The 144,179-nt window shown below is 41.8% G+C and overlaps 2 protein-coding genes across 5 annotated transcripts; one reads left to right on the forward strand and one right to left on the reverse strand.

Moving 5' to 3' along the window:
* Positions 1-19,816: 19,816 nt before the first annotated feature.
* Positions 19,817-100,675, reverse strand: ca14 (carbonic anhydrase XIV). Of its 4 annotated transcripts, XM_079837432.1 has the most exons (12): positions 100,244-100,314; positions 99,957-99,977; positions 98,032-98,211; positions 92,448-92,593; positions 62,539-62,634; positions 62,395-62,461; positions 62,087-62,244; positions 49,973-50,099; positions 45,844-45,867; positions 45,104-45,188; positions 26,404-26,457; positions 19,817-21,252 (listed from the first exon to the last, which is right to left on the reverse strand). In XM_079837432.1, the coding sequence occupies exons 1-12, from the start codon at positions 100,308-100,310 to the stop codon at positions 21,159-21,161; spliced, it is 1,119 nt and encodes a 372-aa protein (XP_079693558.1). In that variant the 5' UTR covers positions 100,311-100,314; the 3' UTR covers positions 19,817-21,158. The 4 variants fall into 4 exon arrangements, with proteins under 4 accessions (XP_079693558.1, XP_079693559.1, XP_079693560.1 ...); XM_079837433.1 differs by lacking the exon at positions 99,957-99,977 and having other exon boundaries at positions 100,244-100,675; XM_079837434.1 differs by lacking the exon at positions 26,404-26,457 and having other exon boundaries at positions 100,244-100,569.
* Positions 100,676-102,937: 2,262 nt separating this feature from the next.
* On the forward strand, positions 102,938-129,615 carry LOC307138481 (uncharacterized protein). The gene is made up of 6 exons (XM_079836798.1): positions 102,938-103,045; positions 105,579-105,973; positions 125,001-125,076; positions 125,433-125,511; positions 128,370-128,556; positions 128,668-129,615. The coding sequence occupies exons 2-6, from the start codon at positions 105,581-105,583 to the stop codon at positions 129,190-129,192; spliced, it is 1,260 nt and encodes a 419-aa protein (XP_079692924.1). The 5' UTR covers positions 102,938-103,045; positions 105,579-105,580; the 3' UTR covers positions 129,193-129,615.
* The last annotated feature ends 14,564 nt before the right edge of the window (positions 129,616-144,179 follow it).

The following is a 144,179-nucleotide window of genomic DNA, read 5'->3' on the forward strand; positions in this document are numbered from 1 at the left end:
GGTCTGAGCTCTTCAGGGAGAGTGAGAAGTGCTATTTGCCACACGTCTCTAACTTCTAGCTTATACACCGTAGCCTGTAGCATCAATGTTTCCCAGTAGGGTTGAAACGGCCCTTTTCTTGGCATTACTCCAACGACTTGTTTGTGTCTGGAACATTCTTCGCAGGTTAACGGACGGCTGATCGTTGTGGTTTCGTCGTTCGCATTAGTCATAGTTTTAAGCACGGCGACCTTAACAGATTTCTTAGCTGTGTCGTTAGCTTTTGTGCGAGTCTTTATCAGGCTTCGTTGTTTTGGATGTTCAGGCATTAACACAGGAGCTCGGTTATGAGTTTCTCTCTGTGGCCTGTATCCTAACGCAGCATCATTGTCATCATTATCATTTGGCTTTGCTAGCTCAAAAGTTTCATCCAGTGCTGCTTGTTTTACTGCGGCCACTGGAAATCCTACATTATCACAACAGCCTTCGAGAGCAGATATGTAATTACTGCCGGTTTGAAGTTTTCTTTGTAACTGATCGATTTTTGTTGCCATTTCTTCACGCTGCCTAGCCCACTCAAGTTGCTCGTATGAGACTGATTCGACTTTTGATCGTAACTTTTGTAATTCGTCAGATCGCAATCTTTCAATTTCTTTGATATTTGCTATCGTTCGTTCGTTCTCGACCATTGTCTTGAGATCGTTACGACGAAGCAAATAAACAATTGCAGCGGGGATTTTCTTGTATTTTGATTCAGATTTTAGTTGTGCGCCTTTAGCAGAATACCAGGATATAATTTCGTTGTTACTCCATTTCAGGTTCAATCCTTTATCGCTTAATCGAATGAGGAGTAATTGTACGCCTAAGATTGCCATAATTTCCTCATCTACACTGCTGCTGTTATTTCCCTGAAAAGTCATGTTTCACGTCTAATTCTTACACAATATCGGATTTCTACGGTTCCGATCTATAGTGGGCATACCGACCCGTTCTAGAAATGTGTCTATATGTGTGAGTTGCAAATAAAACTTTCCCTCAACAATTCTAAAAGGCAAAGAAGGTTTACTTACTCATTCTGGTCGGAGGGTCCGCTTTAATCCATTCACAAGATCAACAGAACAGCTGAGGAAAGAGAAGCTCAAATCTCTTGTTGATTTTAAATCCAATACTTCGCTGAAAACACGTTGCTCGTCTGCTCGCAACATCACGTATTCGGGGTCACCAACTGTAGGTCCGCATGAATTCGCTCCAAGGATCGGCAGCGAACCGCGGTGAAGGCCGTACGCGTTCAGTGTTTCAGCTGGAAGAATGGATTTGATTATAATATTCTTTATCTGACTCCATTTCATTTAGTAGAGAATCCCAACCGATTGTTTGGTCATCTATATTTGGTAGTTAATCATACATTTGATCGTTCCGTTTTAACCCTTTGTTACAATTATAACGTTCCACATTGGAGATAGTTAATAATTACAGATTAATTCAGAAAGGATCAAAATGTAACAATTTATTAACAATCAAGTAAATGTAAAATGTCAATTACATCATAGATATAAATCTCTTCTAAAAGGAAACACAAATTCTGGTTATGGTTACACTTAAAATCGTTTCAAATAAATGTAAAACATAAACCCTTAATTATGCTCTGTAGGCCTCTGCCTAGAATGTTACCTGTGAGAGAGAGAGATAGAAAGAGAGAGAGAGAGAGAGAGAGAGAGAGAGAGAGAGAGAGAGAGAGAGAGAGAGAGAGAGAGAGAGCTAAAGAATAGCTCTCTCCAGAGAAAGCCAGAGAAACCAAAGAGCGCGAGCTACAGATGAAATCCTCTTTTATACTCTTCCCTGATGTCACCAAATTCAAATCTGACTCTTGTAAAACTGACCAATCAGACCAACCCGTGAGACATTTGAAAATAACCAATCAGACAAAACTTCCCCCATTGTATCAAAGGTGCGAAAACCTGTTGGCCAGCCGGCCAATCATTCTTTTGTCTTTCTAACTCAACCTGGCCCTTCTGATGGCGTTAAGGGGGAAGGGGTTGAGTCAATTTCAATATCTTGATCACGACGATGGCAGTTAACAGCAAAGCAGAGGATTTTGTTCCATTTCAAATATCTTTGATTATTTTCCACCTTACAAAATGGATACATAAATACTAAGTCTGCAGATACGCAGTCGGCAAGGAAGAACCCAATTGGTCAAATCAGGACCAGGAAGATTAATAAAGACATTCCACTGACGTAAGAAACATGCTTTATTACATGGCTGCAAGTGTCACATTTCACACAACAATTTTACACATGTCGAACTTTAACCTTTAGAAACACGGCCCAAACATTGAACACGGCTGGTTAAATCTTTCCTTCTTGTGACTTCTTTCTGCCACCGCCACCCATCCTCTCTGGTGCATATTTCAAGTATTTGGCCATGTATTCGTCTACTTTTGTTGTAGTTGTATCAAATGAGCTCAAGACAGCGTCTGATGAGGGGGAAAAAACAACAACAACAGATCAGTATTAGCAAACGCTAACCTAAATATTAAAATATTTAGCAAATATCAACTTTTGTGGCCAATGTTTCAAGTATATAAAGTAGTATTTATCAACATGCAAGGTTATTTATAATCATGTGCTGGGGAGAGCAACAAAAGGCTATGAGTCTATATTCAGCTGATATTCATGTTTAGTTATAGGATAATCAACACTCAAATAACACAGTGTGCAAACATGTAAACTTCACATACGGCAGTTTTTGCATTAACTCCTAAATAAAATAGTTTTTTCTCCAATTCGTTGTTGAAATATAATCTTAGTGACTGTCATTTTCATGACAGATTTATCTAAACAAAGCATTAAAGGGGTGGTAAAACACATTCTTTTGAAGGCTTGATTGTGTTTGTGGGGTGCACTGTAACATGTGTTCATGCTTCGTTTTAAAAAAAATTGCCTTATTTTTCATATATTTGACCTTTATTCTACACTGCTCTGTCCCTCCTTGTAAAACGGTCTGATGCTTTCCGGGTTGTATGAAGCCAGTCCCTCAAAAATACGCAGTGGGCTCAGATTGGTTAGCTGGCCCAGTGTGTTGTGATTCGCTAACCGCAGTGCACGTCGGAAACGTCACGCCCCTTACCGCCCGAATCAGACCCAGAACATTTGAGTGAAGATGATCGAGCAGAACCTGTTCAGTCCTCGAGAGTAAAGACTGCGGATCTATAATGATCGCTACTGAATGGCACTTTAACTTTTGTATTTTTAGAACGATTATAGCCAAATATCTGTCGCAAGAACTAACCCAAAACAAACACTAAGCACTGGCTTTAACTAGTAAGTTAGCCAAATCACACACAGAACCATGTTTAGCATGCCTGTAGATAAACAATACATAAAAGCTCTAATCAAAGAATCATTTACACTAATGCCAGGTTCGCTGTTGAGATTTTAACGTTAGTGTTTGTAACGTTAGGTGTTCGTCGGATAACGTTAAGTATGAATGAGCATTTAACAGACTGGTTTGCAGAACAGCGTTGTCATCTGTTTACTTCCTTGCTACAACCTATTACAGGAAAACACATCGATGAAAAATAAATCAGACTTACAGGTTGTGGCCCGTAAACAGCTTCTGTTTGTAAATCCAGCTTTCAGGACAAGCCGTTGTGCATATCCTGTATTGAACTCGCGAAGTTTGTGGAAGATTGTGTTGTCCTCCGTGAAATGTGCAGCGCGCGCATCGTGCATTCCACGCACCGGCAGTGTTTTTTTCACACAGCTGACGTTGTGCAAATCTGGCATTGAAATCGCGAAGACGGTGGATGCAGGGAGCCCTGTGCGCGCCTGATTCCCCGCTGACTCAAACACACGTGCATATAACATGCTGTATGTTAAACGCTCTGCAACGCACCCCCTTCCCAAGAAAGGCTGAACAGAGCAAGTACCCCAGACCTGCAATCCGGATGAAAATAACAGCGTTTCTTCGGCATTGCGGCAAAAACACAGCCTACTAACGCTTCCCCGCGGCGATACAAAATTGCCTCGCCCCCCTTATTTCATATTCCCCGGAGGAGGGGTTTATGTAAATATTGGGCCTGGTGATGTCAGCAAAACCTGGGTGAATGTGTAGTAGTCCCTAGCGGCCGTTTGCTGTAGTCCTTAGAAACTGATTTCTTTAAAAGCAAATATCTCCCTTTGCTTTAAACTTTGAACGTTGTAACTTTGCAGATGTTGTTTATGCTCAAGCAGCAACATTACACGTTAGCTAAAGTTAGAATAGTGAAATCGTGGTTTACCACCGCTTTAAATAATCAAGACATCACTAACAGGTTAAGTAGAAATATATATATATATATATATATATATATATATATATATATATATATATATATATATATATATATATATATATATATATATATATATATATATATATATATATATATATATATATATATAAATATATATATATAGATAGGCTAATATAGTGCATATATTTAGTGAAAGAGTTGATTTCTCTAGTGAATTAACAGCTGTGGACTGAATCACTTCTGACTCTGAGGTAAATGATGCTACAGGACATTGTTTACAAGCTGTTTGACGTCTTTCCATGATTGAAACACTGATTGAGCGATTACACGACATATGATACGTTTCAGTAAGTGTTATCCTCAACATACCTTAAGATATTAATTCATGTTTATTCTTCTGGAAGAGTTGATCGCGTTCACTCGCATGCCGCGGGCGCTTGAATTGACGCGCCTATACAGGGATCAGTCGACACATTAAAGAGCGTCAAAACGGCATATATCGTTTGAATTTCGTGATAAAATGGACAGAATACTTAATATGTTCGTGTGGGAACTCGGATTGAAGTGTGTTCCGCGCTTAAAACAAGCCGACTGTTAAAGATTGCATTCAGAACGGTTCGGTACACACGTGCACCGAACTGAAAGCCTTGTACCGAAACGGTTCGGTATGAATACGTGTACCGTTACACCCCTACTATGAACTAATGCAAAAAGGGAACAAAGTTACTTACGCAGCCATTGACATCTTCACATGGTCTGCAGCATCAACACCTCCCAATCTCTTCAGATGTTTACTCTGAAAAGGAGCAACAAGAAATTAAAAATATAACCAGAAAAAGTGGTCAGTAGAGTCCAGACCTCCACAAAGCAGGCACATGATGATATGAGTGGGAATGATCATTTAGCATTGCAGTTTTGTTTAATTAATATATATATATATATATATATATATATATATGATGAATAAATTAATTGCTTCGTTTTACTATTTTTGCCTTTATTTTACTATTTGTCTTTTGTCAGTATAACCCCAATAATGACAGCAAGTAAAATAGTAAAGGTCGTATTAATAATAAAAAATAAAAATAAAAAAAAATCCTTGTTACCATTGTTGTGTTTTGCATGCTGAATGTTGAAGTGTGTGTGTGACACACTCGAGCATGGTCAAATGATATTGTGACAAACATAGAGGGATTATATCAACTCAATTAAAAGGTTATGCCATAAATATTAGCAAAACAAATGTTAAAAGGTCATTATTTGACATGAAAAATAGTTATGTTCTATATCATTAATGGACAAATATATATATATACATATACATATACATATACATACACATATATATACATACACATATACATATACATATATATATACATATATATATATATATATATATATACATATACATATATATATATATATATATATATATATATATATATATATATATATATATATATATATATATATATATATATATATATATATATTACTTCCCTTGTTTTGAAATCAATTTCTTGTTGCATTGCTGAATTAATAGGAAGTTAATTACTATAATATGAATGAAGTTCCAAGTGTCCAACCAAAGGGAACACTAATCACAATTATGGTGAGAAGAAGTGGAGGAAATGAGTGATAAGTCTAGAAAAATTGCCCTGCCTCAAAAACACTTTGCCCGTCCGCCCGTCCACCCGCTTGTTTTTTTGCTTTGGCAAAATGGTACTCAAACCAGTCAAGTAATGTTTACTTGAGTTTTCTAAGTAACGAAGGCATAGCATGCAAATAGTTCAGATTACTTACTTGTTTTAAGTAAGGTCAACAAATTATTGGACATTAAGTAAAGTTTACTAAAAAAGTCTTAGTAAGAACAACTGTTGGATTTTACAGTGTATATATATATATATATATATATATATATATATATATATATATATATATATATATATATATATATATATATATATATATATATATATATATATATATATATATATATATATATATATATCATGTGACATTTGTTGAGGTCTGTTCCAAACATTTTCTTACATCTGGAAGATATGTAGTTCAGACTCTGCAGCTTCAGAGTGCTTCATTTATACTGACAATATTGTACTTTTGATCACATTTAAATTAAATACCTCCGTCCATGAGTGGAAGACCCTCAGGAACCCTTACCCAGTCTCTGAGAAAGGGATCTGGAAAGACTCTCTTGGCAAGGGCTGAACGATCTGGTTTAAAAAATAAAATAAAATAAGGGAAATTGCTACAGCAGGTATTGCAATTCTAAGTAGTGGGAAATATCATTTAAAATTAATTTTGAATTTTATCGTCTCCATTTTTTGTGGTACATCTGGGAGTGAAAATAAAAACTAAATATTTTTAAGCCTGTTTTATAAAGAAAATCATTCAATTTGAAAACAAGTAATAAAAACATTCAATCAAATGAGGTAGGCTGTGCTCGTTTTTTAAATAATATCTTCCACATCAACATGCATTTCAATTTTACAAAAATGTTTTTGTTTGTTGTTGTTTTAAGGGTTACAGTTACTTTCAGATTCAAATAGATGGTTGGGTTAGGTATGGGGACAACTCACCGTTGAAGGAGACTTTCAGGTTGTACATTTTCATATATCTGGAAAAGAAAAGGAAGAAGAATGTGAAATCTCACGTTCGACCAATAGAGACACCCCTAACACCCTAGCACACACAGCGGTTAGCGCTTAAACTAGTCTGTATGTACACACACACACACACACACACACACACACACACACACACACACACACACACACACACACACACACTGCGGTTAAACCAGTCTGCCCGTACACACACACACACACACACGCACGCACACAGAACGGCGGTTGGCGGCCTGTGCACTACAGTTCTTCTCCGATCATGCCCAGCGAATGTCCCGTTGATGACAGGACTCAGTGCTGCCCTCCGATGTCTGGTAGAGCATAGAAAAAAAATGTACCGCGCATGTGTCGAACGCGATCACCCGCGCGCATCCGTTGTGCCGTATACTTTGAAAGACGCGCGGACAGGGCTGCGTAAGTGAAGTATACCCGGGCCTTTAGCTAGCACTAACGGCGGTTCGCGGTTAAACTAGTCTGCCCATACACACAATATTAATTAACACAATACGTATTAATATATGGGCCAGAGTCAGGCACACTCAAAATTTATTTAGGAATTTTCTAGTCATAAAATGTGACTTCAAAAACTTTGCTTACCGTTTGAGCTGTTACCCCCAAATTCAACCGGTCCAGGTCGTCAGAAGAATCTGCTAGCCTGACGATGACGACACAGACCCACTTCGCGCATACGCAAGCTTAAGCGGGTGTTGTCTGGAACCGTCAGAGCCAATAGAATCCAGTTCTAGTCACCGCCTTTGTGTGATGGACAACCACCGTCCTCCAATCAAGCCATACGCCTTATTCATATATAAACACTTTTTCAACAGTTAATTTATCAACATTGTTTGGATGTTGGAACAACGTTATTTTTCTACTGATATATTTCAACAAAATGTTTAAAAGTCATGGTTGTAAAAAGAGTGTTGATTTGACGTACAATTTTTTAAAATATTTCTATGTTGAATCCGTAGTGAGTTCACAACACCACTTCAACTAGTTGGTGTTCAACGTTGTTTTGACATTGAATTAATGTTTTCATAAACTGACATTATTTCAACCACATTTAAACGTTTAATGACGGTCGAATGCCAGCTGGGTGGTATTGAGAAACGGCCACTGTTTCGAAACACTGGTGTGTCGAAAACTCGAGACGTGTATCGACACAGGGTGTCGACAGGCCCGGTTCCAGAATCAAATCACTGAGGGTGCTTCTGAGATCACTCACTGCATGAAAAGTGGGATTTTCGACCCCGTAAACGCCTGTATACTCCCGGAAATCTCCTTAATTTTCGGCAGTTTTCGACAATTTAGAGGCAGCGAACGTCGCGTTCGTCTGTGCCACAAATTGTCGTAAACGAACCATGACGTAGGTGGAGAGCCCCCCGCTGAGAGACAGCGCGGAGGTGCGACGCCTCTAATTAGAATAGCAGCGAAACCAGAGAGTCAACGGCCTGACTTGAATTTACTCACTCACTATTGGCTGAAGCCACTACATTTAAAAAAGAAAAATCCCTCGTGATTGGTTGGCAGATCACTGCAAACCAATCATTATTGGTCACCCTGGCTCATTATAAATGTAAACCCCAATAATAATAATAAATATATAATTTATGTTGTAATAATTTATGTTTTATAGTAATGTTATTGTGCTATGAACTACACTATTCATACCATCAAGGAATATATGGGAAAATTTTCCCGGACCGTGCCGTTTATTCAAAGAAAGAGCTTATAAACACACAGCTGTTTATTCAAAGAAAGAGCTTTATTGTCAAACACACAACTATGTACAGTGCAGCAGTAATGTCTCTTATATTGTCCTCCAAAAACGTCAAAAAGAAGCGCCCAAAACATTCGGGAAACACAGGCGTATATGGCGGTGGCCGCACAATCCATCCAGACACCCCATCAACAATGCCGCCTTCCTCCTCAGATATGAGTTCAATGGTCGCGCACTTCCAGTCCATCTCATCCTCACCCAGCACACTTTGTCTCGCTTCCAGCAACTGTAATACAATCCATAAAGACAATAAGTAACCTGAAAAATACTCACATTGACAAAAAACGGATCTAATATAATAAATCTTACCCTTTTTCTTCTTGATCGACTCCGAGCTAAACTTCGCAGTTTCCGCCTGCTATGTAAGTTCAGGTTGTTTGTATCTGAAGCTCCGGCGTGTCGATTCATAATACGTCTTACAGGCAGCTGGAAAACAATTACATGAGACTGGTATTAATAAAAACAGTCACGGTAAAATTAAACAAGGAATGAGAAAAACATTAGACGTTTTACTTACACACAATGTCGTCATGGTCAGCGGTTAATGCTGCCTTCACGTGCTATCGGAAATTTGATGATTCCGACTTCTGAAGTCGTGATTACGAGCGCATTGCATTCAAGATTCAAAATGTGAGGGCGTTCATGTGCAATGTTTACCTAGGAAACTCGTATTTACGATAATTCCGAGAGCACGTGAAGGCAGCATAAATCTGGACTCGCGGAAATCTCTCCAAGCAGATAAGAGCTCACGGCTTCGTTATGAGGCGAGGATAGTCTGTGTAAACAAAATGTGCAGTTTTAAGCTCGGATCTATTAACGCATCCATTTCCTTATACAGCTGAATAAAAGCATATTCTTTAAATCGTAACGTTACATTACCCATGCTCTGGTTCATAGTGCCTGCAGTTTGCCTCAGATTTGTGAAGATGAAGACAGCCTCCTGAAAATGAGTCCAAAAAGTTGGCCGCGTCCATGCAGAGTTGAAGACGGCGTCCTTTCATTGTTGATCACGAAAAAGGAAAGCAGCAAAAAACATAGGAAATGTAAAAAAAAAAAAAAAAGTTTAAAGCTCGTCTTCTACGCGTCATGGCCTTCGACCTCGCACGTGATTGGACTAGGGCTCTACTATGGAACGCGCCTGGGGGCCAAATCTCTTTATACGAAACGCGTGACTTGTGATCGTGTTAACACGCACTGTTTGTCCGCGTCAAGCAGCAATTTTTTACGTGTTTCTTTTGTATGTGTAGACACGCACATTCTGATCGTGTAACAGGCATACACGCACAGTCGACGCACAACATGTAACATTTTAACATGTTAAGAAGACACATTTGAACGTGTTTCTTAACGCGCACATTCTGTACATGTCGAAGTGTAATATTTTTTTTTTTTAAAGCAGACTTACCTTTAGATGTAGCCTAGGCTACATACATATTAATATCAGATATTAATTAATTGCTTAACTGACTACTGTGCTAGAGTAAAGTAGCCTAATGTTACAATGTATATTAAGTAAATGCTTAATATTATACAATTATTATAATTTATCTATATGGGTTATTGTTTGTTTTTTAAAGTTAGGCTATATATAATTTCTAAAAGTATATATAGGCTAATTTACACAGCACATATTTATAACTGAAAACACACACACACACACAACTTTATTCACTTTCACATAATAATGTTTTTGTAATTTGGTGTTTAGTTTGTTGTATAGTTTTTTTATACTGTTCTGTCTCTGTTTTGTTTCCAGGAACATCTGATGAGTGCTATAATAAAATGACTTCATTATATTTAAAATATGTTTTGATATTCATTTTATTTTAGTGCTGTCAAACGATTAAAATATTTAATCGCGATTAATCGCATTAATGCCATAGTTAACTCACAATTAATCACAATTAATCGCACATTTTTATTTATTCTAAATGTCCCTTGATTTCTTTTTGTCCCATTATTTTTTCTTATTTTAATGCTCTTATCAACATAGAAAAGTGGATCGGCTTGCTTTGTTCAAATGTTTGTTTTATTGAAAACAACATTGGCATACTTTAGTGTTCGATTTCACACCAACATTCTCACTTGAAGCAGTCATTCACACTTGGAGCAAATAATCGCTCACACAATGTAACACTGTCCATCAATAAAAGGGTGAAAAAAAATACTTTGTTGCACAAACAGCCCCTTCAACAGCCCTTTCTAAGGGATCAAAACAGGGTGATACAAAATAAAATTACAAAGTGCACATGCAAGGTAAACTAGGACTCCGCCTATAGTGCAGTTAAACCAGGGGTCGCCAACTAGCGGACTCCGGTCCAAATCCGGACCGCGAAGCCTTTTGACGTAGGCTAATGAAACAGTTAACGTTGCAATGCTCACTGTTACATTCAGACCCAGACGCGCGGTCAAGCATGCAGGTGCGTTCACACCGGACGCGAATGACGCGACATGCACGCCGCTTAATTCGCGCCGCAGAATGTCTATTTGCGTCTTTGCATTGACTTAAATCACTCGCGCAAAACGCTTCATTCGCGTCCGGTGTGAATGCACCATCAGAGCAGAAAGCAGCGCTCAAGACAAGCACTTTTAGTTGAAGACCCCTGAGTTAAACCATGGCATAATACGTTTCTCATTTCGGCGTCTCACGCTTGCCATCCACGTCTACTCTTTTAATGGCCCAAACAAGTGTGGGCAGCCGCAGCGTGCCTGATGTTTTGTTTCCGGTCTAGCTACATCCGGAGTGGTGTTGTAGTTTTTCTAACGTTACTAGTTGCTGCAACAGCATGTGAAAAAACTACAAAGTTTGTTAGACCAAAAAGAACGTTAATCTCGCGATAAAAAAATTGACGCCGTTAAAATAGGTTTGCGTTAACGTCGTTAATAACGCGTTTAACTGACAGCACTATTTTATTTATATTATTAATATTTTATTTACCCATAAACGTGTCTTTAGGAAGCCATAAGTTATAGAGACAAGAATAACTTTTGCCATTTAAATGCCACATTAATTTACTGAGGACCCATACAGCCAATGATCATGTGTGAAAACACTTATACATAAATTGATCACTTAGAAATCAAAACTAAGGTTTGAGAAAGAAAGAATATGCATACAACAAAATATATTGTTTCATAGGAGCTTCAGTAACAAGTTCAATACAAATTCTGCTGTAAACCGGCTCTAACAAGCCAATATAGTGTCAATATTCAGCTCAAGTGACTTCAGTGTTGATTCAGTTCAGTTGATTTCAGTTCAACTGTAAAATTCTTCAGTTGTGCATATTTGTGTGTAGTTAGATATATGCAAAAACAACATTTTTGGAAGAGTTAAAATAGTTTTGCACAAAGTGTTGCTTTTGCAAGCGATGTCTGGTGTTTTGCATGTTGTGTGTTTTGTGTGTAGAGTTACAAGAAATGGAGCCATATTTTCAGAAATTGTGTGTAAGCAATTAGATAAAACTGTAAATGAATCCAGTTTATTTTAGTTCAGGACTCATAGTCCAGGTGTTAGTAATCTGTGCTTAATCTTTGTTCCAGGCAACAATTTTTTAACTCACGATTAACTAGATTAAGGCCTACTCTTGGCATAATTTAAACCCTGTCCAGGAAACCACCTCTTAAAAATCTGCATTGATAATTCATAAAATGTGGTGTGAGTTCAATTTAAATGACAATTACAGAAAAACACAATCTGACTTAACTATTAACACACAAACTTGTACTTTTCACATTTATGATTAATAGCCATTTATAAATCATTCACAGTGCAGGGTGGAAAAATTAATTTTGATATGTAAACTGTATGCTTTACTTGATTTATTTGTGTGCTTTGGTTCATTGTCTTGTTGCATTACAAAACCTCTCTAAAGGTTGAAGACATGAACTGCTGTCCTGTATTTTGTTTTTTTTACATAACATTGGTTATTGCTAATGACATACAGAGTAATTAATCTACACTGTGAGCCCGGACAAGTTGAATCTACTTAAAAAATTGGAGCAAACTGGTTGCCCTAAAAATTTTGTAATGTGAACTAAAACGAGTACATTTAACTTAAATTTAAGTTAACATTTTAACTTAAACTTTAAACTTGTTTTAGTTAAAAAAATTCAGAACCTAGATAAAACTCCCCCTGCTGCTATACTCGGATTTGCATTTGTGTAGCTCACAGCATGTTCATACATGATAAAGCCTCCCCTAGAATTAAGGGGAGGGGGGGTCATGGGGGGACAACTGCCAAGCAAGGCCCACATCAATTTCCGACAATTTCCGGCAGTTTACGGTGTTGCCTGCAAATTGCCGTGCACAGTCGAAAACCTGAAGTTCCACGGCAATCTGCAGTGCCACATACTGACGAAAATCCCACTTTTCATGCAGTGACTGAGGGTGCTCTAGTAAAGTGCAGATAGGCTAAGCAACGGCTCCACCATAGCAGTGTACAGTGAGAAATGTATGATTATTTATTTACAAGTCATCACTTTTACCAATAATTGGAATTTTAAAAATATTTTGCTACAAATTGTCTATTAATCTATTAGTCTGCCTTTACATTGCTCTTATGCTAGCCTGACATCGTCATACTCAATTCTAGTCAGAATATGAGTCTGATACTGCTTCGTTGGGCTGTGATTATTGGGGCGTGTTTCAACCGAACCAGGAAATACCTAAATTGGATAGACCTACAACCAATCAGACTCAGAACAACGGAGCGACACATAACGTTAGTTGTCAAATGTCAACAGAACTCAACTGCACTGTGTTGCCATGTCCGCGGGTTGAAGCGACCCCAATTATGTGATATACAGACCCAGGAATGCGATTTTTAGCTGCCAGCCCTGCCAAAATAACACATATTTTACCCCCCCAAATGCCTTTTTTTTCCCGGAGAACCCCCCCCTGGAAAGCTATTGGGCTTGTTTTTGGCTAGTTTTGAGGAAAGTTAGCAATTGGGCGGGTTTTGTTGTAAAAAACTTGGCAACCCTGTCTGCACGCACGCTGGTAGCCTAACGTTAGAAGAAAAAGATGAGTGTAAACGATCTTTGCCGGTGTTGTAAAAAAATAATTTAAGGATACACAGAGTACTTACCAACACGATCATCATTTCTGAGAGAAATAGTAAAGGTGAATATACGAACAAGTTCTCCGTTTAGGATTAGAACAAATTCAACCCAAGCGGCTTTTGATGACGTGGATGATTACGTTAATGTTGATCATCTGTCCATCATTGTCTAAAGCCCGCCCTGACAATTTCATTGGTCCGAACAGTTTCTGTTCGGGCATAATTACTTCTCTACCGATCAATTCCAGACCGAACTGCCCGAGTAAAAATGTTGTGGGCGGGGCTAAGTTCGGCTGGCATCCAGGCTACTTTAATGCATTACTAGTATTTTAACATGTCATCTTCCTGAAAACCAGAAAAAAAGGTTTTGTGAATTTAGATCCCAGACTTAAAACTGTATGTTGTCAGAGAAATTCGCTAAATAATGTCCTCTACAGAGGCAAAACCTGTGTTCTGGGTCTAAGGAGGACATTTCTGTCTCGTGCAGAGTGACATTTATGTTTAGATGTCACTTCCGAAATGTTGCTGTATGAGATTGGCTGTTGGCAGTGTTGGGGTAGTTACTCAAAAAAAGTAATTAGTTACTAGTTACTAGTTACATCTGTAAATTGTAATGAGATTACTTTACTAGTTACTGTATTTGAAAAGTAACTACACTACTTATTACTTTACTTTCCCATTTCTTAATTTACCGTAGATATATGGACAAACATCATGGCTCTATGGCAGTGTTTCCCCAAACAAACAAAAATGACTACTGTCAAATAAAGATAAAGAAAATAATAAGAACAAATAATTTAAATACAAGCAGCAGCACAAATAAATACTATTGAGCAAAGACACTAATAAAATAAACAATGCTTTTCAGGTTTTTCAGGGACGTCTAACATTAGTTTTCAGGTACAGAAATCAATTGTAAAATAACATTGCATATTTGACTGTATAAATTAAACATTAATCCTATTAAATTTACAAAATCTATTCAATCAAGAGCAGTGAGTGATGCCCTTTTTTGTTGTTTGACATTAAACAGACAGCAGTAAAGGCTACTGCCCCTTTAAGACCTAATAATACTGCCCCTTTAAAGACCTAATGCTCGGATATGCGTCATTTTAAGGGATATACAGACTATGTCTGCTAGGATACTCATCAAGATGGGCATGTTGACATAGTTTTTGTGTGAGTTTGTCCGTTCAAGAGCAAAACTTGAAAGAGAACTCAATATTTGCGCACTGTGAGACGTGTGCGCGCTTTCGGATGAGTGCACATAGACAAAATATTCTCACAGCGCGCGCAACTTCTCATTTGTGATGACGGCGAAAATGACTAGTATTCGAACATACGGCAGCACTATATGCATTGAACAAAGTTTGCAAAGAGAGAATTTGAAGGACTTTTACACGGCACCCCTGCTCTTGTCAGACGGCACCTCGGTTGGGAAACACTGCTCTATGGCAATGGTGCACGCATCGGTATATACACGCACGTGTATCGGATCTTTACACACAGGCAAACGCGGCTTGAGTAACGCAGGAAAGCGCGTTCCTATAGTCTAGTAAAGTAGTGTAATTACCAATATGTGTTGTGTTGTGTAATGCGTTACTTTACTTCATTACCCAAAAAAGTAATATCGTTACTGTAATCCGTTATTTTGTAACTCGTTACCCCCAACACTGGCTGTTGGTCCTCTTAGCAACAATAGTTTTATTCAATGAAGACTGTAGCCTCAAAAGCGAGCCAAGATCGCTACGATCACTAAAATGCTAAAAGTCGTCAACAATAAATCTCTCACTTACATCGTGTCTTGACTTTGTTTGTTAATGAGAGGTTTCACGAGCCTGCATTAACTCAGCACTTAGCCTTGAGCGGTGAGATTCTGATCGCGTTCGAGAGATAACAACTATAGGCTATCTGTGATTGGCTACACTACTCACCGCTGCAAAAACACACTGTAAATAGATGCATTTGACGCTCTCCAGAGCTCAAATTTGCAAATCTGCCAAATCTGTTTCACCAATATTATTACAGTATCAACTGAGGGTGCTTTTGCTTGCGTTTGAGGGTGACTTCTAGCACCCCCGTAGAACCGGGCCTGGGTGTCTAGCTTCCCATCCCTAGTCCTCACTCCTTTCTATCGTACCCAACCGTGACAAAACACCAGGGTCAGGAACATGAAGTAACATTACCTTACATAATGAACCGTTATGTTTTTATTACCTTACTTTTATTATTACCGTTTCTCTCTACATACACCACGGGTCCGTGAAGTCACCATTTTGCGCCGCCATGTTTCTACAGTAGCCTTAAACGGACAAACTTCTCTACAGAGCGCTAGCTACTCTCTGCTGTCTCTAATGACGACATATGTGACCTGTCACGAAAACCAGTGACACAAGTCGGCAGCACAACTTTCGAGCAAAATGAGAAAGAAGCGTTTTTTTGCAGAATATGTTAGTTGAGATCACGAAGAAGCCTCTCCGTGTTTGAGATGTAAAAGTGTCCATTTTGAGGTTGAAATCAGCTTGTTTTTCGGAGATTCTAGCATGCAGTAGAGGCGTGTTTCTTTTGTTATTGCCCCCGCCCTCCAAGGGAAGCGGGGCTACTTAGTTATGCAGCTCTGGCCGGCTCTAGCGTCAGACGAGTTGGACCGTAAGATATCCGAGGCTATATCGATAGTAACATTTGATGGGGATAAAGACAGAGAAATGGGGAAAATCTGTAACTTTGACTGTAAATGCTACAGGAGGAGAAAAGAGAACTCTCTGCATGGGAGACAGTCCTGTAGCCAGAAGCTTTTTCCAGACATTATGTACAAACATATGGCTTGATTCTTTAGCTGCGGAAAAAGAGTGGCAGGACATGCGAATAGGGCTTGGGCGCTTCGTTGCATTCTGGGAGGTGGCGGCCATGTTGATGGCCTCGTGAATGTAAACATACAGCAAATCGAACAAGGAGAAGCAGAGTTGGGAGAAAGAAAAACTATGTTAAAATCGCGAAAGGAATTTACCGGGATACGTTAAATAGGGAAGCCAGGGACCGGTATATGGACAAAATCGGAACTATTAACGGTTTGGATCCATATGAAATGTGCAGTTCACAAATGGATGGGTTTAAGAGCTGCAGATCATGAAGCCTATGTAACGTTAACCTTTTACCTTGAAGCATTCCAACTGCACAGCACCGTTCTGTGTTCTCAGGTTGCACTTGCAAATAAACACTGAAAAACATCTGATTGTGTGACACTTCTTGCTTTTGCACATTATACCGTTATTGCGTCTTGTTTATAAGACACATGCATTTAATTTAAGTATATTTGTTGTGAAGATTGTGGGTATGGATGCAACAGACACTTATGGCTGTATTTAATGCACATTTATTTCAGCACAACACTAGGGCTCATGTTTGTCAGAGCACAACATACAGACACAATCTTATCGAGGAATGTCATGTCTTCGTCCTTGCTTGGCAACACCATGTGAATCGGTACTTTATCTGACAAAATAGTGTACTTGTTGCGGACGGTTCCAATCACCCTTTCCACGTGAATTCGGAGGTGGGCATTTTTTCTTGTGCTCTCCACATCTCTTGCATCCAGCTGATAGCTTCCTTTTGTGAAAGCCGACGACTCTTTGTTACCTCGGATACTTGGTCTCCGTGCAGGAAAGCGGTGGAAAGTTAATCCATTTTCAACGCCAAATTAATCAAATTAAGACAAGACACACGACTGAGAGGGAGTACGTCTATAAACAGTGCGTAGTAGTCCGAGTAGCAGTAAAGGAGGCCATCAACATGGCCGCCACGCCAAGTAATGACGTCACGACGCCCAAGCCCTATTATTGGACAAACTTTCTATTTAGGGGCAAACAGACGCCCAGTGCAAACTTCGGAGATGGTTACATCCACAAACAAGAAGACACTGACAAAGAGAAAGTGTGCCCGAACGAGGCACGAGATCTGCAAGAATACTTTTCTGTTTCTTATGGGGTGAGTTTCCATAAACATCAAAGTTTGTCGTTTTGTATTCATTCTAAGAACATGTACACGTTATCTCATATTTAGTCCTTGTTTAGACCTTCCCATACCTACCTATTGTTATTAGCTAGCTCAGGACTGTCGTTTTAATTGTAATCGTTAGCATCATATCACTTGCCAAAAACCCCCATTACTATAATGGGCTTTTAGATGGTAATGTTAGCATCTGCTATTAAATTGAATAATGCTTCAATTTCTTGAATTGACTGGTGTGAATGACTTAGCCCACGTAAACCTGCCTGTTAGCATTCTTGAATTGAATGTGATGCTAATAATTTTAGCCAGTGGTGGAGGAAGTGCTACTTAATATTCTTAACAAGGATTTACTAACATAATAGTAAATGTATCAGATTAAATTCCTACTTCAGTAAAAGTGTAAAGTATCCGTAGCCGTAAAATGTGCGTTATAAGTCAAAAATGTAGTGAAGTAAAAGTAAAAAGTATTCATCACAAAATGTACTTCAGTAAAGTAAAATTACCTATAATTCTACAATACATTCTGATATAGGTGACAAAATGCCTGTTAGCATGATGTTAAAAGGTGTTTTTTTTTTTGTTTTTTTTCCAGCATTGGTAGAGACACCCTGGCTGATATAGTCAAACACTATGGGCCCTATCTTAACGATCTGAAACGCAAGTGTCAAAGCGCGAAGCGCAAGTAACTTTGTGGGCGGGTCTCGGCGCTGTTGCTATTTTCCCGGCGGGATAAATGGCTCTTGCGCCCGGCGCAAATCTAAAATGGGTTGGTCTGAAGTAGCTTCATTATTCATATGTGTGGTTTGGGCGTAACGTGAATAAACCAATCCGAGCGTCATCCAACATTCCCTTTAAAAGCAGGTGCGCAAGTTCCATTATGGATTGCTATTATTATGGCGTATTTACCAGGCGCACGCCAGGAGCGGTTCACAGCCGAGGAGACTAATGTTCTTGTAAGAGCAGTGAAAGACAGAGAAGTGAAGTTGTAATGTTGTACATTATGGTAAAGGTGATTTCACAGTCTTTTTTTTTTCAGTCTTTCAGTTTTTTCAGTTTTTCAGTCGATTTTTTTTCCTGGTTCTTGACGGACAAACCAATTTGTCAGATGTCCTTATACAGTATACATATATGTCTTGCCACTATTGGGCAAACAGGTCTTATCCTTAATTATTACAATTAGCCTGAATCATTTGTAAGCTAGATTTATGCCTATTTTTTCACATCTTCGTGGCACACCACAATGATTTCCGTCATCTCATGTGTTAATATTTTTTTAGTTTAACAATTTATGATTTGCAAAAATATTGCAAATCATTGCATCTGTGTAGGTTACATGAGCAAAGTGTATGCGCGTTGTGCACGCTATACATTATGGTCAAGCATGCGCCCTTAAAATAGCATAATGAACAACGCGCAACGCGCCACTGACTTTAGACTAGGTTTTTTCTGGTCAGTGGCGCAATTGTTTAATGGAACAGCAAAATAGCACCAGGGATTGTTTGCGCCGGAACACGCCTCCTTTTTTGCGCTGAACCGCCCAGGGAGCGCAAGTTCATTCACTAGTTTAGCGACGTGCTTCTGTGGAGGGTAAAGCGCGCTTTGCGCGGGTGCAAAATAGGAATGACACATGCGTCGGTGTACAAAGTCAATTGCGCTGGGTGCAAGATAGGGCCCTATGAGGAGAATGGGGCAAGACCACGTTTGAGGAAGAAGCACTCACTGCCACGTCCACCAGCCAGGTTCATCAGCCCTGAGGATATCAACAGAGTTGATCTGCCCCCTATCGACGGTCTTCCTGTCCTGGCCCCACCTGGACTGAACATTGACAGGCAGACCTATCTGTATGAAAAAATCAGGCCATTCTGTGCTGATGAGGCAAGAGACATCACATGCCCAGCGCCAAGGGTCACAACACAGAAGAGACCACAGAAGAGGATGCGAATGTGATATCATTGGACTGTGTCACAAAGACCTTTGTCTTATGCTGCTATAACCAAGTAAAAGGAAAGTTTTTGAAAATAAACATACATAGATACAGGTCCTTGAAAGTGCTTGAATTTATTTTGTGCAAGAAGTTTTCTGGAAGAAATTCCATATTATTCTCTCCGGTCCGATAATGTGTTATTTCGCCAACACTTCGTGGACTATGCTTGATTTACGTTGGTTACTTGCATTTACGCGTTACGTTAAGTGTTTCCCGCGTGAGGTACTTTGTGTTGTACGTTGCCATGATGTTCACGCGCACACAAAACTACTACGGTACCTCAGCGTTTCACAGACACACTGTGAAATATTGCAAAAATAGACTGGTTACATGAGCCTAAGCTCTTTTCAATAAAATCCATGCAAAAGTTAATATTAGATCATTTTAGAGTACAGTATAGGATGTACCGAATATTCTTCAGTTTTATGCAAAAAAGAAATATGACAAATAGAATATCAGACCTCTGTCATATGGCCAAAAATAAATGCAAAAAAAAAAAAGAAGCTGGACCTGGAAAGTCCTTGAAAGGTTCTTGAATTTGAAGTTAACCAAGCTGTGGGAATGCTGTATTAACAACTATCCAAACTGTTTTAGACCTAAAAGAGTCTTTGTAGGCCTATGTTACCCTTAAATGTCAGAGAAAAGAACAGAATCAGAGATTAATTTTTTTCTTATAGAAACTTGTACTTTGCATGTTATACTATAAAAACACATAATTATAGTTGATTTTAGTTTATCATAGTTGATCATAACTAGAGATGAAATGGCATGAAAATTTCATTTCATGATTATAGTGACCAAAATGATCACGGTTATCACAGAATCCTGTTCAAAAAGTCCTAATGCTACACAATGAAATCAATTCACCAAGTTTTATGTAGAAAACCAGCAAATAACAAATAAAATTGCTCAGGGAGAGTGAACTGTCTTAACCCACTTGATCAGTACTAAAGGGTATCCTTCTTAGTGATTAACAGCTTTTACATGTCATTAAAAACACATACCACAGTAGAATCACAGCATTTTACCACAGGGGGCAATCATGATATAATTTCAGTAATCTACTAATTTATTTATAGTATGTACAGGTGGAATTCACAGTCATAAGAGGTAATTTTAATAAAGGCTAATGGATATAGCTGTGGTGAAGAGAATGCAAAACGTGAGAAAGATGTGAGTATTTCATCAAAACCACACACAGTGAGAGCCATACAGAAGCCCTCACATGAACCATGATAAAACAGTGAGGAAAAAGGTGCAAATAAAAAAAAGGGTTTAAAATGACAACCATTTACTAAGAAATGAGAAGAAGATAGTTGGAGACACAGTTAAAAGTATGTATTTTCTCATGCACTTTCACAAGACAAAAGGGCCAAGATACACATGGAAGATTAAGAATCAAGTTTCAGGCTGAGGGGCATCTTGCTCTGGTTTTCCTGGGTTAGAAGTAATCTTTAAAGCCATATCCTGTTCTTTTGCCACATCTTGTGTTCTGGTGAGACAAACAAATAACAAAAATGATTTGGTTGAACTGAATAAACTGAGAGTATACCTCTAGTTTCACAGACAAGGCTTACTGTAAACCTAGTCCCAGACTAAAATGCATGTTTGAGTTGTTTTAACTCAAAGCAATTTGCACTGACATATCTTAAATAGATCAGTTCCATTGTTTTATCTCAAGATGCACACCAGTAATGATTTTTGTAAGGCATGTTTTCTAAGGCATAAAAACTTCTTAAATGCTGTAATTGACCTATGGTCTAATCCTTGCTTAATCTAAGCCCTGTCTGTGAAACCGAGCCTGTTTACTATGTTTTCTAATGTTTTCTATTCAAGTAGAGTGAGGTAATGCATTCATGAAGAATTTAAACCACATACATTTAGAAATGGGTCACTTGTAAAGGTAGCTTGACTATTTATAGAAACAATCAAACCGTCTCCATTGACTTTGTATTGCGTGAAGCGGCCTCCTTGTCATTTTTGACTTATAACAAAAAACAGAACAATGTATAAAAGCTGATGTGACAAGGTGTACAGCAAACAAGCTAAACAAAATCCAGAACGAAAAACCCAGAAGTTTTTATAAGCGTCTAAGGACAAAAAAGTGGATACAGGCAATTGAGACATTGAGATATTACACTCAAAAAAAATTATTGTCTAAACATTAGATTTATGTATTTGAATTGCATATAAATTTCCCATGCATTTGGATTACATAATTTTAACATAAACAAATTAATAAACTTAATGTGATTCAAATATGTAAGTCATACATAAATGTAACAGGTAAGATTTATGTTATTGTATTGATAAACTGAATGTGATTCATATATGCCAGTTTTTTTTTCTTCTTTTCTTTATCAAGACAAGACATTATCAAAATGAATGCCACCGCTTGTTTTTGTTGTTTGCTGAACGCTACCATTGTGTCTGTGAATGCAGCTCACCGTTACCGAATGTGTCACAGATTGATGACGTAAAACTCAGTCCGTACGAGTCTCTTGCTTGCGTCCGTTTTTTGCGTCTGACTGTCGTACAGTCTGACATAATGACAACTGAGATCATACAGTGTGACATGTATTACATCGGGGATCATGTTCGTACAGTCTGACAAGCAACATTCGCAGAGGATTTTGAAAAATCGCACAGTGATTTAGATAAACCTTTTAGATAAAATCAACTGAAGATAAAAGAAGACATTAAATCTGAAGATCTCAGCAGATGAGGATTAAACAACTCCACAAACAGTATTGCCAGCTTCACGCATTACTAACCAGACTGACTTTATTTCTGTCATTTCTGTTTTAATGAAAATAATAGTTTCGTTGGAAGTCACCATGTTGGAGATCAGTGTCTGCTTTGGTTGGGCTCTTGACCCCTAGCTTGTTTTTTTTCTGCCTCCTTTAACTGTGTATTTATAAAGCACATTTATTATGGCAAGGGATTCCAAGAGAATATGTTATCAGGTGATGTTGACTATTTATATATTGGTGATGACATCATCATGTGGCTAATCAGTCTATTGCTCTGGTTATAGTGGTAATGTGTTACTAGTTTTGTTTTATTCATAATAGTTGCCATGTGATTCTACAGCACGAGTTACTGCAGTGTTGTGGTCTAATAAAATCTAATAAAATACAGAATTTAAATCTATGACGTTCCTTAGATACACACATCAATGTATGAATCTCAACAATGGTGACAATCAATGAAATGTTTCATGCTGCAGTGCATGTTGGGTACCACCAATCAATGCCCCCCCCCCCCCGTGTCCCAGCATGCATTGCAGCATTAATAAATTATGCATCTGAATTGTGACAAATTTTCTTTGATCCTTACTAATTGCTTTTACTTTTGCTGTTTTTGTTGTGACATTTTAGTTGCTTGTTTTTTGTTCAAAGTTGATCTGTTTGTCTGAATTTTTTTGATTGCCACCATTGTAGAGATTCATACGCTGATTCATGAGGTCTCTGTGTGTCCAAAAAATCTGTCTGTAGACTAAAACCTTTTGTGCACTATTTTTTTTAATATGCATATTATTCGATTAACACAACAGTCCGGGATCTTGCGCTGTAGAATCACATGGCTATTATTATGAATACTACAAAACGTATAACACATTACTTCCATAACCAGAGAATTAGCCTCTGAATGAGAGCAGTGATTCAGGCAGCTACAAATAGCTGACATCACTTGATAACATTTTCTCTCGAATTCCTTCAAAACAACATATGTGCTTTATAAACACACAGTTAAAGGAGCCAGAGAAAAACTAAAGTTAAAGAGTTAAGGGTCAAGAGCCCAACTAAAGCAGACACTGATCTCCAGCATGGTGACTTCCAACGAAACTATTATTTTCATTAAAACAGAAATGACAGAAATAAAGTCAGTCTGGGGTGCGTTTCCCAAAACCATAGTTGCTAACTAAGTTAGCAACTTTGTTGGTTGCAATGCAATTTCCCATTGCCAACGACCTAAGTTGATAACAGGTTAGCAACTATGGTTTTGGGAAACGCACCCCTGGTTAGTAATGCGTGAAGCTGGTAATGCTGTTTGTGGAGTTGTTCTACTATTACATAAATCTTACCCGTTTCATTCACATATAACTGGCATATATGAATCACATTCAGTTTATCAATACAATTACATAAATCTTACCTGTTACATTTATGTAAGACTTACATATATGAATCACATTAAGTTTATTAATTTGTTTATGTTAAAATTATGTAATCCAAATGCATGGAAAATTTATATGCAATTCAAATACATAAATCTTATGTTTAGACATAATCATTTTTTTTTTAGTGTACACTGAGAACTACGCCCACTATGGGAACGTAATCAGCGACAGGAAATATAATAAATAAAACTGACATTTGGATATTTGACTTAACAGTGACAAAATGTTTACTGCACACATAGGCATACTGAGTGTCAGGATCCCAAAATGTACCCATTCTTCCAGCTGAAGCTTCACGTCTTATTGCTTGTCTCCACTCTTGTCTCCTGAAATGCTCGTTTTTTTTGGTCGACAGCTTATAAAAACGTATTTCTGTCTTTTTTAGCTTGTTTGCTGTACACCTTGTCAAATATCAGCTTTTTGACATTGTTCTGTTTTTTGTTAAAAGTCTGAAATGACAAGGAGGCCGCTTCACGCAATGCAAAGTCAATGGAGAGCGTTGGATTGTCGTCCACCCCCCCCCCCCCCAGTGTGAGCGTGGCCTAAATACACACTGTCTCTATGCTGATTATTCAATTTTCCTCACCTGCACTGCATGTATCCCCTACCATACACATATTCACATACAGTACATTGAGCTCATACACTCACCTAAAGGATTATTAGGAACACCATACTAATACTGTGTTTGACCCCCTTTCGCCTTCAGAACTGCCTTAATTCTACGTGGCATTGATTCAACAAGGTGCTGAAAGCATTCTTTAGAAATGTTGGCCCATATTGATAGGTTAGCATCTTGCAGTTGATGGAGATTTGTGGGATGCACATCCAGGGCATGAACTCCCGTTCCACCACATTCCAAAGATGCTCTATTGGGTTGAGATCTGGTGACTATGGGGGCCATTTTAGTACAGTGAACTCAATGTCATGTTCAAGAAACCAATTTGAAATTATTCAAGCTTTGTGACATGGTGCATTATCCTGCTGGAAGTAGCCATCAGAGGATGGGTACATGGTGGTCATAAAGGGATGGACATGCTCAGAAACAATGCTCAGGTAGGCCGTGGCATTTAAACGATGCCCAATTGGCACTAAGGGGCCTAAAGTGTGCCAAGAAAACATCCCCCGCACCATTACACCACCACCACCAGCCTGCACAGTGGTAACAAGGCATGATGGAATCATGTTCTCATTCTTTTTACGCCAAATTCTGACTTCAACAGAAATCGAGAACCATCAGACCAGGCAACATTTTTCCAGTCTTCAACTGTCCAATTTTGGTGAGCTCGTGCAAATTGTAGCCTCTTTTTCCTATTTGTAGTGGAGATGAGTGGTACCCGGTGGGGTCTTCTGCTGCTGTAGCCCATCCGCCTCAAGGTTGTGCATGTTGTGGCTTCACAAATGCTTTGCTGCATACCTCGGTTGTAATGAGTGGTTATTTCAGTCAAAGTTGCTCTTCTATCAGCTTGAATCAGTCGGCCCATTCTCCTCTGACCTCTAGCATCAACAAGGCATTTTCGCCCACAGGACTGCCGCATACTGGATGTTTTTCCCTTTTCACACCATTCTTTGTAAACCCTAGAAATGGTTGTGCGTGAAAATCCCAGTAACTGAGCAGATTGTGAAATACTCAGACCGGCCCGTCTGGCACCAACAACCATGCCACACTCAAAATTGCTTAAATCACCTTTCTTTCCCATTCTGACATTCAGTTTGGAGTTCAGGAGATTGTCTTGACCAGGACCACACCCCTAAATGCATTGAAGCAACTGCCATGTGATTGGTTGATTAGATAATTGCATTAATGAGAAATTGAACAGGTGTTCCTAATAATCCTTTAGGTGAGTATATATTGTTGTAAATGGAAGCTCAAGCACGCTTGCTTTCGCATGTGATGCAAGAAAGTTTGAGCTTCCACAAGAACCAACAAGGTTTGTTCTCAATGTCAATGTATAGGTGACCTTCCGTTTACCATATTTTAAGTTAGTGGTTCTCAAACTTTGTATACCAAGTACCACCTCAGAAAATATTTGGCTCTCCAAGTACCACCATATGACCAACATTAAAATAACATTTAACATTGAACATTAACTGTGCTTACATACAGGTAATTGAAAAATGGAGGAGTTATGATGAATATAATAAATAATGATTAAATTAAAATGTGTTTTACCTAAAAGTTAAATAAAAACTGTACTATACTTAAATGTAAAAATAAAAAACATTTCAATTAAAATGTATTGTTTTAGTGAGTCCTCTGCGTACCACTAAAGGGAGCTGTACTCGAACCACACTTTGAGAACAACTGTTTTAAGTGATTCATGTAATAAATAATGAAAATAATGAATAAAAAAATGTATGGCTTAAGTCAATTAACCTTGTGTAATTGATTTTAGAGGTTACTGAGGTTAAGGGTTAGAGGTTAGAGGTCATAAATCAAAGGTTATTCAAAAAGTTGACCTGGGCTGAGGAGCAGGTCGGATACTTGGCAGGACATCCCAGCTCGACGTTAAGCTGTCACGTTATGAGGAGAAAAAATCATATCACGATCATAATCCAAAGTAATCACAGACAAATGTGATCAAAGAATGTTAACGCTAAAGACGAAAACAAACATACAAGACAAACTACGTTCTAATAATTAAGTCAGTTTTTAATTCATGAATTCTCAATCTGCTGTGTCAGCTTGTTCTTCAAATGAAATCCGATCCGAAACAAAAGGAACTGGATTAAATATTTTGATGCTTCCGATGCAAACTCTGATTTCTGACTTGTAATGCAGCCTAAATCATAATCACATTATGTTTTTCGTTGGCCAAAGGAGAACTGGCCCCCACTGACTGAACCTGGTTTCTTCCAAGGTTTTTTCTCCATTCTGTCACCTGATGGAGTTTGGGTTCCTTGCCACTCATCACCTCTGGCTTGCTTAGTTGGGGACACTTAATATTCAACAATATTATTGATTTGACTGCACTGACACTATTGGATGAGAACTTAACTGAGCTGGATGACAACATCACGTTTTTCTGCAAAACTGCTTTATAGATGAAATGTATATAATAATACTTGATGATTTGTACAATGGAACTGAATCAACACTGAACTGGCTTCAGCTGAACAATGCCTCTTTTCTTTTAGAGCTGCTGTACAGATGAAATGAACTGTTTGCATCATTTAATCATTTTCCTGTTATTGCAATAAAGCTGCTTTGAAGCAATTTGTATTGTATAAAATGCTATATAAATAAAGGCGACTTGACTTCACGACAGAAGCCGTATATGTTTGAGCGCGTGTTTGCGGTTGAACGTGTGATTTGTCTGCGGCGGTGCCAAGGGTGGAAGAAATGTTTGCGGGCTATTTCTACCCCTCAAGCGTATTGTTAAATGAATCCTTCGCCAGAAGCCAGCAAAAGGCCAGCGTGGTAGCCCATGTCTTTTTCAACAAAGAACTGCAGTTTCTCTTGGCAAAAAGGGCATATCCTTCCCAGAGAGAGATTCAGGGTTCTACAGTCGGTTCTTTATTGTGCACAAAAAGGACAGGGAATTGTGTCCGATTTTTTATCTGAAGGGCCTGAACAGGACTCTTCTGACAAAAAAGATGCTGAACCTCAAATCTCAAATCCAATTTGAGGACTGGTTTGTGACAATTGATCTAAAGGACGCTTACTTTCACATCGAGAAAACTGGGGGTTTGTTTTAGTGGTGGGCCTTCGGGTAAAGCAGTTGAAAAACACCTATTGTAGTTTGAAAATGCCCACTGATTTAAAAACACATGCATTGGTTCTGCATGTGCACTTCTCAGCAGGGCCGTAGGTGGGTTATTAGGGGCCCCAGTGCAGGTTTTTTCTGTGGGCCCCTTGAAATCGCGTTCCAGGGGTAGGGTGGGGTTTCCACTCGGATGAACAGCCCTACTTAAAAAATATAGGTACATCCTATACAAAAGTCTTGTTTGTTAAACCACCTGACATATTCACAAACTTCTCTGGCACAATTTCAAGCAACGGTGCATTTATACTATTTCTTTGTTTTGCATGCTTGTTTTTTGTGTTTGATCTGACTTACTGTAGATTAATTTAAAAAGTGATTAAAGTTTTTGAATAAACAATACATTTTTCTACATACTTAAAAGGTGCATTTGCTTTAGTAATATTTATTAGGAATTTCCTTATTAAAGTTCCAACAACATTTAGTTGAAGAGACAGCCCTAGCGAAAAAGTAGTATACTTAAGCACAATTTATCCGTATGTACTTTAGTATAACTAAATGAAACTAAACTGAAGTGGTACTTAAATATTTAACAAATTATATAATTTTATTTACAAATTGCTCATTTGCGCTGTTGGCAAAAGTTGTGGAAATTCTGCCCTTACAGCACCTGTTAGTAGAACAAACTAGATGTTTCAGTTCATACCTCACATTTCTATTCGTTTGCACAAAAAGAAAGCCCCATCTAAACAAAATTACAAGCATCATCTAAAAATAATTCAATCATTCTCAAAAATCTCCCAATAGTGTGCACTCCAGTGAGTTGCAACAAAACCAATTGTTAGTGAGTGTGATGGCATTGGCTTTATGGCTTGTTCGAAACATAGATCAAGCATAGCGGTCTGACGTGTCAACTTCTGGTTAAACCAATGGTATGTTGGGGCAGGCAAATGGGGGTCAAGGTTTAGCTTCAGCAGTTATGGTGTTTTCGAGTCATGTCAGAAAGAATGTATTTATGAGTTAAAATGCACATGAATCTCAGCACAACTCGTGATTATATGTTTTGGTTACTTTGGACTTTCTTAAAGGTCCCATGGCATGGCATTTTTCTATTATTTTATAGTGTTTCCTGAGGTGTACTTATATTGTTAGTATGATTTTTACATCATAAAATGTCATAATTTAGAAATAAAAGGCATTTTTCCTATACTGCTGTTTGCCCTGTGGCTGAATGCCCTGCTTCAAGAGGCGTGTCTGCTGTGAGACTTCAGTAAAAACGCCCACTGTTGTGATTGGCTGACATCTTTGCATTTGAAATTAGCGGAGGGGGCGTGGTTTAACGAGGTCTACGACGCACGAGCTGCTGCCAGAGAGACGGATGGACCTGAGTTCACTTCTCATCAGTTCTCTCAGCATGTCTCAGTTCAGGGTGAACTGTTGTAGTTACTAGCATATACTTCCGGTTATTAGTTTATTTCTAGTCGGAGGGACTGTCACTCATGTCAGAAAGTTAGTAACTTTAGTAAATTATGGATCAGCGCAGACTCGAGACGCGAACCGTTTAGAACGATTCAGTCCGATTTGGTGAACTGGTTCGGTTCACTAAAAAGAACCGATTCAAAAGAATGATTCGTTCGCGAACCGGACATCACGGAGACGGAGCGATTGCTAACAAAGTTATTTATAGTAACTACTGAGTTATGAGAGCGCTGTCTGTCAGCGCGAGTTTATTGTGTTTGTATCTGAGAGTTCTGAATAAACACGAGTCCCAGTCACACCAAGTTCGTCTTCATCATTATTACCAACTTTGTAACACATGCAATGTACCATTACAGCGAGATGAACGAGTTAGTAAGTTTGATTAAAGCATTATTTCTACATATGTTCCAATCATATGAAAAGCATCCGTGACGCGCATTGAGTAACTTACACAGCGCAAACAAAGACACAACAGCAGTAATCGAATGTAATCCAGTTTATTGTGGGGAAAGCTGGCTAGCCTAGCCGGATACCCTCACGCTTACCCCCCTTCTGCTTAATCTCACGCCACGTTTGGTGCCTCCGCTGTGGGCCAGATGCAGTACTGGGGGTCGGGGATGTTGAAGGCCGAGCTTCGGCGTGCATGAGGTTTATCTCTAAAGATGTGGCTCTGCCAAAATGTTGAGCAGAAACTCCCGACTGTATGCACATTTAAGAATAGATAGATGCGACGAGGACGTACAAAAACACTGACTCACAAGATAGAAAACACGAAAACACCGTTCTGTCTGGAGAGAGAGAGAAGCCGCAGTGTGTGCACGAATAATAAATAATTAGCTACACATAAGAAATCACTGATCACAGATCAGAAGGAACTGAAAAAAGACTTCTGTTTTCATTTGTACATCCAAACACTGAGAAACTGCCAGCGTTCACTCGTTCACAAGCCGAGGACAATAATATAGCGTTTGCATGGGCGTGACAGATTCTCTGGGCGGAGGAAAGGGAGGAAACCGTTCCTGCTTGGACGTCAAACCAGGAGACTTCAGGATTGGCTCGTCTGGCCTGTCATTTTCTCAAAGGCAGAGAAAGACAGCCAGAACTCGGTTTTACACCGATCAACATTTCTATCCACTTGGGGACAATATTCAGGCTAGGGGAACTCATATTAATGTTGAAATACCTCATAAAATGAAAATTTCATGCCATGGGACCTTTAAGACTTTCCGTGTTAGGTGTGTTACAGTGAGATAACATGTCAGAGCCAATGGATGCAGAGTCTGCCCTACACTGTAAAACCCAACAAGTTAAGCTAACTCATTTATTTTGAGGAAACTGATTACCTCAATTAAATTGAGTTTAACAAACTTAATTGAAGTAAAGAAAAACTGTAGTTATGAGTACTCTGAACTTATTTTAATTGAGTCCACTAAACTAAGGATATTTCTTAATATCCAATTAAACTTTACACTGCATTCAAATAATTTTTACAGCTAAAACTTCACTATAATGAGTAAAACAACAGAAATAACAAACTTTAAATTAACTCAGAGAGCTTGCTAGTTACTGCTAGCTCACAATAGCACATACAAAGTCAAACCAAATGAGTTAAGCAAACTCATTACATTTGAGGAAACTTATTACCTCAAATAATTTGAGTTTAAAAACCAACAGTTATGAGTACTCTAAGCTCATTTCAGTTGAGTACACTAATATAATTATTTTTTTTAATGATTCTTAATGTATGTTGCAGTTGAGCAATTAAGTGATTAATTGAGTGATGATTGAGCATTAATTATGAACACCTGATGATAATGAGCAGAATCACAGAAGGAAAGAGAAACACAAGAACTACAATTGATTTAAGCCACAGCTTTAGATGAAATAACAGAAGATAAAATATGACATTAAATCTCTGAATATCTCAGCAGAGGAGGATTAAACAACTCCACAAACAGCACTACCAGCTTCACACATTACTAACCAGACTGACTTTATTTCTGTCATTTCTGTTTTAATGAAAATAATAGTTTAATTGATCATTCATTCATCATGTCACCATGATGGAGATGAGTCTTTTCTTTAGTTGGGCTCTTGACCCTTAAACAATTTAAATTTTTTTCCCTCTGGCTGCTTTAACTTTGTGTTTAGAAAGCACATTTGTTATGGTAAGAAATGCCTAGAGAAAATGTGATTAGGTGATGTTGGCTATACAGTGATGTTGGTACAATCATCATGTGGTGGCTTAAGTCACTGATCTCACTAAGAGTCTTATGTTCTGGTTATAGCAGTATTGTGTTCTTAATATTTGTATTATTCATAATGGTGCCTACGTGATCCAGCAGCACGAGATCCAGCACTGTTGTGGTAATTGAATAATATGCAAAATTTAAAAATCATACAGTTCTCAAAAGTTGAAATGCAGTTTTAATCTATGGCATTACTTAGACACACACAGATATCAAGAATCTGCGAATGAATCTCATCAATGGTGACAATCAATGAAAAGCTTCATGCTGCAGTGCATGCTGGGTACCACCAATCAAAACTCCCTCATGGGTTCCAGCATGCATTGCGGCATGAATAAATTATGCATCTGAATTGTGACTAATTTTCTTTGATTCTTACTATTTGCTTTTACTTTCGCTGTGTTTGTTGTGATGTTTTTGTAGCTTGTTTTATGTTCAAGGTTGATCTGTTTATCTGAATATATTTTTTGATTGTCACCATTGTTGAGATTCATACGCTGATTCTTGATGTCTGTGTGTGTCCAAGTACTGTTGTAGATTAAAACCTTCTGTGCATTAATTTTATTCTTTTATATCCTGCATATTGTTCGAGTTCCGCAACCATCCTGGATCTTGTGCTGAAGAATCACATAGGTTCTTTTATGAATAATACAAAAAAAAATACATACAACCAGAGCATTAGACTCTGAATGAAATAAGTGATTTAGTCATTAAATAACGATAATATCATCAGCAAAAAACAACCAACACCAGCTGATCACATTTCCTCTTGGCTTGTCTTATCATAACAAATGTGCTTCGTTAACGCAGCCAGAGCAAGACATGTTTTGTCAAGGGTCAAGATCCCAACAAACGCAAACACTGAACACTATCATGGTGAATTCAAACAAAACTATTTTTTTCAATATATCAAAAATGACAGAAATAAAGTTAGTTTGGTTAGTAATGTGTGAAGCTGGTAATGCTGTTTGTGGAGTTGTTTAATCCTCCTCTGCTGAGATCTTCAGAGATTTAATGTCTTCTTTTATCCTTCAGTTGATTTCATCTAAAGCTGTGGCTGAAGTCAGTTGTAGTTCTTGTGTTTCTATTTCCTTCAGTGATTCTGCTCATTATCATCAGGTGTCACCACCAATTTGATATTATCACTTATTTAATCACTTAACAATACAATTATTATCCAATTATCATGCTGGGAACTAGAAATGTTCTATAACTCATTCATTTTGAGTTCTGTTTCAGTCATTGTGTCCACACAACATTCGGTAATGTTTGAGTGCAGTGAACTCATTTTTATTTAGTACATCCAACTGTTAGGTTTTACAGTGTGCAGGAAAAGTACAATTGTACAATTGATTTCTTATTCCTGCTTTTAACATGTATTTCACACTGGTTTTAATTTTCTTTTTTATAAATCATTACTATACATGAATAAACAATTAAATGAAAAGATATGGAAACGTTAATTGTTAGGCATTAAATTATTTATTAATCACCTACACTAAAAATCTATTTCAAGGCATTTAAGACCTGCACAGGGTGATATCAGTGTTTATGGAAACATCCTAAACCATAAAATGACTGTAAAAAAGGACTTAATTTTATATTAATACTAATACAACTTTATAGTTTATACAACGTAATAGATATTATTATTCTACATTTTTAAAATGCATTTTTTTAAATCATATCCATTTTTTTAAACGCATGTAATATCCTAATAGCCTAATAGCCTAATATCCTTTAATAGCCTAATATTTTTACTCTGCAGTTGTGCAGTTTTAAGGGGACATATGGCAATTTTAAAATGTATTTGCTGAAATTAGTAATGATATTTATATACAGATTTATTTAAAATACCCAAATTTTATGAAAAATCCACATTAAATATCAACATTTCTCAGTTTAATTCATGGTGAAAACATAAATGTGCATAGTTTAGTGGAAGATTGCTGCCATCTACTGGAAAACAAACACTTCTCAATGAATAGTTTCTGCATGAATGAGATGCAATTACTCTTGCTATTTTTGTTTAGGCTGTAATGTGGCATAGGTGCTATTTTTGTATAGTTTATCTATAATCAGGCTTTAAAAAATAAAATAATAATATCATGAATATAATGATGGGGTAGAATGGACTGGACATCAAATAAATCAACAACAATAAAAATAAAAAACCCATCAATGCATTAAAAAAATAAAACAGTGCCAGTGTTTCCACAGCTTAGACTGATAACATGTAGTGCTAAACCTTGATACACGGGGCACCAAGTAAAATTTTGGCTAGGGCAGCAAAATGGTCAGGGCCATGGGAGCCAGGACTGTTTGCATGACAAAAAGTCTTATTATAATAGTAAAACCTTCGTAACTGCAATTGAACAATAAGCTAAATAAATTAACTGTTCAATAACTATTAGGCCTATGTAAAGCTGAATATTAGGAATAAAAATATGCTGATAACTAAACAATATAGCATTCTATAAACGAAACACGGCAAATGGTTAATTATGCTGCTGTTTAAATAAAGAAAATGAAATAAACAAATAGGCCTAAAGAAATAATCGACGAACTACAGTAAAATAGCGAGGCATATAGGACATAAACTGTTTTGTGTTAATAATAGTTATTGCATGTAGGCTATTATCTCGGATATCAGACATACTATTCTATTCTATTCTTTATTTACCAGTAAATGCGATCCTGATCGAGTTGGCGATCACTGTTGTCCAGCTCTATAGTGTTGTAATAGGCTACATTAAAATTATACATGATAAAAACACAATAACAACCCCCCCCAAAAAAATAAATAAATAAATAAATATATATATATATATATAGGCCTATAAAGGCTATCAAAAACGTTTCCCCACATATTATCTTTGTGGGATTAAACAAGAATTCACACACGCATTTACACACTCAAATAAAATCACAGACGCAGACGTCACGGTATAAGACAGACGCAAATGTCACGTCCATTGAGAGGAATGAGTGAAGAGAAAGTAAATTGTTCATTGAGAGGAATGAGTGAAGAGAAAGTAAATTGTGCATTCATTGACACACTGCACTGAGCCGTGTTGAGTAGCGTGTTATACTACGTGTTAGCAAAAAATTGTATTATAACTTCACTGCTACACGTGACTGACGCGTAACGTCTGAGTGGACACTTCACTGCCACACGTGATTTGCGTGACGTCTGCGTGACGTCTACGTCACGTCTACGTCTCGTCTGCGTCTTAAATTGAATGGAATAAATAGCAGAACAAAAAAAAAAGTTAAGACGTTGAGTGAGACGTTCGTTGAGACGAGTGCATGTTGCAAAGTCATATTAAAGAACCCATCGGAACGCCATACTTCTGGGAAGTTTGTGAAATGTCACTTTTCGCTCGCCATAGCTACCAGCTGCCGATTTTTCGCTGAACCCCTTCTCCGTTTGAACTGTTCGCGGGTTGTGAGCGATCTATGTGAAATAATCTATGGCCGCTGCGGATGACGGGCTGCGCGAGCTTTTTGTGCATCGCGTGCATCGTGATGTCAAGCCGGTAACGTTAGCTGTCAAGCTGTGTTTTTTTCTGTGTTTCTTGATGTTCTTGTTGGTCTGTGTTTTTTGTTGGTTTGTTTAAGAGTATTTGTGTCAATGAGTTGATTTTGATTAATTTCACCAGTTGCCTAAACGGTGACGCGCGAGTGCAGTTGCATCAATAAATAGTTAACGTTAAATTGCCTTTTATTCTCGCGTGTCCTTTCAAGTTGTTTACGACCTTCCCAACGAGCACTTTGAAAGCGGGGATCGTAACAGTAATGCATACAGTGCATGCTTGTATTTTGTATGCATCGGTGTGTGCGGTGTTGTTATGGCAACGGCGTGGGGTGTGTTGATGGTTAGTGAAGGCCCTGACTAAAACCCCACGGTATGCCACTGTATGCCATATATATATATATATATAAAAATATCAATGAAAACAAAATTGTTATTGTATTTAACAAGTGTATGCTTTTGAAATATAGAAATATAGAGACGGGTTCTGTTTTAATGTACCCGAGTGTACCTAAAATAAAAAGAGTTTAATATACAGGTTTGTGGCTATTTTTTTATTACCTACTCATAAACTTATGTTCACTGTTCTTTTTTATAAATACCTATAGTATTTGTATTAAATCTATATTCATTGAGTTTAATCGAGAATCGAAAATCGAATCGAATTGGATCATCTTAATCGATACCCAGCCCTAATATATATATATATATATATATATATATATATATATATATATATATATATATATATACATACATATATATATATATATATATATATATATATATGTCAATGTCACGGGTGAGAAATCACACAACAAGGTTGCTCGTGAAAAGTGAACCCCGGAGGGTGGATTTATTGTGTCTACTTTGGGGAATAGGTTCAAACGGTGAAACAAAGGTGCATGCTGTCGTCGTGGCTGGTGTTCCTGTGAAGTCCTCGTGCTCGTGAAGGTGGGTGTCCAGGCGTGCTCAGTCGGGCTGTCGGTCACTCGCTGCCTTCTGTGAGGTAAGAGAAAGAGGATTAGTTCCAGCACGTTGAGCATGAGACGGGTGTCTGCTCAAGTGAGAGCGGCAGCGGCTTTTACACCCTCTCGCTGATCGGGTGCAGCTGTGACCGATCAGCCCGTGATGAGGTCGTGCAGGTGCCGTGCGTTGGTTGCCAGGGCGACGCTGATATGCCCAGAGAGACTCGTCACAACCCCCCCCCCCAAGCGTCGTTCTGGCCCTGGGAACGAGAGGAGACAGTAGGGGTGAAACAAGGGGTGGGTGGGGAATGACCCCTGACAGACCTGAAAAAGCTGCCCACATCCGCGAGAGTCCATCAGCGTTGGCGGCCCCGGCCCGATGTCGTACTTCGAAGTGGAAGTCCTGGAGCGCGAGAAACCAGCGGGTCACCCTGGCGTTGGTATCCTTCGCCCGGGCCATCCACTGGAGAGGAGCATGGTCGGTCAGCAGGGTGAACTTACGGCCGAAGAGGTAGTACCGCAGCTCCAGGACTGCCCACTTGATGGCCAGGGCCTCCTTCTCGACGGCGGCGTAGTTCTTCTCTGCCGGGGACAGCTTTCTGCTGATGTAAAGTATGGGATGTTCCTCACCCTCCTGGACTTGGGATAGGACGGCTCCCAGTCCGGTGTCGGAAGCATCCGTTTGCAGCAGGAAGGGGCAGCCGAAGTCAGGGGCGCGGAGTACTGGAGAAGCTGTCAGGGACGTCTTGAGTTGGGCGAAGGCCTCTTCGGCGGCCGACGTCCAACAGGTCTTCTCGGGCTGCCCCTTCCTGGTCAGGTCTGTCAGGGGGGCGGCTAAAGAGGAGAAGTTGGGGATGAAACAGCGATAGTACCCCGCCAACCCCAAAAAGGCGCGTACCTGGGATTTTGTTTGTGGTTTGGGTGCGTTGCGGATGGCTTCCACCTTCTTCTCCTGGGGCCTGATGAGGCCCCGGCCAACCTGGAACCCCAGGTACTTTGCCTCAGAGAGCGCGAGGTGGCATTTGCGGGGGTTGGCGGTCAGTCCAGCCTGCCGGAGCTCCGAGAGCACCCTCCGCAGACGTTCCAGGTGTTCCTCCCATGTCTCGGAGTGCACCACGACGTCATCCAAATACGCGGCTGCGTATGCTTGGTGGGGCCGTAGGATGATGTCCATAATTCGTTGGAATGTCGCAGGGGCCCCGTGCAGGCCGAAGGGGAGGGTCCGGTACTGCCAGTGTCCACTAGGGGTAGAAAAAGCAGTCTTTGATTTAGCGGAGGGAGTGAGTGGTACCTACCAGTATCCCTTGGTGAGGTCCAGGGTCGTGATGTACCGGGCCCTCCCCAGGCGGTCTAGCAGCTCGTCGACCCGAGGCATGGGATAGCCGTCGAACTCGGAGACTTCGTTGAGCCGGCGGAAGTCATTGCAGAAGCGGAGGGTGCCATCCGGCTTGGGTACCATCACGATGGGGCTGGACCATGGGCTGCGAGATGGTTCTATCACCCCCAACTTCAGCATTTCCTGGATTTCCTCCTCAATAGCCTGCCGACGAGCTTCTGGGACTCGGTAGGGCCGTTGCCTGACGATGACTCCAGGGGCGGTCCTGATGTCATGTTGGATGACGTTGGTCTGCCCGGGCCTAGAGGAGAACACATCCGTGAACTGTCTGACCAGGTTCTGCAGCTCGGTCTTCTGGGCAGCCGACAGGTGGGGGTCCATGTCCACAACCACGGGATCGGTGAGACTCAGGGCGGCGAGCTGGTCTCGGGTCCCTTGCCACTTCTTCAGTAGGTTGACGTGGTATAACTGCTCCGTTCGTCTTCTTCCCGGTTGGCGTACCCGGTACGTCACGGGACCAACCTTCTCCACCACGGTGTACGGCCCTTGCCATGACGCCAGGAACTTGCAGGCGGACGTAGGGACCAAGACCATTACTCTGTCTCCCGGCTGGAACTCCCGTGGTTGGGCTGCCCAGTTGTAATGGCGTTGTTGGGCCTGTTGTGCCTTGCTGAGATGCTCCCGGACTAATGGCATGACACGGTCGATCCTCTCCCTCATCTGGGTGACGTGCTCGATGACCGTGCGATGAGGGGCAGGCTGCTGTTCCCAGGCCTCCCGAGCGACCTCCAGCAGGCCCCGAGGCTGGCGGCCGAACAGGAGCTCGAAGGGGGTGAAACCAGTTGAGGCTTGCGGGACCTCGCGGATGCCGAAGAGGACGTAGGGGATCATCAGGTCCCAGTCCCGCTTGTCCTCCGCCGCTACCCTTCGGAGCATCTGTTTTAGAGTCTGGTTGAAGCGTTCCACGAGTCCGTCGGTTCGCGGGTGGTAAACAGTGGTCCTCAACTGTTTCACCCCCAGCAGCCTGCAGAGGTCTGCCATTAGCCGGGACATGAACAGGGTTCCCTGGTCAGACAGTATCTCGGTCGGGAGGCCGACCCGGCTGGCCAACAGAAACAGCTCCTGGGCGATGGCTTTCGCTGTGGCTTTCCGCAGGGGGACTGCTTCTGGATACCGGGTGGCGTAGTCCACGATGACGAGGATGTGTTCTTGCCCTCGGGCAGACTTAGGCAACGGCCCCACCAGATCCATTCCGATGCGCTCGAAGGGCACCTCGATGATGGGTAAGGGAATCAGCGGGCTGGGGGGAGGAGTCCTGGGCGCCGTGCGTTGGCAGGTCGGACAGGCCTTACAGAACCCCTTCACATCCGCGTCCAGACCCGGCCAGTGAAAGCGATCCCGGATCCGCTGGATGGTGTTAGCCGCTCCTAGGTGACCTGCCATCGGATGGGAATGGGCCAGTTCGAGGATGGTCTCCGTCTTCGTCCGCGGGACGACCAGAAGCTCCTTCTCCTCCCCCCTACGCTGAGCCACGCAGTATAGCAGACCGCTTCGGACCACAAAGTGCGGGAGAGGATGGGGCCGTGGGAGGACGTCTTTTCCGTCCACAGTCCTAACTTGACCCCAGCAGTGCTTTAGGCGATCGTCCTCCCGTTGTTCTTTGGCAAAAGAGCCCCCCTCGCTGGCCTGTTGGAACACATCATAGAACAGGTTAGAACTTAACGAGGGGGACTCACCATCTCTCCCGCTGTCCGAACCTAGCAGCGCCGGCCGGCGACGACATCTTTGTGGCCGGCGACGACGGCGGCAGTTCCGTTCCGGGCTGGCGGGCTGAGCCATGGCGGCGAGCAGGCGGCCAAACCCTGGCCAATCTCTTCCAAGCAACAGTGGGACCGGTAGGTTCTCTACCAATCCGGCTTCGACGGGCCAGGTGCCATGGGCGGCAGCGATGTTCACACGGCGAGCGGGTACTTGTTGGGTGTCTCCATGCACACACGTGATCGGGAGGTAACTCTTTTGGCCAGGGTGAGGCGGACACAGACAAGCCTGGATGAGGGTGACTGCGCTGCCCGAGTCCAGAAGTGCCCGGATGGGCTCACCGTTCAGCTGGACGTCCGCCTCTGGAGCCGCAGGTGGGACGCGCTGATGTACGATGCAGCCCGCCAGCCAAGCCCGCGGGGGCGTCGTTGGTCCTGCGGTGGGCATGGGCTCGTCCACCGGAAACGGAACTGCCGGTCTGCCAACTGCGCGCGAGGTGCCCTCCGGCGTGCGTCGCTCCTGGACCACCCTCCGGGGAAATGGCGGCGCTCTCTCTCCGGCCTCCCGCTGGTGGACCGCATCCGCCAGCTCGATCGCCTCCACCAGATCGAGGACAGTGGCGGGGTTCCTCATACCCACCGCCTGACGATGGGACCGAGGCAGGGCGCGGAGGAGGCAATCGATGACCACTCGTTCCACTACCTGACCTGCGGTGGGCTCCCCGTCCAGTAGCCAATGTTGAGCCAACCGGACGAGATCAGCGGCCTGGGCCCGCGCTGGCATCCGACCTTTAAACTCCCACTCATGGAACTGTTGTGCTGCGCAGACGGGAGAAAGCCCCAACCGGGCGAGGACCTCTCGTTTCACTTCCCTGTAGTAGTTCGTGATCGCGGGAGGAAGGGAAAAATAAGCTCGCTGGGCTTCACCGGTTAGGAGAGGAGCCAGCGCGGAAGCCCAGTCTTCGATAGGCCATCCTTCCCGATTGGCCGTTGTTTCAAAAATTTGGAGATATGCTTCAACATCGTCGTGATCCGTCATTTTCGGCAGCAGCCGAGTCGCTCGTATGCGGGGGTCAGGTAGTGGAACTGGCTGGGCCGCCTGGGCATGAAGGGCGGCGATATCTTCTTCAGCTCGGCCCTGCCGAGTGGCCAGATGTTCCACGATCTGCTGCTGGCGGATGCTGACTTCGATGAGGCGCTTCTGTATTTCTTCCATCTCCAACGGAAGAGAGAGCACCGATCAGTGCTGGGGTGGTGAACAGAAAGAGAACAAAAAATATATTTGAGTGCGGTGAAAACTGCAAACACTTGTGTGTGATTTCTCATGCAGTTGCCCGCATTCTCCACCAGATGTCACGGGTGAGAAATCACACAACAAGGTTGCTCGTGAAAAGTGAACCCCGGAGGGTGGATTTATTGTGTCTACTTTGGGGAATAGGTGCAAACGGTGAAACAAAGGTGCGTGCTGTCGTCGTGGCTGGTGTTCCTATGAAGTCCTCGTGCTCGTGAAGGTGGGTGTCCAGGCGTGCTCAGTCAGGCTGTCGGTCACTCGCTGCCTTCTGTGAGGTAAGAGAAAGAGGATTAGTTCCAGCACGTTCAGCATGAGACGGGTGTCTGCTCAAGTGAGAGCGGCAGCGGCTTTTACACCCTCTCGCTGATCGGGTGCAGCTGTGACCGATCAGCCCGTGATGAGGTCGTGCAGGTGCCGTGCGTTGGTTGCCAGGGCGACGCTGATATGCCCAGAGAGACTCGTCACAATATATATTGTGACGAGTTTGTTTCACCGTTTGCACCTATTCCCCAAAGTGTTCACATTAAATCCACCCTCCGGGGTTCACTTTCACGAGCTACCTTGTTGTGTGATTTCTCACCCGTGACATCATATATATATATATATATATATATATATATATATATATATATATATATATATATATATATATATATATATATAATGTTTATATTTTGTTCTTAATATATGTTGTTTGTATAATATATGTTGTTTGTATATATGGAGTTTGCAACAAAAATACTTTCCCCCTGGTATTATTAAAGTATTTCTGATTCTGATTCTTTAGCAAGTCTACTGTTGTATATTTTCACAACAGAGTTTTGACTATTTTCTGTGTTCCGAGTGTTTTTTTTTGTATCACTCATTTAAATGGGAAGCTTTTTATATCTTGTATGTTATACCTTTTGTACCCTTCTGTCATTGCATTCATCGTTTTTATTGTTAACAAACAAATCACATCCATCCCCCACACTTTTGAAAAGCTTGCTACGCCCCTGATTAGAGCGAAGACTGCGAGCCAGGTATTCAGTGCCTGACCTCACAAATGCGCTTCTAGAAGAATGGTCAAAAATTCCCATAAACACGCTCCTAAACCTTGTGGAAAGCCTTCCCAGAAGAGTTGAAGCTTTTATAGCTGCAAAGGGTGAGTTCTCTTAACCCTGGCCTACGGATTAAGAATGGGGTGTCATTAACGTTCATGTGCATGTAAAGGCAGGCGTCCCAAAACTTTTGGCAAAATAGTGTATGTATGACCTGTTCTTAGGAGACATCCAAGATTTTCCTAAATTACAAACATCACTTTGAAACAACATCACTTCATAACATTCATTCAATGACATTTTAATTAATTTTTGTTTGAAATCTCACCATTGTGTCAGCAATTGCGGGTGCAAAAGTGATACTGAACCAACATCACATTATAACGTTAATTTGATGCAATTAATGTTGACACATCAACATTGACTTCATGAATGTTGACCATTGTTTCAATGGTTGCTTGCTTTCTGGGAAGCCTATAATCTGTGTAGTTTATATATTGTTTTTTTTGGTAACACTTTACTATAACAGTACATGAATAATCATGTATTAATACATGAATTAATAGTTTATTAAGCATGAACTCATGATTAGTGAAGATATGAACTAATCATGAACAAATGAGGAGCTATCATGAACTAAGATAGGAGTCATAATGATTCATGCATGAATAACAGCAGCATTAATACATGTTAGTACATGTTTGATAATTAATGCATTAATTAACATGTATGGTTAAACTAAATCAAACAGGCTCCTTAAGAATAAATAAGAAGTACTCTGACTTTGAATTAAACATGTGATTTAATACTGTCATAATTTAAACTGTAATAGCCTATTATAATCTGCCATCTGCAGCTTTGTGATTTTTAGCCATTTTTGTGAGCCATTAATTACACACATTTGTCTAATCAAAAATGGAAAATAGACTAATAACTATCACTAATCATTTTAATTTGATATAAACCGTTTTCAGATTTTTATAGTTCAATTAGGCTACGTTTAGTCACGGCTAGTTTTCTTCCCGGAAAAACAGTATGTAGGGTTTGTTTCTGGTGGGACACTCGTTAGTGGCGCTCTCGGTGCTCCTAGCGCGTAAGTTGTGTTCCTTCGGTATTGCTGGCATTTTCATCAAATAATATATGTCGACTGCTTTGGTTAACCGAAATAATAATTCAAGACATGTTTGTATGATTGTTGTATTGGGATATTTCTGGAGGTGTGTACTTTAATTAACTGTATTTTTTAATTGTTTAAATGGATGCGCCCTGTTTTAAATGGAAACATGCCTTATGTGTGTCTTTACAGGTATGTTTGGGCTTTCTTTTAAGTCCATATATGTTTAATTATATAAATATAAATAAAAGAACTAGCCTACAAATCCTTTTTATCTTTGTTTTTTGTTTTTTTTTGTACCAAGGGTGTAAAGGAATAAGGATTCTTAGTGTATGTTTATTCATTTTGTAATGAATGAATTGTTAGCGCATCATTGTGTCATGACTTTACTTCAGGGGGCACGGCATTACTATCTCATGGTTAACTAACCATACACTAACATCAACTAATGGCTTGTTACTGTATAACTATGTCATGACTTTACTTGAGGGGGCACATCATGTTTAATTAATTATTAACTAACCATACACTAACATCAACTCATGGCTTGTTAATGCATCATTGTGTCATGACTTTACTTGAGGGGGCACATCATGATTAATTCACTATTAACTACTTATCAAATTCAGCTCATGATTTATCATAAACTTACTATCAAATACACATGTAACTAGTATAACTAGTATTCAGCCCAGTTAAGAGAATGGAGGTACAGTATCATCACGGCCTGTGTCTGGCTGGAGAGAGAAGTGTACGGATCCCAGCAGACGATCCCTCACTTCCTGACTTTACTGCATGTTTCCTGTTTGGTTATGTTTTGGTAACTGATTTCTCAGGAACTGTTATAAGTCACAGTAGGTTTAGTTTGATGGGAAAGAGAATATCACAAAACAGAATGAGACCTTTTGAGATAAAATATAGCAGATAATGGGCCCTATTTTAACGATCTGAAACGCAAGTGTCAAAACGCGAAGCGCAAGTAACTTTGTGGGCGGGTCTCGGCGCTGTTGCTATTTTCCCGGCGGGATAAATGGCTCTTGCGCCCGGCGCAAATCTAAAATGGGTTGGTCTGAAGTAGCTTCATTATTCATAGGTGTGGTTTGGGCGTAACGTGAATAAACCAATCCGAGCGTCATCCAACATTCCCTTTAAAAGCAGGTGCGCAAGTTCCATTATGGATTGCTATTATTATGGCGTATTTACCAGGCGCACGCCAGGAGCGGTTCACAGCCGAGGAGACTGATGTGCTTGTAAGAGCAGTGAAAGACAGAGAAGTGAAGTTGTAATGTTGTACATTATGGTAAAGGTGATTTCACAGTCTTTTTTTTTTTTTTCAGTCTTTCAGTTTTTTCAGTTTTTCAGTCGATTTTTGTTCCTGGTTCTTGACGGACAAACCAATTTGTCAGATGTCCTTATATACATATATGTCTTGCCACTATTGGACAAACAGGTCTTATCCTTAATTATTACAATTAGCCTGAATCATTTGTAAGCTAGATTTATGCCTATTTTTTCCACATCTTCGTGGCACACCACAATGATTTCCGTCATCTCATGTGTTAATATTTTTTTAGTGTAACAATTTATGATTTGCAAAAATAACTGTTGCATCTGTGTAGATTACATGAGCAAAGTGTATGCGCGTTGTGCACGCTATACATTATGGTCAAGCATGCGCCCTTAAAATAGCATAATGAACAACGCGCAACGCGCCACTGACTTTAGACTAGGTTTTTTCTGGTCAGTGGCGCAATTGTTTAATGGAACAGCAAAATAGCACCAGGGATTGTTTGCGCCGGAACACGCCTCCTTTTTTGCGCTGACCCGCCCAGGGAGCGCAAGTGCATTCACTAGTTTAGCGACGTGCTTCTGTGGAGGGAAAAGCGCGCTTTGCGCGGGTGCAAAATAGGAATGACACATGCGTCGGTGTACAAAGTCAATTGCGCTGGGTGCAAGATAGGGCCCTTAGTATTTTCTATGTTTGATAAGGGTGATCAGTAAAAGTAATGAAAAACTATTCCTGTGGCTTTCAGTAATATTTATGAAAATGGTTTAAATTATGATAATAATACATTTTAAAATGTATTTCAAAGTCAAAATATTTGTTATTCATTCTTGAAAAGCCTGTTTGATTTAGTTTACCCATACATGTTAATTAATGCATTAATTATCAAACATGTACATGTATTAATGCTCCTGTTATTCATGCATGAATCATTATGACTCCTGTCTTAGTTCATGATAGCTCCTCATTTGTTCATGATTAGTTCATATCTTCACTAATCATGAGTTCATGTTGAATTAACTATTAATTCATGTAATACATTATTATTCATGTACTGTGATTGTAAAGTGTTACCGTTTATTTCTTTTAAACTTCTGACGTAATTTCTTTTATTTATTCCTGATTGTCCCCCCTTCAAGAAAACATTACACTCCTATCAGCTAGCACTGGAAAACAATAATCTTGTTGTTTAGTGACGTACACCCAATTATGAACAGTAAACTGAATTTAAGATAAGACTAAGAAAGCAGGAAGTTATTTGCGGAATTATGCTCAGATACTGTTAACACATTCTTGGTAAGTTTTGAGCAGAACACATTGTGTATAACTAAGAATGTACCAAAATATATATAATGTCTCTAATCAGCTTACGAGACATATGCAAATTGTTAAAAATTCTTACCGAAAAGTTTTCACAATGAAGTAGATGATAACAGCCAAACCTATACATCCACACAGTGACCCGATCACAATCGCTGTGATTTCACCTGAGACAGAGACAAAATTTTACATTTCTCAAGAGAACTGTAATAATTGAGCAAACATTTGCATTTGGGGCAGTCGTGGCCTATATAATGATTAGAGAGTCAGACAGGTAAGCCGAAGGTTGCAGGTTTGATTCCCAATATGGCAGGAAATGACTGAGGTGTGAGTGTATGTGTGTGTGTGTGTGTGTGTGTGTGTGTGTGTGTGTGTGTGTGTGTGTGTGTGTGTGTGTGTGTGTGTGTGTGTGTGTGTGTGTGTGTTCACTGCTCACTACTCCTAATTTGTGTGCACTAACTTGGATGGGTTAAATGTAGAGGGCAAATTCTGAATAGGTTACCATACTTGGCCTTAACATGTGACTTAAAAACTTGAAACTTAAAGATATTTTCTAAGAGAGATGATTGAAATGATGAAAACAATTTAACAAATGATTCTGAATGTTTAGACTATAATAATTACATTTACATTTATGCATTTGGCAGACGCTATTATCCGAAGCGACTTACATTGCATTCAAGGTACACATTTTACATTTGATCAATTCTTGCTTTCCCTGGGAATCGAACCCATGACCTTGGCGTTGCTAGCGCCATGCTCTACTGTTTGAGCTACAGGAATTATAATGTAATAAGTAGTATAATATAAGATGTTTCTTACCTGCAGTATACATTTTAACTGAGACTGAAGAGAGGAACAGTGAAACAAAGAAGAATTAGACACAGCACAAGCACAATGCCCATTTTTTAAAGGAACATTCATATCTTTTCAATGACAAACCGATTCAACCAAAAAAGACAATTCTGTCATCATTTACTCATCCTTATGTAATTCCAAAATGGTATGCTGTTATTTTGGTGTAACACAAAAGGCAAATTTGTTGAAGAATCATTAAGTTTCTCTTTTCTATGCAAAGATAGCTCATATGTCAGGTTTCAAAAAGAAAAGAGCTTTGTGTGTTTAACAGACTGAAATTGTAGTTATAAGTTCACTTATGATCTTCCCTTCAGCCAAAGCACTGAAATCTTCACATCCATGTCAGATTAAACAATTTCACGTAGTTTGACATTGTTGAAACCAAACGGTATTGTCAGAGATCAGCCAGGCTCCACCTTCACCCAATCACAGCGTTCGATGTCACCGGAGTTCTAATCACCCGCACCTGCACCTCCGTATTCACCACAGACTAATATAAGCACACACCTCACACAGTCACTTTGTCTGGTCTTGTTTGGACTCACCTTCTTGACCACTTAACTGTTTCCAGTGTATGTTACTTGTCTCTATTGTCTCTCCTGATTCTCAGTGTCTCCATCGTCTTCCTGGTCGTCCATGTCTACAGTTCTTCTCCATCTCCAAGTCTCCCTCCATTAACCAGTCCCTTCACCGAGGTGTGCTCCAGCTTCCATCTTCTTTGCCATCCACAACCTCCTCATCCAACTTCAACGATAAAGACTGTCAGTATTCCTATTCTCCATTCATCTAATTTACATCTCATCTGATATACTCACCATCCAGTCTGCATATATTTATGCTGTCAATAAAACTTTGTTTTATTGATGTCATCCTTGTTGTGAGTCTCTGTTTCGTAACAGAAGACCAGACCAACACAGTTGAGAATGAGTTCTCCAGATTCTTTCCAGGAGGTCATGGATGCACTCAAGCAAGCACTGTCTGGCAACACTTCTGCATCCACCGTCACCTCCGCTTCTTCACCACCAGTGGTCTCCAGTTCCGTGGCCAATCCCGTGGCCAATCCAGCGCCCTACTCTGGTTCGGCGGAGGATTGCGACGGATTCCTCCTGCAGTGTTCGCTGGCCCTAGACATGCAGTTGCACCATTTCCCCACTGAGAAATATAAAGTTGCTTTAATTATCTCCCTGCTGATGGGGCGAGCGCTCCACTGGGCCCGGACGATCTAGAATCAAAATGGTAGTGTCATACAAAATCTGAAGAATTTCAACACTCATTTCCATGATGTTCCAGATGGCAAGTCCTCTATCGATGAGCAGTTATATCATCTCAAACGAAGGAAAATGAAGATGTCTGATTATGCTCTGAGCGGTCGAGGAGGCTGACCCAGGGTCTCTGCTTGTATTGTGGCGTTGGTGGACATATCATCACTGCATGTCCAATTCGTCTACCAAGAACCATGGTGAGCGTCATCCATTCTGAGTCAGTAAATAGGAAACGACTCACTACCAAATTAATCATTACTGCCTCTTATGTCTCTCTATCAGTACACATCCTCCTCGACTCTGGGTCAGCATGGAACTTAATCTCCGATTCGCTCTGCCACCAGCTCAACCTCCAGAAGAGATCCACCAAGATCCATGACCAAGTCCAGTCGATAATCGGCAAACCCCTCAACAAAAAACATGTCCGTTTCTCCGTGGGACCCATCCAGTTGCAAGTAGGGCAGTTGCACACTGAGTCCATTTCCTTCCTCGTTCTGGAGAATTCCCCGCCGATATCATCCTTGGGCACCCGTGGTTAGTGCAACACAACCCGTTATCTCCTGAACATCTGGAGGTCCTGAAGTGGGGTGATTGCTGTTTCCCAGGATGCTTTCCTCATCTACCTCAACAGTAGAGGCACTTCTGGTCAATTCCACGTCCATCAAGAGTCCTCCTTGGGTCTTCCGTGTTTATTGTTCTTCTCCATCTCCAAGTCTCCCTCCATTGACCAGTCCCTTCACCGAGGTGTGTGCTTTCACACAGAATGCATCATGAACGGCACCAAACACAAACTAGTTTTTGAAGTGGTCAAAGCCGATCAAGAGCTACTACTCTCGGGTGACACATGTGAGTGGCTAGAACGGCTAGAAGGAAATTTGCCATCCCAGAGGAGCTTCATAGACTGGTTGCATGCTCAGACACGCCTCTCACAAAGCAACAGTTAACTTACAATTTCAATGGCGTGTTTAATGACCCAGTCGAGTCAGGTGAGGTCACGGAACGTGCCGGTGGCTTTGAAAGCCAGAGTGAAAGAACAGCTGGATAAGTACCTGAGAGATGGACACATTCCAAATGTCACTGAACCTACACCATGGATCAGCAACATGGTAGTCCAAGCCCGACAAAGTAAGAATATGTATAGACCAAAAACCTCAGAATCAAGCACTTCAAAGATCGCACTACCACATGCCAACACTGGTAGAAGTTCTGAAAAACTACCCAAAGCACATCTATTCACGCTGGTGGACATTTGCGATGCCTTTCTACACTACAAACTGGACAATGAAAGTAGCTTAATGACAACTTTCTGAACACCATGGGGGCGAATGAGATGGTGTAAACTGCCCTTCGCCATTTCCGTGGCACCATAAATCTGTAAACGCAAGCAAAATGAGCTGCTGATTGGACTCTGAGTCACAGACCGAGCGTGGCATTGGCTCCCTATGCACGACGAGACAGTTAAGAAATAAAACGCATGATTACGGACAAGCCCATTTTTAAATATTATGACATTGACAAGCCAGTGACAATACAAAGCAACACCAGCAATAACGGCTTGGGCTGCTGTCTGCTGCAGCAAGGACAACCTGTGGCTTTCGCCTCTTGGGGCTTACGCGAACTGAACAAAATTATGCCCAAATTGAGAAGGAATGCTCGGGTTCGCATGTCAAAGGTTTCGTCACTATCTGTATGGCAGGGAGACAATCACGGCTGAAATAGACCATAAACCCCTCGAGACAATTTGCCACTCCTGAGTGCTCTTGACCACTCCTGAGTGCTCCCAAGCGCCTCCAAAGCAACTTCAAAACTACAACCTGAATGTTGTGTACAAGCCAGGTCCGGTGATGTACATAAGTGATAAGTGGAAGTACATAAGTGTCCTATGAGCCCGGACCACAACAACATACTGTGAGTACCATGGAAAGTGTTGAGGCTGTGTTCTCATTCATAGACCAATCCCTACACCTCAATGTGACTGATGCCAGTCTCCGTCAAGTTGAAACTGAGACCAAAGCTGACGACGCATTGCAGGAGCTGACAAAGATCATGAAGATTGGCAAAGACTGGCTGGCCTGAGTGCAAAGAAAATGTGTCATTCTCAGTGCATGAGTATTGTCCATTCAGTGATGAACTGAACATTCAGAATGGAATGCTTTACAGAGGGCAGTGTGTCATTATACCGAAGGCATTGAGGGCAGCAATGCTGAATCGCATTCACGCCACTCGTATTGGAGGAGAGGCCTAGGAAATGCTATTCTGACACAGTCACAGACACAGTCATTAAATGCTGTAAAGTGCAGTTTGCATGTTACGGATAGCCAGATCAGGTGATCACTGACAACGGGCCGCAATTCGCTTGTTAACAGTTCAGAAAATTCAGACATGATTGCTGTGAACTGTTGTTGTAAGGTAGAAGAGTTGTGTATGGAGAATTCTTAAGCATTAATGAACAAAGTCTTATGGATTTTAAATGACAATGGGAGAGTAAATTATGACAGAATATGTAGATTAACTATTTATTTAAACCTGAGCATCCAACTCATCATTGGAAGAGGGGGGGGGGGGGGGTGTTTATTGATCATTTACCATGTAATACTGTTATTTGCGTATATTGGAAACAATTTAATCTTCTGGCTCTTATTACTGCTTTGTGTTGCTATTCCCATTTAGGCACACACACAGGCTCACATGATTACAATAAACTCTATGTTCACAGGCAATTTTGAAAAACAATCATGTAAACAAAGAGCACAGCTACATAGTCCCCCTCCCACAACCCTATTCTCTCTCCCCCACCCCTCCCTCTTTCATTCTTTCTTTCTTTCTCCTACCAGGAATGAAAGAGGACAGGACAGTTCTGTGGTTAAGTGGCTGGGTGGCTCGGTAATTATCCTGGAGAACCATGGGCTCTGCTTCTTCTGCTTTGCTGGAGTACAACACTGTCTCTAATTTCATTAACTAATAAGAAGAGAAGAGAAGAGAAGAGAAGAGAAGAGAAGAGAAGAGAAGAGAAGAGAAGAGAAGAGAAGAGAAGAGAAGAGAAGAGAAGAGGTTTAACATCTTTATTAAATACACATCCTCTTCAATACATCACTGTTCAACAATTACTGTCATATCACATTATCTCTTAATGTTTTAGTATAAATATTTTTAATAGTATAGTATTAGTATAAGTAATTATTTTAAAAATCAAAAACAAGTTGTCCCTCATAAAAAGAACATAAAACTTCTCTTACACACCACTTTTCTTTAGTAAGTAAGTAAGTACAATTTATTTATAAAGCACATTTAACACAGCTTGCACTGACCAAAGTGGTGTACAGAGTGCAATAATCGCAGAATAATAAGATAAAGTAAGTACACTTACAGATCAATGATTTAAGCTAAGATGACATCAAAAGACAAACACTTAATTACAAAACATAACAGGGTAAGACAATTAAAACACAGGGAAGGCCAATGTAAATAAGTGAGTTTTGAGCCTGGTTTTGAATATTGTAGTTGAAGGGACGTTTCTGATGTCAGGTGGCAGTTGGTTCCACAGCTGAGGGCCAGCAACAGAAAAGGCTCTGACACCTTTTTGCTTAAGCCTAGACCGTGGGACATGGAGAAAACCTTGGCTGGAAGATCTAAGAGACCTGGGGGCTACATGGGGATGGATGATATCAGCCATGTAGCTGGGGGCCAGGGTGTGAAGAGCTTTAAAAACCATCAGCAGTATTTTAAATTGTATCCTAAACTGGACTGGAAGCCAGTGCAATGAGGCCAGGACAGGTGTAATGTGTTCATGCTTTTTTGTGTTTGTGAGCATCCTAGCTGCTGCATTTTGGACCATCTGGAGCCGTGCCATCATAGTTAGAGGGAGCCCAAAGTAAAGCGAATTACAATAGTCTAGGCGGGAAGTTATGAAGGCATGGATGACTTTTTCCCGATCATTATATGACAGAACAGACTTAAGTTTGGAAATTATTCTTAATTGGTAAAAACTGGTTTTCACAACAGACGATATTTGTTTGTCCATATTAAGATGGGAGTCTAAAATAACACCCAGGTTGCGTGCATGAGATTTAACATAAGGGGCAAGGGGGCCAAGGTTGGCAGGGATACCATTTTTAAAAAACAATAACTTCAGTTTTGTTTTCATTTAACTGAAGGAAATTTTGCCATCCAAATTTTAATTTCTTTCAGACAGTCTAAAAGGGGCTGCATGGGATTGCCGGATTTTAGTGGGATGTACAGTTGGGAGTCATCTGCATAGAAATGGAATGAAATATTAATATTTCTGTTGATGTTACAGGGGGAACATATAGAGGAAGAAAAAGTACTGGACCCAGGATGGATCCTTGGGGGACACCATAAGGCACAAGTAAGTAAAGTAAGTAAATTTATTTATAAAGCACTTTTAAATTCAGCTTACACAAAGTGCAGTACAAAACAATCATAAAATACAACAAAGATAAAATAAAAATAATAATAAAAATAACAGTCAAAATTAGAATAAGAAAAAAACAAGAAAACAGTTACTAATCCATAATTTAATAAGCAGGAAATGCTAAAACGTAGAGATGTGTCTTAAGTCTAGATTTAAAAACAAAAGGAGCACTCTTAATGTCGGGTGGCAACTGATTCCATAATCGTGGAGCAGTAACTGCAAAGGCTCTATCACCTTTCGTTTTAAGTCGTGACCGTGGGACATATAAGAGAGCTTTATTGGCTGATCTGAGGGACTTAGGAGCTGAATTCAAATGAACAAGATCGGAGATGTAAGATGGGGCTTGTCAGTTAAGAGCTTTAAAAACAATCAGCAGAATTTTGAATTGAATTCTAAAATAAACGGGAAGCCAATGAAGAGAAGCTAAGACTGGAGTGATATGATCACGTTTTTTTGTACAAGTTAACAGTTTGGCTGCTGCATTCTGAACCATCTGTAAACGTGCCAACGAAGATTGAGGAAGACCATGGTATAAAGAATTACAATAGTCCAGCCGTGATGTAATAAATGCATGAATAACTTTCTCCAAATCTTGAAAGGAAAGAGTCGATTTAAGTCTGGAAATGATTCTCAATTGATAGTAGCTGTTTTTTACAACTGAGCTAATTTGTTTTTCAAGACACAGCTCAGAATGAAAAATAACACCTACATTTTTTGCATTTTTGTGACTTAACATTTTGGGCCCTATCTTGCACCCAGCGCAATTGACTTTGTACACCGACGCATGTGTCATTCCTATTTTGCACCCGCGCAAAGCGCACTTTTCCCTCCACCGAAGCACGTCGCTAAACTAGTGAATGAACTTGCGCTCCCTGGGCGGTTCAGCGCAAAAAAGGAGGCGTGTTCCGGCGCAAACAATCCCTGGTGCTATTTTGCTGTTCCATTAAACAATTGCGCCACTGACCAGAAAAAACCTAGTCTAAAGTCAGTGGCGCGTTGCGCGTTGTTCATTATGCTTTTTTAAGGGCGCATGCTTGACCATAATGTATAGCGTTCACAACGCGCATACACTTTGCTCATGTAATCTACACAGATGCAACAGTTATTTTTGCAAATCATAAATTGTTACACTAAAAAATATTAACACATGAGATGACGGAAATCATTGTGGTGTGCCACGAAGATGTGAAAAAATAGGCATAAATCTAGCTTACAAATTATTCAGGCTAATTGTAGTCTAATAATTAAGGAGACCTGTTTGCCCAAAAGTGGCAACTTCTGGCAAGACATGTATGTATATAAGGACATCTAACAAATTGGTTTGTCCGTCAAGAACCAGGAAAAAAAATCGGTGAGGGTGGACGCAGCGATGTCCTCTGCTGGCGTCAGGTCCTGAGTAGAGGCAGATCCACCTCCCGTTACACGGCGTGTCTGATTGATGCTGGCAAGCTTGGACTTTCCCCGTCTTCTGATGTCATTGTAGCGCTTGCGGCACTGGTGCGACGTCCTGGGGATGCCAGCTGATGAAACAATTGTGGCTATTTCCTCCCACGCCTGTTTAACCGACGCTATTTTGGGTGGGTTTCTCCCATCCCCATACAACACAACTTCTCTGTCTTTCACTGCTCTTACAAGCACATCAGTCTCCTCGGCTGTGAACCGCTCCTGGCGTGCGCCTGGTAAATACGCCATAATAATAGCAATCCATAATGGAACTTGCGCACCTGCTTTTACAGGGAATGTTGGGTGACGCTCTGATTGGTTTATTCACGTTACGCCCAAACCACACCTATGAATAATGAAGCTACTTCAGACCAACCCATTTTAGATTTGCGCCGGGCGCAAGAGCCATTTATCCCGTCGGGAAAATAGCAACAGCGCCGAGACCCGCCCACAAAGTTACTTGCGCTTCGTGCTTTGACATTTGCGTTTCAGATCGTTAAAATAGGGCCCATGGAGTGAGATTATCTAAGTGACTAACTATAGAGTTTCTTGTTTTGGAGGGACCAAATATAATCACCTCAGTTTTCTCATTGTCAAGCTGGTGGAAGTTATTTGCCATCCAGCATTTAATAACCTCAAGACAGTCCAAGAGAGGCTACAGAGAATGTCTAGATTTCAACGGAAGGTACAGCTGGGAATCATCAGCATAGAAATGAAAAGAAATCTTATATTTCCTAATTATATTTCCAAGTGGAAGCATATATAAGTATAATAAAGAGTAATGGCCCCAGAATGGACCCTTGAGGAACCCCACAAGACAGAGGGACAGATGATGAGGAAAACTGGCCAATAGCCACCGAGAAAGTCCTGGACCTAAGATATGACTCAAACCACAGTAGTGCTGTATCCTTAACACCTACCCACTGTTCAAGGCGTGACAGAAGGATATTGTGATCCACCGTGTCAAAAGCGGCGCTCAGATACAGTAAAATTAAAACTGCTTTTTCACCAGTATCAATTGAAAGTAACAAATCATTCATGATTTTTAACAAAGCTGTTTCAGTGCTGTGATGAGTAGTAAAACCTGATTGAAATGGTTCAAGTACCTGAGTTGAATTTAAAAAAGGTAGTAACTGTGATAGGACAACTTTTTCCAAAATGTTTGAAAGAAATGGCAATTTTGAGAAAGGACGATAATTATTAAAACGCCTTACATCATCATTGGGCTTTTTAAGCAACGGCTGGACAACTGCATGCTTTAAAAATGCTGGGACAATACCAGAGACTAAGCAATAATTCATTATCACTTGAATGCTAGGACCAATAGTCTCAAAAGAACCTTTAATGATGTTGGAAGGAACAACATCATGGGGTGATGTTGTAGATTTCATCTGCATCACTAAGTTCCTCACATCAGAAAGAGAAACTGGCTGAAAACGATTGAAAGTAGCTCTGTTAACTGGACTGTCAAGCAGAATAATAGAATGGAAATGGCTGAGGGCTGATTGAATACCATCAATCTTTTCAGTAAAAAAACTCAAAAATCTCTCACAGATATCAAGAGATGGTTCAACTTCATTAGAGATGCGAGGATTAATAATTGAATTTATAGTACTGAACAAGATTTTAGGGGTATTAGTATATTTACTAATAATATCAGAGAAGTATTTAGCTCTTGCTTTTTTAGCTGCTTTCTGAAAATTCTCCAAGCAGTTTTTAAAGATTTCAAATAAAACCACAAGATGATCTTTTTTCCATCTCCTCTTTGCTTTCCGACAAATTTGTCTAAGCGAACGAGTGGAGTCATCCAACCATGGTTGTGGTTTAAATGTTGGGCATTTGTATTTAAGTGGTGCTATCAAATCCAAAACATCAGAGCATGAAGAATAGAAAAAAAAGAGAAATACAATTTTCTTGGCTTGAAGAATGCTCAGCAGCAACTGAAATTGCTGTTGAAACATCATTACTATGATACATGTCAGAAAACTGATTTTCAGTGAGATAATTAAAGCAACAAGAATAAAAACCCGCAGTTTTAGCAGTACACATAGAGCTAGATAGTATAGCATTGAATACAACAGGCTTGTGATCTGAAAAACTTGCATCTTCAATGTTTATATTATCAATAGAAAACCCATATGACATGATAAGGTCAAGAGTGTGTCCAAGTACATGTGTAGCCTTATCCACATGCTGAATAAAACCAAAGGAGTCCAGGACATAAGTAAACTCAGTGACCATAGGCTTTCCAGGACAGCAGACGTGAATATTAAAATCACCCAAAATTAGCAAACGATCATATGATGCAATGAAATGAGATATGAAGTCAGAAAACTCATTTATAAAGTCTTTATCTGGCTATGGAGGCCTGTAGACCAAGACACATACTAACGGAGTTGCAGCAGATTCTATTAGTACACATTGCGCTTCAAATGTAGAAAGGTTTCCAGCAGAGACTGTCCGTATTTTAAACTGATTACTAAAAACCATGGCCACCCCACCTCCTCTACCAGCACATCTTGGAGTGCTAATAAAGCAACAGTTTGATGGACAAAGTTCACCAAAGATTGATGACTCGTCAGTTCCAGCCCATGTTTCAGTTAGAAATAAAACATCCAGGCCATGGCGGGTAAAAAAGTAATTCAGTATAAACATCTTATTAGATGACAGACCAGACCTGGCATTAATCAGAGCCATTTTTACGTGAGAGTGAACAGTTTGTATCTGTGAATGTCGAACATACTTCAGTGGATGAATGTTATTGAGATTCACACCTCTACTCTGGACGCGCAGTCTCGCAGGAGCGCAATCAGGTGACCGGTTCTGATCCGGGACGATAGGCTGGTGACAGGCGTACCTCGTGTCCCACGAACGCCGGGACAGGTAAAGACCATGATTATGGCCAGTGAGAAGTGTGGAAGAGCAGGAGGAGGATTGTACCAGGGACAATTCTCTCCTAATCCTCACCCGGATACCTCCGCGAATTCCCCTCTTTCTGCAACGTTTCCGCTGGTGGATGATACAACACGGTAGCCGGCGAACACACGCCGCCGAGGGATGAGAGAACGTAGAGTAGAAATCATGCGTGATGGAGCAGGCTGTAGATCGAGTCTCCAAAGAACTTCTGATGTGCAGCAATATTTGACGATCGTACATTATAAGAGCATCAACATGTATTAATATCAGTATAAAAACCCCAGATAGGCAGAACGCCGATCTGGTATTTAAAAGCTGACGGGACAGACGGCAAGCCGACAGACACACTAGCGCCATCTTGGACACAAGGGCAGTAGATGAAGAATACTGGCCTATAGATACTGAAAAAGATCTTTGGTGGAGGTAGGAGTGAAACCAGTTAAGAGATGTACATGGAGTACATGCATCCTCAATTCTTATGTTATCAATGGAAAACCCATTGGATACAATCAAATCAAGAGTGTGCCCATGCACATGAGTTACCTGATTTATGTGCTGGAGGAGGCCAAATGACTCCATTAGATGACAAAACCCACTAACCAAAGGTTTACCTGGGCAACAGCCATTAATATTAAAATCGCCCAAAATCAACAGACGGTCATAGGATGCTGCATAATAAGACAGAAAGTCTGAAAATTATTTTATAAAATGTTTATCTGGTTTGGGAGGCCTGTAAACAAGTGCGCACATCAATGGTGTGGCAGCAGATTCTACTTTTACGCATTGTACTTCAAAGGAAGACAAGATCCCAGCAGGAAGTGTTTGTACCTTAAAGGTCCCATGGCATGAAATTTTCATTTTATGAGGTTTTTCAACATTAATATGAGTTCCCCTAGCCTGAATATTGTCCCCAAGTGGATAGAAATGTTGATCGGTGTAAACCCGAGTTCTGGCTGTCTCTCTCTGCCTTTGATAAAATGACAGGCCAGACGAGCCAATCCTGAAGTCTCCTGGTTTGACGTCCAAGCAGGAACGGTTACCTCCCTTTCCTCCGCCCAGAGAATCTGGCACGCCCATGCAAGCGCTCGAGAGATCATGGGTTGTGAACAAGTGAATGCTGGCAGTTTCTCAGTGTTTGAATGTACAAATGAAAACAGAAGTCTTTTTTCAGTTCCTTCAGATCTGTGATCAGTAATTTCTGATGTGTAGCTAATTATTTATTATTCGTGCACACAATGCGGCTTCTCTCTCTCCAGACAGAACGGTGTTTTCGTGTTTTCTATCTTGGGAGTCAGTGTATTTGTACGTCCTCGTCGCGTCTATCGGTTCTAAAATGTGCATACAGTCATGAGTTTCTGCTCAACATCGGCCTCACACACGCCGAAGCTCGGGCTGCACTGGCCGTTGGCCTTCAACATCCCCGACCCCCAGTACTGCATCTGGCCCACAGCGGAGGCACCAAACGCGGCGTGAGATAAAGCAGAAGGGGGGTAAGCGTGAGCATATTCGGGCTAGCCAGCCTAGCCCCACAATAAACTGGATTACATTCGATTACTGCTGTTGTGTCTTTGTTTGCGCTGTGTACTCAACGCGCGTCACTGACGCTTTTATTTTATTTTAAAAATAATGCTATTATCAACACTTACTTTTAACTCGTTCATCTCGACAGCTGTAATGGTACTTTGCATGTGTTACAAAGTTGGTAATAATGATGAAGACGGACTCGGTGTGACTGGGACTCGTGTTTATTCAGAACTCTCAGATACAAACACAATAAACTCGCGCTGACTGACAGCGCTCACATAACTCAGTAGTTACTATAAATAACGTTGTTAGCAATCGCTGATCTCCGTCTCTGGTACGTTAGTGATGTCCGGTTCGCGAACGATCTTTCTTTTGAACCAGTTCTTTTTACTGAACCGAATCAGTTCACCAAATCGGACTGAATCGTTCTAAACGGTTCGCGTCTCCTGTCAGCACTGATCCATAATTTACTAAAGTTACTAACTTTCTGACATGAGTGACAGCCCCTCCGACGAATAACCTGTAGTATATGCTATTAACTACAACAGTTCAGACATGCTGAGAACTGATGTGAAGTGAACTCAGGTCCATCCGTCTCTCTGGCAGCAGCTCGTGCCTGCTCGTGCCTCGTAGACCAAGTTAAACCACGCCCCCTCCGCTCATTTAAAATGCAAAGATGTCAGCCAATCACAACAGTGGGCGTTTTTACTGAAGTCTCACAGCAGACACTCCTCTTGAAGCAGGGCATTCAGCCACAGGGCAAACAGCAGTATAGAAAAAATGCCTTTTATTTCTAAATTATGACATTTTATAATGTAAAAGTCATACTAACAATATAAGTACACCTCAGGAAACATTATAAAATAATAGAAAAATGCCATGCCATGGGACCTTTAAGTCGATTTTTAAAGATCAAAGCCACTCTGCCTCCTCTTCCCGAACTCCTCGGAGTGCTTATGAATGAACAGTTTGTGGGGTAAAGTTAACCAAAAACAGATGACTCAACAGCACTTGAGCCAATCCATGTCTCCGTTAAAAACAGCATGTCCAGATCTCGCTGGGTAAAAAAGTTGTTTAAAATAAAGGTCTTATTTGACACGGACCTGCAGTTCAGTAGCACCACCTTAGCCGCAAGGTAATCCAAAGGCTGTGGAAGTTGAGAGCATTGCAATGTTCAGGAAGTCCCCGCCGCTTCGGACGCGCAATCTTGGCGGAGCTGCGGTGCAATTTGGTGTCATAGACAGAGCTGGAGAAATGAAGAGATGACATGAGTATCTCTGGTCCCATGATTGATGAGCCAGGTAAAGGCCTGGTTCCTGTAATGTCGATGGAGGTCCGGCGAGGTGACGGTTGCGCACAGAAGACACTCGCAAAGCCCCTGATCCGTACTTGCACACCGGCACTGGACGGAAACAATGACAAACTGGCACATCAACTACTGAAATGATGGCAGTACTTCTGGCCTTCAAGGAACTCCAGTCAGAACTTAGGGGGCACTATGTCCTGGTCCGATTGGACAGCATAACAGTGGTAGCCTATATAAATCACTAATGGGGACCATGAATACGGGAGCAGATTTGCTATCCCAGAATGGAGACTCCCTGTCTATCCCTGTCTCTGGAGACTCCACCCCAAGATGGTTCGATATGATCTGGAGCATGTTCGACCAACTTTGCATCAAAAGACTCCCACTACTCAATGTTCTTCTCAAAGGAAAACAGACGCATTAGCCCAAAAGTGGCCCCATCTGCACCTTTATGCCTTCCCTATGGTAGCTCTGCTCCCTCTCGTGGCACCACTCTGGCAGAACCAGCCGTGCTTCCCTGGGAGGGTTCAGCCAATTCCGTTGAGGAGAGACCTCCTCTCCCAAGTGGGAAGGACAATTTGGCATCCCCAACTCGAGTTGTGGAGCCTATGGCCGGGATTTTTGGAAGGCGAGGGCACTGTATAACTGGCAGCTATGCAGCATACCACGCTCTTATATATGAAGACCGCCCTTCTGCTAGCTTTGGCATCTGTCAAGCGTTTCAGTGGACGTATCTTGCCTCGAGTTTGGGCTTAATGACGGTGAAGCCGTCCTTAGACCAAGAAGGTGCTTTCCACACACTTCAGAGCACAAGTCAAAACACTCTCTCCTCTCCCTTCCACTGAGGATGAGCAGGAGCCACACCCACCCTGCCCGGTCTGGGCTCTTAGGATGTTTTAGTTTAGTTTAGTTTAGTTTAGTTTAGTTTAGTTTAGTTTAGTTTAGTTTAGTTTATTTATTTAACAGGGACCATACACAACACAAATGTTGTGTGAGTTAGCTAAATAGCTAATTTGCATCTGTGGTCCCCTGTACATTGAGAACTCATTAAAAAAAATCTGATGAAAATGGCAACCTGAGTGACTTAAATAGGCAGTCAGCCCTGGCTGTTTTGGCAGGCTGAAATGCAATTTGTTTGTACAGGTGCTTCTGTGCAGATGCTTTTAGAAAAACTGGTAAAGTCATTGCATCGCTGCATTGTTGCCGTAAAATGCTCCGGTTCCCATAGAAACAGTCATTGTGTTGCAATTGAGCACTACACATTCGCATTGACTGGACCAACTTAAATATCTGTTTTTATCGTTATTTGAGCTCAAGAAACAACATTTGTAAGACAGTTCATGTTAGCTTTTGTTGCTGATTTGAAATATGTTATTTACATGTTAGTTTGAAAAGCAGTATTTAAGATTTCAGAATTAGAGGTAAGCGGTTGGATTTGCATGTCCGAAATAGCTGCCCAGAGCCATTGCAAATATGATATGAAAATATGAGAGAGAGAGAGAGAGAGAGAGAGAGAGAGAGAGAGAGAGAGAGAGAGAGAGAGAGAGAGAGAGAGAGAGAGAGAGAGAGAGCGAAAGAGAATTTTGCAGATCACGTGTTGCACGTGGAAATGACTCTTGACTGTGTCAGTTTCCTGCTGTGAGTCCTGGACCAGAGTTTTTGTGAGTGTTTCTGTTCACACAATCGGATTTCTTTTATCATCACTGAACAGTGTGCCTGTAAAGTGTTCGGGACATGTGAGTGACGGACCATGGTAAACAGACCCATTTGTTTGATGTTTCAGCGCAAACTGCTATCTCCTGCTACTGTTCCAGTTTTCTTCAACATTGTCATCGTGGCATAGAAGTGCTCTGCCGAGGGAAAAGCCATTTCATTGCTGTGTGAGAATCGTGATGATTCATGAGTAATTTGTTTCAGATCTGAATCCATTAAAGTGCACTAACGTAATGGGCCCCAATGAACGAATGACACATACCTGGGTATTTCAATATTTGTGACTTTTCTGTTGATCTGACTAAAATGTTTTTTTTTTTTTGTTAAAAAAATCTGAATTCATTTGGGTTGTGAATTGTTCAGAAGAACTGAATCCTGGTTGATTCATGTATCAATGATTCATTTATCCCTGTTTTGGATTCATGTGAGCTCTTTAGATTCAAATCCATGGTATAATTTACTAATTTGTGGGTAATTCTAAATTAGGGTTTTTCTAACTGGAGCAACTGCTGGATAAATCTTGATTACAATGTATGTTGAGTGATGTTTACAAAGGAAAGTAAACAGTAAGTTCATTTGGGGAAACATTTTTATTTCCTTACAATAACATAGGTTCTGTTATTTTATTTTATTTTTGACTTTCATCTTTATTATTTTAGGTCTGTAAATAAATAACTGTTATTCAGAGTTATATTTCCTGAGATTTATTTATTTTTCAATATCAGTGTTATAAAAGGAGGCACCGTTTAGTTATTTCTGATACCTTTTGAGGTTAACTATACTAATAGTCACCATACTTGAACATTCAGCGTATATCTCCATTTAAAAGCTGGGACACCAGGTTCATGTGTACCATCTGAAATCAGGTTCTACCACAAAAAAGGTTTACAATAACATGTTTTACATGGTAGCCTCTAGCCTGACAAGCCAGACCCACATCAAGATGTTGGGTCTGGGAACTCACCATTGACAGGGCTCAATCCAAGGGGCGGGATAAACGGTTGTCTGTCAAATTCCCTATGCACACAATTGGATAGTGCTACAACCAACCAGAGCAACGTGAAGTGGAGCTAGTTGATAGATTAAACTTTTGCCGTATCCAATCGGCAAAACTCTGAACAGATCTTCCTTTCTTAAGATTGACTTCAGTGCAGTTCTTTGTTCTTTTCTCAAAGAGAAGCTTAACTCCAATTCTTCCAGAGTCGCGGCCAAAGCCGATTCGAAAGACCGCCATTGCCAGCTTCTTTGTTTACAAGTAGCACGCGGAACCTCCGTAACTCTGCCGTCATTATGTTAAGCCCGCCCGCAGACTCCATACACAATGTGATTGGCCTGACCAGAGTTTGTTTTTTCCAGCTCGCAAGTCTATGAAGAGTTGCTAGACTACCCTGGCTGCAAATTATATTTGCTGCCGCTAGGGTGCATATAGATTTCTAGGCTAGGTAGCCTCAGCATTTCTGTTGATTTATTTATATTTGCTTTGCAGCAGCAGCAGCATAAGAAGATATATCACACCAAGGCCACTACTACTGTCATATCCAGTAATATGGAATTGTATGACTTGTCATGACTGAACAAAGAATATGAAAAGTTAGCATTGCTTGAGCTTACCTGTGAATGAGAGATTTTCACCCTTTCATTGAAGATGGTCCAGAGGACACTCTGGTAGCAGGGTGGAGTGGTGAGTGAGCCATTGTAGCGGAAATATTGGCTGAGGTTGTCAGGTAGCAGTGACTGTATATCAAATGCAGGGATAGTCACCTTCTGGCCTGAAATAAATCAAACAAATATTAAAAGTTGTAAACATTTTAATGAAATTGTATGTCTTGTATGCTGATTTACAAAGTAACCCAAAAGGCTGAGGCACAGTTATCACACACATATACAGTAGACATACACGCACATGCACACAAACATGCCTGCATATCTGATGCGGGCCAGATAGTTGAAAATACTACCATACGCCTGATTAATCTCTTCACCTGCCTGAAAAAGCAAACAACAGAATTAGATAATGTTTGAGTGGTAATTTATAAAATATAATTTAATCTATGAGAACTCACCTCAATTAGTATCCCTAACACAGCCAGACCGTTCTCTTGGGTCATAGCTTCGGACATATTAGCATAAACCTCTGTATTGTAATGAACAATATGGAGCTGAGAGAAAAGAGAGAGTGTGTGTTTGAGTTATAATATAATTAGGCATCTTACAGAAGACATGTTTTCTTTCATAGTATGGTATTTCAAAAATCATAGTATTTCATACTATTGGTTGGTTAAAGGGGTGGTAAACCACGATTTCACTATTCTAACTTTAGCTAGCGTGTAATGTTGCTGCTTGAGCATAAACAACATCTGCAAAGTTACAACGTTCAAAGTTTAAAGCAAAGGGAGGTATTTGCTTTTAAGGAAATCCATTTCTAAGGACTACAGCAAACGGCCGCTAGGCGACTACAGACATTCCTCCAGGGTTGGTGACATCACCAGCCTCAATATTTACATAAACCCCTCCTCCGTGAATATTAAATAAGGGGGGGTGAGGCCATTTTGTATCGCTGTTGTTGTGGTATAGTGGTATAGGAGTGGTGTTGCTGCAATGCCGACGAAACACTGTTATTTTCATCCGGATTGCAGGTCTGGGGATGGGCGTTTAACATACAGCATGTTACATTCATGTGTGTTTGGGGAACAGGTCTCAGATATATGCTGCCCATCATAAAGCACGAGACAGACAGGTTCGGAGGAGAAGACTGGAAAATGTGACATAATGGACAATATTCGTCCGTTGCAATTCATGAGCGGTTCAGCGAGACAAACACTGCCAGTGTGAATCATGCACGACGGGCGCGCCTTCCGCTGCACATTTCACGGAGGAAAACATCCACAATCTTCGCGAGTTCAATGCCGGATTTGCACAACGTCAGCTGCGCGAGACAAACACTGCCAGTGCGTGGATGCACGACGCGCGCTGGGCTCCCGCTGCACATTTCACGGAGGAAAACTTCCACAATCTTTGCGAGTTCAATGCAGGATTTGCACCATGGCTTGTCCTGAAAGCTGGATTTACAAACAGAAGCTGTTTACGGGCCACGACCTGTAAGTCTGATTTATTTTTCATCGATGTGTTTTCTTGTAATAGGTTAATTGTACGTTGTAGCAAGGAAGTAAACAGATGACAACGCTGTTCTGCAAACCAGTCTGTTAAATGCTCATTCATACTTAACGTTATCCGACGAACACCTAACGTTACAAACACCTAACGTTAAAATCTCAACAGCGAACTTGGCATTAGTGTAAATGATTCTTTGATTAGAGCTTTTATGTATTGTTTATCTACAGGCATGCTAAACATGGTTCTGTGTGTGATTTGGCTACTAGTAAAGCCAGTGTTTAGTGTTCGTTTTGGGTTAATAGTTCTTGCCACAGATATTTGGCTATAATCGTTCTAAAAATACAAAAGTGCCATTCAGTAGCGATCACTATAGATCCGCAGTCTTTACTCTTGAGGACTGAACTGGTTGAACAGGTTCTGCTCGATCATCTTCACCAAAATGTTCTGGGTCTGATTCGGGCTCAGATTGGTATGGTTTTATTAATGCCATTGTTTCTAATACTGACCAAAGCACATTCTCCGGTAAGGGGCGTGGCGTTTCCGATAAACGTGCACTGCGGTTAGCGAATCACAACACACTGGGCATGCTAACCAATCTGAGCCCATCGCGTATTTTTGAGGGACTGGCTTCATAGAACCCGGAAACCATCAGACCGTTTTACAAGGAGGGACAGAGCAGTGTAGAATAAAGGTAAAATATATGAAAAATAATGCAATTTCTTTAAAAACGAAGCATGAACACATGTTACAGTGCACCCCACAAACACAATCAAGCCTTCAAAAGAATGTGTTTTACCACCCCTTTAAGGTTTATGAAGTGAGCCTATCACAGAAAGAGGATATCAACCTACTATTGGTTGGTTAAGGTTTATGGAGTGAGCCTATCACAGCTAGAGGCAGAGGTTATAGACCTGCCTTGTGTTGACTTGTGGTACGGAGTTACTGCCCTTTCCGGTTATGTATACTGAGTGGTGTGTGGGAGAGATTCCTGGTTGCTTCCTACAGAGTGTGGGAAAGTATTTTGTACAGCTTTCCATGGTTGACAGGACTGCAGCCCATTCACAGGTGAATTCTACGGTTTGTGGTGGCAGTTTTATTCTTTCCACATAGGGCGTTTTGGGAATCAATATGTGTTATTTTTATAGCGTGCACGTTGATTTTTCTCTCTGGCCAGTCATGACTGGACCTCCTTATACCCTAGGTATATAGTTTCTTTGTATTTATGCGTCAGGATCTGATATGATATGTGTTTTAATCATGAACGTGTTATTTCAGACGTGCTGTGTATACCGTTGATAAACTGGGACAATTCTGTTGCCGGGTTACCAGAGGTTCGTTCGGCACTGCTGTTTTGCTGCTGGCTTGGTGTGTGTGTGTGTGTGTGTGTGTGTGTGTGTGTATTACAAGGGGAGTGTAATTATTTGTAATTGTTGATTTTCTTTTAACTGTTTTCTTGTTTTCTTTGTTGTATAATCTTTTGATATATATTTTCTGTGTTACGTTTGACTAATCTTTGTATTTGTGTTGACACCCTAAGGATTGTTGTGTATTTTGTTTCTGTTAATGTTATTTAGTATTTTACACTGTGTAACTTTTTTAGTTTATTCTTAGCTAAAAACACTTAGGTCTTTCAAAAATATATGTGCTCATTAATGTATATTTACTTCTTTCAAGTAATAAAGTATTCTCGTAAGTTTATAATATGCCATTTAAAATACATACGGGTAGGGGTTCGAATGCAGGTCGCCATGTTGCCCCTCCTTCTTGAAAGTACATTAGCCAAAGAGGGACATACCCATAAATTCAAGCTTCGCCTTTCGCGTTTTAACCAGTTTTAACACTCGATGGCACTGTACAAAATTCCCTGCCTCGCACATGTGCGCGTCAACTTGTTCAGACTTGTCTGGTGCATGCGCAGAGAGTTTTAATCTCAGCAGCGTCCAGTCACAGAGTTATACAGAGTTTTCCTGGCTTGTTTATTCCTCAAAAGTCTGTTTTTCCTTGTGTGGTATTTTTGTGCGTTAATAACTCCGTAAGTAATAATAGTTATTGTCATTGTAGATGTGTTTCAGAGTGTATCATCGCGTAATTCAGTTGATGTCACCTCAGAAGTATTTTTGTGTCAACATACAATAGCATAATGCTCACCTATTTGAATAATCATTCAGTTATTTTGTTATCAACAATGTTTATTCGTTTATAGAAAATATTTGCTTGTAATGTATGTTGATGGAAATATGTATCAGGTCTGATCGGCATATTAACAATTGTTATACAGAGCGCACTACAGTGCTAAAGCTGCGCACACACTTTTGTAACCGGACACCGCTTGTTAGCAGCAGCAGGCAGCTCCACTCCTTTTAATGCAGCTGCATTTAGCGCCTATATATGGTACAATAAGCTCTGGTTTACGGTTACATTATACAAATGTAACTTATAAGTATAGTTATACAGTTCTTAACTGTGTATCTTCTGTCATGTCATTATCATGTATATTTACCATCCTTATTTGTTCTCTCACAGAAACCACATTTATGTATACATATCCACACAAACCTGTTTATGCCTTGCAATTGGATGACTGAATAAACATTACTATCATAAAAGTTCACTCTGGATTAGCTGCAGTTCTTTCTAGCCGAATAATTAGGCCAGTTGAGTTCCAACCATCCCACTGCGCACAGAATATCCCACAGGCACCATGTCAAATGTGGACAAGGTCGAACTGGAAGCCATGTTAATCTTGGACTAAATCGGCCACCGTAGGAGTTTAAACGAAATTGGAATTGAGAGGAACAGAAACTAAAATTCACTGGATAGTCATAGCTTTTCACCGCTAGATGGGGGAAAATATCACACAGTGTAGCTTTAAATTGTGTATTTGTTTTGTAGAGTTTGTTCTTTTCATTAGGAGTTGAGTGTTTAAAAGCAAGGGGGGCAGGGCTTGACTCATGTTTTTTTGTGTGCTGTGCATGTGCACAGGTGTGTGTGGGGTGATGTACAGTATTTATCTGGTTAATTAGGGCCCGAGCACCGATGGGGTGAGGACCCTATTGTATTTGCTCAGCCTATTATTATTCTTCTCCCAAATGAATCACATTTTTGAGGGCCTAAACATGCTCGAATTGCACACAGAAGTGTCGCGTCAGAAGTGGCGAAAATTTACATCTGATATGGGTTTCAGAATTAGGTGTGGCAAAATGGCTTGATAGCGCCACCTACAAAATTTCAATTAAGCGCCGTTCGAGCTATGTTTCACGTACGAGTATGAAACTCAGTAGACACATGTAACAGCCCAATACCTACAAAAAAGATCCTAGGTGCAAAATCTAAAAACTCAACAGGAAGTGAGATATTTTTAATTTTCTCTGCGATTTCTATGCGATTAACGCCACAAAACAGGAAGCTGTTGTAACTCAGGCATACAATGTCTGATCTGCCTCAAACATCACATGTTTGATAATAGTCCTGACCTGAAGACAACTACATGCCGATAATCAGTTATAGTCAAAGCGCCACCTGCTGGCAGAAGGAAGTGTGGCACATTGAAGTGAGTTTGCCATATTTCTCCCATATTTACCCGCTTAAATGCATGTCGCCCACTATTCACTGTTTTCCTGAGGCCACTGGGTGGCGGTGCATGTGCGAGGGCCCTTTCATCGCTGCCCGCAGCTTTATTGCTTTTTGTTTTTCTGCTAATTTGAGTGTTGCTGGTGTCTCAAGTCTCCCTATGCTGGCAAACCTCATTCCTATATTTGTGATTTTGTTTATTTGCTTTTTGTCTGTGTGCTGCCCTTGAAGTATAAGTAACTTTGTATTTCTGTTGTATTGTTAATGTATGTGAAGTCCACATTGTTCAGCACTAACTTTTTAAAATATTGAATATTGCTTTATTGTCTTTTGAATTATTTATTAAATATTGTTTAAAATAAAAATGTATATATTTTTGCATCCACGTCTCCTGTCCTGTTCCGGGAAAAATCTGTGTAGCCTATTTATTGGGTTCATTAAGTTGGTGTTCCTGGGCTGGGGTTCCCAGGTGGCGTAGTCAAAGTACTGTGGTCTTTTCATAATTCCTCTCTTTGCCACAATAGATTCACTCAACATTGCATCTGTAGCTGATACTATAGGAACACCACCAGGTGTGAAGATTGTCCAAAGACCATATAGAAACATGGCAATTTACTGAATGATGGTGCTCATGCCGCCCTTTAAGGAACTGCGTTACCAGTGTCTCATAAGGACGTGCCCACGCCATCACTCCTCAGATTTCTCTTCTTCAGGAATTATTTTTTTTTTGGCCAGTGCTATGGAGTTATCTGTGATTAGTAGTTAATGTTTCAGCGACCAGCATCACATCTTATCTACTCGTGGTAAAACATGATGTTGTCTGAGATTTGCTTGCCGTCGTGTCTTAGCTCTATTTCGAGCAACCTTATGCATGGGAAGTGTTTAGTATGTGGTAAGTGTGCTTTGTTTTTGGCTTGCATTTTTTTTTCAAGAAAATAAGGAAAATAAGCTTTTCTCAGTCACTCTGGTTCTGCTGTTGCAGAGACACTGCTTAAGCCCTAGCTTTTGGGACCTGATTTCGAGCCTGAGGCTATCAGAGTGAGCAGACTGTCTTTTTTATTTTATTTTATTTTTTCTTCGGTTCTGTTATACGATTAGCTGCTCATACTGATAATTTGTTCAGTTACTCAAACTAATCATTTGAGCTACTTTAAACTATGAAGAGTTTGACATCAGACAAATGGTATGTGCGATTGCTTTAGTACTTGTGCTACCAAACATTCGGTTTGTATGATTGGTTACTCGTGACTGAAACCGCTTTAGTTTTTGTTGTATGGCATTTTGGATGACAGCAGTTTAGTTGTATATTTTTAGGTGTTGTCACTTACATGACTACTATGTTGTGATTAGGCCATGCAGTCCACCCCTCTCACTCAGAAAGGCTGGGGTTTGCGATCTCACCCAATGGTACACCGGCACCCACGAAAACGCATTGACCTAAGGTTGCCGATCAAGTCTTTCCGGTGTCCTGACATTTCATCCTACCCATCAGATTGTCCTACCAGGGCTTACTGCGCATGCGTACATCAATATTTAATATTTATCTTTAAAAGGTAAAAATCTGACAAGTGAGGACAAATCGACAGAACACCGGCCTTCAGCTCAGGAAAGCTGTCCCTAACCTGTTAGTCATGAAAAAGGAGGGCAAGCCCCCTGCAGCAGTGTTAAAGGGATAGTTCACCCAAAATCAAAAATTTGATGTTTTTCTGCTTACCCCTAAGGCATCCAAGATGTAGGTGTCTTTGTTTCTTCAGTAGAACACAAATGAAGATTTTTAACTCCAACCGTTGCTGTGTGTCACTCATATAATGCTTGTCAATGGGGTCTAATTCTATTAGAGTTCTATTATTAGTGCCTGCGTGGATCATGACGTGGATCGCTCGAATGAGGTATCTATGTATATATCTATTACCCGGCCAGAATTTTGACCTCACACACGGGAAGTGATAGCAGTCTGCAGAGCTGAAGCATTCGTCTGATATGAGGTGATATATTTTATATATATCTCTCAGAAACTGATAGTTTCGTGTCTTAAGACATCAATGTGTCGTCACGAGCCGCAGGGTTTAATTTGAAGTTGTCTGTCCATGTTTTTTTTACTGACTTCTGTGACGTGAGACAGCTAGCAGACGGTCGGTTAAGCCAGTCCGTCTGCTTCCTGACAAGGGCCCCAGTTAATGAACCCTATGTTATTCTGCGGACACCATTTAGACAGCCAGCCATTGAGTGATGATAGTTTGCTAAGTATCTCATCACTCCGACAAACAGGGAGGGGACCAGAGCAAAACATTTTAGCTGACATCGTACTTGCGAAGGTGAATGCATCGTTTACATTTAAATTCATGATAATGTTACATAGCATGATCGGTTTGTTAGACTCATCTCATTTAAATGAGCAAACACAGTGTTTATTAACCACGTCTGCTTGCAATCTATTTATGTTGAAATTCCTAACATGCAATCTGAATTTGTTATACATGCTGCTGCTGTACAAAAATACTAGGAATTGCTTTAGCTCAATTAGATATGCGATTACAAAAGCACTTTAAAGAGTTCAGCAAAAGCTTGTCTCAGTCCTTACTGCAACTACATTGCCTGCTTGCCGCTGCATAAATGCATATTCGCTAGCTGCTAATATGTTTAGTAATTCACTCTAATGCTGCGTTCACACCAAACGCGAATAGAGCGTCAAAATCGCTTCTACCGCGTCTAGTTTCACGCGTGAACATTTTGAATGCATTTGCGCGTCCGCCGCGAATTGGACGCGCGTAGAAATCGAGCGCTGGAAGCAAAATTGACGCGCGTTCAAGGCACTCCAGGAGAAATATGTCATAAAACACCACTCTGCCTCTTTTAATTTTCATAAAAAATATATATTAAACATTAATAGCCACACAAATGTGGTCCAGTCAACTCCTACATTATCTTCACTACATGTATATTTAAATATCCTTAAAAAATAAAGTTATGAAACTTCTCTTTGCCCTCAGTCAAAACGATTTGGCAGACAACGAAGTATAGATTCATGACACCAAAGATCGCCCGTTAGATCTAGCCCCAAGATCCAGACCCAGCGGCAAACGGCAGAAGGGCTAGCCAAGGAAAGGCTGCTCTCGCCGGGGTTATGAGCGGTGATTGCCCGGTGATTGCCTGGATCTCACAACTCCAAAAACAGATAATTTTTTTTAAATAGGCGCTCTCTTTATAAATATACCACAGATTTGAGCTTTAAACAACCACATTCTCACCTGAAAAAGTCTTAAAACTACATTTTGTGACACAATAGTACTATTTATTTATTTTTTTTCCCAAGATGGCGGCGCAAGTAGTTTGCGAGGCTCTGGGTCTTTCCAGATTCTGCAATTTTGCAGTATTTTTCTTGCTCATCCCGGGACTGTTCGTGCAGAACAGTTGTGCCTTAACATCGTACACCCGTGGTGAGATTTTGGATATTGGTTTGCGAATTTCCGACAGTTTTATGGACAATCTTCGACTCCTTCCTGAGATCGCTAGGACACCCGAGGCTATGCACTCTACCCGGCCGGGCGGAAGTGCTCGCAGGCGGCGTCGAGACCGTAAACAAAGGCGGGGGAAGCGCGGAGGACTGAGAGCTAAGCTAAAGCTAAAACACTGGCTCTCTTTACCCAGCATTTTCCTTGCCAATGTACGGTCGCTAGTGAACAAAATGGAGGAGATTCGACTCAGCCTCACACACAGCAAGAAACTTTTGAACTGTAACGTCCTAATCTTCACAGAAACCTGGTTAAACAGCGGAATACCAGACACCGCTATTGAGCTAGCGGGACGCCACACGCTCCGGGCGGATAGATCATTAGATGGCTCCGGTAAGACCAGAGGTGGTGGATTGTGCATTTACATTAACAAAGCTTGGTGCACAAACTCTGCTATTGTTGGGAGTCATTGTTCAGCTAACCTTGAGTTTCTCATGGTTAAATGTAGACCGTTTTATCTACCGCGGGAGTTCACTTCCACCATTATAACTGCAGCCTATATTCCCCCGGATGCTGATGCCAAGCTTGCTATGAAAGAACTTCACGCAGCCATCAGTAAACAACAGACTGATCACCCGGAAGCTGCTTTTATTGTTGCAGGTGACTTTAATCATTCAAACTTAAAGTCAGTGCTACCCAAGTTTCACCAGCATGTTTCCTGCCACACCAGAGGAAACAAAACCTTAGACCATGTTTACACAAACATGGCTGGTGCTTACATTGCGACACCCCTCCCCCACCTGGGACAGTCAGATCACCTTTCTTTGTTTCTCACCCCCAAATATGCACCCCTCATCAACCGTGTGAAGCCATTGAAGACCATCAAGGTGTGGCCTGCGGGGGTTGATTCCACACTCCAGGAAAGGTTTCTACACACAGTCTGGAGTGTGTTTGCTTCTCAAGCCACCAGTGGCGCTCACACAGACATTGACTACTACACCTCCTCTGTATTGGATCATATCAATACCACCACTGACAGTGTTACAACCCAGAAACAGATCACCACATACCCAAATCAGAAGCCATGGATGAACAGGGAAGTGCGACTCCTGCTGAAGTCACGCAATACTGCCTTCAGATCAGGAGATGCACAAGCCTACAGTACATCCAGAGCTAACCTGAAGAGGGTCATCAAACAGGCCAAGCACTGCTACAAGCTAAAGATAGAGGGTCACTTTTCCAACTCTGACCCTCGAACGCATGTGGCAGGGCATTCAGGCCATCAGTGACTACAAACCCCCCCACTCCACCCCCGTAGCCACTGACGTCAACTTCCTGAACGAGCTAAATTACTTTTATGCTCGCTTTGAAAGAGACAATAGAGAAACTGCAACCAAGCTCAAACTCTCAGATGACCACCCACCAATCACACTCTCCACCACAGATGTCTGCAAGGCACTGAGCCGGATCAGCGCGCACAAGGCTGCTGGACCAGACAACATCCCTGGTCGTGTTCTCAGGGCATGTGCGGAGCAGCTCGCTGGGGTTTTTACAGACATTTTCAACCTGTCTCTTGCCCAAGCAGCTGTACCATCATGCTTTAAATGCACTTCCATTGTGCCAGTGCCAAAACACTCTAGCCCGAGGTGCCCTAATGACTACCGCCCTGTAGCACTCACACCCATCGTTATGAAGTGCTTTGAGCGGCTGGTCCAGGAACACCTAAAAGACTCTCTACCATCCACATTGGACTCACACCAGTTTGCCTACCGCAGCAATAGGAGCACAGAGGATGCCGTTTCCATGGCACTGCACTCTGTGCTCACTCACCTGGACAATAAAAACACTTATGCACGCATGCTGTTTGTTGACTTCAGCTCAGCATTCAACACTGTCATCCCAACCAAGTTAATAGCCAAACTTGGAGACCTGGGCATCAACACCTCAATGTGTAACTGGATTTTGGACTTCCTAACTGACAGACCCCAGAATGTTCGATCAGGACTCACCTGCTCCACATCCATCACTCTTAACACTAGTGTACCACAGGGCTGTGTGCTAAGCCCGTTTCTCTACTCCTTCTTCACCGCCGACTGCAAGCCTGTTTATGGATCTAATTCTATCGTCAAGTTTGCCGACGACACTACGGTGATTGGTCTCATCAGCAACAACGATGAGACTGCCTATAGGGAGGAGATCCAGCACCTGGCCACATGGTGCACCGAAAATAACCTGCTCCTCAACACCACCAAAACGAAGGAGCTCATCGTGGACTTCAGGAAGGAGTCAAGAGGCACACACAACACCATCCACATCAATGGAATGGCTGTTGAATGTGTCTCCAGTTTCAAGTTCCTGGGGATCCACATCTCGGCGGACATGTCTTGGACAACCAACCAGCCTGGTCAAGAAGGCTCACCAGCGCCTCTTCTTCCTGAGGACACTGAGGAAGAATCAGCTCTCCTCGGCTATCCTGGTGAACTTCTATCGCTGTGCAATAGAAAGCATCCTGACCAACTGTGTGGCAGTATGGAATGGGAGCTGCTCTGTTGCGGAGCGCAAGGCACTGCAGCGGGTGGTGAAAACTGCCCAGCGCATCATAGGGACTCCACTACCTGCCATCGAGCACATCCAGAGGAAACGCTGCCTGCATCGAGCTCGCAGCATCCTCAAGGACTCCTCTCACCCAGCCCACAGACTGTTTTCTCTCCTGCCCTCCGGCAGGCGTTTCAGGTGCCACCGGACCAGGACCAGCAGACTAAAGAACAGTTTTTTCCCCAGAGTTGTCTCTTTACTGAACTCAAACCCCCGTTGATCCACTTCCCTCATATACTGCTAACTCTCCTACCTCACATCTGCCTCACTTTGTTATTTGCACTACCGACTGTTTATTACAGTAACAACTGTTTACTTATGCATTTTGCACTACCATTCCTTAACTGTATTATGCTCATTTGCACTGCCGACTGTTATTTACAGTACCTACTGTTTACATTTGCATTTTGCACTGTACTTCTAACTGTAATATGCAACCACTTTCCACTGCACTTTTACACTTTTTTCGGATCGCTCCTGTCCATAATTTATTGCACTACCTTAATCCACTGCCATATTCCTCATCTTAGCCTAACATATCATTGTATACCTCTATCTATAAAATTCTGTTTATAATAATAGCCATCTGTATATCGTCGCTGCCCGATGAAACTCACGTATGTCCAAAACGGTTACTTTTCAGGAAGTGAAAAAAACACCTTATTTCAAAAGCAGTTGAATGTAGCGTTGTCATACTTGGTACGGCATCTTTACATGTAACCATATTCTTGCCAGTGTAATGATATAATCCACTTTTAACCAAAATTGAGTTTAAATGGACATACGTGCATATTTTACAGTAACGGTGGTCGATACGCGTTCTTCTGATCATTAATTAGAATGGCCAAGTCGCGTTTCATATTGACAGAGGAATACGTGCTGGACATTCTCAGCCTCTGGCAAGCGGTGATAGCAGTATGAGTGAGGCATGTTCTACTGACAATCATGACAGTAGCATTACAGGCTTATAATTTGATCAGTTTGACTAAGAAAAAAAAGTTTGAATCTTATCAATGAGACCGAGTTTATTTACATACTAGCAAGCAAACTAATCTGTGAAGAACTAGATTAGAACTAAACTGTGGAGAGCTTCAATGTCGTACTTTCGGCTATCCAGTGCTGAGCTTCGATGAAACTTCACGAGACCGGCGAGATGCTTCCACAGGGCGGGAGATACGCGGCGTGATTGACAGCTTTGACACCAAATGGATATACGTGAAAATCAGATGACATGATTTCACAACTTTTCATTGGCCATTTAGGTATGTGAAGCATACTGTATACGGAAATGAACCTGGACATTCAATCCGTCGAAAAATCTCAAAATCGGCAAAATGGACATACGTGGTTTTCATCGGACAGCGACAATATTATATTATATTCATAGTACATATTCACCTGTAAATGTTTATAGTAATAGCCATCTGTATATTTATTCACTGTACATATTCACCTGTAAATTCTGTTTATAGTAATAACCATCTCTCTATTTATAGATATATTTATATATATTCAGTACATATCCATGTCCTGCACTTATGCAAACGTTGTATATCCTGCACTTGCTGCTATTGCACTTCTGGTTAGACCTAAACTGCATTTCGTTGTCTTGTACTTGTACTTGTGTAATGACAATAAAGTTGAATCTAATCTAATCTAATCTAATTTTTAATTTTTTTTGCAGGGTTTCTCATCATGTCACTTGACCACGTGACAGCAGCAAGCAGGCTCCTAATTGGTTAGCGCGGTGCGAATTGGCGGCAAAGTAAAAAAAATTGAACTCAGGCGACAGACGCGAATTCGCTTCAAATGCGTGAATGCACAAAAGCACCACTCGCGTGTAACGCGCGTATCGCGCAAGACGCTCAATTTGCGTTCAATTCGCGCGAACTGGACGCGCAAATGAGGCGGATTCGTGTCTCGCGAAACGCGCCTTTCGCGCCGCGGGACCTCCAGACGCGCGTCAACAAGCCTTTTCATTGACTTAACATTGAAATCACTCGCGCCAGACGCTCTATTCGCGTTTGGTGTGAACGCAGCATAAGCATTAAAACAGAGCTGTTGAACATGAACACCTATATTAAACCATGACAGAACTTTGTATTTGTCCTGTAGTCACTCCTTTGTTATCTTGGCTTTGTGCTTAGGGTCGTTGTTCTGTTGGAAGATGAACCTTCGTCCCTGTTTGAGGTCCAGAGCGCTCTAGAGCAGGTTTTCATCAAGGATGTCTCTGTACATTGCTGCATTGATCTTTCTGTCAATCCTGACTAGTCTCCCAGTTCCTACCGCTGAAAAACATCCCCACAGCATGATGATGCCACCCCCATATGGTGGTGATATTGGCCAGGTGATGAGCAGTGCTCATCCTTCAGACATGATGCAGGCCAAAGAGTTCAATCTTTGTTTCATCAGACCAGAGAATTTTGTTTGTCATGGTCTGAGAGTCCTTCAGGTGCCTTTTGGCAAACCCCAGGCGGGCTGTCATGTGCCTTTTACTGAGGAGTGACTTCCATCTGGCCTCTCTACACTCTAAAAAAAAAGGTTCTATATGGCACCAAAAATGGTTCTTGGCTCGTAATCATAGGGGAACCTTTTTAAGTGCTATATAGCACCAATTTTGGTGCTTCAGTTGTGCTTCAGTGGTTCTTCAGCGGTTCTTCAGATGTTCTTCAACGATTCTTTGACTAAGGTGCTATATAGCACCGATATCTACGGTGCTATATAGCACAACTACCATACACAGAACATGTTAAGATATGGTGCTATATAGCAAAAAAAGTGGTTCCTCTATGATTATGACGAAGAACCATTTTTGGTGCCATATAGAATCTTTTTTTTTTGAGTGTACCATACAGGCCTGATTGGCGGAGTGCTGCAGAGATGGTTGTTCTTCTGGAAGGTTATCCTCTCTCCACAGAGAAACGCTGGAGCTCTGTCAGAGTGACCATTGGGTTCTTGGTCACCTCCCTGACTAAGGCCCTTCACCCCCGATCACTCAGTTTGGCCGGGCGGCCAGCTCTAGGAAGAGTCCTGGTGGTTCCAAACTTCTTCCATTATGAGTTTATTCTGTACCCTTCCCCAAATCTGTGCCACGATTCAATCCTGACAATTCCTGCACTTCATGGCTTGGTTTGTGCTCTGACATGCACTGTTAACTGTGGGGCCTTATATAGACAGGTGTGTGCCTTTCCAAATCATGTCCAATCAACTGAATTTACCACAGGTGGACTCCAATCAAGTTATAAGGAATATCTCAATGATGCAGTGTAAACTGGATGCACCTGAGCTCAATTTTGAGTGTCATGGCAAGGCTGTGAATACTTATGTACATGTGAATTTTTATTTTTAATACATTTGCAGAGATAAAAAAAAAAAAACTTCTTTCACCTTGTCATTATGGGGTATTGTTTTGAGGAAAATAATGAATTTCATCAATTTTGGAATAAGGCTGTAACATAACAGAATGTTGAAAAAGTGAAGCGCTGTGAATACTTTCCGGATGCACTGTATGTTGTTCCAAACCTGTATGAGTTTCTTTCTTATGTGGATCTAAATTGAAGATATTTTAAAGAATGTTGGTAACTAGACAGTTGACCGTATCTATTGACTTAGGGCGTTTTCACACCTACCTTGTTTTGTCCGGATTTTCGGATTTTTCAGTTTGGTCCGAATCAAAATTGCAGGTGTGAAACCTCCCCCGTACCACGGTCCGGACCTAACAGACGAAATTTGGTCCGACTAAAAGAGGTAGTCTCGGTCTGGATCAAACTGAACAAAGGTTCGGTTCGTTTCTAGTGTGAAAGCATTTTCTGTATGGTTCGGACTTTCAGACCATTTACAGGAAGTTCCTGTTTATGTTTAAATATTATAACGTTATTTTTAAATTCAATCTAGGCTACATTGATTATGAAAAGTGAAAATATGCGCAATATGTCAGTAGACAGAAAGACAGAAATAATTTTGAACTAAATTTTGTATGATTTTGCTTAGAAAGCATTTCTTTAATGTGAATTTCGTTCTGTATAAATTGTATCTTAATTTTAATCAACGTTTAATCAGATAATTGCCTGGATTTAATAAATAAGAAGCAAATAGTCTATAGCAATAATCACGGGAGCGATCACATGCTTTGCACATGAACTGGAGCGCGTCTCAAATAAACCGAAACTCAGCAGGCTACTTGCCTCACAAACATGAGAAATATGTGTATATAAAGCTTGAAATGTCATTTTTTAAACGTAACGAATAAAAAAATAGTCAAGCAATGCGCACTGTTCAATAGTGGCAACGATATGCGTCCGTTCATTCAACTTGTCAAAGACGCTGACGTCAGACGCACGTCCGTTTACAAACCAATCAATGTCCAGATGCAGCCCACATAGATGATGACGAGTGGACGCAAGTGCGTCATGTAAAGTTCTTTAGTCCGCTCACATAATTGCAATGTGAAACCAAACCAAAACTAACCGAATATATAAAAAGTATCAAAACATGAACTTCGGTTCGGACCTTGGTGCGGACTTTCAGGTGTGAAAACGCCCTTAAAAAATACTATGGAAGTGAATGGCTTTTTGGTTACCAACTGGAGGTCCCAACACCCTCAAGTTCAGTGGTTCTTCCCCTGTTGTTTGTGCTTCCAATAGTAGTTGCCACCATCCTGTGTGTGTGTGGGCCACGCACACATAAACCTCCATCCCTCTCCCTAGTGCTCTCCATCGTTATCTCCCACCCAACAGGGTCAGGAGCAACCCATTAAGTATCATGTTCTGTGCTCTTGTTTTGTGTACTTTTTAGTTGATATTTGTTTATGTTTTCAGTTCCTCTTGTTATATTCCTGATTGTTTGCACTTGTGCCTTGTTAGTGTATATAATATGGCTATATAGCCCTAGTGTTTCCGGTGTTCATTGTCTGGTGTTGTCCTTTCATGGGTGTTGTGTTGGTGTGCTTAGTTTGCTATACTTGTTTTGTTTTGTTTTCTTGAGTTATGTGTCTTTTATGGTATTTTAATAAAATTGCATTTGGATCCTGGTGTTCTTATCTCTGAGTTTCACCCACAAAACCATAATAGCTGTTTTTTAAATATGCTCACTATTCATAAGCTATACATTTTCAAACTTTCTTCCTTTATGTATCTGCTGTATATTTCTTTATCATACTGCCACAGATGAGAATGGTTAAATGACCACTTCTACAGGTCCTCTGGGGCCTGTGGAGAACGCTTCGGTTACTTATGTAACCTCGGTTCCCTGAGAAGAGGGAACGAGTATTGCGTTCAGCTAAACGCTAGGGGAATTTCCTTTCCTCGAGATTTCGAAGCAAATTTTTATCCTAAAAACACCATGTAAAACGTGCTGCGTGCTGATTGGCTGTGCCGCTGCAACTTCAGGAACCTATGGCGAGACCGCTTGGCGGGAAGGACCAATCAGGTCCCTCTAATATTCCCGTGACAAAGGGGCAGCAGAATTTGCATAGCCAAGGGTATAAAAGACCCTGTCTCGCCAGGTTCATCAGGTTAATCGATTGAAGCGACTCCCTGAGCAAGCGAAGCACAGCAAGCAAACGCAATACTCGTTCCCTCTTCTCAAGGAACCGAGGTTAGGTAAGTAACCGAAGCGTTCCCTTTCGAGAGTACTCTCGTATTGCGTTTAGCTAAACGCTAGGGGACCCAATGCAAAACGCCATGCTCGCTTAACGGCTCTGAAAGCCTGGAGACACCATACCCAGGCCGACCTAAGTGGGCCCAAAAATATGATAGTCCCCAATATGAGCCAGACCTGAGTCTGGCTATTTAATGAGAATAACATACAAAGATATGTGTAGTATATATATATATATATATATATATATATATATATATATATATATATATATATATATATATATATATATATATATATATATACAACCCCAAATCAGAAAAAGTTGGGACAGTATAGAAAACGCAAATAAAAAAATAAAGAAGTGATTTCTAAATTTACTTTGACTTGTATTTCATTGCAGACAGTATGAACACAAAATATTTCATGTTTTGTCTGGTCAACTTCATGTCATTTGTAAATATGCATCCTTTCCTGTCATTCAGACCTGCAACACATTTCAAAAAAAGTTGGGACAGGAGCAATTTAGGGCTAGTAATGAGGTAAAATGGTTAAATAATGATGTGATTTGAAACAGGTGATGTCAACAGGTGATTGTAATTATGATTTGGTACAAAAGCAGCATCCAAGAAAGGTCTAATCCTTTAGGAGCAAAGATGGGCCGAGGATCGCCAGTTTGCCAACAAATACGTGAGAAAATTATTGAAATGTTTAAAAACAATGTTCCTCAAAGAAAGATAGGAAGAGATTTGGATATTTCACATTCAACAGTGCATAACATAATTAAAAGATTAAAGGAATCTGGAGGAATTTCAGTGCATAAAGGACAAGGGCGCAAGCCTAAGCTGAACAACCATGATCTCTGATCCCTCAGGCGGCACTGCATCAAGAATCGTCATTCATCTATATGCGATATCACCACATGGGCACAGGACTACTTTGGCAAACCTTTGTCAAGTACCACAATACGTAGTTACATCCACAAATGCCAGTTAAAACTGTGCTGTGCCAAAAGGAAGCCCTATGTTAACAGTGTCCAGAAGCGCCGTTGACTTCTCTGGGCTCGGAGGCATCTGGGATGGACCATCACACAGTGGAAACGTGTACTGTGGTCAGATGAATCAGTATTTCAGGTATTTTTTGTGAGGAATGGACGCCGTGTGCTGCGGACCAACGAAGAAAAGGATCATCCAGACTGTTACCAGCAACAAGTCCGAAAGCCAGGGTCTGTCATGGTATGGGGTTGTGTCAGTGCCCTTGGCAAAGGTAACTTGCACCCAGGAACCTGGGTGTGCTCTTTGATACCAATCTTTCGTTTGAAAGCCACGTTTCTAGCATCTGTAAAACTGCTTTCTACCATCTTAAAAATATATCTAAATTACGGCACATGCTCTCAATGCAAAATGCTGAACAGTTAGTTCATGCGTTCATGACCTCAAGGCTAGATTATTGAAATGCTCTACTGGGCTGTTGCCCTGCTCACTTAATAAATAAACTCCAGCTGGTCCAAACGCAGCAGCTCGAGTTCTTACTAGAACCAGGAAGTATGACCATATTAGCCCAGTTCTGTCAACACTGCACTGGCTGCCTATTAAACATTGCATACATTTTAAAATCTTACTTATTACTTACAAAGCACTAAATGGTTTAGCTCCCCAATACTTGAGCGAGCTCTTAACATATTATACTCCATCACGTCTACTGCTGTCTCAAAATTCTGGCCAGTTGATAATACAGAGAATATCCAAATCAACTGCAGGCGGTCGATCCTTTTCCTATTTAGCTCCGAAACTCTGGAACAGTCTTCCTAACATTGTTCGGGAAGCAGACACACTCTGTCAGTTTAAATCTAGACTAAAAACACATCTCTTTACTGTGGCATACACATCAAACACTTTTTCAATGAAATGATTGTTAGGCTGCATTAACTAGGTCAGCCGGAACCGGGAACACTTCCCATAACACCTGATGTACTCGTTACATCATCAGAAGAATGGCATCTACGCTAATGATAGTCTCTCTGTTTTATCCCGAGGTTTACTGCAGTCAGCCGGATCCGGGCCGTATCCAGTTCAGATGGTGGACCTGCGCCCAGAGAAGACCAACACTGGACCCCGAAGTGTCTGCAGAAACCGTGATTAGATTCCCCCTGCAACTGCCTCATCGACACGGCATCTCAATAAACCCGTCTCCGGCGTGTTGACTCAGATTGTTCGAATATTACAATTAAATAATACTTAAATCGATATATCATCCTCAATAAACCCGTCTCCAGCATGTTGCCTCCGATCATTCGAATATTGCACTTTAATAATTATTTAATCAACATCATCCTCAATAAACCCGTCTCCAGCATGTTGCCCCCGGTCCCTCGAATATTCTGATATATTGATATATTGAGCTGTAAAGCTGCCAGAATAATACTAATAATACGCTGTTTGTTAATTGGCCAGAGGAGAACTGGCACCCGACTGAGCCTGGTTTCTCCCAAGGTTTATTTTTCTCCATTAGGTCACCTAATGGGTTTTGGTTTCCTTGCCACTGTTGCCTCTGGCTTGGCGTGCTCAGTTGGGGACACTACATTTTTCAACTAAACATCGAAATAAATCTAATTAATAAACTAAATTAACCATTTAAACTAAATTACAGATCGAATTATTGATCTAAATCCCACACTGTCACTGTATGATAATTGAAATGAACTGATGACATCAGCATTTTTTCCAGAATGGCTATACAGCTGAATAAAATTATGCTGCATTATTTTCCTGTTAAACACTGTAAAGCTGCTTTGAAACAATCTACATTGTTAAAAGCGCTATATAAATAAAGTTGACTTGACTTGACTTCTGTGAAGGCACAATGCTGAAAAGTACATAGAGATTTTGGAGCATAATATGCTGCCTTCAAGAAGACATCTTTTCCAGGGACGTCCATGCATATTTCAACAAGACAATGCAAAACCACATTCTGCACACATTACAAAGTCCTGGCTGCGGAGGAAGAGGGTACTGGCCTGCCTGCAGTCCCGACCTGTCTCCAATAGAGAATGTGTGGCGCATTTTGAAGCGCAAAATGCGACAACGAAGACCTGTGTATTGTTGCCCACCTTAAGACTTGTTTGCAGGAAGAATGGGACAAAATTACACCTGAAACACTTCATCACTTGGTGTCTTCAGTCCCTAAACATCTTTTAAGTGTTGTGAAAAGGAATGGCAACATTACAAAGTGGTAAATGCTTTTCTGTCCCAACTTTTTTTGAAATGTGTTGCAGGTCTGAATGACAGGAAAGGATGCATATTTACAAATGACATGAAGTTGACCAGACAAAACATGAAATATTTTGTGTTCATATTGTCTGCAATGAAATACAAGTCAAAGTAAATTTAGAAATCACTTCTTTTTTTTTTTTTTTGCATTTTCCATACTGTCCCAACTTTTTCTGATTTGGGGTTGTAATATGTATAGACCAGACATAGTCGGGCCAATTGAATATTGGGAATATTGAATGACCAGACAATTCGAGTCATGTAAGGAATGTGCTTATGACTTATACAAATACTTAACCCAGACCAAACTGTCGGGCCGTAAGGGGTTAATATGTATTGCCCCTGTAAGGCAGGGACATCCAAATTATAAAACCTGATAAAAGTGGGCTGGGAGGCCCAGCCTGCCGCCACACAGATATCATTCAGAGAAATGCAAGTAGACCAAGCCCACGACGAGGCCATGCCTCTAGTAGAATGGGCTTTGATGCCTATAGGGCAGCTGAGATCTTTGGACTCATAAGCCAGCGAGATAGCATCCACTATCCATCGTGACAAGGTCTGCTTTGTAACCGCGCACCCGCGGGTGCGGTCGCCAAAGCACACAAAGAGCTGTTCAGTTTGCCTGAAAGCAGCGAAATGCTCTATGTATATTCTCAGCGTTCTGACAGGACAGAGCAAATTAGCATCTTCCTCATTTAACGATGATGAGAGTGCTGAAAGTGAAATGACCTGTGCTCTGAACGGAGTTGAAAGCACCTTAGGTACATATCCATGTCTTTGTTTGAGGACGACTTTAGAGTCGTTTGGCCCAAATTCCAATTTCAGTGAGAGGCGCTCACTGAGAGCGCGTGCAGATCACCCACTTGCTTAACTTATGCGATCGCTAGCAGAAAAGAGGTATTGAGTAATAGGATCTTTAAGCTCACTGAATGCAGAGGCTCGAATGTTGACCCTTTCATAGCATCCAGGACCGTGGACAGGTCCCATATAGGGACTAAAGGGGGGCAAGGTCGGTGAAGCCTTCTAGCCCCTTTGAGGAAGCACACCATAAGATCGTTCTTCCCCAGTGACAATCCATTCACTTGAATGTGATACGCTGCTATAGCAGCCACATAAACTTTGAGCGTGGAGGGGGAACGACCCGCGTCCAGTAGCTCTTGTAAAAAAGTGAGCACTTCTGACACTTCACAATTATGTGGGGTCAGGCTTTGTGCTTTACACCAGTCCGAAAAGACTGACCATTTGCCTGAATAGAGCCACCTGGTCGCGTGGGCTCTAGCTTCAGAAATAGTGTTTAATACACTTTCAGAGAGGTTCTCATGTACCCGTTGATGGGCCAGACATGAAGCGCCCATAGATCGGAATGGGGATGCCAGATCTGCCGTTTCGCCTGCATGAGGAGGTCTCTCCTCAGCGGAATTGGCCACGGGGCTGTATCTAACATCCAACTTAGCAGTGAGAACCATGGTTGATTTCTCCAGGCGGGGCTATTAAAAGCACAGCGCATTTGCCCTCCCTGATCCTCTCTATGACCTGAGGTAACATTGAGATTGGGGGAAAAGCATAAAGAGGAAGGTTGGGCCATTCGTGTGCCAACGCGTCCTTGTGCTTGAAGAAATATATTAGGCATTAAGTATTGTCTTGTGAGACGAAAAGATTCACTTTTGCCTCTCCAAACATGCCCCAAATTGTCTGAATCATTTGTGGGTGAAGAGACCACTCTGCTGGGGACACTTTGCCCCTGGACAGCATGTCCGGACCCAAATTCAGAATTCCTGGCACATGAGTCGCTCTCAGCGAGCGCAGGTTGTGCTCTGCCCATATTAGGACTCTTTCCGCCATTGTGTGTAGACCAATAGATCTTAGACCGCCCTGGCGATTTATATAGGCTACCACTGACCTGCTGTCTGTTCGGATCAGGACATGGTGGTGCTTTATGTACAGAAGGAAAGCTTTTAGCGATAGCGTGACCGCTTTCATCTCTAGACAGTTTATGTGAAGGCTCTTTTCCGAGTCTGACCAGAGACCGGAGACTGGCCTGCCCTTGTGAAGGGCTCCCCAACCTAGGTTGGATGCCTCTGTCGAGATAACTTTCCACTTCGTAACAATGCCCAAACTCACGCCCATCTGATACCAGATGGAATTTTTCCAAGGAGCCAGAGCCAACATACAGCTGTGGTCTACCTTGATTTGTAACCAGCCTGCGGCGATTCAGCCAGCGCTGTAGAGGGCGCATGTGTAACAGACCTAGGGCCCTATCTTGCACCCAGCGCAATTGACTTTGTACACCGACGCATGTGTCATTCCTATTTTGCACCCGCGCAAAGCGCGCTTTTCCCTCCACAGAAGCACGTCGCTAAACTAGTGAATGAACTTGCGCTACCTGGGCGGTTCAGCGCAAAAAAGGAGGCGTGTTCCGGCGCAAACAATCCCTGGTGCTATTTTGCTGTTCCATTAAACAATTGCGCCACTGACCAGAAAAAACCTAGTCTAAAGTCAGTGGCGCGTTGCGTGTTGTTCATTATGCTATTTTAAGGGCGCATGCTTGACCATAATGTATAGCGTGCACAACGCGCATACACTTTGCTCATGTAATCTACACAGATGCAACAGTTATTTTTGCAAATCATAAATTGTTACACTAAAAAAATATTAACACATGAGATGACGGAAATCATTGTGGTGTGCCACGAAGATGTGAAAAAATAGGCATAAATCTAGCTTACAAATGATTCAGGCTAGTTGTAATAATTAAGGATAAGACCTGTTTGCCCAATAGTGGCAAGACATATATGTAGCCTATATAAGGACATCTGACAAATTGGTTTGTCCGTCAAGAACCAGGAAAAAAAATCGACTGAAAAACTGAAAAAACTGAAAGACTGAAAAAAAAAGACCATAATGTACAACATTACAACTTCACTTCTCTGTCTTTCACTGCTCTTACAAGAACATCAGTCTCCTCGGCTGTGAACCGCTCCTGGCGTGCGCCTGGTAAATACGCCATAATAATAGCAATCCATAATGGAACTTGCGCACCTGCTTTTAAAGGGAATGTTGGATGACGCTCGGATTGGTTTATTCACGTTACGCCCAAACCACACCTATGAATAATGAAGCTACTTCAGACCAACCCATTTTAGATTTGCGCCGGGCGCAAGAGCCATTTATCCTGCCGGGAAAATAGCAACAGCGCCGAGACCCGCCCACAAAGTTACTTGCGCTTCGTGCTTTGACACTTGCGTTTCAGATCGTTAAAATAGGGCCCCTAGTCTGAGGACTGGCGCCGCCGAGGTCATGAGACCCAACATCCTCTGAAAGTGTTTGAGAGGAGTGTATGCACCGGACCTGAGGGAAACCTCTCGGTTCCGAACAGAGAGCGCGCGCTGTGACGTTAGTCGCACGTTCATCTGTAGTGAGTCTAACACCGTTCCCAGAAACTAAACGTTTTGTGTGGGAGACAACGAGCTCTTTGTCACATTGATTCTGAGGCCCAAGCATTTCAAATGGTTGAGAAGCCAAGATCTGTGGTTTAATAACTGTATCTCTGACTGAGCTATTATGAGCCAGTCGTCGAGATAGTTGAGAATTCTCATTCCCCGAAGCCTCAGCGGGGTTGGCGCCGTTTCTATGCACTTCGTAAACGTGCGGGGAGCCAGAGATAGACCAAAGAGTTGCACCCTGTATTGGTAAACTTTCCCCTCGAAGGCGAATCTCAAGAATGGCCTGTGATGAGGGGCTATTTGTATGTGGAAATAGGCATCCTCTAGATCTACAGTGAAATACCAATCTCCCGAGGATTTGTTTCATTTTCAACATTTTGAACGGGCGCTTCATAAGGGCCTTTTTCAGATGTCTGAGATCTGGAATGGGCCTGAGACCGCCGTCCTTTTTTGGTACAAGGAAGTAACGACTGTAAAAACCTGACTCGCTCTTTGAGGGGTGTTCGGCTTCCACCGCCCCTTTCATTAACAGTTTTGATACTTTTACCGGCGCGAAAGCGCGGTGGTCTGTGAGCAAACTGTGGCGAGTAACCTTGTTCTATTATGTTCAACACCCATTTTGAAATGCCGTGAATGGCCTGCCAGGCCTCGGCCTTTCGAAGCCAGGGGCTGAATTAATTTGTGGGGCAAGTCGCTGAGTAACAGGGAATCGGTGGCCCGATTAATATTGTGTTAAAGTGGCGCTCATCAGAGCGCGTTTGTTCACGGGCTCTCTGACTGGGAGAGAAATGTTTCCCGCCGCCTGAGTGCAGGGGGCTGGGGAACTTTGGGGGGTGATTGAGTGTAGGGGTACATGCTTTAATGCTGGCACACTGCCTACAGAGAAAAAACCCTTTTTGTGATTCATATGGGTCGCCGTGAAAGCGGCGTTTGTGTACAGGAGAGCGCGTTTGTTTGCGGGCTCGTTGGCTGTGTATATAATGTGCCCAGCCACCTGGTTGAAGGGAGATGGGGAACGTTTTGGAAGAGAGCGAGGTGGTAAACCGGCCGAAGCGGGTATTATCCACCTTCTCTTTGTGCCTCTGGCAAGGACGGCTTCGGCAGCTCAGGTTTCGACACATTGCTGGGTCGGGGACCCTCGATGCTCCGGCGGTCTGCTGCGGCTCGTAGAGCGGGAACGCTGTCCGGGCTTAGAAGCCGTGCGAGGCTGGTGAGCTGGTGGCGCCGCCTTGGTGGTCGTGACGGCTAGCAGAGGAGCTGGAACGCTTGGGCAGGAAATGTCTCATTGCCTGTGAGGCCTTTTGCGCCTCGGTGAAGCGTTCTGTGAACCCAACCACAGAGGGACCGAATAATCCTGGAGGCGACATGGGCGTGTCCAGGAAAGTGGTCTTGTCCGAGTCTTTCATCTCGGTTAGGTTGAGCCACAAATGGCGCTCCAACACCGTCATGCTGGCCATGCATCTGCCGATCGCCTGAGCGTTGGCCTTGGTCGCGCGCAGGGCCAAGTCAGTGGCGCCGCGCAGGTCCTTCAGGGCTTCGGTATCAGGCGCATAAGCTCAGTGTCAACTGAGGTTTTTCCGCTCATGGCAGTCTGCGTCGAAGTAGCGTGCTCCGAGACGATGTCCGACCACCCGCATTCAGATGCAGCAAGCAAAAGGCTGTCATCCTCCTCCTCTTCCGGTCCGCCGAAGAGGGGAGCTGTGCTGTTCCTCGGCGAACATGAGAGGCGATGGCGAGGCACGTGGGGAAATGACCGGCGTGTGCTCGTCAGAGCGCTCCGGGGGCCTCTGGTCGCAGCGTTTCTTCTTACCCGGCTCGAGAGGCTGAGAGCAAGGGACGGGATTCGGATCGAAACTGGCGAGCCAAGCCCGAAGGGTCTGCAGCGCCAGTTCGTCGCACTCCAGGCAGCCGCCCTGGTTGAGTGCGGCCTGCGCGTGGGCTCGTCTGAGACATGACACGCAGATGATATGCCGATCCTCATCCGGAAGAAAGCCTCTACACGAGGCACAGGAGGAAGGAGACATTTGCAACAACATCTCGGCTCTTTTAGTGAGTGTGTAGCAACGGCAAACACACGGATTGGTATATAAATGATATGTACCGGATGGCGCAGCTGGAAGACAGGCTGAAGGCGGAGAATCCGACGTCCTCAGACTGCAGAGTTCCGCTGGGTGCGTGTCGACGGCAGGCTTCAATCCAGAGCTCAGCGAGGTGAGTCGCTGAAGAAGAAATAATCTGACGAACCTGGCGAGACAGGGTCTTTTATACCCTTGGCTATGGCAATTCTGCTGCCCCTTGTGGTGGGAATATAAGAGGGACCTGATTGGTCCTTCCCGCCCAGCGGGCTCGCCATAGGTTCCTGCAGTTGCAGCGGCACAGCCAATCAGCACGCAGCTGCTTCCTGCTGAGAACTGTGCAGCTGCACTGCGTTTTACATGGTATTTTTAGGATAAAAATTTGCTTCAAAATCTTGAGGAAAGGAAATTCCCCTAGCGTTTAGCTAAACGCAATACGAGAGTATTCTCGAAAGGGAACCGGTACTAGCTGCTAATCCATATCCCAGAAAAGCTACAAGGATAAATTAAAGTAATAAAAATCCTGCTATACAGCTATATTGTTGTGTTAGAATGTTTAAGTGTGTGTAGCATGATGTACACTAGAGGCCTTTTAAATACATAAAGAATTAACATTTTAGCTTTTAATACTGGTACACAACTGCTGGTATACTAAGCATTGTTTATTTTATGAATTATCGTAACTAAAATGTTAGTAAATCAGTATGATCCAAAACACGTTTTGTTTGTTCATTGTATTTTGACAAAACAAGTACATGTGAAGCCATGGTAAATCCCAGGCTCATTGACCTAGGAGCTTTTTATCTTCTACAAATAGCCCAGAATTGAACTACCTATCTTGTAAAAATGGTTATGATTCCTTTTAATCTAATTATTATATATTTGTTTTTTATATGATGGGTTGATCACATAATGAAAAGGATGTTAAACATCACAGCTGCTATTATTTCAGTTTCACACTGGAAATGAACAGTAAACTTGATTACATTAATTTATGATTATATATACTATCTACTCCAGAAATTGTGAGAGTAGTGAGGTAAATAGGTTTCTGGGCACTTTGTACAGTTTATTACGGTGGCCCAGTAGTGCACAACACAACGAAATTTAAAAAGCATACATAAGTTCACAACACAACGAAATAAATCCACAACACAACGGAATGAAACCACAACACAACGAAATCAAGACACAACACAACGAAGTCAAGCCGCAACACAAAGAAAAATCCACAACACAACGAAATCAAGCCACAACACAACGAAAAATCCACAACACAACGAAAAGTCCACAACACAACGAAATAGCCACAACACAACGGAAATGCTCCCGACCACTAGGGGACTCTCGGAGTGCGCTAAAGTTAGTTTTCCTTGCATTGTTCTATATAGATTCGCCAATCTTACAAATATTTAAAAACTACGATCAGTTTTAAGTGTGCAGTTGTATATCGACATGAAATATCAATTAAAAATCACTTACGTGCATAATAGCTGCATATTTATACTCGAGAACGCTTTGACCCGCTGCCTCGGCGCTAAGGGAGCGTCTGCCAATTCCACCAAGTTGAAATAATTTGTATGAATTAAATTAACTTTTTTTTTTTTAATTTTCAAATTCCAATGTTGTGTTGTGCATTATTAAGTCAATTTTACCAATACAATCAAGCTGTGGAATTTTAACATGTCTGTTTTTAAATGTTAAAAGTAATTTTAATTCATATTAATTATACATTTCAACCAATTGGTGGAATTGGCAGACGTTCCCTTAGCGCCGTGGTATTGGGTCAAAGCATTCTCGAGCATAAATATGCAGCTATAATGCATGTAGGTGATGTGATTTAAAATTAATATTTCATATAGATAAACAATGGTTAGCCTACATACTGTTAAAACTAATTGTGGTATTGATTTCTTTGTAAGATTGCCAACTCTATAGAACAGTGGCAACTTTACAGCGATCCGAGTGCCCCCGAGTGGTTGGGAGCATTTCCGTTGTGTTGTGGCTATTTCGTTGTGTTGTGGATTTTTCGTTGTGTTGTGGCTTGATTTCGTTGTGTTGTGGATTTTTCTTTGTGTTGTGGCTTGATTTCGTTATGGTTTCATTCCGTTGTGTTGTGGATTTATTTTGTTGTGTTGTGAACTTATGTATGCTTTTTAAATTTCGTTGTGTTGTGCACTACTGGGCCACCGTAGTTTATTACATTGAGCCCCCTTGAAATTGCTTTTTGGGGCGATCGTTGTGGGGCCCCTGTACTCAGTCCCACCTTTCCCCCTACTACTTATCCCCCCCCCCCCCCCCCCCCTAGCTGTATGCTATTCTGAGCATACAGTCTAATTAAAAACATGAGTAATCTACTAATCAGAACAAATCTTGTGCAATGCAGCATTCAGTGTAGTGACCTCTCCACTCAAAAATTAATGCATAAACATAACATTTATGTAATTGATTTGCATATAAATTTTCCATGCATTTGGATTACATAATTTTTACATAAACAAGTTAATAAACTTAAACCCCACAATAGCTGCAAGAATCTCCAGCTGTCTGGCTGACATCTCTGCATGGATGAGAAACATCACCTGCAGCTCAACCTGGCAAAGACAAAGTTTCTCGTCTTCCCCATCATTCCCACTATACAACATGACTTCACCATCCAGTTAGGTACATCCTTGGTTTCCCCATCAAAGTCAGTCAGAAATCTTGGAGTAACATTTGATGACCAGTTGTCATTCAAATAACACATTTCTAAGACAGCTCGCTCATGCAGGTTTGCGCTCCACAACATCAGAAGGTTTAGACTAGAGGGCTGCATTGGCATTGAGTCCCACCGGGTCCCGCGGGACCCAACGTAAATCTCGCGGGAGCGGGCGGTTTGAATTTTGCTGCGGGCGGGAATGGGCGGCTAAAAAAAACACTGCGGGAATCGGCGGGATAGGGAGGTTGCCTAACGACATGATGGAGAAGATGTCAATAGATGATGTAGAAAAGAACCTCAAACGAGGTATTTACAGCACAAAAGCTAAGCAAGGAAAGTCTGACATTTGGAGAAGTTTCTCAATTGTTTTGGTAGGCAAAGTCATGCGGTATAACGTTATATGTATCCACATATTGCGCAGCTGGCAAATACATAGATACTTGATCATACCTCACCAAAAACGCTCAGCACTCCCTGCAGGTCAAGTTGACTGTTTGGTGTTTTTGACAAACAATACATAGAAGTTTAGTGAGTGGAAATGGATTGTTTCTAAATGTCCGTTTGCTATTTTGTGTTCACATTACGTTCTGTTGAAGCATGTTTTCTCAGGTTTCTTTTCAGTCGGTCACGTTCGACGGAATTGGGATCTGTTTTTTGTTTCTCAATCTGGTTTTCTGTTTTGCAAAGCAGTCTATTTTTATGTGCAAAGTTTTTGATAAAAACGAAATTATATTTGAATGTATTTGTCTTTTTTTTCTTTTTACATGCAGGCCAGGGAAACGAAACAAACAACCCCATGAATCTCTTTAATAATATCAATACAAATACATGTTTTTTTTCCCCTGCGGGACGGGAGAAGACACAAAATCAATGCATCTCTATTATTGTGCGGGAATAAATTCTCTGAGTTTTGCGGGTGCGGGCGGGAGTGGACATACATATTGCGGGAGCGGGCGGGAGTGTAACACATACGTTGCGGGAGCGGGCGATAATGGTCAGAAATTCGGTGGGTGCGGGCGGGAGCGGGATGAAGAAAACAGTCCCGCGCAGGGCTCTAGTTTAGACTGTTCCTAACAGAGCACGCAACACAGCTTCTTGTACAGGCCCTGGTTATTTCTAGACTTGACTACTGCAATGCGCTTCTGGCTGGACTCCCCTCTTGTGCGATCCAAACACTTTGAATGATCCAGAATGCAGCAGCACGTCTTGTCTTCAACGAGCCCAAAAGGACCCACGTCACACCTCTCTTCATCTCTCTGCACTGGCTACCACTCGCATCAAGTTTAAAGCGCTGACGCTTGCCTACAGAGCCACCCCGCACTCAACTCCTGAATACTTTGACTCAATTCTACAAATCCACACCCCCACCTTGTCATAACAAATGTGCTTTATAAACACACAATTAAAGGAACCAGAGAAAAACTAAAAAGTTAAAGAGTCATGGGTTTGCCAACTAAAGCAAACACTCATCTCCAGCATGGTGACTTCAAATTAAACTATTATTTTCATTAAAACAGAAATTACAGAAATATAGTCAGTCTGGTTAGTAATGCGTGAAGCTGGTAATGCTGTTCGTGAAGTTGTTTAATCCTCATCTGCTGAGATCTTCAGAGATTTAATGTCTTCTTTTATCTTCAGTTGATTTTATATAAGGCTGTGGCTGAAGTCAGTTGTAGTTTGTGTTTCTCTTTCCTTCTGTGATTCTGCTCATTATTAGCAGGTGTTCATCATTAATGATCAATCATCACTCAATTGTCTAATTAACTTTAACACTGCTTCAATGGTACTTTAACCCAGTAGTGAGCACACACATGAACACTAGGAAGTGTTAATTTAACATGGGTGTTTTTCTGTGCACTTTTATATAAATCTTAACTGTTTTATTTACGTAAAACTGGCATATATGAATCACATTCAGTTTATCAATACAATTACATAAATCTTACCTGTTACATTTATGTATGACTTTCATATATGAATCACATTAAGTTTATTAATTTGTTTATGTTAAAATTATGTAATCCAAATGCATGGAAAATGTATATGTAATTCAAATACATAAATCTTATGTTTAGACAAGAATTTTTTTTTTTGAGTGTGTCTGGAGATATTTTTAAGCTGTATTTAAAAATATTTACACTAATATACAAGCACACACCTCTGCGGAAGTGCTCTGTCCATTAATGGTGTGTTCACTTCCTGTAGCGACACCCACTCCATTACCCCAGTGCAGGTGCAGCTGTACAGCACTGTAATGCCATGGCAACCCAGCCAAGCCCATCCAATGTGGCAATGTCATCTGCACTGTGAGAAAACAAGAGGAAGGTTGAAGTAAAGAAGAGGGTCATGTTAAACCGCATTTGGTCAGACTCTATATTAGGTGTACTTACAGTGTTGGGGAAAGCTACTTTTAAAAGTCATGCATTACAATATTGCGTTAATCCCTAAACAAGTAACTAATTGCATTACTTAGTTACTTTTTATGGAAAGTAATGTGTTATGTTACTTTTGCTTTACTTTTTATCATCTAAGCTGGGCTTGCTTGTTTGTTTTTTAATAACAAAAAAGTACAAATGTGGCAAATGTAAAGGCCCTTTCACACCAAAAGTAAAATGAATAAACCTCAGGCTGAAGGAAATACAGATTCACACCTGTAGAGTAGAGGGCACAGCTCAAACAAACCTTTCAGCTCTGCTGCAGAAGAAAGTTCAACATTTACTTTAGCATTAAAAAAAAAAACAAATTTGTTTATCTAAAGTCATTTTTCCTTATTAGTATGGTTGAATTGTATCATCAAAGGTCAGCTGCAAAGACATTGATTAATAATTGTTAGTGATATTAAATACATAAAGAATATTAATGTAATTTAACATATTTAAATATTGCAAGGTTGCATAATATTCTGAGTTTGCATTTTACTTGCATTTTACTTTTTGTGCAGGTGAGATGAGTAAATGCCTGCTCACAGAGCTACAATAACCATCATGTTTACACAGCGCACACAACAACTCTGCACATTACTCATGATTCTCTCAACATGGGGACAGGAGAGCTGTCAGTCAATACATGGGAAAACAACGTAACTTGCGCTACTTATTTGAAAAAGTAACAGATATTTTGTTGTAAATTTAAAAGTAATGCACTACTTTACTAGTTACTTGAAAAAAAGCAATCTGCTTACGTAACTTGCATTACGTGTAATGCGTTAACCCATCACTGTTACTTGCATAAAAAAAAATTGAGTACAATGTGCTTACTGTATTGTGTTCATGTTTTATTGAAAAATATTTGCTATTAAGGTAGGATATGGGGGGTAAGTTTAGGGACAGGATTGGTGAAATGGTTGGATTTAAAGGGGTCATCAAATACCCATTTTCCATAAGTGGGTATGAATCTTTAGGGTCTTCATTTAAAGTCTGTAACATACTTTGGTTAAAATTCCTCAATGTTTGTGTAAAACTACACCCTTTTTACCTCCTCATGCTGCGTTCACACCAAACGCGAATAGAGTGCCAAAATCGCGTCTACCGCATCTAGTTTGATGCTTGAACATTTTGAATCCATTGAGTTGTATAAATTGAGCGTTTGAAGCTAAATAGATGTGCGTTCAAGGCGCTCCAGGAAAAATGTCATAAAACACCACTCTGCCTCTTTTAATTTTCATTAAAAATATATATTAAACAATAATAGCCACACAAATGTCATCCAGGCAACGCACTACATTATCTTCACTGCAAGTATATTTAAATATCCTTAACAAATAAAGTTATGAAACTTCTCTTTGCCCTCAGTCAAAATTATTTGGCAGACAACAAATTATAGATTCATTACACCAAAGATTGCCTGTTAGATCCACACAAGCAGTGGCGGTTCTAGGGGGGAGGCCAGGGGGGCCAGTGCCCCCGTGTCAACAAGCTTGCCCCCCCTCTGGTCCCCCTAAATTTGGAATCATATCGCACCAAACAATTTTCTGAAACTGGTTGCAATGTGCAGTTTTTGCTGTGGCGGTATGTGATGAAAAGAGTGCTTTATTGTGTCATAACCAATAACCAATGCAGAGAAGCAATGAGGAGGCTGTAGATTAGAAGTAGTCTGTTTATGAATGATTTGTCACTCAGTCTGCATTCGCTCAAATAGTTGTAAAACGCGGGCTATAATGGCTGCTACGCACTTGATTATAGATAAAATAAGCTCTCTTTATACACGTTGTGTTGTGTGTAACTTCACCCATATGCAGCAGTGATATACTGTAGATTAATTTTACTGACTTGACGACTTTGAATTCCATTCAGTCATTTCGTTCATTTAAACATACTGGTAGTTAAAATATATTTTTTCAATGGCTAATTTCTCCGAACACGTCCACATATGTAATCTTTGATCATATTACGAATTAGGAAGATGCAGCCAAAGATAAATTATGACCAATGCAATAAAGAACCGTTCATGTCCGTTCATGAGATAGGCATACCCGAGAAAAGATACAGAAAATAATATAATTTTAGTCTTGTTCACATTTAGCGAGAAATATTATTTTATCTAATTGTCCAGTTTTGCTTATAGAGTATTAGATGTTTGTTTTTATGCCTATGCTAACTTTGCGAAGAGTCTGCTAATAGAGAGCAGGTAGGCTACAAAACACTAAACCATAAATGGTTTAATTTTACTTTTATAAATTGAGCATGCATGATCATATTACAGATACATTACTTTTCAAATAAATAAATTAACTTGAAATTATTTTACTTCACGTGTAGAGACTGCAGAGTGATACAGTAGGCTACATGGTCAAATAAAAAATACTTTCAATAATCCAGAAAATAAGTTAAAGGGTTAGTTCCCCCAAAAAGAAAATAAAAACACCTAATGTAACTCACCCTCGTGTTGTTCCAAAAACCTGTATTAGTTAGAATGTCTTTAACCAAACCATTTCAGTGCTTCTTAGTTAGAATGTCCATAAAATTCAAGATATGCGGCAAAAATGCCCCTGTTTGAGTTTTAGTCTCAGAGTGTTTTTACTCTGTGCTGTCACATGCCTTTCCTGTCTCGTGTAGCACGTGGTGTTCTGTTATTTTGGGCTATGTGCTCCTGTCTCTGTCTGGATCCCACCCCCCTTATTATCTCATTATTGGTTTCATTTGCCCCACCTGTTGTTCCCTCATTACCTGCCTGATTTGTCCCCTTTATAAGTTCCTTTGTGTTTTCAATCTTTGTCGGATCTTCAGGTCTTCAACCTCTGCCTAGATATGCCTCTCAGTCCTAAGGAGATGGGGACTCCTGATTTCTGGGAGTTTGTGGACCGGCTGGACTCCAGTCCTCCTAGGACCATGGTCCTGAAAACTCCGTTGGTCCCTGTTCCGGTGGTCCTAGTTCCGGTGGACCAAGCTCCGGTGGTCTCAAAGCGGAGGAGGAGAAGGAAGGCGCCATCCGTCCCAGCTCTGGTGGCCCCTGTTCCGGTGGTCCCAGTTCTGGTGGATTCTGTTCCGGTGGTCTGTGTTCCGGTGGATCCTGTTCCGGTGGACCCAGTTCCAGTGTTCCAGTGGTCTCAGTTTCGGTGGTCTCGGTTTCGGTGGTCTTGGTTTCGGTGGTCCCGGTACTGGGGGTTCATGCTCTGCCCGCACCACCCAGGCGCCCCGCTCTGCCCGCGCCGACCCGGCGCCCCGCTCTGCCCGAGCCACCCAGGCGCCACGCTCTGCCCGAGCCGCCCAGGTGCCCTGCTCTGCCTGCGCTGCCGAGGTGTCCTGCTCTGCCTGCGCCGCCCTGGCACCCTGAACTCTGCGGCCCGCCCTGGCCACCTGTCCGGGGTTTGTCCCTCCCATCCCGTCCCGCCCTGGTTTGTCCCTCCCATCCCGTCCCGCCCTGGTTTGTCCGTCCCATCCCGTCCCGCCCTGGTTTGTCCGTCCCATCCCGTCCCGCCCTGGTTTGTCCGTCCCGTCCCGCCCTGTTTTGTCCCGCCCTACCCTGGTCTGTCCCTCCCGTCCCGCCCTGGTCTGTCCCTCCCGTCCCTAGAGGAGTATCTGGTAGCGTCCTTAATGAGGGGGTAATGTCACATGCCTGTCCTGTCTCGTGTAGCACATGTGGTGTTCTGTTATTTTGGGCTATGTGCTCCTGTCTCTGTCTGGATCCCACCCCCCTTGTTATCTCATTATGCTATAACATGAGTAACGATTGCAATATCACACAAGTTCTGTTTTCAACCCAGAATAGCATGAGTGCAAATGCGATACTGATCTTATACAACAGTTAAGTTAATAATAACAAATAAGTTAATATTGTGTTCAACATAAGAAAGGCTGCTCTCGCCGGGGTTAATGAGCGCTGAGCGCCGCTGATCGCCTGGATCTCACAACTCCAAAAACACAAGATTATTTTTTTTAAATAGGCGCTCTTTTCATAAATAAACCACAGGTTTGAGCTTTAAACAACTACATTCTCACCTGAAAAAGTCTTAACCTTATTTTGTGACACAATAGTAGTATTTTTAAATTATGCAGGGTTTCTCATCACGTCACTTTACCACGTGACAGCAGCAAGCAGGCTCCTGATTGGTTAACACGGCGCGTATTGATGCCAAAGTTCAAATTTTTCAACTTGGGCGTCAGACGCGAATTCGCTTCAAACGCGTGAATGCACAAAAAGCACGTTCGCGCAAGGCGCTCAATTCGCGTCAAATTGAGGCGCGAATGAGGTAGAATCGTGTCCAACGCGTCTACCGCGCCGCAGGACCTCCAGACGCGTGTCTACGCGCCTTTCTATTGACTTAACGTTGAAATCATTCGCTCCTGACACTCTATTCGCGTTTGGTGTGAACGCAGCATCAAAATCAGCTCGCTGCACAGCAACCCGTTTCGGTGCATCTCTTTAATTGATAATGAGCTACTGCTCACCCCACTACTCTCTTCCGTGGGGCGTGTAGACACATGAAATATGCTAATATGGGACAGTCTTTCAGCGGTCGTGGGCGGAGCATGAGCAATATGACATCATATTGTTGCACCCAAAAGTAACAGTTTAGCCACTCTTGAAATGTATGAATGTCATTGCAATATGCAAAGGCATTTATTCAATTTTAAGAGTACGTTTTTTTTAATTATTTTTTTTAAGTACACTGATAACAATTATTTTGTGCACTGTAAAAAAAAAAATCAGGTCTCCAATTGAAAATTTTCTAAATCTAAATTTTTTAGTTGGCCAAATTGAATTTCTGTTAATTAAATTGCATCAATTCACAGAAATTCAATTTGGCCAACTGAAAAATTTAGATTTGATCGGTCACTAGAAAATTTTCAATTGGAGACCTGATTTATTTTTACAGTGTGATGACGTAAATGCTACAGAAAAAACAATTACTTACTTTCCTTGTTAATTTTACTTAACATAGTAAAGAAGAGTTTACTTAATTCCATATGTGAAATTTACTTTAAAAAATATGCGTGCAAAAATGTGCCAAAGAAAAATTAAGTCATTCTTACTTATTTTTTTCAGTGTATCAATGTAAATAAAAATACAAAATTTCTAAATGTATTTTAATTGGAATATAGTTTGATTTGCTATAAGAAATAAACATATTAAGAAATGATAAACATTACTACCATCATGATCTAAAGCTGCTTGAAACGTGTTTGTTTTGTGAAAAGCACTATAGTAGTAGTATAGTTGATTTGACCTGACATAAATAATCACCAAACGAGGAGTAGCTTAAGTATGTGACCATTTTGGATGGGTGAAAAATATCAATTTACCTGTATGGCCATTATTGGAGAGGGAGAATGGCCTTTTACCCGGCTGGTTGTATCCCAGGGGCTGCACGGGAATTAGCGTTGGGTCATGTAGTGTTTGTGATGTGTCCACGTTTATGGGTGACTGACTAGAACCACCACAGTCAGGAAAATACTCAGCCCATTCTGCTTGTCCCACAGCACCTAACACAACCAGAAAAGGGTACCACAGTGAGGTGAATGTTGGTGTGGGAATCAGTCAATGAAAATGTTTGTGGAATTATAAATTACATAAATACCAGTTAAAAATAATGTGTGAGTGTTTACATCATGTTCTGCAAGCTCATAGTTAAGTATTAGCTAAGTGTTAAGTCATGCAAAGTTAATGCGGAAACACGTGGTTACAAACCCAGAGTACACACACGTTTTTAAGTGATAAAACATTCTGTAGTGAAATTAGATATTGAAAGAGAAAGGGGGGACAGAGCAACAAAAAGAAAAGAAAGAAAAGGCAGAAAAAAAGTTGTTTTATTGTACAACAAAAGAAAACTTTGCATATGCGTCTGGGTGTTTCAGCTTGGTGCCAAGTCAGTTCTGTGTACACAGGGATTAGAGGCCCACTCAGTCTCGCTGTTCACCACAAATATCCCCCCAAACCCCTGTTCAACTCCAAAATATGGGGAGGGGGAGGCAAAGTTGCTCTCATTGATCTGTGGTTGCCAAGGAGATCTCTATGACAACTGCAAGACACATATTCCATGCCTCTGTCAGTTTACCTCTTGCGAGCTGCCCCAAACATGGACAGGGAACAAAGCATCACTCAACAAAGTAACTACTTTATTCAGAAATAATGAGCTGCATCACAACAATGGCACACACATGAAAATGTGCCCTGGAATGTGCGTGTAGTTTGTCGCGTGAAGCACATTTTGCCAACCCCAAATCCCCTAATTTCTCTCAGTAATTTACTGTAAATATAAAAGCAGAATACAATTTTTTATTATATCTGCATAAATTAAATGCATTACACCAAATTCAACCATGACTTATAAATACTTAATGAGAATTTGCATATTAGACTTAATTGTCATAAAAATAAATTTGTCATCACCATCTATACAGTAGTAAAATATAGGCTTAATTTTAATTAAGCAAAATATAATTTATTTTATTTATTTATTTAATTTAGACAAATTGTTGACGGGTTGCATGAGATTCACCTGAATAGTATTTTGCATTTCAGCACACTGTTATTCTTTTAAATTTGCTGGGCCTGTTGTGTATTTAGTGCTTCATTAGCACTGATTACGTAACAAGTTTAGCTCATACAATGCAAAATATGGCTTATCCAAAAGCCTTATTATGACAAGAATGTCACAAGATTACAATGGGTTGTCCCAAAATGGCATTCCTGTTCAAGCAGAGCAGTCTCCTATTCTTTATCATGCCATTCTTTCGCATCAAATTAAGCTATATGCAACCTCTTGCACCTGTCTCTCTCTCTCTCTCTCTCTCTCTCTCTCTCTCTCTCTCTCTCTCTCTCTCTCTCTCTCTCTCTCTCTCTCTCTCTCTCTCTCTCTCTCTCTCTCTCTCTCTCTCTCTCTCTCTCTCTCTCTCTCTCTCTCTCTCTCTCTCTCTCTCTCTCTATCTATCTCTCTCTCTCTCTCTCTCTCTATCTCTCTCTATCTCTCTCTCTCTCTCTCTCTCTCTCTCTCTCTCTCTCTCTCTCTCTCTCTCTCTCTCTCTCTCTCTCTCTCTCTCTTGGGAAAGGTTAAGCTTGCTGAAAATATGGAAAGATTCTTTTCCAGAAAAACAAAAGGCTTTTTCACAGGAGCTCTGAGCCAAAGTAATTCATAAGTATTTTTCATTATTCATATATGTTATCTATGATATCCTAATCATCTGTCACAAAATCACGGAGAACGAGAGGGAAAAAAGAACTGTATTACCTGCATATGTCCATTCTGTTGCTAAAAAAAGATGAAGAATATAGAAAGGTTTCGTACAGTAAAGAGATTCGTTTTGTATTTTATGGAGCACTTCTTAATTTTTTTACTCAAACATTAGTGTCTGACACATCAGAGCAGTTTAATTATTCCACAATTAAATGTTACTAAAGCGTCAAAGAAAAAAAACTATATTTCGTGTAATTTGCTCTCTTTTCATCTGTATTTAGCAATGATCATTGTTACAAAAGGATCTCGTATTAATAATACATAAATGATCAAAGTCTTACCAGTTCCTGAGCACTCCACACACTTCAAAAGGAGAGAAATAGACACTGTTATCCAGGCAGGGTCCATGCTTTCACTCTCTTGTCCACGGGCTGCACACACTCACACAATGAGAAATCTGGTATAGACACACCAGTAAAAATGTAGAAATCCAAGTTTGAAAAGGTCAAAAGCAGAATGGCTTGAAACATGTATGTATCCAAAAACATTCACAAAGAAAAAGTCATTCTTGGTCCTCTTTTGTATCAAAATGATTTGGTCCAGCAAGCTGAATTGTGGAAGAGAGGGGCCATCACATGCCACAGAGAAAGATGAAGAGTTACACTGTGAAGAGAGAGAGAGAAACGTAAGGAGAAAGGGACAAATGAACGATAAAATCACTTGTTGTTGGACACTGAAAAATGTGTTGGTTGGGGGGGACTGGGGCAAAGCCTGATTGAAGGGGTACTGAGGTGAGAGAGAGAGAGAGAGAGAGAGAGAGAGAGAGAGAGAGAGAGAGAGAGAGAGAGAGAGAGAGAGAGAGAGAGAGAGAGAGAGAGAGAGAGAGAGAGAGAGAGAGAGAGAGAGAGAGAATAGAATAGAATAGAATAGAATAGAATAGAATAGAATAGAATAGAATAGAAAGTTCAGACTCCAGTTAGTTTATTTATTGTAAACTGCAATCAGTGTTTTACAAACTTTTTGGCATGCTACCAAATAGTAAAATTCACAGTGCTGTTAAAAATCTACAGTAAATAAAAATGTATGTTATATTAAAACAAGCAAACAATGACAGGATCATAAAAGATGATTCATGCAGACATTGATTGAAGCAACTGAATTGACAGAGACATGACATTTGTATATTTTTATTTCGCAAACAGAATGTCATTGAAGTAAACTGAAGTAAATTTGTGTTGAATAAAAAAAAACTATGTTTCTAGAAAGTGTCATCTGTTTCTAAAGCCCAAAGGTCATTTAACGATTTATTGCACTTCCTTATTCAAACGCTGGAGGGCAGTAAATTCATGCTAAGCAAATACACACAGTTACACCTCAAAACAGAATGTAACAACAATAATTTATAAACTTAAATGTACCGTGACTTATAAACAGTAGAAAAAGAAGCAGTAAAATAAAAAACAAAACAAACAAAACATTGAGCCAGGGGTAACATATAAAATAATAAATTAAATTCGAGAAATGTGCCTTGAGTCCTTTTTTGTAGGCTACATTATAAGAAAAGCATAAATATTATACTTTGTGCACAACGTAAGGGATTTAAAAGCTTTGACATTGCTGGAAGAAGATATAGCCTAGTACCCAAATAACATTTCAAGTCTTTGCAAAAAATAACAAAAAATAATTTAATAGACAAAAATGTACGCTCTGTGTATAAAAAAAACTTGTCTAGAGGAAATCGTTCCTCATTGATGTGTTCCTCTGTAGTGAATGGTGTAATGCATTTTAATGATGTCAATAAAATAATACATACATAAAATAATACATTCTAAAAAACCGCACAAAATACGTGATTCAACGTTTCAGTCATAATATTCCTGCCCCTTCCTCCTTTTTAAAAATTCACAGTGTAGTGATCAGTTTTAACGTGAAACCGTTGCACAATCTTACGCAACGCTCCGGACCCATAAAGGTTTCGCCATTGGTCTATCATTGGCGAGTACGGCGTGTCATAATCGTTATCATAATTTTCATTGGCCGAGTCCGTATTCAAGGCGTGGCTATGGATTTCATTCACAAATCTTCAGGCTGCTGTTCATGTGCACGTTACAGGTCCGTTTACGTGTATTCTGGAATTAGCCGAAGCAGTGACTTGCGATATTATTTAATTTATTGTACATGTCTCATCCGATATATTTTTACTACTTTGAGACCTGACGTCTTAGTTGTACTGTTTACTAATTTCACAATGGAAGAGCTCTATTTCCGATAACCGGGAGGCTGAAAACCAGGATAGGTGCAGAAAATGTATCGAGTTTGGAAAACTTGTCATAAATTGCAAAAACAGCATTGTGTTTGCTATACTGTGTGCAAATTTTAAAGTGATTTCAGTGGCTGTTGAGAGACCTGAATATAAAATGATAATTAAAATAATGTAATGAATTTAAAGGAAACTATTAAAAATAATCTAAAAAATTGTGCTTTTTTTTTCCATCGGCCTACATTGAAATCCAAAAACATCAACAACAAAAAAACCTACATCTATTGGGCAAATCTTAAACGAAAGCTTGTTCATATAAACTGTTTTTACATCTGTTGAGAATGGAGACAGTTCATGTGTGTCAGGTGATGGTCTGACATGGGTCTGTAGATTAGCTGTCTTTTCACTATTCGCTTACGTGATAGAGAATGAAGTTATGATTTTATGATTGTCTTTCGTAATATTTTGTTCCTTTCCCATCATAAGAATGCGACCTATGTGCATTACGCACACGCGCTCAGCACGACGTACTGTATCGTTTCGACATGCGTGTGTTTACACTTCGGCTCCACTGTACCCATGCCATTGCCGACACACACACGACGCGCATGGGCGGAGCTACGAGTCATTCACTGGCCAGTAGCAGAAGAGCGGAGCAATTACTGGCTCAATCGTAGACCAATCAAATTGTTACTATCTGACAGCAGCGGCCAACGAGAGTCTGTGCGTGGATGGCACTAAACTGGGCACGTGTGTCTATGCACATGTTGACACTCGGGAAGTGAGGAGAGAGAGAGTGAAACCAGAGAGGGAGCTGATCTGTGGGATAGAGTAGAAGGGATCGTCGGGAAGGGTTTGCGTTGCTTTTACAGGCGCCCTGAAGGTGAGGAATGTTTTTAAAACATTTCGTTATTAGGTCGCATATCATATCACAGGAATAGTATGAGAAAGGTATTTGCATTGCTCACTTTCGATTGTTAAATTGTTATTTGAAATAGTCCGCATGTATATGTAATTGTCCTTTTACTGCAACTCGGCACATGTGTGTGTTTAATTAAGCCACATGCAATAATTTGTAAGCGTGTGTGTGTGAAGAAGTATACAGTTGTTTATAATTTGTATAACATGCATTACATTTAAGAATACTGCATTTCTAAGAATTCTAAGAATAATTAATTATATTTTAAATACAATCGCCTCCCAGACATTTTCATATGGTATCTCACACAAACAGCAATACATATAAACAATACTGTTTTTAATATTAATATTTTTATGGATATAAAATGTTATATACAGAACAACAGAAGCGGAGACATAAGTGACCCTAACTGTCATTTTCATTGCTGCTGAATGTCTGAGCAGCGTAGAGAGAGAGTTATAGTCTGAATGAGAAACAAGAAGGGTAGACAGAAAACAGAATGGTGGAATACAAGAATACTTTTCACTGTGGATTTGCAATGAACAGAGGCATGCTTGAAGAGAAAAGCTAGGGAGAAAAAGAGCAATATTAAAAACGGTTGGGGGAGGGGCAAGCGACATGAGCCAGTGAAAAGTGAGGTTGTGTGTGTCTCTGGGTGTTTGTATGCCCCTGCCCCTTTTCTTGTGTGTGTGTGTGTGTGTGTGTGTGTGTGTGTGTGTGTGTGTGTGTGTGTGTGTGTGTGTGTGTGTGTGTGTGTGTGTGTGTGTGTGTGTGTGTGTGTGTGTGTGTGTGTGTGTGTGTGTTTGCCAGAGGGAGGAGAGGAGTAAGAAAATGAAAGAGAAATGGAGAGACCCTAGCTGCCTTCTTTAACCACTAGTGTTAAAGCATCCCACTGCACCCCTCCCCCTATTTTCCTGCTCTAGACGACACACATTTACACAACTGTGCACACACTTGCACAGGCATGCATGCTCCTTGCTTCTCTCTGATCTCAGGGGGTCTAGACTCTAGACAGACCCCATGTTCTCTGTAATGGCTCAGACAAAATAATATGGATGAAATAAATTAAATATTGAAATAGGGTTTATTTGGTTTTATCGAAATTGGGTTAATTTTTGAATATGCAGTAGGCTTATGAATACCGTGACTTATAAACAGTAGAAAAAGAAGCAGTAAAATAAAAAACAAAACAAACAAAACATTGAGCCAGGGGTAACATATAAAATAATAAATTAAATTTGAGAAAAGTGCCTTGAGTCCTTTTTTGTAGGCTACATTATAAGAAAAGCATAAATATTATACTTTGTGCACAACGTAAGGGATTTAAAAGCTTTGACATTGCTGGAAGAAGATATAGCCTAGTACCCAAATAACATTTCAAGTCTTTGCAAAAAATAACAAAAAATAATTTAATAGACAAAAATGTACACTCTGTGTATAAAAAAAACTTGTCTAGAGGAAATCGTTCCTCATTGATGTGTTCCTCTGTAGTGAATGGTGTAATGCATTTTAATGATGTCAGTAAAATAATACATAAATAAAATAATACATTCTAAAAAACCGCACAAAATACGTGATTTAACGTTTCAGTCATAATATTCCTGCCCCTTCCTCCTTTTTAAAAATTCACAGCGTAGTGATCAGTTTTAACGTGAAACCGTTGCACAATCTTACGCAACGCTCCGGACCCATGAAGGTTTCGTTATTGGTCTATCATTGGCGAGTACGGCGTGTCATAATCGTTAACCACTAGTGTTAAAGCATCCCACTGCACCCCTCCCCCTATTTTCCTGCTCTAGACGACACACATTTACACAACTGTGCACACACTTGCACAGGCATGCATGCTCCTTGCTTCTCTCTGATCTCAGGGGGTCTAGACAGACCCCATGTTCTCTGTAATGGCTCAGACAAAACAATATGGATGAAATAAATTAAATATTGAAATAGGGTTTATTTGGTTTTATCGAAATTGGGTTAATTTTTGAATATGCAGTAGGGTCAGAAAAACCACAATGAAAACTTGGGTTTTCAATTTAAACCTCAAAATCATCAATTTAAGCATTTGAAAAAGTGTAAACTAAAGAAATGATAAATGAATAACCCATATTTACACATATTTACACTAATCAAATATAATCAAATTTGTGACTGCCAATGGTAAGTCTGTGGTACAAAGGATCAGATTTCCTTGCTTTGCACAAAAGATGGTCTTTGTAACATTTGTGGTACAGTGTTGTTGTCATTGAAGCAAAACCAATAATAGACATAGACATATAATTTAACCTAAATTGGCATGCTGATAAAAGTATTTGTAATTTAAAAAATTTGTTAAATGCAAAACATAAGAAATTCACTAGTGGTCTCACTTTTGGGTTCCACAATTTGTGCAAATTGTTTTTTCTTTTTCTTGTAACCTTGACACACCCTCTAGTCAGCCTACTTCCATTTTTTTCTGTTCTAGATATATATTTTTTTCATCTCTTTCCCACAGTCATGCAGTCCACTGAACCTCCTTCCTCTCAACCGTCACAGGATTCACTAAGCTCCAACAACAGTTTCTTGTTCAGTGACGATGAGACAAATGTTTACCTGTTGGAGGACAGGGACAGGCTGCATGAAGCCCAGTCGACTCTGTCCAGTCTCTCAAACAGAAGTATTTACAGTATGAATGGGGAGCAGGAGCGTCCTGGATCTCAGTGGGCGTGTGATGGATTCAGTGACCATGAGAGTTCACAGGGCAACAGTCACACTAGGTCAGCGTCTTTGTCCATCTCATCATTTCTCTCCCTGTCCTCCTCGTCTTCATCTGGATTAGGGTGGAGTAGCTCTGAGAGTGAGAGAGGGAAGAATGGAGGAACTGAAGGAGACCTGCTGTTTGCTCGTAAGGTGAGAATCTTTCCACCAATCCTTAAAGGGATCCCATGGTGTCAAGACTTGTATGGCTTAATATAACATAAACAATGTCTCTCACTGAAATATGTAGTAGAAAACCCATGAAAGATCCACGTTATTTAAAAAATCCATTATATATTTGGACAATGGGCGCCGCCCATTTTGTTTGCGTTCTAGGTTGATGACGTAGAATGGTTGCACTCGGCAATCAACTGGCGCTACCCATATCTATTTTTACACACACCAGGAAAAATGTTTCAGAGTTAAACAAAACCAATCAATTGCTTTGTAATTGCATTTAAAACACACGTGCACACAAACTCTCTCTCTCTCACACACACACACACACACACACACACACACACACACAGACACACCAATAGATCGGCGTGCTCACTGCTCACACACACACATCCACGCACTGTGCGCGCACACACACACAGCTGTAATGTTATACATGAGGTTGACTTGCCTAGTTTGTCACCTGGTTCCGATTCGGCAGGCCAGCACTCTCCCTGGCTGAATCCGAAATCGCCCCCTATTAGTGCTGGGCGGTATGACCAAAAATGTATATCACGGTATTTTTCTAAATTATATCGGTTTCACGGTATATGACGGTATTTTTTCCCCTATGCATGACAGGGTGTTAATCACATTTTCTACAGATTGAGAGAGGAAATACTGCAGGAGATTGACTAGAATACCCTGTTTTACTGTCATGACGAGTGAATATTGTAGAAAAATTCCACATTAGAGTTAATAGGTCTACAGGTTTACAAAATGATGCTGTGGAGAGACAACAACCAAATATAGCTGCCAAAAATATATATGCCAAAAATGCTGGCAATGTCAGATCAACGGCAGCAATGAGCAATTAAAGACCTATTAAGGTGATTTTAGGCAAAATAGCTGTAAAATGATAAATACAGTCAATAATAATGATTTAATGATTTATCACTTTCAACCAATAGGTGGCACAGTTACGAAATTGATGTGGTGTGGTCAGAATAAGGGAACAATGACACATGCAAAGATTGGTGTCAATATATCAAAGCAGAGTGTCAATATAGTGTCAATATGTCATTGCAGAGATATAGCCTCAAGAGGCCTTTTCATTATAAGTATGGACCACATGGCGGTGCTGTTTTGAAGCCGTTTAAGCAGCTTAAAGGCATGGTGCTGATGGCCAATTTCAAGTTTCGTAATGATACACCAATTCATTTGTGAAGCATAGCATTTTATATCATAAAACTGCATTGTAGTCAATGGGAATTTCATGTTTTGTTCTATTATAGCGCCACCAAGTGGCACAATCCTATCATTTTTTTATGTGTCCTCGGAGTGAGCCCATACATGTCTGTGTCAATTTTGGTGAAAACATCTTGTTTAGTTTTGGAGTTATATACATTTATATGAAAAAACACATGAAAAATGACTGACACCTGACTTTGATTGGATTTTACACCCCCTTACTATCAATATTTTGACATTTTGGCAGTAACGTATAGCTATCGACCTATGTTTCCGAACTTCTGATGCTGGTTTCGTCTCAATCGGACTAGCGGTTTCGAAGATATCAGCTAATGTTTTTAAAGTGCTAAATTACAACGCTGCACAAATAATAAGCCGAAACCTGGCAAGTCTGGTATCGTTGGCCTCGGCGAGGATTCAGGAGACAAAAAAAGTTACTCTCATGAAAATAAGTCAATCTCACCTAAAGTTATAAGCATTTGAAAAAAAAAATTCTCCACTAGGTGGCGCTGTTTCGAAACTTCTTGGGCTCATTCAGGGCACCGTGTTGATGACCCAAACCGAGTTTCGTAACAATCCGTTCATGTGTTCATAAAATACAGCATTTTAGCACATAATTCAAAATGGCCGACAGCCAAAATGGCCGATATGGTAAAATTGAATATCAGACGACTCGGCATGCCGTCCTGAATGTAACGAGACCACTTTTATGATTTTTGGACAAACAGTTCAGAAGTTATAAGCAAAAATAGCCATTTTTCGTATCTCTGGACCAGTAGGTGGCGTTGCGCCGAAACGCTGCATGTTGCCTCAAGTCATGCTTGTGATGAAATGTACCAAGTTTGGTTTGAATACGATAAAGCGTTGCGGAGATATTGCCTTAAGTGTGTTTTTGCAACCGCTACGTAAAATTTGTTTGCGCGTTTATCGCAAATGATTTGACGAATCAACTTGATTTGTAAGATTTTTTGTCAGCATGGTCTGAAGATGATCTGGTTCAATTTTCGTGCAAATCGGATGAACCGTCTAGGACGAGTTCGTAAAAGTAGGTTTTTCGGAAAATTAAAAATGGCGGGAAAATTTTTATGACGGAAAATGACTTCATAGTGTCCAATCGAATCGTCTTAAGCCAAGGAATCAGAGGAAAAAAGAATTTTGTTTCTAGCCCTTATGGTTCAAAAGTTATTAGCATAAACATGAGTCAAATTTTGGACTGATGGTGGCGCTAGAGGGATTGAGTTAGAGACTCCAAACTTGCTATGGAGACACTTGAGACCGTCCTCTATAAGTGTGCCGAATTTCATAACTTTTTACCATACGGTTCTATGGGCTGCCATAGACTTCGTGGCGGAAGAAGAAGAAGAAGAAGAAGAAGATGAAATATAGCTGCAAGCAGCAATACCGGGGCCAAGCGCAAAGAAGAAGACAAGACATGCCAAAATGGCTGGCAGTGTCAGATCAACTGGAGCAATGAGCAATTAATCAAGTTTTAAGATGATTTTAAGCAAAAGGCTGAAAATGCATTGTAGTCTGAGAGTGTCAGACCAACTGCAACAATTAACAATTATACAGTTTAAGAAGATTAGGCAAAATGGCTGAAATATCATATATTGAGTCACTGATAATGTAAGTTAATGGTTTATCACTTTTGACCAATAGGTGGCACAGATACGAAATTGAAGTGGTGTGGTCAGAATAAGGGAACAATGACACATGCAAAGTTTGATGCCAATATGTCAAAGCATTGCAGAGATACAGCCTCAAGAGTCATTTTGGCATAATGGCTCAACTTCGTCACTGCGGTTTACAAAAACGGTTTCATCTATTGATGCAAAATCCCTAACTTTTTGTTGACACAGTCTGAAGATGATACGATTCGATTTTGGTGGAAATTGGACAAACGGTCTAGGATGAGTTTGAAAAAGTAGGTTTTGATCAAATAAGAACATTGACGACAGGATGTTTGACCAAATATGGAAAAATTAGTATCTATGTTCTCGGCATGAGCCAATGACTGTATTATGACCAGTTTCATTAAACTAGGCTAATTTAATCAAAAGTTATTAGCATGTTTGTAAATTTTGTTATAACCTCTGACCACAAGGTGGCACTGCCCCAAAACGTTTTGAGTACCTTCAAAGCATGGTGCGGAAGACATGATTTTTGGACAAACAGTTCAAAAGTTATAAGCAAAAATAGCCATTTTTTGTATCTCCGGACCAGTAGGTGGCGCTGCGCCGAAACTCTGCATGTTGCTTCAGGTCATGCTTGTGATGACATATACCAAGATTGGTTTGAATACGATAAAGCGTTGTGGAGATATAGGCTTATGAGTGTTTTTGCAACCGCTACGCAAAATTTGTGTGCGCGTTTATCGAAAACGATTTGACAAATCAACTTGATTTGCAAGATTTTTTGTCAGCATGGTCTGAAGATGATCTGGTTCAATTTTCGTGCAAATCGGACAAACCGTCTAGGACGAGTTCGTAAAAGTAGGTTTTTTGGAAAATTAAAAATGGCGGGGAAATTATCATGACCGAAAATGACATCATAGGTTGCAATTGAATCGGCATGAGCCAATGACTCTATTATGACCAGTTTCAATATACTAGGCTAATTTAATCAAAAGTTATTAGCATTTTTGTCAAGTTTGTTATATCTTTTGACCACAAGGTGGCACTGCCCTAAAACTTTTTGAGTACCTTCAGGGCATAGCAAGGAAGTCACATACCGAGTTTAGTAACAATATACTAATGCATTTGTAAAATATAGCATTTTTTGACAAAATTCAAAATGGCCGACAGCCAAAATGGCCGATATGGTAAAATTGAATATCAGACGACTCGGCATGCCGTCCTGAATGTAACGAGACCACTTTTATGATTTTTGGACAAACAGTTCAGAAGTTATAAGCAAAAATTGCAATTTTTCGTATCTCCGGACCAGTAGGTGGCGCTGCGCCGAAACGCTGTATGTTGCCTCAAGTCATGCTTGTGATGACATGTACCAAGTTTGGTTTGAATACGATAAAGCGTTGCGGAGATATTGCCTTAAGTGTGTTTTTGCAACCGCTACGTAAAATTTGTTTGCGCGTTTATCGCAAATGATTTGACGAATCAACTTGATTTGCAAGATTTTTTGTCAGCATGGTCTGAAGATGATCTGGTTCAATTTTCGTGCAAATCGGATGAACCGTCTAGGACGAGTTCGTAAAAGTAGGTTTTTCGGAAAATTAAAAATGGCGGGAAAATTTTTATGACGGTGATTTTGTTTCTAGCCCTTATGGTTCAAAAGTTATTAGCATAAACATGAGTCAAATTTTGGACTGATGGTGGCGCTAGAGGGATTGAGTTTGAGACTCCAAATTTGCTACGGTGACATTTCAGACTGTCCTCTATTAGTGTGCCAAATTTCACAACTTTTTACCATACGGTTCTATGGGCTGCCATAGACTTCGTGGCGGAAGAAGAAGAAGAAGAAGAAGATGAATAATAATAATAAGAACGGGAACGGTTTCAATAGGTGCCTTCGCACCTTCGGTGCTTGGCCCCTAATAAAACACAGACATGCAACACGCTCAGAATCATACTTAGACACCTGAATATTAAAAGTTGAGTTGAGGGCACCTTAAGCATTTTAAAAATCTAATCCTATATAACAACAAACTGCCAAAACGAAGAGAAACGCGGATATTTGCAATACATTTAAGAGGACTCTCTGAACGAATGACACACATCAGTTTAACACAGAAAGAATAAAGCAGTTACTTTTTGGCCCATTCTTCTTTGAATTGTCAGTTTATTTATTAACTTACATCATTGTCTTTTGTGTAGCAGAATAATCCATCGTGTCAGCGCGTTCATGATCAGACATAGGTTATCAGTGTAATCAGTGCATACATTTCATTTTAATAAGACGTGATGAAATATGCGCGCATCCACGCTTCTGGTTCATGTCTAGAGCACTAGAGTTTATGAAATATGTCCATAAAAAATTTAAACGCGCTCGCTCCGGTCTATATCAGTGCTATATGACCCATGTGGTGAGCGTTGTTAAACTCATCGCAGCGCTCCGTGCAGAAACCGCTCTCTCTCGCGCGCCGCGTGTAGTTTGAATTCTCAACTATAATCAAGGGCTGAATCCGACATCGCTCCCATAACCTCAAATATAGCATTATTTGGAGGGCACAGCGCTTTTTAGTGGTGTCTGAAACCCTAGTGGACGTTATTGAGTGCACTCATTCTATCCCATTGCACCGCAATAACGAGTGTACAGCCGATGTACACACAACGGTTGTCCGACTTCACGCACGTTTTCATTCACTCCTTCAAATAAAGTGATAACGTAGGGAATTGTGAATGAGAGTATAGGATACAGCCATAGGCTGTGCTGTAATGCGATCTCAACTGTTTTCTGACTGCTCTTACTACAGTGCATCAATGAAATGGGTCCCCTCTCAAACAATGACGCGCTGCGCCGCGTTCCGAACGTTGTTTAAGCGACATATACCGGTATTGCGGTATCATCAAAATTCATATCATAAAAAAAATAAATACCGGTATTCGGTATGAACCGGTATACCGCCCAGCACTACCCCCTATACCCTCAAATAGGGCACTATTTGAAGGGACAGCCATTTGTAGTGGTGTCCGAAACCATACTGTACGTTATAAGTGCACTCATTCAATCCCACATTGAACCGCAATAATGAGTGTACAGCTGATGTACACACAGCAGCTGTCCGAATTCACTCACTCATTTTAAGTCACTCATCAAGTGAACTGAATTAGTGGATAACGTAGTGAATAGAGAATGAGGTTTTAGGGGGCGATTTCAGATTCAGCCCCTGTCGTGGAGACTGACGAGGGCAGCCCATAACACACCTCGATTGAGAACAGAGCTGTCAGATGTGTGTGTGTGTGTGTGTCATAGACCTATGGTCATAGACCGTAAAAAAAAGGTGTGTGTGTGTTTGTGGGCGGCTGGGCGCGCGCGCAATCTCGATTGAGACCTGAGACCCTGTCAGATGTATGTGTGTGAGCGTTCACGCGCGTGCCGATTTGTTGGTGTGTGAGTGTGTGTGAGAGCGTTTGTGTGCACGTGTGTTTGAGTGTGTTTTAAATGCAATTACAAAGCAATTGATTGGTTTTGTTTAACTCTGAAACATTTTTTGAGGTGTGTTGTGGTAAAAATAGCTACTGGTAGAGCCAGTTGATTGCCGAGTGCAACCATTCTACATCATCAACCTAGAACGCAAACAAAATGGCGCCGCCCATTGTCCAAATATATAATCCATCGATCCATCTTCTTCCGCTTATCCGGGGCCGGGTCGCGGGGGCAGCAGTCTAAGCAGAGATGCCCAGACTTCCCTCTCCCTAGACACTTCCTCTAGCTCTTCCGGGGGGACACCGAGGCGTTCCAAGGCCAGCCGGGAGACATAGTCCCTCCAGCGTGTCCTTGGTCTTCCCCGGGGCCTCCTCCTGGTTGGACATGCCCGAAACACCTTCCCGGGAAGGCGTTCAGGAGGCATCCGGAACAGATGCCCGAGCCACCTCAGCTGTCCCCTCTCGATGTGGAGGAGCAGTGGCTCTACTCCGAGTTCCTCCCGAGTGACTGAGCTTCTCACCCTATCTCTAAGGGAGCGCCCAGCCACCCTGCGGAGAAAGCTCATTTCGGCCGCCTGTATCCGGGATCTTGTCCTTTTGGTCATGACCCAAAGCTCATGACCATAGGTGAGAGTAGGAACGTAGATTGATCGGTAAATCGAGAGCTTCGCCTTACGGCTTAGCTCTTTCTTCACCACGACAGACCGGTACATCGACCGCATTACTGCAGAAGCTGCACCGATCCGTCTGTCAATCTCCCGTTCCATCCTCCCCTCACTCGTGAACAAGACCCCTAGATACTTGAACTCCTCCACTTGAGGCAGGAACTCTCCACCAACCTGAAGTGGGCAAGCCACCCTTTTCCAAATATATAATGGATTTTTTAAATAACGTGGATCTTTCATGGGTTTTCAACTACATATTTCAGTAAGACACATCATTTATGTTATATTAAGCCATACAAGTCTCAACACCATGGGATCCCTTTAATAGTTTACACCTGTTATTAACATCCGTCTCATGTATTCCAATCAAAGATAGTCAGTTACTTTATTACAGTTACCATTACTTTTTTTCACTTGTACATTACAAATGTGACATCTGTAACTACTTGTGATTGAGGGTCTTTGAATTAAAGGTAGGGTAGGCAATTTGTTTTTGTTTTTCATTCGTGAAATTTCCTCACTACTAAATATTACACGGTAGACTATTTGTGGCATTATAACAAAGTTGAAGTAATTGGGAGCAACAGGCCACGTAAAATCACAGAGCATGGTAAGCGCATGCAGAGGCGCACAGTGCGCAGAAGTCGTCAACTTTCTGCAGAGTCCATGTGTCACATATCTGACTTTTCCTGTTTATCACGTGGTGTTTTGCTATTTTCTGTGTCATGTGTGCTCCTTTCTTTTATCTTGACCCCTCCCCTCTTAGCTGTTAATTGGTTGATTTGCCCCACCTGTCTTCCCTCATTTATTGCCTTGTTTGCTCCCTATTTAGTCTCCTTGTGTTTGCAGTTCTGTGTTGGTTCGTTGTCATTATTTCCCATTCCTGTTTCATGTTACCTGGTTCCTTGTGTTTGGTATGTTCTAAGTTTTCCCCCTCGTGGGTTATTTTAGTTTGTTTTTTGTTTATATTTTTTATTATTAATAAACCCATGTTCTCCTGTACTTGAGTCCTCGTCTCATCCCTTCACCCTCTTACGTGACACCATAGCTACAGACCTCCAAACTTTGTGTGGGCTTCAGATTAGCTCAAGAACAGTTCGTAGAGAGTTTCATGGAATGGGTTTCCATGGCTGAACAGCTGCATCCAAGCCTTACATCATCAAGTACAATGCAAAGCATCGGATGCAGTGGTGTAAAGCATGCAGCTACTGGACTCTAGAGCAGTGGAGACGAGTCTGCGTTTGAGAATGGTGCTTGCCTGACTGCATTGTGCCAAATATAAAGGGGGATTATGGTGTGGGGTTATTTTTCAGGGGTTGGGCTTGGCCCCTTAGTTCCAGGGAAAGGAACTCTTAATGCTTCAGCATACCAAGACATTTTGGACAATTTCATGCTCCCAACTTTGTGGGAACAGCTTGGGGATGGCCCCTTTCTGTTCCAACATGACACAAAGCAAGGTCCATAAAGACATGGATGAGCCAGTTTGGTGTTGAAGAACTTGACTGGCCTGCACAGAGTCCTGACCTCAACCCGATAGAACACCTTTAGTGTCAGTGCCTGACCTCACAAATAGAAGAATGGTCAAAAATTCCCTTAAACACACTCCTAAACCTTGTGGAAAGTCTTCCCAGAGGAGTTGAAGCTGTTATAGCTGCAAAGGGTGGGCCAACTCCAAATTAAACCCTACGGATTAAGAATGGGATGTTATTAAAGGTCCCATGGCATGAAATTTTCATTTTATGAGGTATTTCAACATTAATATGAGTTTCCCTAGCCAGAATATTGTCCCCAAGTGGATAGAAATGTTGATTGGTGTAAAACCGAGTTCTGGCTGTCTTTTTCTGCCTTTGAGAAAATGACAGGCCAGACTAGCCAATCCTGAAGTCTCCTGGTTTGACGTCCAAGCAGGAACGGTTACCTCCCTTTCCTCCACCCAGAGAATCTGGCACGCCCATGCAAACGCTCGAGAGATCATTGCTTGTGAACGAGTGAATGCTGGCAGTTTCTCAGTGTTTGGATGTACAAATGAAAACAGAAGTCTTTTTCAGTTCCTTCTGATCTGTGATCAGTGATTTCTTATGTGTAGCTAATTATTTATTATTCGTGCACACACTGCGGCTTCTCTCCCGACAGAACGGTGTTTTCGTGTTTTCTATCTTGTGAGTCAGTGTTTTTGTACGTCCTCGTCGCGTCTATCTGTTCTTAAATGTGCATACAGTCGGGAGTTTCTGCTCAACATCGGCAGAGCCACATCTTTAGAGATAAAACTCACGCACGCCGAAGCTCGGCCTTCAACATCCCCGACCCCCAGTACTGCATCTGGCCCACAGCGGAGGCACCAAACGCGGCGTGAGATTAAGCAGAAGGGGGGTAAGCGTGAGGGTATCCGGCTAGGCTAGCCAGCTTTCCCCACAATAAACTGGATTACATTCGATTACTGCTGTTGTGTCTTTGTTTGCGCTGTGTAAGTTACTCAATGCGCGTCACTGACGCTTTTCATATGATTGGAACATATCTAGAAATAATGCTTTAATCAAACTTACTAACTCGTTCATCTCGCTGTAATGGTACATTGCATGTGTTACAAAGTTGGTAGAATAAGGATGAAGACGGACTCGGCGTGACTGGGACTCGTGTTTATTCAGAACTCTCAGATACAAACACAATAAACTCGCGCTGACAGACAGCGCTCTCACAACTCTGTAGTTACTATAAATAACTTTGTTAGCAATCGCTCCGTCTCCGTGATGTCCGGTTCACGAACGAATCATTCTTTTGAATCGGTTCTTTTTAGTGAACCGAACCAGTTCACCAAATCGGACTGAATCGTTCTAAATGGTTCGCGTCTCGAGTCAGCGCTGATCCATAATTTACTAAAGTTACTAACTTTCTGACATGAGTGACAGCCCCTCCGACTAGAAATAAACTAATAACCTGAAGTATATTCTAGTAACTACAACAGTTCACCCTGAACTGAGACATGCTGAGAGAACTGATGAGAAGTGAACTCAGGTCCATCCGTCTCTCTGGCAGCAGCTTGTGCGTCGTAAACCTAGTTAAACCACGCCCCCTCCGCTCATTTCAAATGCAAAGATGTCAGCCAATCACAACAGTGGGCGTTTTTACTGAAGTCTCACAGCAGACACGCCTCTTGAAACAGGGCAGTCAGCCACAGGGCAAACAGCAGTATAGACAAAATGCCTTTTATTTCTAAATTATGACATTTTATGATGTAAAAATCATACTAACAATATAAGTACACCTCAGGAAACACTGTAAAATAATAGAAAAATGCCATGCCATGGGACCTTTAAAGTTCATGTGCATGTAAAGGCAGGCGTCCCAAATCATTTGGCAGTATAGTGTATCTTCTGTGGGACCAAGTCTCGGGACCAAAAATGGCACTTTATCATTGAATTTGGTCCAAATGCAATGCTACGATGTCCTACCAGCCTGTCAACTAGGGCTGTAATCTCCCAGTCGATTAGTTGATTATTAGTCGATACGTTCTGGCTCGAACCGCGTTCATTTCATCAGTTTTGCCGCATTAATTTCATCAGTTTTGTCCCATTCATTTCATCAGGTGGAAAGCACTAATTGCTAATGGGGATGTTTTCAGAGCACCCCTGTTTCACAGGTAACAGTCTGTCTTCAGAACACCCCCCTTGTTTTCACTTCTTTTGGATTAGCCCAACCCACTGGAGAAGAGAGACAGATTGAAGTAACGTTAGGCTATACTTTGCTGTATATTATTTATTTAATTGTGAGAGCGTTTTCCTAATCAGTCCTCTTCTACCATGCCAACAAAGACATCGGCAGTGTGGCAGCATTTTTTTTAAAATAGAAAATGGGGAAAAAAGACGAATGCAAATTTTGCAAGCAACAGTTTGCATATCACAGCTTGACGAAAAACATGTCATATCAGCTAAAACTGGTAAGTTAACTTGTCTGCGTTAGGTTGCCCCATCTGTTTTGAGTAGGCTATATGAACATATCAGAATTGCCATATTTCAATGTTTTTTATTTGGAGGCGCGTGGGCTGTGCCCACTGTTTGTATTAGTTTTGAACCTATGTTTTATTTTTCAGTTATGCACTTTATTTCGTTTCTGCTCTTGATCTGGCTTGTTTAATAAATATTCCTTTTTTATTAAAGTGGACGTGCCTTTTGTGTTTAAGAGTAAAAGCCCCTCGTCTGGCAGCTGCTACTGTTTCCTTCGGCGGACCGGAAGAGGAGGAGGATGACAGCTTTTCGCTTGCTGCATCTGAAAGCGTGTGGTCGGACACCGACGCGGACTGCCATGGGCGGCAAAACCTCAGTTGATGCTGAGCTTATGCGCCTGCTCACTAAGGCCATGGACAACCTCGATATTGACTGGTCTCAACCCCAGGAGCCCACGAGAAGCAGACTGGACGAGTGGTTTTTCAAGAACCGCCGCCACCCGACCGCTCAAAAACCCGCTCCCTTCTTCCCAGAAGTCCACGAGGAATTATCCAAGTCGTGGAAGGCGCCATTTTCATCTCGCGCCAAATCCGCTTTTTCTCCCACGCTCTCGGTGGTCAATGGCGCTCAGGAAAAGGGATATCACGCTCTTCCTCCCCTCGAGGAAGCCGTCGCTGCACACCTTTGTCCGCCCTCCGCCACGGAATGGCAGTCAAATGCTGTACACCCATCTAAAGCCTGCCGCACTACTTCGAGCCTCGCCGGTCGAGCATACGCCTCCGCCAGCCAGGCGGCCTCAGCGCTACACTCTATGGCGGTGCTTCAGGTCTTCCAGGCCGAACTCCTCCGTTCCCTGGATGAGTCTGTCCCTGATACAGAGGCACTGAAGGACCTGCGCGGTGCCACTGACTTGGCCCTGCGTGCGACCAAGGCCAGCGCTCAGGCGATCGGCAGATGCATGGCCAACTTGACGGTGTTGGAGCGCCATTTGTGGCTTAACCTAACCGAGATGAAAGACTCGGACAAGACCGCTTTTCTGGACGCGCCCATGTCGCCTTCAGGATTATTCGGTCCCTCTGTGGTTGGGTTCACAGAACGCTTCACAGAGGCTCAAAAGGCCTCACAGGCAAAGAGACATTTCCTCCCCAAGCGTTCCAGCTCCTCCGCTAGCCGTCACGCTAAGGCTAGACCAGCCCAGCCCACCAAGGCGGTGCCATCAGCTCACCAGCCTCACACGGCTTCTAAGCCTGGACATCGTTCCCGTTCTACGAGGCGCAGCAGACCGCCGGAGCGTCGAGGTCCCCGACCCAGCAATGTGTCGAAACCTGAGCCGCAGAAGCCGTCCTAGCCAGAGGCACAAAGAGAAGGTGGATAATACCCGCTTCGGCCGGTTTACCACCTCGCTCTCTTCCAAAACGTTCCCCAGCTCCTTTCAACCAGGCGGCTGGGCACACTACATACACAGCCAACGAGCCCGCAAACAAGCGCGCTCGCCTGTACACAAACGCCGTTTTCACAGCGACCCATATGAATCACAAAAAGGTTTTTTTCTCTGTAGGCAGTGTGCCAGCATTAAAGCATGTACCCCTACACTCAATCACTCCCCCATGTTCCCTAGCCCCCTGCACTCAGGTGGTTGGAAACATTATCCTCACAGTCAACGAGCCCGTATTCAAACGCGCTCGCCTGTACACAAGCACCAATATTCTATGTCCCCCGGCCCCCTGCACTCAGGCGGCGGGAAACAATTCCCTCCCAGTCAGAGAGCCCGTGAACAAACGCGCTCTGGTGAACGCCACTTTAACACAACATTATCGGGCCACCGAGTCCCTGTTACCCAGCGACTCGCCCCACAAATTATTTCAGCCCCTGGCTTCGAAGGCCGAGGCCTGGCGGGCCATTCCCGGCATTTCAAAATGGGTGTTGAACACAATAGAACAAGGTTACTCGCTACAGTTTGCTCGCAGACCACGGCGCGAAAGAGACAACGGTGAGAAGCGACACAAGTCACGTGCTTCGAACCGAAATATCAAAACTGTTAATGAAAGGGGCGGTGGAAGCCGTTCACCCCTCACAGAGCGAGTCAGGCTTTTACAGTTGTTACTTCCTTGTACCAAAAAAGGACGGTGGTCTCAGGCCCATTCTAGATCTCAGACATCTGAACAAGGCCCTTATGAAGCGCCCGTTCAAAATGTTGAAAATGAAACAAATCCTTGCGCACATTCGCCCGGGAGATTACAGTTTTTCACTGTAGATCTAGAGGATGCCTATTTCCACATACAAATAGCCCCCCATCACAGGCCATTCTTGAGATTCGCCTTCGAGGGGAAAGTTTATCAATACAGGGTGCTACCCTTTGGTCTATCTCTGGCTCCCCGCACGTTTACGAAGTGCATGGAAGCGGCGCTAACCCCGCTGAGGCTTCAGGGAATGAGAATTCTCAACTATCTCAACGACTGGCTCATAATAGCTCAGTCAGAGATACAGTTATTGAACCACAGATCTTGGCTTCTCAACCATTTGAAATGCTTGGGCCTCAGAATCAATGTGGCAAAGAGCTCATTGTCCCCCACACAGAACGTTTCGTTTCTGGGAACAGTGTTAGACTCACTACAGATGAACGCGCGACTGACGTCACAGCGCGCACTCTCTGTTCGGAACCGAGCGGTTTCCCTCAGGTCCGGTGCATACACTCCTCTCAAACACTTTCAGAGGATGTTGGGTCACATGGCCTCGGCGGCGCCAGTCCTCAGACTAGGTCTGTTACACATGCGCCCCTACAGCACTGGCTGAATCGCTGCGTTCCAGCTCACGCATGGCTCTCGGGCTGATTAAAAATCAAGGTAGACCACAACTGTGTGTTGGCTCTGGCTCCTTGGAAAAATCCTGTCTGGTATCAGACGGGTGTGAGTTTGGGCACTGTTACGAAGTGGAAAGTTATCTCGACAGACGCATCCAACCTAGGTTGGGGAGCCCTTCACGAGGGCAGGCCAGTCTCCGGTCTCTGGTCAGACTCGGAAAAGAGCCTTCACATAAACTGTCTTGAGATGAAAGCGGTCACACTATCGCTAAGAGCTTTCCTTCCGTACATAAAGCACCACCATGTCCTGATCCGAACGGACAGAAGGTCAGTAGTACCCTATATAAATCGCCAGGGCGGTCTAAGATCTATTGGTCTACACACAATGGCGGAAAAAGTCCTAATATGGGCAGAGCACAACCTGAGCTCGCTGAGAGCGACTCATGTGCCAGGCATTCTGAATATGGGTCCCGACATGCTGTCCAGGGGCAAAGTGTCCCCAGCAGAGTGGTCTCTTCACCCACAAACGATTCAGACAATTTGGGGCATGTTTGGAGAGGCAAACGTGGATCTTTTTGCCTTGCAAGGCAATGCTCAATTGCTTATATATTTCTCCAAGCACAAGGACGCGTTGGCCCACGAATGGCCCAACCTTCCTCTTTATGCTTTTCCCCCAATCTCAATGTTACCTCAGGTCATAGAGAGGATCAGGGAGAGCAAATGCGCTGTGCTTTTAATAGCCCAGCTTTGGAGAAATCAACCATGGTTCTCACTGCTAAGTCGGATGTCAGATACAGCCCCGTGGCCAATACCTCTGAGGAGAGACCTCCTCATGCAGGCGAAACGGCAGATCTGGCATCCCCGTCCCGATCTATGGGCGCTTCATGTCTGGCCCATCAACGGGTACATGAGAACCTCTCTAAAAGTTTATTAAACATTATTTCTGAAGCTAGAGCCCCCGCGACCAGGCGGCTCTATTCAGGCAAATGGTCAGTATTTTCGGACTGGTGCAAAGCAGGAAGCTTGACCCCACATAAATGTGAAGTGTCAGAAGTGCTCACTTTTTTACAAGAGCTACTGGACGCGGGTCGTTCCCCCTCCACGCTCAAAGTTTATGTGGCTGCTATAGCAGCGTATCACATTCAAGTGAATGAACTGTCACTGGGGAAGAACGATCTTATGGTGCGTTTCCTCAAAGGGGCTAGAAGGCTTCACCCACCTCACCCCCCTTCAGTCCCTATATGGGACCTGTCCACGGTCCTGGATGCTATGAAAGGCTCAACATTCGAGCCTCTGCATTTGGTGAGCTTAAAGCTCCTATCACTCAAGACCGCTTTTCTGCTAGCGATCGCATCAGTTAAGCGAGTGGGTGATCTGCACGCGCTCTCAGTGAGCGCCTCTTGTCTGGAATTTGGGCCAAACGACTCTAAAGTCGTCCTCAAACCAAGACATGGATATGTACCTAAGGTGCTTTCAACTCTGTTCAGAGCACAGGTCATTTCACTTTCAGCACTCTCATCATCGTTAGATGAGGAAGATGCTAATTTGTTCTGTCCTGTCAGAGCGCTGAGAATATACAAAGAGCGTTCCGCTGCTTTCAGGCAAACTAAACAGCTCTTTGTGTGCTTTGGCGGCCGCACCCGCTGGTGCGCGGTTACAAAGCAGACCTTGTCACGATGGAAAGTGGATGCTATCTCGCTGGCTTATGAGTCCAAAGATCTCAGCTGCCCTATAGGCATCAAAGCCCATTCTACTAGAGGCATGGCCAGGGGTGCACATCACTTTTTCAGTCAGTTACTCAGGTGAGTACCAGGAGATGGTGTATGGTACTCACATATGTAGCATTGTCTTAATAAGTGCAGTCTTTCTCACTGTCCTCCTCCGTGTCGCCACCACTGTCCTCTTCACTGTCGCCCCCACTGTCCTCTACTTCAGCTTCCTGCATGGTAGAGGATGAAGATGCTGCAGATGCACCTCCCTGTCCTTGGTTGAGCCTCCGATTAGCTGTCTCCATCCACAGGTCAACAGCTTGCTTTGGGTCAAATGTCTCTGTGGTCTGCTTTGACAGGTGAATGTGCATCAGGGCTGAGAGACGAGGATGTGACAGACGAGATCGGTACTTGGTTTTTATTATGTTGAGATGTGAAAATCCCCTCTCACAAGCTGCACTGCTTAAAGGCAGTGTAAGAGACAGCTTAACCACCTTGTTGATGTTGGAGTAAGCATCTGGGTTACTTGTATTTACAATTTGGACCAAGTCATGCACAGAAGAGGCTCCCAGGCGTTTTCCTGCCTGCTTTAAGCGCATCCATTCTGTCACAGTGGTGTTTTTGTCAAGTTGCAAGGTGGCCTCAAATTTCTTGAGAATGCTGCAAACTGTTGTGTTTCCAAAACTGTGTAGGTCTTGCATTTCCTGAGGCCATGTTGAAGGATCAAATACTAAGAAATTATCACATGACTTGAGGGAGTCATATCTGATTTCAAACTCTTCAATTAACCCCCTGAGTAAGTTTATCTTGTCTCGGTCAGCATCAGCATTCGAAACCCTGTGGCCTTCACCATCAAGCAGAAGGGTGAACTTTCCAATGGCCACCATGAGTTCATCCTTACATTCTCCAATGGTCAGCTTTTCCTTCTGAAACCTAATGGATGTGGTCTTCAAAATGTTGCCAATGTCAAGCATGTTTGACAGAAAGCACTGAAAACGCTCTGTGCAGATATGCTGCAAGTCACTGTTATCACTCGTAGCTAGTTGCATTTTAATGGCTGGCAATAGTCTTGATATTTTTAACAGTGTTTCATGCCTCCATGCAGACCATCTGACATTATGAAACTTACCCAGTTTCACAAAGGAGATACCGTTTTCTTCACAGAGCTTCTTCAGTGCTGCAGTTTTTTTTGCTCCACCTTTTTGTAAATAAAACTGCAGCAGCTTGACCACAGAGCGATTAAATGTCTCACAGTAAGGAACGTTGCGATCAGCTGATTTTGCGCAATTCTCCAGTGTGTGTGCGGTGCACAAAATGTGCACAAGTGAGTCTCCAACCGCAACGAGTTGCCGGAGTTTTGGTACAACGCCGTTGTACACACCAACGTTGACAGCAGCCCCGTCTGTGCACACAGCGACCAACTTTGTTGTCCAGTCATTCAAGCCTGTGTCCTGGAAAAGTCTAACAAGTCCGTCTGTTATGGCCTGCGCGGTTCGGTCAGCACCCAATTCAATCAGTCCAATAAAGTCCGAGGAAAACTCTCCGTTGCTGGACACAGACACGATGTAAACGATTTCCTGCTCAGTTTTTGTGATATCCTCAGATCCATCAAAAAGCAGCCCCCAAAATTCAGCAGACTGCAACTTGGCTCGTAACTCCCCGGTGATTGCGCGAGCGATACTCTGCATGATCCGTGTGCCCCCTTCACGTGAATGATATGCCCCTCCGACATTTACTCCTAGCCGCTTCAGTAAAGAAATATCCTCAGAATAGGAAGACATGGGACGTGCGTGTTTAGCTTTATGGAAGGCGAGGAGAAAAATATTAAAGAGAGCTTGCCGCTGTTCTTCATTCAGCTTGTCTCGCCACCTGGCAAGTGGGCGACTGGACATTTCTTCTCGGCTAGCTTGTTTATTCGCAATGGCTTGCGCGACATTCGTGTGCTCCTTGCTCTTTTCATGTTTGTCAAATAAAGGATGGTTGAAATTCTTTGAGCCTTTATAAAACGCACCTGTTTTGTCTGCTAGATGTGGATTTGAGCGGCAAATCTTGCACCACATTTCAGTGCGCTCATCGTTAACTTCAAGCCACTGCACATCTTGAAGCCACTTTTCAGAAAAAATTCTTTTTTTCGGCTCAGGCTCCAGTTGGCGTTTCTTTGAAGGCGGTGAAACACCAAAAAAGCTGCTTAATGTCTGTTGCTTTTTGGACATCTCTGACTGCGAGGTTGTGTTCGATTAGATGATAAGATCGGTTAAGTACGCAAAGACGCGTGGTAACACAAGTGGGCCTACGCATTTCTGATTTTTGTTGCGCATGCGTACCTGCGTACCAGTTATGTGCACCCCTGGGCATGGCCTCATCGTGGGCTTGGTCTACTGGCATTTCTCTGAATGATATCTGTGCGGCAGCAGGCTGGGCCTCCCCGTCCACTTTTATCAGGTTTTATAATTTGGATGTCCCTGCCTTACAGGCTGGGCTTCTCGCTGTGTAATACATATTAACACCTTAAGGCCCGACAGTCTGGTCTGGGTTAAGTATTTGTATAAGTCATAAGCACATTCCTTACATGACTCGAATTATCTGGTCATTCAATATTCTTTGGCCCGACTATGTCTGGTCTATACATACATATATATATATATATATACTACACTTATCTTTGCGTGTTATTCTCATTAAATGGCCGACTCAGGTCTGGCTCATATTGGGGACTTTTATGAATATCATATTTACGGGCCCACTTAGGTCGGTCTGGGTATGGTGTCTCCAGGCTTCAGAGCCGTTAAGCGAGCACAGCGTTTTGCATTGGGTCCCCTAGCGTTTAGCTAAACGCATTACGAGAGTACTCTCGAAAGGGAACGCTTTGGTTTCTAACGTAACCTCGGTTCCCTGAGAAGAGGGAACGAGTATTGCGTTTGCTTGCCGTGCTTCGCTTGCTCAGGGAGTCGCTTCAGTCGATTAACCTGACGAACCTGGCGAGACAGGGTCTTTTATACCTTTGGCTATGCAAATTCTGCTGCCCCTTGTGGCGGGAATATTAGAGGGACATAGGTTCCTGCAGTTGCAGCAGCACAGCCAATCAGCACGCAGCTGCTTCCTGCTGAGAGCTGTGCTGCTGCACTGTGTTTTACAAGGTATTTTTAGGATAAAAATTTGCTTCAAAATCTTGAGGAAAGGAAATTCCCCTAGCGTTTAGCTAAACGCAATACTCGTTCCCTCTTCTCAGGGAACCGAGGTTACGTTAGTAACCGAAGCGTTGTTCTCATAACAGATGGTTCTTATCTCTAAGATACACATGACCAGCAATGTTTAAAACATTTGTTTTTGCACAGAGGTTGATTGCCAGGTGAATTGGTTGTCCTTCACTATCTTTCTGGACACATCAGGATACATTAGTGTTTTCACCAGAACTTTCTGACCCCATTTACATCTGAATTTATTGCTGTCCACTTGTGCTGGGATTGCCTGAAACGAATATTAATATCAGATGCAAACAGGATAGGAGTTAGTTTGAATATCACATGATGGTGGCTTTCTCTCCCCTCAGTGTTTAGAGCTCCAGGGGTTTGTTCGCCCTCTGCTGGAGCTTCTAAATGGACTGAAGAAAGGAAGATTTGACAAAGGTAAGACAAAAGCACACTGTCTCTGTGTCCAGCCTTAAACATGTAAAGTTATACAGTGATAATGGGCATATAATAATATGTATAGTTTAGAGTGTATCAACCTTTTTTTGTGTGTTAATTTACCTGCATCTGTTCTCTTATTTTCTGACTCTTTCATTCTTGTGTAACACTGACAAGGTGAAGCCCAAGGCTTTAATTTTTATTAAAAACAAAAGCCAATTTACTTTCTGTTTACAGATTTTGCACATTTTATTAAATAAGTAGAAAACATCAAATTGTGCAGGAAGTGATTTAACCAGACTCTTTCGGATGAATACTGAGATTTCATCAACGCTTTTACTGCATGTGATTGGCAGGTCTCAGCAGTTTTCAGCAGAGTGTTGCAATGGACAGAATTCAGAGGATTGTGGGAGTGCTGCAGAAACCACATATTGGGTGAGTGTGAACATCAATATGAAATCCAGCATAACATTAGATGTTATTCAGATTATGAGAAAATACACAAAAAGGGTTGAATTGCAATATGTTAGAGTTGTTAGGTCTAATATCACAATTTTTGTTCACAAGTATTTATGACATTATTAGGGGTTTCATCTTCTAAACAATGTATTCTGTATAGACACAAGGACATTCTAAGGACATAAACCAACTTTTGTAAAAATCTGTAGAAAATGCAATACAAAAAACATATTGACTACAGAACAGTTTTGCTTTTTGACTGTGCTTTTTGGCCAACATATCTTAATATATCTTACAAAATATCAGTCGGAGTCAGACAAATAAACAACAATGGCAACCAACAGCCCAAAATTAAGAAGCCAGTAATTTAATTTGTAAATGGATCATTCCATGTCAAATCAACCAAATTTTGGAAACTTCCCTGGCTCAAATTAATGATTTTTGATTTAGATGTATTTACACTATTACTACTATACACTACTAGTAATCCACTATTTTGTCGAGGGGGTCAAAACGACATGTTTTCACATGAGATTTGGAACCAAATTACAGGGGGGTAAAAATGACATTGAAAAGATTAAAGCATCATTATTTTAAATTTACACAGAGATTGGTAGGTCTATTAGTTAATTATGTTTACTTTAGCCATCTTTGTTGCATTATATGCCAATCGTGAAAGTTCAACACTTTTTGTCTTTTTTGTGCCCCAAGTTTGCATGCCTGTACCTCAAGAAGTAGTAAAGATATCTTAATACCCATTTTTAATTTTGGTTTTTAACAAACATTTATTTTGGCATCTTCATGTTAAAGGCTCTATATGGTTCAATCCCAGATATATGGGGATCTTAATGCGCTCCATGAGTAAATTGTTAAATTGTACACATTTTCAGTGGCCAAAAACCAAATGTGGGTCACTTTGCATACAGTGGATCCTTTTTTCTTTTAAAAGGAATATCTGAACAACAAATGATGTTGAATGTCCCAAGAATAAATAATGTTGAAACTAGAAATGTATCTTGTTCCCTCTATCAAAACAATTGCATACAACGTACCTCTCTGAATGCCAAAAATCCACTGAAATTGTCAAGTTGAGGCACATTAACTTGCTCTTAAAAGTGTATTTATAAGAATTTAACTAATTTATATTTGAATGAGTTTCAAGAATATTTGAAAGAAAGGATTTTTTGTTCTTTATAACAGCTTCTGAAGCTAGCAAGAGTTCAAATATGTTGTCTCAATATCTCTGTGATTGAAGCATATAGGTCCTTACATATGAAGAATCATTTAAAAAAAAAAAAAATGTTAATAGGAACAAGAATCTAAAATGATATTAAGATATCTTGAACACTTCTTGAGTTACAGACATGTAAACATCAGAAGGAAAAAAATTGGCACTCCGAGAGGGATGTTGTATGCAATTATTTTAATAGAGGGAAACAAGATACATTTCTAGTTTCAGTATTATGTGTTCTCCAGACATTCCTCTTTACACACAATAAGTATCAGCTATTTGAAAAGTTAGCTAAATTAGTTTTTTGACCACTGAAAATGTGTACAATTTACCAATTTACTCATGGAGTCGCATTGGGATATATCTCTGGGACTGAACCATATAGGGCCTTTAAAATGAAGATACCAAAATAAATGTTTGTCAAGAACCAGAATCTAAAACAGGCATTCTCAACCCTGGTCCTCGAGGGCCACTGTCCTGCCGAGCTTAGCTCCAACCCTAATCAAACACACCTAAACCAGCTAATTAAGCCTTTCAGAATTACTAGAATGCTACAGGCAGGTGAGTTTGATCAAGGTTGGACCTAAACTCTGCAGGACAGTGGCCCTCGAGGACCAGGGTTGAGAATGCCTGATCTAAAAGGATAGCAAGGTATCTTTAATAATTCTTGAGTTACAAACATGCAAACTTGGGGCAAAAAACACAAGTGAACTTTCACCGTTGGCATATAATTCAACAAAGATGGCTAAAGTCAACAGATTTAACTAATAGATTTACAAATCTCTGTGTAAAAATAAAATAATTATGCTGCCATCTTTTTAAAGGCATTTCTTGTAATTTGGCTCCAAATCTCAGGTGGAAATTGTCATTTTGACCCCCCTCTATAAAATAGTGGATTACTCACTAAATATGCATCCATGACATTTAATATTTTGGCTTTCTTCTTCATTTATATATTTATTTCACCAGACCAAAAAGGATCAAAATCCTATTTTTTTGTCGGGTACTTCTGGTTGAGTTGACACGGAATAACCCAAAAAGACAATCTGTGGACATTTTGATTACATTTGCAGATTAACTACTACCTTTTTAAAGAAGTCAATACTTTTATCCAGCAATGACTCCTTTAAATGTATCAAAAGTGACAGTAAAAAACTTTTACATTGTTACCAAAATATCTATTTAAAATAAATGCAGTTCTTTTGAACTTCCTAGTCATTAAAGAATCTGGAAATAAATGCTTCATTGTAGTTTTTAGAAATTGTTCAAGATGAACACTCAAGTAAGCCAGATGTATGTTATAGGTTAATTATTAATTGAGATTCTCTAAAGTTATATTGTTGTATTAAGTGTTCACTTATTGCTCAATTTTTGTTATTGTTCATATTATTCATAATGTACAAAGTTATTGTAAAGTGTAACCATTATATTAAACCAATCGGCAAACATGTTTTACAGGTGTACTTCATCATTAACTATAGGCATGTTTCACTAATGTTTGTCCAAATACTTTTATATAATGTAAAACCCAAAAAACAAAAACATCTGATTAAATATCTGTCTGTTATTCTGATTGTCTTGTTCTACTTTTTTTTGTCTACAGAGAGAAGTACTTGCCTACTTTGCTGCAGATAGAGGGAATGCTAAAGCTTTGGTTCCCTCAAGTGACTGCTCAAGTTTCTGTCACACCTAACCCTGCTGATTTTTCAGCTCAAAACATTTCCACCCATGGCAAAAGCAATATCACTCCCCCTCACAAGCACAAAGACCAATTACATATTCCAGTCAAGGTTAGTGTAGACGCACACAAGAGACACACAACATATTAGCTGGTGGACTTCATTTACACTATGTGAATTTGTAGACATTGATGCCCTTTCTTATTTTCTCGGTTCTTGCAGAAGCGAAGATTGAGCTGGTCAGACACAGACTCACCCTCCTCTTCTCCTCCCATGGTTTGTAAGCGCACCAAATGTTGTGAAGAGCAACATCAGTGGGCATATGGTGATGGAGGGGAGGGCTCTTCAGGGACCCCTTCCCTTTCCTCACACACGAACCAATCAGACAAGCGAGTTAGTGAAACCCTGGAGCACAAGGTCATCCGGTGGTCAGGTTCAAGACTAACATGGGTGCACATTGCTCCCATCTTCTCCCAAAGTAAATCTGGTCCCTCTCATAAAGGCGGAATGGCTAATGAAAGAGGGAGCGGCAGCGTCCTCCTTCCAGTTTCTCCTCTCACCACCAGGAGCAGTCCAGCCACACAGGACAGCTTTGTCTCCTCCACCACACCTTTTTCAGGGCCAACTGGATGCCAATGCCAGTCTGGGAGTTTAGGGATTAAAAGTAAATTGCAGGAATACACCCAGATCCCACAAATCACAATGAAGTCTTCAAACCTAGAACAGCAAAGCCCTTTACAAGCCTGATGCATTAAAAACCAAGCACAACAAGCCGAAAGTCTTCTCTGTGTCAGAGAAGAATTGAAGTATGGGATGTTGAAAGGGTTGGCTATTACAGTGATTGAAAAAGTATTTCTAAAGAATCTGGAAGAAGTTTAAACTCAACATGTAAGACTTTTTTGGTATTGATTGGGTTGAAAAATTGGCTGTTTTTGAATTGGAAATGAGAGTACCAAAGTAAAGGGGAAGTGTGTGAGTTTGGTGCCACTGCCATCACCAAATGGAATTGCAAAAATAATCATTTGAAACTGGTTTTCAAACACTACCCCATCTGGCATTGGTCAGCCAAATAGAAAGCCCTGCCCAAAAATCGCAACGGCTTTGGTTGAGCCAGTGTTGTGCTGGACGAGATGCTCAAACAGTGTTTGCATGACAGTATTCTAACATCCCAAAAAAAATGACACAGTTCACCTTTAAGGAAATTTTATATCATTAAAGGATAAACCAGCTATCCTACTGACTTAATATATAATTAATTAGATGGCATAGAATAAAAGGGTTAGTTTTTACTATAAGTGTGTTGTTTTCTCAAATAGAGTGGTGCAGGTATGACATCACTTTGTAGGCCAAACGGCAGTTAGCGTCGCACTGGTTCCCTCGAGAAAAACCAATTAGGATTTTTCCATATGCTTTTGGATTATCGCAAAAAAACAAGTTGTGTGATCAGCAAAAGTTTATGAATCTTACATGTTTTGTCCAACAAGATAATTATCACAGATTAACACAATTTGTATTCATTTTGAAGCCTAAATGCAGTCGCCAGAAGTAAAAGGCTAAAGGTAGGCTATAAACGGACTACACCACGGTCCTGCGATTTTAACATCACCATCACTAAGCTTCCGACAACTTCCAGTTTTTATTTCAAAACATTGTCCCAGAAAGTTTGAGTTAGGCTAGTTTATAAGAGCACAATTATGAGCACAATGAGGCTGTAAAAGCGACTGAGTTTACCTTTTCGGTGGGATGACGTTTAATCTCCTCGACAGCCTCTGTAGTTTAATTTAACCACTTGTGTAAGTGCTAAAATGCTAACTCGCTTCCACGTTTTGGCCTACAAAGTGATGTCATACTTGCACCACTCTATTGCTACTGAGAAGGTTGGGATTATATCTCTTTGAATTACAATTTGAAAAAGCTGGCAGTAAGACAACACATTTGTAGCATGAAAGCCCATTTTGTAGTTCTGGGGGAAAATGTAGCAGCACCATAGCATACTTTTCAATATCTGATATTATGAGTGGATTGTAACAGAAGCTGTTACAGTTTCTTTTACTGCATTTTATAAAGCCAATAATTTTTTTCCAGCTGTGTGCGTGCGTGTGTGTGTATGTGTGCTGACAGTGGTGGGATTTTAAATTGAAATGAAACCACTTTATTTATTTGCTGTAGAATCTATGACAAGTGCTCCAAATGGAAAAAGTACCCACAACTAATACACATAAGTGATGATATCTCAACCTGATACATAGGAAATTATGTAATTCACAGGTTGAAAGAGAAAATGACATTTTACAGAGTCTGAATCTGCTTGATTGAAATATTGTGTACAGTGCACTGAAGGACGATAGATGAAAAAACCTGCTCTGACAAATGTGAATTTAGGTGCTTGACTGAGGCTGTTCAATGAAATGAGACATTAGTTTGAACAAGGATCAGAGTCAGAAAGGATTAAAAAGTGCTTATATGCCAACCTTTATTTATTCACTTGTTGATTTTAATGTTTATTTATGTTTATTTGTATATTATTTATCTATATGGCAGCTGAGGTCATTAGAGCTCGATCTGTTGTGGACTGTTATTGTCATGGAGTTGCTGCATGGAAAAGTATAGAAAACAAATGGAAAAGGAAATCTGATACCTGTGCCTTTTCTCTGAACAGGATAATCATATTCATACTCATATTTTTTGATTGTGTATTTTATTAAATTTTAGAGAACACAAATTTCAACTTTCTTATGCACACATTTATTCATTGGAAAATGTCTCGGGTTATGACTTTAACCCATGTTCCCCGAGAAGGGAACGAGACACTGCGTCGTCGTGACGACACAAATGCCCCCAGTGTAACGCATCTGAAGAATGAATTAAATAAATCCAATCCTGATTGGTGTTGCGTCATGACGTAGTGTGTGAAGGCATACCCGGAAGATACAAAGGGACGTCAGCACAACACAGATAGCGTTCTGCGATGAAGGGAGCGCTCTGCCTGATTGGTGTGGCCACGAGACGCAGTGTCTCGTTCCCTTCTCGGGGAACATGGTTTATAGTCATAACCCAAGATGTTCCCCTTCAAGGGAACTCGCACTGCATCAGCGTGATGACACAAATGGGGAACGAGAACCCACTATGCCACACCAATCACTCCCTACCTAGTGTGAAGCTGGAGCCCAGGCACACTTAGGAGGTGAGCACTCTGGTGCCAGGCGTCGCAGGGAGGTGCAGACTATAGTACCTTATGAAGGTGTGCGGAGTGGCCCACCCAGCCGCCTTGCAGACTTCTTCCATAGACCTTGTGAAACTTCTTGTGCCAGTCTGCATAGCGGGCGCGACTTCAGGCCCCCCTGATGATTCAGATACGATACTACGGCCATATTGTTGGATCGTATCAGGAAATGGTGGCCACGGAGGTCTGGGAAAAAACTCCTCAGAGCTTTGTAGACCGCCAGCATCTCCAGGCAGTTGATGTGCCAGGAGGAATGTCGGGTCTCCCACAGACCTCTGGCAAAGCGGCCTTCCATGACCGCGCCCCAGCCAGTGAGGGAAGCATCTGTTGAAATGGTTTTCCGGCAACAGGATGCTCCTAACACTGGCCCTTGGGACAGGAACCAAGGTTTCTTCCACATGACGAGGGAACGAAGGCATCTGCGTGTTACCCTGATCATACGGAACGGATTTCCACTGGGAAAAACCCCTTGGTCCTCAGCCACCACTGGAGGGATCTCATGTGGAGCTGGCCGAATGGTATCACGTTGGACGCTGCTGCCATGAGACCCAGCAGTCTCTGGAACTGCTTCACAGTGAGGCTGCAGCCTAGCTTCACTCTGGAGACCATCGCCAGTATGGACTCAACACGCGCGGGGACAACTGAGCCCGCATCGTTGTGTCGAGTCCCATACGACTCCCAGGAACGTAGTACGCAGGGAGGGCGTCAACACGCTCTTCTTCGTGTTGAGTCTCAGCCCCAAGCACCTTATGTGGGCTAGAACGACATCTCGATGTCGAACAGCCATATTGCGCGACTGGGCCAAAATGAGCCAGCCGTCGATATAATTGAGTATGCAGATGCCCTGGAGTCTCAACGGAGCCAGCTCTGCATCCATGCACTTCGTAAAGGTGCGAGGGGAAAGAGCTAGGCCGAAGGGAAGAACTCGATATTGGTACGCTTTGCCCCCAAAAGCTAACCTCAGGAACCTCCTGTGAGATGGAAGGATGGAGATATGGAAGTATGCGTCCTTTAGATCTATCGTAACGAACCAGTCCTCGAACTGGATCTGACTCACGATGGCTGGAATTGTGAGCATTTTGAACCTGTTTCTCTTCAGAGACCGGTTCAGATACCTGAGATCTATTATCGGACGCAACCCTCCATCATTCTTGGGAACTATGAAGTACCGGCTGTAGAACCCGGACTCCCTGTCTGGTGGAGGAATACGTTCTATAGCCTCCTTGACCAACAGAGAGCGAACTTCCTATTCCATAACCCGCACCTGCTCCGGGCCGACTACAGTCCAGACCACCCCGTTGAACTTTGGGGGAGGGGAACTGAACTGCAGCCTGTAGCCCCGTTCTATATACGCAGATATATTCGGAAGGCATGACCATGTGCGAGATAATCTGCTAAGGGAACCAGCGTCTCGAGGCCGGCCTCGGGTGTCAACCGAGCCTCCTCCCTGACCCCCTGAAGCGGCTGACCGGCAGGGCGAAATCGAGGAAGATTTTCGGTGTGCGTACGCATTTGCTGGACCGCCGAATGTCTTACTAGATGCGGCTGGAGCAGCGCGCGTGCGCAGGGAATCAATGCGGCCCGAAGCGTACTGGACGGCAGGTGCGCAGCATCGATTCCCCGAGAGATCCGGGGAGAAAACAACCTCAGTCGCTCTACCCCTGCCGGAGCTAGGACCGCTTGGAAGCCTTCTTGGCCTGAATGACGTCCCTCAGGTCGCCCTTCGGCTGAGAAGGCTTCTTGCGAGAGCGCAGTCTCCTTTGCCAAGCTCCCTCGGGAGGGGCGCAGGAGGCGACGCTCTGCTTTTGCACCTTACGGTGCGAGGAGCTGGATGACGGTCCAGGCTGCCCACTTGAGGCAGCCTTCGCCGAGGAGCCAGAGCAGCAAGGGATGAACCGCTGGAAGGCAGCCGACTGCTTTTTCGCCTCCTGAAACTTCTCGACAATGGTGTCCACCGCACCGCAGAAGAGGCCAGAAGGCGAAATTGGGGCATCAAGGAGAAAGTGTTTCTCCCTCTCCCTGATCCCCGACAGGTTGAGCCAGAGATGTCTCTCAACGCACACCAAACCAGCCATGGAGCGGCCGATGGAGCGGGCCGTCTCCTTGGTTATGCGTAGAGACAAATCGGTCAACTTCCAGAGTTCAGTGATATCCTCCGGGGAGGTTCCCTCACCCTCATCCAGCTCCTTGAGGAGGTCGGCTTGGTATGCCTGCAGAACCGCCATGGTGTGCAGGCAACCAGCAGCGCGACCCGCCGCACTATAAGCCCTGCCGACCAGCCTGGATGTGTCGCGGCAAGGCTTAGTGGGCAGCGTCAAGGCCTTCAGTGATGCGGCGGCCCCGGGCGAGAGGTGGTTCGCGAGCGCCTCTTCAACCCGCGGCAGCGCCGCATAACCCGACTCAGCCGACCCCCAGCACATTGGCAAAATCGAGCACTGGGGGATTAGATACACGGGCTTAGAAGGGCGTAGAAGGGTCTTTCCCATGACTTACACAACTCATTGTGTAACTTACACAATGAGTTTTCTCAACTCATTGTGTAAGTCAGGGAAGAACGGAAGGCCCCGACGTGGAGGATGAGCCTGACACTTGAAAAAGCGTTCATCCAGCTTAGATGGCGGCTGGATGTCAACTCTTTCTTGTGGCCAATCTAAACTCAGCTTGGCCACAGCGTGGGTTATAACCTCCACCAGCTCCTCCAGAGCGGGTGTGTGGAGTGGGGATTGCTCCACATCACCCACCTCGACACCCATAGCTTCTGACTCCTCAGAGTCAGATAGCCTGAGCATCAGATCCTCCGCCTCGCGGGCTTCCGCATGAGGCGGGAGGATATCTGAATCGTCAGACGAGGATGAAGAAGATGCCTCAGCAGTCCCCAATCCCGCTGACAGATTCATCTGCGAACCCCACGATCTACAGGGCCCAGAGTGGCGAGGCTGGCCGGCCTCATTGAACATGGCCAGCTGCGAGCGCAGCACCCTCGAGAGAGCGGCCCGGGCGTGCTGGACGCAGAGGCACCGCACACAAAGCTGATGTGTGTGCGTGCCCGTAATGAAGCGTGGACACGGAGGCACACATCGCTTGAATTGCTCGCTCGCCATAAAGAAAAATGCTTGTGAAAACAACGTTGGTAGACAAACAACACCCTATTTGGTGTCTCACACAACACAGAGGGCTAACACTGAAGAGCAGAAAGCTATCTGTGTTGTGTGCTGACGTCCCTTTGTATCTTCCGGGTATGCCGTCACATACTACGTCATGACTCAACACCAATCAGGATTGGACTTATTTCATTCATTCTTCAGACGCCTTACGCTGGGGGCGTTCCCCATTTGTGTCATCACCACGACGCAGTGCGAGTTCCCTCGAAGGGGAACTGCATTTGGACACAAAGTAACCATTTGCCACTAAAAGCACAGTGAACTATACAGTAACCAATAACAAATATGTTAATGTCAATTGGTTGTCATAGCAGCATTCAAAGTGGCGCTGTGTTTTTGGTTTCCTGTCACTGCAGTCAGTTGAATCCAGAAACCACCAAATTTCTTGGATCAGTAGTTTTGGTGCTGATTAATTATAATATTGAAATGCACTTATGCATCAATTAATGGGACAAAAATTGCATCAATTTCACATGCTTGTAAATTACTGATTTTTAAAGAGATTTTAATTGCTTAGTGTCAATGCGCCCTACAGCAATATCAATTCTTGCTATGTTAAAAATCTGAATTCTGATATCTGCATCACCTTTATTATATGTAATTGACTTTTTATGTAATTATTTTGTATAAATTGCACTTGTTTTTATTTTTTCATGTTTTATACTGTACAGGTTATTTAAGACCAAGACCAAGAGGGTTGATCATAAAGGATGTATATTGGTTTTTTGATCAGTTTTTTTATATAACTGGTTTACCATGCACTATACACACTGGAAATATTTCTGCTGTCTATCCTTCTTTCCAGTCACGTTGTTTTTCACCTGTTTTCCCTTCTTCATCCCTTATTTACTTTTCTCTTTTTCTCAGCTTTTTACTGTTATTCGTGCTTTTTCTCAACAAAGACAAACATTTGAATAAATAATACATTTTGGAATGTACTATTTGAATGTGTTCTGTTTTATTGGTGTGTATACACATGTGTAGTCTTGTCATTGCCTTTTCTTGAAGACCCCCTGTGGAGAAAATCAAGTTTTTAATGTTATGTGGTGTTTGTAATATGCTTTAAGACAAACCATGTGCAAAGTCATAAGTCAACACCATTGCTGAGTATTTTCTCCTTAAAACTGCACTGAACCAAACAAAAATGAGGTTTGAAATCGCTGTTGTTCTCTACATCACAAATATGTTCTAAGCAATCACGTCAACGTGCAGGGCTGGCTTTAGCATATATCATTAACTATACTGCGAAGCAGGGGATTCTCAAGAGAAGCCAGGTCATCCCAGTATATTTGTCTGTTGATATGAAAAAGCAGGTACAATTAGCAAGCAAGCGGGTGAAGTATGTATATGATGTATATTACGATGTCAAGTCACCTTCATTTATATAGCGCTTTTTACAACACAGATTGCTTCAGAGCAGCTTTACAGTGATTATAGGAAAATAATTTTGTTTTTGAAGAAAAGTTTTTGATTAATTTCTGTTGTAAAAACGGATTAGTTATTTAATTTGGTGCCATTTAAACAACACCATCTTCAATTAAAACAGAAAACCCCCAATGCGTTCTGGACCCCATCCGCACGGCAACAGCTTCTGGTGGCCCGAGAATGCAAACGATGTAATAGGTTTGAAATAGTTTAGAAACTATACCATCATCATCCCTGCGCAAACCCCTAAAAAGGCGAATCCGTGAAAACGGTAAAATGTACACAAGCATTACGTGTTCAGCCGATAGGCAAGCGTGTTTGAATACGTATGTGTGCATATGTGTTTTTATCTGTATAGAGGGGAAGGGAAGAGAAGGAGGCCTTCACAGGGGAGAGTCTAGTTTACGCGGTCTCTGCTGACACTTCAGGGATGCGTTGGTCATGTCTATGCGCAGGTCCACCATCTGATCTGAATACAGCCCGGATCCGGCAGACTACAGTAAACTTCGGGATAAACAGAGAGACTAATATTAGCGTAGATGGCATTCTTTTTATGATGTAACGAGTACATCAGGTGTTATGGGAAGTGTTCCCGGTTCCGGCAGACCTAGTTAATGCAGCCTAAAACAATAATTTAACTGATTTGAATAATAGAACTTGATAATGTTCTATGTGTATGCCATAGTATAGAGATTAGTCTATTAGTCTATAGAGTTTTTAGTCTAGATTTAAACTGAGTGTGTCTGCTTCCTGAACAATGCTAAGCAGAGTTTATGTGCTAAATAGGAAAAGGATCAAACGCTTGCAGTTGATTTTGATATTCTTTTTTTTTTTTTACATTGTATCTATTGGGTTTTCATATTAAATACCAGTACAAAACACAAATTAGACTGTACAGATCTTTCCCTATACAAAACCCTATTGATTTTGATTATCAACTGGCCAAAGTTTTGAGACTGCAATAGATGTGATGGAGTATAATGTGTTAAGAGCTTGCTCAAGTACTGGGGAGCTAAACCATTTAGTGCTTTGTACGTAATAAGCAAGATTTTAAAATGTATGCGATGTTTAATAGGGAGCCAGTGCTGTCAAGTCAAGTCAAGTCAACTTTATTTATATAGCGCTTTTAACAATGCAAATTGTTTCAAAGCAGCTTTGCAGTGTAAAACAGGAAAATAATGCAACAGAATTTTATTCAGCCGTATAGCCGTTCTGGAGAAAACGGTGATGTCATCAGCTCATTTAAAATATCATACAGTGACAATGTGAGGATTCGAACAGTAATTAGATCAGTAATTTAGTTTATGTGTTTAATTTAGTTTAAAATTATGATTTATTTGGATATTTAGTTGAAAAATTTAGTGTCCCCAACTGAGCAAGCCAAGCCAGAGGCGACAGTGGCAAGGAAACCATAACCCCATTAGGTGACCTAAACCTTGGGAGAAACCAGGCTCAGTCGGGGTGCCAGTTCTCTTCTGGCCAATTAACAAATAGCGTATGATTATCATTCTGGCAACTTTACAGGTCAGAGGTCATAATAGATCGGAATATTCGAAAGATCGGCGGCAGCACGCCGGAGACAGGTTTATTGAGGATGATGTGTCGATTAAATAATTATTAAATAGGAATAATCAAAATATCGGAGTCATCACGCCGGAGACGGGGTTATATAGGATGGCGTATTGATTAAACAATTATTAAATTGCAATATTCGAAAGATCGGAGTTATCACGCCAGAGACGGGTTTATTGAGGATGCCTTATTGATGAAACAATAATTAAAGTGCAATATTCGAAAGATCAGAGGCAACACGCCGGAGACGGGTTTATTGAGGATGACATATCGATTTAACAATTATTAAATTGTAATATTCGAACAATCGGGAGTCATCACGCCGGAGACGGGTTTATTGAGGATGCCGTGTCGATGAGGCAATTTTAGGGGGAGTCTAATTGACATGGTCTCTACAAACACATCAGGGTCATGCGTTGGTCTTGTCTGGGCGCAGGTCCACAATCTGATCTGGATACGGCCTGGTTCCGGCTGACCTAGTTAATGCAGCCTAACAATCATTCAATTGAAAAAGTATTTTATGTGTATGCCATAGTAAAGAGATGTGTTTTTAGACTAGATTTAAACTGACAGAGCGTGTCTGCTTCCTGAATCATGTTAGGAAGACTTTTCCAGAGTTTAGGTGCTAAATAGGAAAAGGATCGACCGCCTGCAGTTGATTTCGATATTCTCTGTACTATCAATTGGCCAGAATTTTGAGACCGCAGCAGACGTGATAGAGTATAATGTGTTAAGAGCTCGCTCAAGTACTGGGGAGCTAAACCATTTAGTGCTTTGTAAGTAATAAGCAAGATTTTAAAATGTATGCAATGTTTAATAGGGAGCCAGTGCAGTATTGACAGAACCGGGCTAATATGGTCATACTTCCTGGTTCTAGTAAGAACTCAAGCTGCTGCGTATTGGACCAGCTGGAGTTTGTTTATTAAGCGAGCAGGGCAACCACCCAGTAGAGCATTTCAATAATCTAGCCTTGAGGTCATAAACGCATGAACTAACTGTTCAGCATTTTGCATTGAGAGCATGTGCCGTAATTTAGATATATTTTTAAGATGGTAGAATGCAGTTTTACAGATGCTAGAAACGTGGCTTTCAAACGAAAGATTGGTATCAAAGAGCACACCCACGATGATGAACCACTGGCGTTCTAAGTTGTTCAAAGCATTTCTAAGGATACTGATTTTTAGAAGGCAGACTGAGATGGCAAACGGGAAAATGGTTTGTATAACATTAGCAACACAGCACAAGGCTAATCACATTACTTACCGCTATGTGTCTGACGTTGTAGAGAGTGATACATAAAACGCATTACAATTCTGATACATTGACTTGTAGACAAGCCTGTATAATTAATTAATTAATTAATTAATTAATTAATGAAAACATATATAATTTTACAGTGCAAATGCATGGTGAGTCCACACTTTCGTGACATGACGCCCCTTTGACCATTGGGTAGAAGTTGCACATATTGGCCGCAAAGAGGGTGCTGAAACCTAAAATGAAAAATGGGACACCCGATGGTTAGCCATTGGGGATTTCACTTTGAAAGTGTCATGAAACGTGCAAGAAGCAAAATGATATAATTTTGAAGGAATGTCACCACAGGAATGTTTTTCCAATGACATGAGGCAGGTTTTATGTGAGACAGAGCTCTTGAGGTAGAGGTCTATACTGAGGAAGGTAGTTTTCTAATCAAGCTGAGCTTCAGTGAGCCAAGTGTGTTCTGCAGGGGATACAGATTTAAAACTTGCAAAGGTCCAGAGGAAGAAAGAAGTGCAATAGACTCCACAGTTTTAATCTGTTTGGATTAAGTGGGATTTAACCTCATCCCAGCTGGTCCCCATGACTCTGTGGTGGCTAATGCTACGTTCATATGGATGTATTGTGGAGAAAATGAGCTGTGTGTTTGTTTTCATGTGCAGTGCCTTTAGGTTGATTTAGACTGGGAATTAAACTCTTCATTGCATTTCTATTCAACCAAACAATACAGATGGGTTGTTGTTTTTTTCAATAGGGTTGAGTTGAATTAATTCAGAACTGATATAAATCTAGTTCTGAACCACCAGATTTAATTTTGGCAATTTTTTTCTTGTAGCCATGGTAACTACAGAAGAAACAGATTTTCCTTTTTATTAATAATCTCCATCAGTCTATATATGTGACAAATGTTCAGGTGCTTTGGAGGCTGATATGCACACTCTCTTTCAAAGGTGTATACATCTCAAACTCACGCACGCACGCACGCACGCACACACACACACACACACACACACACACACACACACACACACAAAATTCACACACACACACACACACACACACACACACACACACACACACACACACACACACACACACACACACACACACACTCACACACACTCACACACACACACACACACACACACACACACAGACACACACACAGAATTCTCTCTCACACACACACACACACACACACACAGAATTTTCATGGTTATTACAAATGTAGTTTTGTACACCCATATATTCATGGTGGGTTTCTGGTCTCTACTGAAAGAATGCATTCACTCACTCTCAAGCACTCGATTGCTATAAAATGTACAACATACCCAATGACTGGCCAGGTTTTGGTTTATTTAAATCACAACTCCTACACAAAGGCAGTGTGCTGATACTTCACAAATATTACTCACATACACACTTCTTTTTTTTTTCACTTTTACATATACACATTCAGACTATAAGTGAATTTACAGAAAATCAGCACACTCCTATAAATACATTATCATGAATGCAAATTTACATATAAAAACTCACTACGGATGTTTCCAAATCGGTAATAAAGCATGCCATGCACACACTCTCTTCGACACACACCCACACCCCTCCCCTCTTGTATCCAAGCAGTTTTAGGCAGAGATCAACCCATATCCTCCCCACCTAAGCCCCCCCCCCACCCCCCACCCCCCCAAAAAAAACATCCTACTGCCTACATCCCCCCTCCTGCCCCTCTTCTCTTCTATTGGAGGACAGAAACTAGGGGCAAAAGCAAGAGGAGGGTGTGGAGAATGTATCGCTTCTGTGTCTTGTGTGTGTGCTACTGTGTAGGGCATTTAAGGAGAGAGAAGGTGACTTCATATTATTTTGGAAAGTTTAAATAATGACATTTTGTGAGATTCTTCAACAAACTACAAGAACTTCCAAATTTGAAAACAGGAAATTAATTTGGTTATGTGTAAGAAATAACAATTTATTTAGTTAAATTTTTCAGAAATCTGAAATTGCACTTTTTAAAAATTGCATGTATTCTATTTTGCTTGTTTACAAAACAACTATTTGAGTGCATCTAGCCATAATAGAAATGCATTGGAGTAAACTGCTGGGATGTCTGGAGGAGAAAGGGTTAGAGAAAGGCGGAGCAAATGATGTGCTTACTCACTCGTCATGCCCGACTATGTCGTGTCTGTCTCTCTCCCCCTGCTGTGTTCATTCAGAGTGCTCCATTAGTACTCACGCAAACTGCCAACACACACACTTTCTGCAACACTGCTGTGACACACAAATGCAAATTAAAGCACACGTGCAAACCCACATGCATGAAATCCTCATAAAATATTCAACAAAAAAATTTACAATAATATAGCTTTAATATATTTTAATATATGCATGCAAACGCAGTCACAATTATCATAATTTTCACAATTATAATTGCAGAGTTGTTTTCTTTTATAGATAGTAGAGAAACATGAGATAGGTGTTGATCAGCTTTATTGTAGTGACACCGCCTTAATATGGCATGTGCTTGGCTGCAGTGACACAGTTTTGCTCCACGCTGTGGTGTTTCACATTCATGACACACATGCACACAAGCATTAATTACAGAACATTTCAAGGGACTTGACCTGTTTCTCACCCGGGTCAAATAGATACCGCCATTCTTACTGTGCGAAACAATACGCATGGTTCCCCTTCCTGGGAACTCGAGCTGCGTCACCGCTTTGGGAACGCCCCTGCGTGAATGCGTCGTGAAGCACGTATGTCATCAGTCCAATAGAGAGACGGAACGTCATAGACGGCTGACGTCATCGACCGGAAAGTATAAAGCATCCCCGGAAACACACGCCCACAGCTTCTGTTGTCTTCAGCAAGCGCTCTGTGTCATTGTCAAATATTGTCAGCTCTGTGTTTTGTGTCTGAGTTCAGACTTTCTTGTTTTCTACAAAGAGCACACACACAGCCTGCGCTGCGGTTTCTCCCGCCCAGGTGGCAGCCTCGGTGCTGCAGCTGTCATCCTCCGAGGAGGTTGATGTCTGAAGTATCGAGCCGGGGATTGAAGATTCACCACTTCAATCCCCCGCGAGTGAGGAGCTTGCAGAGGTTTTGAGCAGAGCGGTGGCCAAATTACATATAGATTGGCCAGCGCAGGATGTTAATCAGGAGCGCGCCACTGTAAAAAGTCGGCTCAATGAGCGCTTCCTGCCTGCCCGCTCTGCTCAGCCTCCGCGGGGGAGCCTTCCGTTCTTCACGGATCTCCACACCGAGGTGTCGAGATCGTGGAGGCGGCCCATGTCAGCGAGAGTTTTCAGTCCCCATACATCAGTGTATAGTAACATCGGGGGGCTGAAAAGACATGGGTATGGTTCGGTGCCGAGGGTGGAAGAGACGCTCGCGAGCCATCTCTCTCCCGAATCATCATCAACCATTAAGGCTCCGTCGCTGCCCACTAAACCGCTCAGAGTGACATCAGCGTTAGAGGGCAAATCATACTCGGAGCCCTGGTGGTCACGGAGAGACATCTTTGGCTAAATCCGGCTGGAGAAGCGTACAGTGGCAAGGAAACCATAACCCCATTAGGTGACCTAAACCTTGGGAGAAACCAGGCTCAGTCGGGGTGCCTCCAAAGCCTCTCTCACCCACAGTGAACCAGTATGTCCCGTTCATCCAGTCCCGCTGTCCCTTGGGATCGCCTAGCGGTATGGTTGGAAGCGATGACGAGCTCTGTTCTGTCTGAGGACGCCAGTGATCTGCAACAGCTGAGCCAGGAGGAACTGGACACAGAGCTAGACAAGCTGACGGCACATGACCCAACGCAGAGTTACTCTCACAAAGAACTGGCCAAGATCCTCGGGAGCCTCACCCACAACCTTGTCGCCCAGGCATGGCTAAGAGAAAAGAGCCACACTGACCTGGAACAGGAAGCGGCAGCGCTAAAGCTCCAAGCCGAGGAGGCCCGGAGAAACCAGGCCCTCACCCAGCGTAATCTAGATCAGCTACTTCTAGAGACCGAGAAAGAGGGTGAAACGGACAGAGAACGAGAGAAAGAAGTAGAAAGACTTCGAAAGACCCTAGAAAATCTGCGTCTTGACACAGACCGCAGAGAGCAGTTGGAGAAAGACACCAGGGAAGAACTCAAAGAACAGCTCCGGCGAGGCAAACACTGCACTCAATGACAGAGATGCTAAAGCCAAAGCCTCCGAAAAACACTTGCAGGTTGCCCGAGCCGAGATCAATGAGCTTGTCCAGCAAAGACATGAGCTCAAAGATGAACTTGACCTTGTTCACAGAGAACTGAAACATTCCTATACACTGCAAAGTGACCGGGAAGGGGAAACGCACCACACAGAGTTTCCCCCGACCAGCTGGTCCGCACCTTTTAGCCAAGAACCAAGAGCTAGAAAGGGGGGTGACAGCCCACTGTTAAGACTGTCACCCGCTAGCCTCCACGAATCCCCGCCAGCGGCGGAGGAAGGGAAGCCCATCCAGGCAGTCAGGGTCAGCAGCCACGTAGCTCATAAAGACCTTGACAAGCTGGCCAGAAATATCCCTACGTTCAGCCCAGACCCTGCAGGAGGACACAACGTTCACGCCTACTTGCAAGAACTAGACTTTCACCTGCAGACTGTCGCTAACGTGAACACTTTGGACAGATTGTACCTACTCAGAATCACGTCTAACCGGGACGTACGTAGCTTTCTAGACCGTCAACCAGAGACTGTCAAAGCGGACTACTGGCAGCTACGACGAGCTTTAATTCGTGAATACTCTGATCCAGAATCAGACATGGGGCTAATCGCTGCTGTGGACCTCAGGCAAGGTCGAATTGAAACCCCACTGACTTTACAGCCACACGTTTCCATCAGTCATGACAACCTCATGTCAGGACAGACCATCCCGGAGGTCTGCACCCTAGTCAACGAACAGGGAATCGTGATACCAGCATACACCAAAGGGGTCGCTGTTCGGCTCAACATGCGATGTGGCCAAACCTTAAACCACACGCTGGGTTTCTTCCAACCCTCACCTGAATGTGTGGAACTCGGACTCACACTTGAAGCCACACCCCTCACTGAAATGTCATCTTGTGTAGTCTA

The sequence above is a fragment of the Gobio gobio genome (assembly GCF_949357685.1).
Source record: "Gobio gobio genome assembly, chromosome: 15".
Classification (NCBI taxonomy): Eukaryota; Metazoa; Chordata; class Actinopteri; order Cypriniformes; family Gobionidae; genus Gobio; species Gobio gobio.

What these genes read in the sequence shown, in the direction of transcription:
- ca14 (XM_079837432.1), bottom strand. Translation starts at nt 100,310, where the DNA reads ATGGACCCTGCCTGGATAACAGTGTCTATTTCTCTCCTTTTGAAGTGT. An exon ending in AACAGAATGGACATATGCAG is followed by an intron (nt 98,212 to 99,956) that starts GTAATACAGTTC and finishes TGGTTGTGTTAG; the next exon opens with GTGCTGTGGGACAAGCAGAA. An exon ending in GGCCCGCATCAGATATGCAG is followed by an intron (nt 62,245 to 62,394) that starts GCATGTTTGTGT and finishes GATTTATTTCAG; the next exon opens with GCCAGAAGGTGACTATCCCT.
- LOC307138481 (XM_079836798.1), top strand. Translation starts at nt 105,581, where the DNA reads ATGCAGTCCACTGAACCTCCTTCCTCTCAACCGTCACAGGATTCACTA. An exon ending in GAAAGGAAGATTTGACAAAG is followed by an intron (nt 125,077 to 125,432) that starts GTAAGACAAAAG and finishes TGTGATTGGCAG; the next exon opens with GTCTCAGCAGTTTTCAGCAG. An exon ending in CTGCAGAAACCACATATTGG is followed by an intron (nt 125,512 to 128,369) that starts GTGAGTGTGAAC and finishes TTTTGTCTACAG; the next exon opens with AGAGAAGTACTTGCCTACTT.